At 37.4% G+C, this 144,179-nt stretch overlaps 1 protein-coding gene across 1 annotated transcript; it reads left to right on the plus strand.

Annotated features, from left to right (window-relative positions):
- The first annotated feature begins 55,737 nt into the window (after window positions 1-55,737).
- On the plus strand, window positions 55,738-110,866 carry ALDH1A1 (aldehyde dehydrogenase 1 family member A1). Its single transcript, XM_041744990.1, has 13 exons — window positions 55,738-55,874; window positions 68,883-68,987; window positions 76,767-76,907; window positions 79,027-79,156; window positions 80,737-80,798; window positions 82,139-82,267; window positions 84,075-84,188; window positions 88,468-88,570; window positions 90,363-90,547; window positions 95,395-95,559; window positions 102,626-102,783; window positions 105,305-105,379; window positions 110,259-110,866. Exons 1-13 carry the CDS (start codon window positions 55,809-55,811, stop codon window positions 110,329-110,331), a joined length of 1,506 nt encoding a protein of 501 aa, XP_041600924.1. The 5' UTR covers window positions 55,738-55,808; the 3' UTR covers window positions 110,332-110,866.
- The last annotated feature ends 33,313 nt before the right edge of the window (window positions 110,867-144,179 follow it).

Below are 144,179 nucleotides of genomic sequence, written 5' to 3' on the forward strand. Positions count from 1 at the left end.
TGCATTTTAAGCTGTTTTGTAAGCAGGCATTTTAAAAGTCCCCAAAGCTCATAGAAGGATGATAAATTAATAGAGCAAAAATAGTAGCTTGTATTTAGATAGCATTTACTATATGCCAAGCACTGTTCTTACTGCTCTAAATATATTATTCATTGAATTCTTATGACAGTAGCTGATACTGTTAAATTTAATAACTTTCTTAAAGCCCCTGGGTTTGCAAATGGCAAAGTCAGAGTTCGAACACAGCCAATCTGATTCACAGTCCGTGCTTATAAGCATTATGTTCTACTAATCACAAAATGCTTATGAGTGATTAAAGAATCTAATGAGATATATATTTCATTATAGGATAATATAATTTGGGGCATGATTTATCCATATGCTTATCTATCCATGTTCCAGATTTATGCTCTTAAATAAACTAAATAAGAACACAGTATAGGTATTAGTGAATCATACTGGGTGAATTAAGATTTACATTTGCAGAAATACAGAATCCCCTTCTCCTGGGAAAACACTGGTCATTAACTAAGGTCAAATTATCAGTGATTTTTGAGAATCACAGCCATGTTTTGCACTTACCCAAAATGTTCTTTAAATATTGTCTTCTGTGGGGCACCTGAGTGGCTCAGTGGTTGAGTGTCTGCCTTCAGATCAGGGCGTGATCCCAGGGTCCTGGGATCGAGTCCCACATCGGACTCCCTGCATGGAGCCTGCTTCTCCCTCTGCCTGTGTCTTTGCCTCTCTCTCTCTGTGTCTCTCATGAATAAATAAATAATATTTAAAAATAAATAAATAAATATTGTCCTCTGGATACATTGTATACTGCATATTAGCAAAACAAGCCCATGAATATATATAAGCATTAAGACATTTTTGAATATTCAGATATTTAAAGTATAGTTGACAAAATAAACTTTCTAAACAAGGAATGACTATTTTATCAAAAAAAAAAGATGATTCCTTTTCAGACATAATCTTCTTGTAACAAATATAATTTATTTTCTGCAGAATATTAATTCCACATTTCAAAAGAGAAGAAAACAAAAGATGATTAAGTGTGGATTTCAAGGCAAAACTTGGAATTATTCTCACATTCTTGGCTACAGCTTATCATGAAACAGAGTAATATTTTCCAAAAGAAAATAAACAAATGTTAACAATAATCACAATTATAAACCACTGTTGAACTGAGAATGTGCATAGAGCCCTAGGAACTATCCTTAGATCCCTCTTTTTAGAAGAATCCATTCACAATGAGACAAAATATAATAGCCACCAGAATACATACCACATTGTTTATGATTTCCTGAATCATCAAGCAGACCTATTAATGAGGTATTGGGATAACATGAGGACCTGAATCATTACTTCTTTAAATTAAAAAAAAAAAAAAAGACTAGTTTCTTATCCAAACAAATAAAGTTATACAGAATCTTAAATACATTTCTAGCATATAAATATGCAATAATCACACAGTATAAAAGAAAGGAGATATCAAAACTGTCACTATAGGAAAAAAAGGGCATTGTAGTATAATAATGTTAGAAAGAGCTAAAAACTGGAAGGAAATTAACCATTGAATGATAAGGATGAAAAGACGTTTTCCTCTTAAGTGTTATGTGTCTGTATTTTCTAGAAACAACTGATACTACTTTTAAGTCTTTAAAGTGTTACAAACTTCTGCCACAAAAAAAAATTAAGGGGAATAATTATTTATTTGAGAGGATTAGCAATTGAAAATAGTAAACATGTTTCCTGTATGATCTGAAAACCATAACTTTTATAATCTCGAGGTTAGAAGTTAGTTTAGCAATCAATAGCAGCTGTCAGCTCAGGACCTCAGTAACATAAATAATAAATATATGGTGCCTCCATTGAAATGTTTCTGTAAAATTAAAAAATATATATCAAATTATATCTCCGATGGCACACTAAAGAAGCACTAGAGGGTGATGTCATCTATAATTTGACATATCAATAACAACAAACAGTAACAGGTTATTAAAAATGCACCTAATCTATGTAAGCAGTATACACACCCTTATCTAGCATAATCCAAATAATACAACTTTTTTGCATGAACAATTATACGTAATGTAACAAAAGAAAAATCATTAAAATCAGAGGAACCTACCTTCTCAAAGACTAAAACCCAAAAGTAATTTTCACTTTAACTAAACTTACCTAAAATTTTTTGGTAGGTAACAGAGCTTCCCTAACTGGGTCCAAATTCAATCACAAATTTCCAGGACGTCTGTCATCCTCACTCAAGAACAACTAGGAAATGTACATGCATTCCAGAAAAAAAAATACTATAAATCAATGCATATATGTAAATATCATTACCCATGTCAGGCTTCTCATTCTTGCTAGAGTTTTATATCAGACAAGAGGACTTCCTTCTGGGTCATTTATCTCCATCAATCTTCCTTCTGTCAATCTCACAGGAAATCAAGGCTTACTTTTCTTTGTTTTTTAAGTAAACATAGGTCTTCACAGGTGAGGAAAACCCCAACTAAAAACTTTGAGTCACTTCCTTAAAATGATCAGAAGTTTCACTTGACCAGACTCATATAGCAAATGACAAATCCTTATCTTCAACAAACTCCATTTCAAGACAGTTTGAGGGAAAAGGGGAGACAGACACACACACACACACACACACACACACACAAGTAGAACCAATGTTTGGGCAGGCAGGAGAGGAGATAATCTGAATTTAAATGGAACATTTCCAGGAGCAAGAACACAGGCACGCTTTTCCATCTTCTTCTTGTTCTTCAGTCTGATATGGAGATCCAGCTGGAACTCCCATTTCCCAGCAAGTCGGCTCTAACCATGGGCTTCTGTCCTTTGAATACAGATAGGGGTTCCTAGCCTCTGCATATGGAGGTGATCCTCTCATTCCATCGTGAGTACCTTCATAGGATGCAAGAGGACACGTGTTAGATCCTTGACTGTATGTGGTTTGGGGACCAGTGAGTTGAGGCATAAGGGTTTGCATTGCAAAAGAAGACAAAACTGCCTGAAGACAATTTCATTCTAATTGGGGACTTTTCTGGGCTCCCTACTAACTCCTCCAGAAATAGCTGAAGCTGATTCACTTGCTTTGGGGACACATTTATTGTGGCCAAATTTTTTATGGCACTTGATTGTGAGATCTTAGATTAACGATGTTGCTTGGTGACACACCAGCCGCCCCCCCCCCTACACTTTTTCATTTTGACTTACCTAAATTCAAATTTTAAACTTTCAGAAAGAGCACAGATGGTTTTAAGATTTAGCATTTAATATTTGCAAGGAAAAAGATGTTCAATTCTAATTTATTCTCCTAGCACAAGAAATTCTAAGTTTTTGTGCTAAGCAATTCCATTTATATCCCTGTGAAATGTCCTTGCCATTTCCCTCAGTCTCCACCCCAACTGTTCTTATCACTACCCACACTCAAAAAATCTCTCTATATATGTATTTGTGGTCTTGATTTCTTCTCTAGAGTGGAAGGTGCAGTAATCCAAGCAATGCCTCAGCCTAATATCATATCATGATTGGTAAAAGAGAGAGAGAGAGAGAGAGAGAGAAAGAGCCAAGGAAGGCAGGCAGGCAGGCAGGAAGAAAGTTTGCATCTAAACTGCCATTCACAAAATTGCTTTACTCTTTCTGACAAACACTACTTCCAAAGGGACTATACAGAGTAAATATTGTTAAGACTCCAGCAAAATGTAACAAGAATGAATGAACATTTCTCCAAAATTTAACATATGCACAAATGTTTGTAAAGAATTTAAAAGAAAGATACTTATCAGAGTATAGCTTATTAATACAAATTACTTAACACATTCAAAGATGAGTGAATGATTTATAATAGTATATGCAATAGAGAGATATACTCAATATCTTTGTGGACAATAACATTGATGTGGATTATTTAATGACAAAGACGTCAAGAGTACATTAGATTATTAAGTTTCAAATTTGGTTTCAAAACTAGCATGTAGAATACAACCCTATTTTTGCTAATATAAAGATGTGTATGTGTTTGTGTGTATGTATGTATGTAATAAGGGGAGGAGAGGTGCCCATTTTTTAAATGGTATGATTATGGGTGATTTTTCTGTTCTTTTTGTTTTTTTTTAAAGTTTTTATTTATTATTCATGAGAGACACCGGGAGAGAGGCAGAAACATAGACAGAGGCAGAAGCAGGCTCCCTGCAGGGAGCCCCATGAGGGACTCAATTCCAGAACCCCAGGATCACACCCTGAGCCAAAGGCAGATGTTTAACCACTGAGCCACTCAGGCGTCCCTGATTTTTATTTTTCTTAATTTTTCCTCCATAAATGCATGGTTCTTTTATAAGGAAAAAACCAATTCAAGTCGTGTATACATGCTGCACAGTGGACAGAGTTGATTATCAGTTTCATCCTGTGTTATTACCAGTGCAGACTAGTAAGCTAGGGGACATCCTCTCCAAACATGCTCTTCTCTACACAGCTTTGCGATACTGAGGTTGTGAGTCTGCAAATAATCCTTCTCTTTTCTAGCTGGTTTCCTGTTGGATTTGGCCATCAGGGACACGTGACTAAAAGGCAAGAATAGGAGGAAGGGATGTGCTTTGCATTTGCTTGTTTCTGGGGATGTCATCCCAGGACCAGCCTGTCACATCATCAGCGGCAGCGATTTATTTTACTCCTCAGTTTCTTCCAGTGCTCCCAGAACACCCCCTTAGTAGTACCAGGGGGCAGTGTCTTCTCAGTTACTACCGTCATTTACCAAGTCACCTCTAAACCCATCAAGTTGGAGGGGGGACCAGGGAAAAGAAGGCTCGGTAGCAAGTGCAGGCTGGGGGTAGGCTGCTTCTCCACTTGCAGATCCCCAGCCACAGATTCTCAGATTCTAAGTGTCTGTGGTGGACAGGGCTGCCCCAGGAGTCTCAGGCAAGCCTCAGGAGGAAGATCACAGTGCAGATCCCCTCCACATATTATTTTCTTCTTTTGAAAAACAGCTCCTGGAGTGCTTTTGATTCTTGTGGAGACTGAACTACTAAGCCTGGGACATCAAAATAACCACATGACCTGAACTGTCCCTCATTAACTGGCTATGATAAGGCCCACCAAGTCAGAAGTTTGGGCAAGTAACTAATCATCGAGTGGATATGCTTTGAAGGTATGTGCTTGAGCAGGTGTTTTGACACCTTCATTTGTTCTTCAATGTTCGTTGACACCAACTCCTGCTTCATTTTTCTTGACTTACCCCTGGTCACAAAAGAAATAACTATCAGAATCTGGATGTGAGCAGACATCGGACTGACCCAAATGTCCATTAACTGGATAAAACAGAATGTGATATATCCATACCATGAAATATTAGTCACCAATGAAAACAAATGAAGTATTCATACATGCTACAACATGGATGAACCTTGAAATCATTATGTGAAAGAAGACGGACAAAAAAGACAGCCATGGTGTATAATTCCCTTTATCTGAAATGTCCCCAATAGACACATCTGTAGAGACAGAGAATAGATTAGTGGTTGCCAAGGGCTTGGTGGGGCAGGGAATGGGAGTGACTATTAATGAGTATGAGGTTTCTTTTTGGAGTGTTGGAAATCTTCCAGTATCAGATGGTAGTGATGGTGGGCACGACTGCAAATATATCCAAAACCCATTGAATCATACACTTTAAAAGAATGGGTTTTATAGTATGTAAATTTTTTCTTAAGAGAACTCTTCTAAAAATTGCAATTAAAGCCAAAAAATGAAATATGGAGATGAATAGTATCATTAGTTTTTACTCCAGGAAAATGGTTATTTTATCTTTGTTGATCAGCCTGAAATAAATTCAGAAAATAGTTTTCTGTATTTGGGGAGTAAACCACTATTCTGTGTATGCATGTGTGTATTTTTATCCAAAATCTTTCACATGGAGAGCACTTTAATTTTCCCTGGTATTGCTGATTGATCTCTGAGATCTTGCAAAGTATTTGTGATTCTGCACTAAACAATAGAGCAAGAGGACATTTCACAGAACAGGAAGTATGAATATCTGATATAAAACAGATGACCAGCTTCACTAAGAACAAAGTTCATTCATAATGTAAATGTATTGAAAAATAGGCCATCACCTCTCACCCTCAGACTGACTGACCCTGGAGTGGTAATGAGTGAGGAAGAGAAGCCTCATGCATTATTGATGAGACATAAATAGTTACAGCCTTTTAGAGGAATGTTCTGGCACTATATATTAAAATTAATAATCTGCATATCCTTTCATGCAGTAATCCCACTCTTTATATTCTAGCCCATAGAAATGAAAGTATCAGTGCATAAGCATATAATGACAAAGATGTATCTGACCCCTTTGGAAGCAAAGTGAATGTCTACCATTTGAGGAATTTGATATATTGTGATACTTTCATATAATATTTCTCAGCCATCAAAAGGAAAGCATAGATCTCTATATGTTTCCCTGAAAATATATTCATGATACATGACCAGGGGACAAAAGCAAGATGTAGAGAAATATGGATAACATTTCATTTACATAAAACAAAGTAGCAAAATGTGTTTTATATGGGTCTTTGTATTTGTATGTTTGGGTATATGATTTTGTATGCATGGCAAAGGGTATATAGAAAGACATACTTCAGATAGATAATTTTTGGCTACTCAGCTAGTGAGTAGGGGATGGGAGGGGAGTGTGGGGCAGAAGGAGATTGAATGTCCGTTCACAAAAACAAGTGACCCAGCAAGAACGATATCCCATTTATGCTATCTTATATATAAATATACATGATTGAATAAAGATGCATAATGAATTCGGCCAAGTGCTACAAATGGACATGTAGAGGTTAGTAGGATTTCAGAGAATATTTTCACCCTTTCCCATAATTTGGTGTATTGTTTAAAGTTTTACAAAGATTATTCATCATTTATATAACCTGAAAACTTGAAAACCTATTTTCAGTGGGGAAAATAGATAATAATATAAGCAATATTTTACTATTGTTATTTTTAACTTGAAATACCTTTGTTAATCTGTGAGCTCAGAAATTATAATACTTTGAAGAATGGCTAGGATTGAAGATTACCTTTGCTAGGCTGGAAATAAAAGTGACCATCTAACGAATAGTGCAAATCCCACATGAGGAAGGGCTGTGTGTCACTCATATAATGGACAATGGTTTCAAAAATCTTTAAGCCCTCACCCCCTGAAAATGAAGCTGTAGAATCTGAAAATGAGAAGCAGTATGTAGTCCTTGTTCTAGTATCAACGTTTTATGTTGTCAGTCCCTTTCTTTTTGCTGGGCCTGGGGTTTTTGATCTGTAAAGTGGCCTGGATTAGGTTAGATATTCTCTCATGGAGATCAGTGAAAATCACCTAGGAAGAGGTCCCTACCAAACATAACAGATCAGAATTTCTGGAGCTAGTAGAGCTTAGAAAACTATATTTTAAAAAAAATCCTTCAGGGATGCCTGGGTGGCTCAATGGCTGAGCTTCTGCCTCCGGCTCGGGTCGTGATCCCGAGGTCCTGGGATCGAATATCCCATCAGGCTCCCCTCAAGGACCCTGCTTCTCCCTCTGCCTATATCTCTGCCTCTCTCTCTCTGGCTCTCACGAATAAATAAATAAATAATCTTTTAAAAAATCCTTCAAGTCTAGAAGGCTTAAGAATCACATGGCTCTCTATGTCACATCTAACCATAACTATTTTAAATCCCCTTTTCTGTTGTGGCCACCACACCCTCTTAGGCTGGGAAACGAGTTTTCTCCAAAGATCTGTTGCTGCTTTGGTGACTGATGCTCATGACGGATGTACTAGTCTTGCAGTGGTTTCTCAGGATCTGGTGGGGGGAGGAGAGACAGCTTTTTTTCAGAGTTCTGTGCAGCTAAGGTTATTGGGGCTTAACAGGTGCTGCCTGGATAGAAGAGAAACTTTTCCACTCTGTCATTGCTTTACCCTAGTGATGAATCCTGGTCTGTCCTGGAGAAGTAATGAATTGGATTTTCTGGGTATGTATTGTTTTATTAGTTGATCTGCCCCTATTAATAAGATTTTTCTATGTACAAATAAAATGGAGGTAACAAAGGGAGTGAAAATTTCTACTTTGTTATATAAATTACATTCCAAAAGTTATCATAAGTCAAATTAAATCACTTTTATTAAAGATCTTCTATCACAGTGTGTGTCTCAAAAGAGAAAAATGGGTCCTCATTGCTCCATATCTTCCAAGTACTATAAAGAGATAAAAGTTCATTATATATTTCATATAGAGTGCTTTTTACTCTCCAATTTATTGTAGGATGTTCACATAAGTACTCTCCTTTGTTACTTGATAATTCTCATAGAGCTGAAAATATAATGTGATCAATTAAATATTCATTACCAGTGATGAACCCATTAGAAAAGTCTATCTTTTCCATATATTTTATGCATCCATAAGTAGTTTAAATATGTGAAAAAGAAGAGCTGTGTTATGTGTTAAAAAAATGTAATTGCCACCATTCTGAAACCATATTGTTAAGACAAATAGTGTGGAATGTATGAAGTTTTTTTCCTATTAATTTTTCATCCATTAAATGTTTTAAATTAAAAACTTATTTTGCCCTAAGCATTTTGGTAGCCACTGAAAATTCAAGGCTTTCCCATTTCCCTGGATCTTGCATTCAGTTGGGGTGCAGCTCATTGAAACAAAGAACTGTGGTAAAACATGATGAAGTGGCCACAATAAAAGCATATAAAAATGTTCACCTCATTTATAACTTCCTTTTTTCCACTTTTTCTTCATATGACAAAGTACAATGATCTATCAAAATGCTTTGATATGCTGATGTGACTTTAGCCACCAAATAAAACATTTTAATGTTACTGTTGATCCTGCCTTTCATTTTAAGGAAATTTATAAAAATGGTGTAAATGAAATTAATTGCCTACTAATTCCTAAATATTAGTGTTTTAAAATGGAGAATAACACATGTAGAATCACATGTATCTATTTGATTTAATAAAATTATTAAAACCAGATGTATTTTGTAATATATTTAAGAATATGATGATGATGAATGTTAAATCACATATTTTTTGGATTAGCAAAGCTGTTTTAAAACGTTCTGTGGGGTTTTTCTCTTCTTTCCCCACTTTTCCTTTATTTCTTGATTTTCCTCCATGTCAGATGTGTGCGAGGCATTCAAAGAAAAAAATTTTAAAGTAGCAATAATAACAACAATAACAAAGAGGGAAAGAAAAGAAAGTGAGGAATCCAATATTAACAAAATGCATGTTTAACCAAGTCCGGGAGATCAAGCCAGACTGTGCTTGGTAAATACTCTTTGGAGACACTAATACTCAAAGGTTGTGTTTGCTGTTGTGCTTGAAGTTTGCTTTGCGTGGGATCTAAGACACCAGATGACCAGTAATCTCACTTGCCCTTTCTTTTCTCTGCTCTCTGTGGGCCCTGCATGCACCTCGCTCCCCTCCCACCACGGCCCCCCGCAGCCTTGCCCGCCCCTGGCCATCTCCCAGCCCACTTGCTCCCCTCCAGATGTCTGCAGTGGTTAGGATTCAGCAGGTCACACCTTAGCTTGTCAGGACCTGGCGCCTCCGATGCCCAGCTTTTGTTCCTCGCTTCATTTCCCCTCCAAATGGCCCTGGGTGACAAGTCTGCCTTGTTAGGCACAGATCTCAGGGAGCCCAAGGCAGCCAGCAGTGTCCCGTTTGGCTACCTGTCATATTGCCTTATGTTGTGGCAATCTGAGACACCCCCAGTTCTCAGCCTCAGGGAGGGCTGTGCCAGGGAGGGCCTACCAACTGGAGGCTGGACGAATTCATGCAAAGGCTCTTGGATTTAACCTGCAAAGCTCAGCAATGACAACTGCATGTGGGTAGGCACAACATCAGGATCGATTTCTCTTCAGTTTTTGTTTAGCTGAATTCAACTCCCCAAGCATTTATTAGAGCTATACAGTCTAAGGGAAACCATGCGGTGCGTAAGTTCAAGAAGTTCAACGCACATGACCGGTTTTCATCTTCACAACAACCTTGAGAGTCAAATGGGTAAATGTTTCTTCCATTCCATGGCATTCCATTCATTCAACCACTTATTCATTCAACAAACTTCTTTTTAATGAATCTACTCTGTACACTAGGCACTGCTCTTGGAGGAGAGCTACCCAGAGTCATAAAATTCTGTCCTCATTTTCCATGGGCCACCTGTTTTATGGGAGAGCCATCAAATTAGGCCGACATGACACAGAGTCAATGTGATAGACCAGCAAAGGAGAGCAAAGCCAATAAGGTGAGATAAGAGGCTAGCCACACGGCTGGGTGCTCAAAGAAGAGGATTCTCCTGTGAGACATGAAGTAAGAGTTTGCCAGGAAAACAAAACTCCCTGACATATTTCGCTCCTGTTCTAAACTCCCCTAAGGCCCTTTGAGGCTATCATTAATATTATTGCTTCTGCGGGAGTTTGTATCCAGTATTAATGCAGTTAGGAATGAGGCCATGTCGATTAGCAAATAAATGGTAAACATGGGGCAAAGCAATCTCATTCTGTCTGACTCATATTTAATGCTTTTTCTCATGAAACAATATTATTTCCTTAGGAGGAGCTAATTCTGTTTTGAAGAAAGCATTGATAGCAGAGAAGAAGTGAGTTATAAAATTGAGAAATTTAATATAATTATAAGCCAGAGAATAACAATAAGTTTGAAGATTTTGTCTGAAATGCTCAATATTCTAACTCTGCCATACAAAATAAGTGGACAAAGCTGTCTATTTATATTTTCAATTAGGCTTATAATGCAGTAAATATTTTGTAATTTTTGTGAAGTATTAGTTCCACTCAAGCTTCACTAAACAAGAAGAGAGTAATTTACAGTTGAATTTCATATTGAAGAACTTTTCTTTCCTTTTCTTTGTTTTCTTTCAGGAATGATCAGGGACCTTAAAAGCATCCTCCTACCCAGCCAAAGAGGATGCTTTAAAATCATTTTATTCGATAATTAGAGGACATAAAACCAGCAAGAGAATATCAATGCATTCCTCTTGTAGGCTTTCCTGGAAAAATAGCAGGAACTACATCACAAAAGATCACTAAGCAAAATTACTGAATGGAAAACCATTAGACTAGAAATGTCAGCTCTGCCAAAGTTTGCTGTGTGGCCCTGAATACATCACTTCATCAAGGTGAGGTCTTCTACTTCCTTTATATGACAGAGAAAGTAGTCACGATGGTGTTCCAATTTACAAGGTTTGGGTAGACAAATTAAATAATATATGCAAAATAATTTGAAATATAAAATATTATGCATAAGGTACTAAAAAGGAAGGGCACTTTCATTTATTATTTCAAATGGAATACTTTGTATATATTAATAAAAAAGAATGTTTGTATTGCCAAATATCCAAGAGAATGAGCTGAGACAGACAGATGTGTGGGAAGCCATGCATCTTCTCATGGGTGGGTTATAACAATTCCTGTTATGTTGCCTGTTTCTTTTAAATACTTCAATATAGATAGTATGATATATGAGTAGGATAAATTAACTATAATCTACATGCTAGAATGGATTATTAACGTTTGAACATTTGAATTGGGATAATTAGATAGTATTTCAAAGCGGCTAATCAGCGTTATGTTGCTTCCAGTAACAATAATGTCTTCTACTATCACCAGCTCTATTGGCAACAGAATGATAGAGATGTCTGAAATAATTTTCCCATTGTAAAGATGATATGAGAACTTCATGAGCCAGCCCCCTAATGTTCTTCAAAACAGTGCCCTAGTCCTAGGACTCCTGTTATTTTCCATGCTCAAGGGCAATATAGAAAACTCATCTCATCCCAGCTAGATGACTAACTGATTCTCAAGATTTGTCAAATGGGCCTCCTTACAGAGAATCATTCATGCAAGGTATTAGTGAATGACTGTAGGATAGAGCTGGAGTTTCATTTAGTTTAAAGAATAGGTTATTGGAATATTTCTAACCTTGTTGGTAATAAATCTGTGTGTGCAGACTTGTATCTGAGACTTGCTTTTGTTGGAACATCCCACTGGTATGTTGGAGTGGGTCTATAGTTCATCACTACTTCATTCCCTACCCCTGGAGAAGTGGGGGAAGGGAGTTGAAACCAACCAAAAAGGCCTAATAATTGAGAACGGACAAACTGTCTTAAGTGACTTTACCAAAATTATCTTTTTAGTATTTGGAATATCAATCCACATTTTTCTCATAAATGTACCCAATATCTACTATAAATAGCAGACTTATGGAAGAGATTATTACTTTGTATGCCACGATATTCTTTGAAAAACTTCCAAGAATATATTTCTTGAAAATACTTTTTTTTTTCTGAGGAATTAGTGTGAGTCCATAATTTTTACATAATGAGAGTCATGTAGCCTATTTTATCTCCTTTTTTTCTTTAGTTCACAGAAAACTCTAAGTTTTATATTTGATTTTATGTCCTCTGGGTTTCATTTTAGTTTTCCTCCTTGATGTGGTTTCATTTTTTTTTTTATTTTAGTCAAATTCTACTTCTTTTGTTATTACAGTGGGGTTTTATTTATTTATTTTTCAATTTTTAAAAAAGATTTAGGGCAGCCCGGGTGGCTCAGTGGTTTAGCACTGCCTTCAGCCTAGGGTGTGATCCTGGAGACCCAGGATCAAGTCCCATGTCAGGCTCCCTGCCTGGAGCCTGCTTCTCCCTCTGCCTGTGTCTCTGCCTCTCTCTCTCTCTCTGTCTCCCATGAATAAATAAATAAAATCTTAAAAAAATAGAAAGGATTTTATTTATTTATTCATGGGAGACACAGAGAGAGTGGCAGAGACATAGGCAGAAGGAGAAGCAGGCTCCCTGTGGGGAGCCTGATGCAGGACTCAGTACCAGGACCCTGGGATCATACTCTGAGCCGAAGGCAACACTCAACCACTGAGCCACCTAGGCATCCCTATTTTTTTTTTCAAATTTTTAAAATGATTTATTTATTTATTAGAGAGAAGAAGAAGAAGAAGAAGAAGAAGAAGAAGAAGAAGAAGAAGAAGAAGAAGAAAGAAGAAGAAAGAAAAGAAGAAGAAGAAGAAGAAGAAGAAGAAGAAGAAGAAGAAGAAGAAGAAGAAGAAGAAGAAGAAGAAGAAGAAGAAGAAGAAGAAGAAGAAGAAGAAGAAGAAAGAAAGAAGAAGGAGGAGGAGGAGAAGGAGGAGAAGGAGGAGGAGGAGGAGGAGGAGGAGGAGGAGGACGAGGAGGAGGAGGAGGGAGACAGAGGGAGAGGGAGCAATAATCTTCAGCAGACTCTGCCAGAGTCAGACACCAGGCTCAATCTCACAATCCTGAGATCAGGACCCAAGCTGAAATCAAGAGCGGGTTTAGCCAACTAACCCTTCATGTACCCCTATTTTATTTTTTACCTTAAATTTGTTACATTGATTAGAATTACGAACATACTTTCAAATGAACTTATCATATAACTATCTAGCTGTGTTCCAGAGATGAGACAAACTCAAGGGCCTCCTACTCCTCTGACATCTTAACTCCTCTTCTATCATGTAATAAAGATTTCAAACATGACTGATGTAGGAGAACTTTGCAACATGAAAAGATGGCCTTTCTCTGCAAGCCTACTTTCTTTCTTTTTTTTTTTAATTCCAGTTAATTAAAATACAGTGTTATATTAGTTGTACAATACAGTGATTCAACACTTCCATATAACACCCAGTGTTCATCACAGTAAGTGCACTCTTGGGGCACCTGGTGGCTCAGTGGTTGAGCATCTGCCTTTGGCTCAGGTTGTGATTTCAGGGTCCTGGGATCAAGTCCTGCATCAGGCTCCCCACAGGGAGCCTGCTTCTCCCTTGCCTGTGTCTCTGCCTCTCTTTCTGTGTCTCTCATGAATAAAGAAAATCTTTAAGAAACAAAAACAAAAACAAAACAATTGCACTCTTAATCCCCATCACCTATTTCACCCATCTGTCATTCACCTCCCCTCTGGTAACCATCATTTTGTTCTCTATAGTGAAGAGTCTGTTTCTTGGTTTGTCTGCCTCTCTCTCTTTTTTTCCTTTTTGCTTGTTTTTGTTTCCTAAATTCCTCATATGAGTGAAATCAGATGGTATTTGTCTTTCTCTGACTTATTTCACTTAGCATTGTACTCTTTAGCTCCATTCATGTAATTATAAATGGTAAGAGGTCATTCTTTTTGATGACTCAGTAATATTTGAAACTTGATTATTATGAATGTTGCTATAGACATGGGGTGCATGTAGCCTTCTGAATTAGTGTTTTTGTATTCTTTGGGGAAATACCCAGTGGTATGATTGCTGGATCATATGGTAGTTCTACTTCTTAACTTTTTGAGGAAACTCCATACTGTTTTCCACAGTGGCTGTACCAGTTTGCCTTCCCATCAATAATACAGGAGTGTTCCTTTTCCCCCACATCCTTCCCAACACTGTTGTTTCTTGTGATTTTAGCTGTTCTGACAGGTGTGAGGTGGTATCTTATTGATGCTTTGATTTGCATTTCCCTGATAGTGAGTGATGATGAATATCTTTTAATGTGTCTGTTGGCCAACCAGATGTCTTCTGAGCTTATTTCCAGGGTAAACAATTGAGAATTCGGGGAAATTAGTGGACATTAGAAGCAACAGTATGAAAGTATCATTTTTAACAAGCTGTAAACTGTCGGAAACAGAAAGTGTGCACATTTTCAATCAGGAGTTTCATTAATGAACATTTATAATTAATAAATGTGCTCATTATGTGTCAATATTAGAATAAAAGTGCTCATTATGTGTCTTTTACAAATGTGTGTAATGTATGTTATAATACCTAGTCTTTCTAAATTTTCTATATTTTAAAAAACCTGCTGAACAAGTTTTTAAATCAATGAATTATTTTTAAATCATTAGTTTTCTATCCCCATTACTTCCATCCTTCCCATCCTTGAGCTAATGATAAATACAGAATCAAGCTCAAGAAGTGCAAGAAAAGTCTTGATGCCATTTTGAAACTCAGGCTATTCTCCTTTAGGCACTGAAATCCTTCCTAGTAGAAAGTCAGGAACTTGCATTCAAATGGGTTAAAGCCACTGCTTAGTTAGCACTAACTTCCAACATCTTTGAAGTAGTTAGTGGCCCAATTTCCCCCCTTAGCATTTATTTCCTTTGTACCCAATGTCTTTGAGGTTTAAAGTTAGGATTAATTTCCTAATCTTCACGTTGTAGTACTTATCATCTCTCTCATCAGTCTAATTTGAGTTAATTAGAATCTGTAGTTAGTTCTCAACCTGTGTTATAGTAGAACAATTGAAAAGAGAGGCACAGACATAATTATGTTGTTTTATTGTCTGGAGGAGACAGAAAGCCAGTGGGGCTTCCCTTATTAGGTTAATATCTACCTGACTTCAAAATGTTCCAGTGATACAAATAGCAATGGAGTCAATGCTCATTCCACCCACCATCTCTCCTTGCCTTGCCCTGCTCCTTACAATCCAATTAATTCAAAGGTGATGGAAGAAGAGACATGTTTCACATGTCAAAATGACAATGTTCATTACATGATTCACAGAATGACAGATGTTGATGGCTTTGGGTAAATCCATGCTTTTACTTTTAAAATAAATTCTCTTTTTGTCATGTTTTACAAAAAATCCTCCTTCAAATCAAAAAAGTATTTGCCTAAAGAAAGCATGTGCCTGAATAATTTATTTTGATGACCACAATGGCTTGATAAACATGAGAATTAAATAAATATACAACGTTGTGTATATTGTTAAATAAATATACAATGTTACCTCTAATTGATAATCCAGGAGTTGGTGTTGTGGTATTCCAAAAGGAAACTTTGCTTTTGAGTATACTTTGCAAGGCCAACTTTTGCTATAAAGGTTATACATTATACTCTTCAAAATCTATGTGGTTTAGTCCTGGCCTGTAATTTAATGAACAAATAAGCTATTCATAAAAACATCAAAAGAGAGGTACAATATTTGGTATAATTGTGTATACACAGTATTTCTTGTATTCATGTAAACTCGAAGCCTCTAATTCAATGGTTAAAATATAAGTAACTGTTAAGAATATAATCAATCTGAATGGGTCATTAATGTTTAACAAATTGAAGTTTTTAAAACACATAGGTTCCAACAATATTCACTGTATATGTAGAAAGATCTAAAACCCACTCCTTAAGAAAATTCTAGTTGCAAATCACAAGGAGCCATTAGGACATGAATAAATGTAAAACAAATGAAAAACAGGTTTTAAGGTACCAAGATCAGGTGGTAAGGAAACAAAATAAATGTCAGCTACTTAAGAAATCTACATTGAATAAGAAACTACTAATACTCTTTCAAAAGGGATATTAAGGAATTATCTTAAAGATATTCTCCTCAGAGTCCTGTAGATTCATAAAAGTATTAGCTGAGTTGTTTTTTTCTTATCTTTATATAAAATACAGAGTATGAAAACTGTTTATGATTAGCTAAAAGTAGATTTTAATTGACTCTGATGTCAACTTGTTTCTCAAAGGTAGTTATTTTTGTCAGAATATTTTCAAGGGAGAACTTTTTGTCATAGGCTCCTCCGTTATATAACTTGTACAAAACTGAAATTATAATAAATTAGATTGGGGGAGACACCACATTGCCATTTATTTTTGGCTTTTTAAAAACATATAAATTAACTAACAAATATGATGAAGTATTTTTATTAGAAATCAAAGTTCTGAATGAAATTTACAACCGGGCAGCCCTGGTGGTCCAGCGGTGTAGCGTGATCCTGGGCATGATCCTGGAGACATGGGATCCAGTCCCAGGTCGGGCTCCCTGCCTGGAGCCTGCTTCTTCCTCTACCTGTGTCTCTGCCTCTCTCTCTGTATCTCTCGTGAATAAATAAATAAAATCTTTAAAAAAAAAGAAATTTACAAACCAAAATTATGGTTGAATTATTTCCTTTTATTACAATTTGTTCCTAGCCTATAAATGTGACATTCATTTTTAGTTCTAGTGTTTATTTCTATGGGGCTGCCTCATGAGCTACAGGAGTTTTAATTTTATTGTCAAGGGGAAAATACGGAAATTCAATTCCATTTTGTTGGCTGTGAAACGAGAACAATACATACTTTTAATCTTTACACATCTCCTTTGAGAATACTGATAAAATATATGTGAAAGTTGGGAAAATAATAAAACCTATGGCAAATATAAGATGATACCAGAATTCTTACTGCATCTCACCTGGAAAGATCAGTGCACTCTTCCTGGATGATTTGAGCAGAAAACAGTGTTCTGAGAATGTGTTTTATAATATTGTATGTTGCAATATTGCATCTTGATGCAAATCCACAGAGTTAGCTCATCTAGATACTGTCTTGGTGCCATTTAGAAGGGAACTCCATTTTCTAGACAAATGCAGGTACTTGCCGGGGCCATTGCTTGGTGGGTGAGTGTAGGCTCGATTTTTTACTTAAAAGACCTGGTGTTGTGAACAACATTTATAACTATGTGTGATCCAGCAAATGTGCTTTAATTTAAAAATTCACATTTTCACTAAAAAAGTTTAACCTTAGGAATACCCAGCTGGCTCAGTCGGTAGAACATACAACACTTGATCTTGGGAGTAGTGAGTTCAAGTCCCATGTTAGCATAGAGTGTACTGAAAAAACAAAATAACCTTATATAGGCTTTGAACACTTACTAACAATGAAATGGTCTCACATGGAGAAACTTATTCCCCATGTGGTTAGATTAGTTGTGGCTATATGAAAGGGATATACTAAAAAAATAGATGTGTAATACTTAGTGACATATTTATTGGATATGCTCAAAATTACATGTAGTAATGATTGGCCACAGATTTTATAAACTGCAAAGACTATTAAGTTTCAATTGTTATTTACAATGTAGGTCAGCACTATTCCATCAAAAACAGAATGCAAGGCATGTTTGTAATTTAAAAATTTCTAGCAGCTACATAAAAATATTAAAACTGATATTAAGTAAAGTACAGTAGTATGTTTTATTTAACATACTATATCCTAAATATTATTAACCCAACATGTAAGCAAAATAAAAATATTATTTTCCCCTTTTTTTCATACTGTAGTTGAAACCCAGCGTATTTTTGACACTTAAATCACAGGTCAAAGGATTTAATTTTCATCAGAAATACTTTATCTGTATCGAGATTTCATAAAATTTACAGTTGACAAAGCTGTCCCAAGCATATTTAACATTTTAAAAAAGATTTTATTTATTTATTTAATCATGAGAGACACGCACAGAGAGGCAGAGACATCTGCCCACCCCCCGGTGGAGAGTCTGATACAGGACCCCATCCAAGGACCCCAGGATCATGACCTGAGCCAAAGGCAGATCCTCAACCAACTGAGTCACCCGGGTGGCCTGCATATTTAACATTTTTTTTAAAGTAAAAGGAAAACACTGATTCTTCAGTCACACTAGCCATGATTCAAGTGCTCAGTAGCCATCTGTAGCCTGTAGCTACTGTTGTGGATAGGATGGTTGAATTACATAGCTACAATAACAATTTTCAAGTGTATGTTTCCTAAGCATCAGATAGGCTTTTGGATATCTTAAAATCCTAAATATATAACAAACTTTTAAGAGTGAATATTGAAATAAAGATGTAAACCATCAATTAAATTTTAAAAAGTCATATTTTAACAAAATATATAGATTTATATGAAAGATTTAGTAGAGCAATAGATGTATACTTTGCTGAAATAGTAGTTGCCAATACAATTTACTCCATGGCCATCATTTTTCCATAGAATGACTTCCATCTGTAAGAGCCACATTCACATTTTTCGTGTTTGAAAAATGAATAATGAAAATGTTTCCTCCATTTTAAGAAAAAAAAAGTGTACTTTTTCCTACATATCTTCTAACTTGGGACTTCTTAACTTTCAAGGAAGAAAGGAGCTAATGCAGTTCTTTGTTTTTTTTTTTTTTGTTAGTGAAAGAGGCCTTTCCATCTAGATGAAGGATTTGGAGAAGACAGGTTTGATTCCTTATACTACTTTTATTTTTCAGTTGCAACTTGGAAAATGAAATTTTGAACAAAATTCTGAATAGTCACCCTCAACTATTCTCTTTCCTAGTCCCTGGAACAATGTAAGGATTGCAGAGATTTACCAAGCATTTAAAGAAAAATCAACGTTTACGTGAGTTTTGGTGCACTATTTTTCTCCACTTTTATATCTATCCCATACATCTGAAGAACTTTTTAGAGATAAGATTTATTATTTTGACGGGGAAAAATTATTGAGAATTTGTTCCATTGTATTGGTTTATACTACCTTAGTCACCATTAAGTAACAGGATGAAAATCTTGGCTATATGTTCTCTATAAGAAAACAAAATGCAAAATAATAATCTCTTCTCCAAGCAAATGGATAAATATCATTCCGATTCCTGATTTTTTTTTTTTTTGCTTTATTGGTCTTAAAAATTTGCACGAATGTCATATGTAAAAGCATGTGTTAAATGTGTACACCTCATAAATATTTCAGAAATTGAATATTTTCATTTTTCATGATTTTATTCATTGAAAATATCTATACTTCAGTTTTCTTTTAAAAAAATCTCGAAATAGGGATGCTTGGGCAGCTCAGTGGTTGAGTGTCTGCCTTGAGCTCAAGTCTTGACCCTGGAGTCCTGGGACTGAGTACCACATTGGGCTCCCTGCAGGGAGCCTACTTCTGTCTCTGCCTGTGTCTCTGCCTCTCTCCCTGTGTCTCTCATGAATAAATAAATAGAATCTTAAACATCTTGAAGTAACTTCTTTTTTTAAACACTTCAATGAGATGAAAAAGATCAAAATGTTTAAATAAAAATCATAAAAATTATTTTCCTTATAAATTGTTAGGCTGGGCAGCCTGGGAGGCTCAGCGGTTTAGTGCCACCTTTCAGCCCAGGGTCTGATCCTGGAGACCTGGGATCGAGTTACAGGTCAGGTTCCCTTCACGGAGCCTGCTTCTCCCTCTGCCTGTGTTTCTGCCTCTCCCTCTCCCTCTCCCTCTCCCCGCCCCCCTCTCATGAATAAATAAATAAAATCTTTTAAAAAAATGTTAGGCTGTTTTAAAAGTATATGTTTAAAATAAATAATACTATGAGCTTTTATCGTCTGGACAATATTCACTGTCTGAATATTTTATATGAACTTTGCAACCCCTGAACAGTCAGTGAGAGAGTGTCCAAAATACAGAGAGTCCATTAATCATTAAAGTCAAGTCTTTATTTTACTGAATCTTTTTTGTTTGCAAAATATATTTAGCTATACGGATAGCTTTGAGTCTGAACTTGACTTGGTGTGAATTTGAATGACTTTTATGGTAAATGACATGGACTGGCTCTAAGTTCACACATTGTTCTTTCTCCCATTGAAAATTAGTGTTCCTGTAACTCCCTTCAGAGAAAGCAGATGTCTCGTTATTTTCCTGTTCATGATGTCCTATGATTACAAGAGCATTGTAATACTTATTCCAGCAATGTAATTAATGCCACTATAAATATGCTGAACTGTCTAGTAACCCCATGAAGAGGCAATGAATTGCAGCAACAAAGGCATGTTCAATGCAGAGAATGATGTGCAAATAAGAAAAGCATGCAGCCTCATCTCTTTAAAAGAAAATAGCTTTTACAAGACAAATCTTATCACAGGAAGTTTGTTAATACACCTGGCAATTTTTATACTGGCATTTTATTGTGTGTAGTGCTGCTTGTAATAAGTAATATATCAGTTACAGTGTTGAAAAACATTCTTTTCACATATTTTTATTTTATGGCGATGGTTACTATGGGATTTGAGCTCCAGAAAATACAAAGGAAGCCCTATTTCGCTATTTGTTGCAAGTTTATGTGCTAAATAAATCTTTTTTTGTATGTTGGTGTTCCTACTGGAAAATGTTTTTCATCAATGCATAATATCACATATAGCCATATACATGTATTTATCCATATGTTTCACAAAGAGTATCTACTCCTGTTTGAATTTTTTAAAAATTATAGATAATGTATAATAATTTTTCATACCTACTCTTTACTTAAAAAAATACATCCAGTCTTCCTATTCTTTTCTAACAGAAAGCTGTTGAGAGTTGTCACTTTTTAGGTAGAGAAAGATCATATCCCTACCAGCAGGATAACTTCAGGTCAGCTTTGCCTTCTTGTGTTTCTGTATAATTTCACATTTTTTTCCCCTCCAGGATGCATAAGCCAGGGCAAAGATGGAGAGCTAGAGAATACACTTGGAGTTTTCTGGTACTTTCTTAACTCTTCCCCTAAACTACTCTGAGTTCTTTGCCTCCAAGGGCTAGGCCCATCTTCTTGTTAACTAAATCTTTAAAAATGTTGGGAACTTGATCCCAAGTGTGTTTCTGCTTCCATTCTTTCCTGCCTCCATGCGCATAAAAGCACACCTCTCCCACAGTGTCATCTAAAGACCATAACACATTTTGCCACACTGCCTTCCGTTGTCATCCTTCTGCTTCCCTCCTCAGGAAAGGGGAACAGATTGAGAGATATGTGCATTGTTGTGGACCTCAAAACCTGCCTCATAGCAGAAGCATTAGAAATACCTGGGAACTTGGTAGGAGATGCAAATTCTTGGGGGCATATTCAACCTACTAAATTAGAACCTCTGGGGGTAGGGAGCACCAATTTGTGTTTTAACAAATTCTCCTGTTGATTCTAAATTTGAAAACCATTGGTGTAGAGAAAGGCAATGCCAAACTCCCCCCAAATCACATAGTCAGAGGTCAAAGCCAGTCTGAAAATCATGTGCCCTGACTCCTAGATCAGAACAACATGCCCAAGACTCTGTGTACGTGTGAATCTCCTCATGTTCTTCTTCACTCCTGTTTCAGGCTTATTTGGATAATTTTGGAAACAGAACTTCTCTAGGACTTCACTTAACTTGAAGAAATTAATCAATTAGCACATTTTAATAATGAGAAAAACAAATGAGAGTATAATGCATAATTATATGCATTTCCATTAAATATTTCTTGACTTTGAAGACCATATTGGAGATAATGGCTCTTTGATTAGTCTCAATCATTTGTTTCTAGGATCACAGTTCTACAAATGGGAAAGTCTGAATGTTTTAAAGCACTCAACAAAATCTTTGTGAAGTCTGCTTCAATACTTCTGTTCAAGAAGTGAAAAGACTCTTGTAGGATCACACCAAGTACTCAAATACCATTCTTACCTTTCTTCAGTGTGGCATCAGAAAATTCACCTAAAATACGTCAGGGAAATGGTACTCAGTTCTTCTGGCACTTGCAGATATTCCAGTGCTTTAGTACCATGTTGTTTTATTGGTCTTAAACTTATAAATGAACTATGGGCACCCTCCCACCTATTTTATTGTTTGCAGATAAGATTTACTCTGTACCTTTCTACTCATAAAATTAGTTCTTTCTCAATTTCCTTCCGGTAGTATCTATGAATTTTCATTTTGTATATTTTAAAACGTTAATATGGTGGCTTAGCTCACCCATCAAAGTACTTAGGGATCTAACAAAGACCATAATTTGAGAGGAAAAATGAACCATCTTTCCTCTCAAGGTTAATATTTCACAAATGATCACGGTAGAAAAAAAATGATCATGGTAGGATAGTTGACACAAGTCTGAGGTTTCCAAAGGGGGTTGGCACTGGAACTATATTTTTTGCAATACAGGTTTAAATACCTTGCATGGTAAGACATTTCTAGAGTACAAGAACTGGAAAGAAGACACGTTATCAAGGGTGATTAGGTTTAGCAGGTACAATTTCCCTATACCTCAGGTATCTCCCCACCACCCCCGGCGCTGTCTCTAGGAGCACTTTGTGATAAATATAATGAAATTATCCTCACCTGGGGGTTTGCACTGACAGGCATAAATCCAGGTAAAACACATTTGTACGATGCAGCCAAGTATATGACTTAGTGTGCCTGCAATGGGATTCCTTTGGGCCTGTAAATTGACAGGCACAGCCAGGAGGATTATGTAAATAGCCAAAGGAATGAAATGTGATATAGAGGATGTCAGTCAATCCTCTCAGGCTGTAGAGCAAGAGGCAGCATGTACCTGGCAGCACACTGGACTGAAGGGAGAGGCTAAAAATGGAAGCAGTTACTTTTTATAGTCGTATTTCTCAAGGGGACATATGCTACGTACTTGTGGTAGACAATACACTTCCAATGCTACTGTGTGAGATTCTAAATCATTCCATAGTTTGCTGCTTACAGCTCTCTTGAGCAAACTTTAGGCTTCTGAATTTAGTGTGCTCTGCTTTCATGACAAATTTTTTAAATCTCTGTTAAATGTGGGACACCTGGGTGGCTCAGTGGTTGAGTGTCTGCCTTCTGCTCAGGGTATGATTGCCAGTCCTGGGATCAAGGCCCACAATTGGCTCCCCGCAGGGAACATGTTTCTCCCTCTGCCTATGTCTCTGCCTCTCTCTCTGTCTCTCATGAATAAATAAATAAAAATCTTTCAAAAGATAAAAAATAAAACTCTGTTAAATATGTTCATGCTTAGAGGAATGCTTTCTTGCATCATTCCCTAGTACCATGATAAGTGTTCACTGGTGTAATTAATAATTATTGATTTGTTCACCCATTGAAGCCATCCATGTGCTATTCTAGTTTCTGGAGACATAATGCTAGCAAAGCTCAATCCCATAGTACCCCAGTGGATGTGACTGATTCACAGATACTCTAGTGTGCTAAAAGCCCCAACAATCTTAAGAGGTCTTGGAAGGTTTCCTGGAATAAAGCCCTAGTAATGCTAGGACCTGAAGTAGCAATTGACCAAATAAAGGAAAGAGGGAAGGTGAGGAGGAAAAGAAAAAAAAAATAAAGAAAAGGAGAAAAAGAGATAGAGAGCTTTACAGATAGAGAAAAATAGTCTAATAATATATTCCAATATGCAAAAGGAAGAGAGCAAGTTCTGTTCAGGGAAATAATGTCATGTGATGAAGATCAGCATTTATGGGCAGTGGAGTGAGCAGTGAGCAGGGAGGTAAGACCTATACCATGAAGCAAATTTAACACTCCATGCTAAGAAGCTTCAATTTTAGCACCCAAGGTACAATTGGAGAGCCACTCACCAGGTTTTAGCAGCAATTGACAGCCAGATTTGTGTTTCAGAAGGATTTGTCTGGCTCTGTGGAATAAGATTAGAAGGACCAAGGTATAGGCAAGACACATCAGAGGGACCAATCTTGAGGCAGTCTTGTCTGTCCGCATTTCTTGTTCTTTTCCAATAAGGAAATATTTTCAGTGCTCATTCAACCATTGTGAACTGCAGTGGGGACTTTTTTTTCCCCAAAATAATTATCATAGAAACACAACTATCATAGAAACCACAACTTGGAAAAAAAATCTCATAATTATATGGAAACAAATTGCTAAGGTCATTAGGTCTAACCCCTGCCTTCCATACAAACCAATGTCTTAAAAGTCAAGAACATTTACCCAACCATTATTTCTCTGGTATGTTGCAATTGCCCTAAATGAGCTATTCTAGCATTTTCTGGCCCTTATAAATAACTCCACAGCACAGTACCTGAAAAATTATAGAAGTTCAATAAATATCTAATGAAGTATTATTTAAAATAATCTCTTAAGGGTGCCTGGGTGTCTCAGTCAGTTAAGCATCTGCCTTCCGCTCAGGTCATGATTCTAGGGTATGGGATGGAGCGCTGCATTGGGCTCTCTGCTCAGCAAGGAGTCTGCTCCTCCTTTTTCCTCTGCTGCTCCCCTTGCTTGTGCTCTTCCCACCCCCACCACTCTCAAATAAATAAATAAAATCTTTAAAAAATTAAAAATTAAATAATATCTTCTGATATTGTATAGCGTAGTACAGATGGAATCCTTTTGCTAGCCAGCTTCTGCACCTATCTCTTCCTTAAGAAAAGCTTTCCTGAAAATATTCCATTGTTGTGCCCAAGATTGCGAATCGAGAAACCACCAAGGAGCTGACACCGATGCAAACACATGAGGGTTTATTTACAAGCTCGATCTTGGGTCCGAGTGTACCCGACACAGCGGAGCAGGGACTTGGACCCCAAGGTGGGTTACAGCTGGTTTTTTATAGGCTGGTCTAGGGGATTTTCAGAAGGGGTGGAGGAATTTCTCAAGTTCTGTTTACATTCTGTTGTGGGGCTTTCAAGGGCATTGAGCTCTGTTCTCATTCTAATATGGGACTTTCTACCAGGGGCCTGGGCTCTGTTGTCTTTCTGATACGGGATTACCTGCCAAGGACATTGAGGACATTCTGCAGTTTTTCCTGTAAAGTTAATTTTTCTCGGCCTCCACACCATCAGCTTGATAATATCCTTTCTCTAAGCACTCAGTGTAGGTGGGAATGTGTGTGATGGAGGGAGTCTTTTATTTTTATTTATTTATTTATTTATTTATTTATTTATTTATTTATTTAAATAAATTTATTTTTTATTGGTGTTCAATTTGCCAACATATAGAATAACACCAGTGCTCATCCCGTCCAGTGCCCACCTCAGTGCCGGTCACCCAGTCACCCCCACCCCCTGCCCACCTCCCCTTCCACCACCCCTAGTTCTTTTCCCAGAGTTAGGAGTCTTTCATGTTCTGTCTCCCTTTCTGATATTTCCCACTTATTTTTTCTCCTTTCCCCTTTATTCCCTTTCACTATTTTTTATATTCCCCGAATGAATGAGACCATATAATATTTGTCCTTCTCCGACTGACTTATTTCACTCAGTATAATACCCTCCAGTTCCATCCATGTCAAAGCAAATGGTGGGTATTTGTCATTTCTAATGGATGAGTGATGTTCCATTGTATACACAGAACACATCTTCCTTATCCATTCATCATTCGATGGACACCGAGGCTCCTTCCACAGTTTGGCTATTGTGGACAATGCTGCTAGAAACATCGGGGTGCAGGTGTCCCGGCGTTTCACTGCATCTGTATCTTTGGGGTAAATCCCCAGCACTGCAATTGCTGGGTGTAGGGCAGTTCTATTTTTAACTTTGGAGGAACCTCCACACAGTTTTCCAGAGTGGCTGCACCAGTTCACATTCCCACCAACAGTGCAGGAGGGTTCGGAGGGAGTCTTTTAAAGAGTAACTTTTAACTGTGAACTTCGGCATCAACCTAATTTAACTCCAATCATTCTATAATGACAAAGCACTTTGGACGTGACCTTTCCCAGCGTTATGGAGGAGAAGGCGTTTCACCCCTAAGCAATTATTCCTGTTGTCCTCTCTCACTACATTTATGGAATCAGCCCTCCATTCTAACTGCCTCAAAATGCAGTGTCATTCATGTGTTGCCTAATCGGAAAAATCTTTATCTCCATATTTCCTGCCCACGTAATAAACATGTAAATGTCAAAGGCTGCCTGAATATTGGTTTTGAAACCAAGATTGCTTCAGGGGAAGTTTAAAGCTGCTTAAACCCAATTGCCTTCAGCTGATTGGTTAAGGACTATCTGCAAGCTGGGGAAGGGTGGAGATCTATTAGTCTACTCACATTATATTTAATGCAGAGAACTTTATCAGTTGCATAAAAATAATTTCATCATTTAAAGTAGGGAAAGCTCATGTTAATGTTTAATTTTTCCTTGTTGCATGTCATTTGAGTCAGATTATTATCATCCATGGCAAATAAGTACCTAATGAGCAGTTTGGGAAAATAAAGTTCATATGGAATCATGCATGACAAAGATTGAAAGGCAGGCCCATCTCCAAAGCATTTTTTTTCTCAGTTGGGGGACACAGAGGTCTTGAAAGCCCAGGTGGCTCCACCTGCCCAGGCTCACATCCCTGATTTTCAGAGGGATGGAACTGGGACCCTAGACTCCTAACTGGGATCAGGGCTCTCTTCACTCCATCCTGCATTTTGATTGTTATATTGGGATTTTCTAAATTGGATTGTGATCTATTAAAGAATTAAAAAAAAAAAAAAAAGAACAGTCAACAGTCATTTGCAAGGAATGACTTTACATTTTGACCAATTATAGCCATTGACTTCTGTGAAGGATATTTTCTTTTATTTGCCTGCTTTTGACTTCCTACTGCCAATAATTAGCTAAAATTTCACAAATGCGTGTGAACTTTTGTGTATAATTTTGTCTTCCCTAGTAGCTACGTACACCCAAATTAACCCTTCTGGCTTTGAGGATAATTCTTAACATAATCATTGACTAACTTTCACAGATTGTTTGTCTAATAGGTAACTCCTGTGATATTTTAACCCACATTGTCTATTCACTTGATTCCCTAATTCAGAGAAGGTTATCTAAGGAATGAATTCTTTTTGCTCTCAAAGCTCTTAATCCTCTCATCCTTTTAATAACAGAGCAAAAGACACCCCAATGGATCTTCTAAAGTCATACAGGATCCTGAGGAAGGGTGTTAACATAGATCCTCTATTATATCACTATGAAATGCCTAGAAGAGTTGCAAGGGCTTGTGATTTTAAACCTAGATCTTTCTAAGAAATTATAATTTTAGTGAGAATTCTCTTCATTAAACACTCTTCCCATCATATTGTTGGATGCAATGAATCATTATCCAACCATGGCTGTGATAGCCAGATTTGGAGAGACAACTGAAAAGGACAGTCTGCTGATAACAGAGCCCTGCCATTTCTCTTCAAAAGTTTGTTCTTTGGGCAGCCTGGGTGGCTCAGCAGTTTAGCACTGCCTTCAGCCCAGCACTGCCTTCAGCCCAGGGACTCCTTGATCCTGGAGACCCCGGATTCAGTCCCACTTCAGGCTCCCTGTATGGAGACTGCTTCTCCCTCTGCCTGTGTCTCTGCCTTTCTCTCTCTCTCTGTGTGTCTCTTATGAATAAATAAATAAAATCTTTTTTTTAAAAAAAGTTTGTTCTTTGAGTCATGGCTGCTTCTCTTTCACAAATCTGCTATCAGGGTACCTATCTCCACAACAGTGGCTTCTTAAGGATTATTACTTCCAGTAGCTTTATTTTTTTTCCAGGAATTATTTATCAAGCTAACATATGATGCAATATATTATCTTTTGTATGTCATATTTAATATTGTAAATAGTATAATCTCATATGCAAGCATAAAAAAATTCTTGAAATAATACTACATGCAATTCATTTGAATATATTAGTCTACTGCCTTTTTTAAAATGCTGATTTCAACCCACTAAATTCATATCATTACATTTTTAGTTTGACAATGAATTTGACTGATTATTTGATTTGTCACTTAAAAATACAGTTTTGAGCCAAATTAATTTTTTTAAAGGCCTGGTAAAAATAATTTGTGGACCTTGATAGTAATTTTTTTTTTTTTTGATAGTAATTTTTGGTTTTACTTTGTAAGTCACAAGAGGCTGTTGAAGAATTTTAAGAAAAAAAAAAGGGATGATCTTTTGGTATTTTATTTTGTACCCAATTAATATTTTAAATGAGGATAACAATCATTAAGCAGCTGACATTTTATTTTCCCAACAAAAAAGAGCCTGATGGAAATAATTGTTAAGTCTGATTTAAATATTTCTCCTTAAAAATAAATAAATAAATAAATAAATAAATAAATAATAAATATTTCTCCTTGCACAGTGACCTCAAACTATCCATGAACAGAAACATTCCCCACTTTTTTCCAGCTTTATTGTACTGACATACAATTTTTCTTAAGATGTACAATGTATTGGTTTTTTGCACATATATATTGCAAAACAGTTACCACCATTAGTGTCAGCTAACAACTTCATCACATCACATAATATTATTTCTCTTCTGTGGTAAGAACATTTAAGATCTACTCTCTTAGCAACTTTCAAGTATATGGTACAGTACTGTAAACTATCATCACTATACTGTATATTAAATCTCCAAACTTATTCATTTTATGACTGGAAGTCTGTACTCTTTGACCAACATTTTCCCCATTCCCCCAACCCTTAGGCCCTGAAACCACTATTCTAGTCCCTGTTTCCCTTTTGGTATTTTAAAAGACAAATCTGGCTGTGCCATGGAGCATGGCTTGGAGGAGATGGAGACATCCCAGGTGTCCACCATCTGTACAAGAGTTTGGAGCCTAATTGAACATCGGTGGGGGGAATCTGCTTCTTATCATGACTTAGCTCCAGGTGCCCAGTTATCAGTTAGAAGGCCAGGGTTTTAGGATGGTGATTTTCATGTGAGCGAAGGTCAGATCAAGGAAACAAGGAAGTATGGCAAGGAGGTTATGAAATTAGTCTAGTCTTTTGGAGCTGGAGCTCCAAAATATATATACAATCTAATGTTATCTTAGCCCTGTGTATTTTATTATCCAAATTACTTTGGTGTTTTACTCACTCAAGTATTTGTTCATTTAATTGTATCAAACAATTAATATGTGTTAAGATTGTGCTAAGAGTCAGGGTTTAAGAGAAATGAGGCAAATTTCTGGTCCTGAAAAAATTCACATATCTTATATTTCCAGTATTTATTTCCTTGTTGTGCTTCTTATGTACTTAGTAAAACTAAAGAAAATCTAGCCTGGCTTTGTTTTAGTGACAGGAACCTCTACCATTAAAAAAAAAAGAAAAAGAAAGAAAGAAAGAGAGAGAGAGAGAGAGAGAGAGAGAGACAGAAAGAAAGAAAGAAAGAAAGAAAGAAAGAAAGAAAGAAAAAAGAAAGAAAGAAAGAATGAATGAAAAAGAAAAAACACTCAGCACCATGGAAACGAGGGAACAAATCTGGAGCCACTTGGTTCCAAGTGTACCTCCCTATGGAGACAGTGCCTCTAGTAATAAAAATCTTTTGAGGTTCTGTATTTTGTTTAAGAGAGTTGGCATTCCCTTAATCCTACATCATAATCTTAACAAATATCTTTTCAAAACATGTTGGGTTAACTACTAAGAAAATGAGTTGTTTGTCATCAAGAACCAAAAGATGAATGAAAGACACTTTCCATTATTCATAAACGCATCTCTAAATGTATTTAAGCCACCAGCGAGTAATGCTGGCAACAGCTGAAACAGGTTTACAAAATACTAAAGGACATGTGATAAAGATCTGAGCAGTAACATAGAACAGAAATAAGGGTTATTCAAAGCACACTTTCCCCCAAACTCCAGCACACACAATAACTCCCTCTGTGGAAGGCTCCGGTGGAAGATCAAAGAACTAACACTTGAGACTCTATCAAGAAATCTGGTCGTTAAAGAGCCAAAAATGTAGATCAGAATCTTCTTTCAGATTAACTCAGCATATGAAGCAGAAGAAAAATGGGCAAAATAACTTTCCAGTGAAGTAAAGAAGAAAACAAGTTAAAATAAAAGAAAGCCATACTCTATAGTTAGTTCAAAGTGGACCTTTAAAATATGAGTGCTTCAATATTTTATCTGTTAACCTGCAGACTGTCTTGTCCCCTACTAAATTGCTGATTATTTGTCCCACATTCTTGAAAATTATAAAGCTACTATATAAGTTTAAAGTGCTAAATAAGAGACAAGGAAGTTCTGGAAAGTCTTCAATAATCCTGGTAATATCGCTGCAGGGCAACTGGATTAAATGGCAAACCATTCTTGGGTATTCAGTATTTCTATATGTGCTTTGTCATGCCTAACAAATACTTCTTTCTTCTTAAACTTGCAAAATAAAATAATAAAATGAAATTATCTCTAAGGCACCTTTCAACCTTAAGACCTTGTATATTCAAGCCTTTTGAAGGAATTACCACTTGTTTAGAATATATATTATTTTTCTATAATATATATTATTATATTGTTATAATAATACATATAATAGCATAAGATATATATATATATATATATAATATATATGCATAAGAGAAAAAATTTGTCAGTAAAGAACACACCTAAACTGTAACATTTCTAATAGAGGCATCATGAGATGGGTCTCGAAGAGCTCTGAATGCTACCATCTTGATGGATAATTTGGATAATTAAAACGTTACATAAAAGCCCCAAATGGGCATTTGACTTCACACAGCATCTGTTGACAAAGACCATGTCTTTAACCTGAGGAAAATGCAGTCTTCCCTGGAATTTAATCTGTGTGTTAGGGCCTGACCTTTCATTTCTTGCACAGTGAGTCAGCATTATTTGGTAAAGCTTCACCAGCATTATTTGCTGGTAAAGAACATAAACGAATTCTCACACTAGTTGTTATGTAACCCATAAAAAAAAATCTCTACCCCTCTTTTTTCCCCATGGCATTCTCGCAATGCTGCACCTCATTCCAAACCCAAAGACAATTATGTATGCTCTTTCAAAATAGTGCATACACCTTGTGTATACAAACACCTGGATTCATGTTTCTATTTGGTTGCTGTGGTGGTACCCACAATAGCATTTTTGTGGTAGGTGTGCTGTTTGCACCAAAACTTAAATTCAAGCTTGACTTATAGATATGAGAACCTACAAAACACAAACGAACTCTATGTGACTACATTGTTTTGTATGTGAATAGTACTTCCTAGAAATCTGTGGAGATAATTAGCTCTTTGGTAGAAACTTGAGAGGTCCAGTGGGGGGCCTTGCTCTGAGAAAGAGACTACATAATAAAAAAAATTTTTAAATTGGACATTCTCTATCATAACAGTTCCAGTCTTGCTAAAATGGTTGCTTTTTAACAATCATTTTGTGGCTCTTCATGAGAGGGAGACATTGTGGAAGAGATTAGAACATTATTTCAAGCATATTAGCTCCTTTTTTTTTTTTGCATATTAGTTTCTGAACATACAATACCTTAGTTTATCTAAAATGTGTGAGTCTTGAAGCAACCATTAGGTATTAATAGGTAGAAATAGAGCAGCCCCGGTGGTGCAGTGGTTTAGCGCTGCCTGCAGCCCAGGGCCTGATCCTAGAGACCCAGGATCGAGTCCCACGTTGGGCTCCCTGCATGGAGCCTGCTTCTCCCTCTGCCTCTCTCTCTCTCTCTCTCTCTCTCTTGCTCTGTATCTCTCATGAGTAAATAAAATAAAATCTTTAAAAAATAATAATAAAAAAATAATAATAGGTAGAAATATAGATTATTGGATGGTGGCCAGTAGATCCAAGTCCCAGAAGGATATACTTTTAATGTACTGCATTATTCAGGTCTATAATCTCTTGGATTGTTATATAACATTTCACTTCACTATTTGAAAATGCTTCCAAACCACAGAATGTCTTCAGCATTGCAAATAAGTTACTGTGCCAACATACTTCTGCCACCCTGTTGAGCCACATTAGTGGATGAGTTCTCTCAGCACAAAGTATTTTTTGAGGGACTAGATTCACTTGGTTCACAAAAATCTGGGGTTTTATTATTCATGCATTCATTCAGTCGATCGACATGTGTCTGCTCTGGCTTTTGCTAAGAACTATAGGGCAGAGGGTAGTGAGGAAAGCAAAGACAATTAAGAAACGGTTCCCATCTTCAAGCTGCTCAGAGTCAAGGATAGAAAACAGACACATAATCATAATTATAACACAATGTGATTAAGATTATAAGCAAGACCAGTACAAAGTGTAAAAATAGAGGGGTTAGAAATTAACAGGTGGAGCCTAAAAAAGACTTTAAAAGGTAGAACTGAACCTAGGGACTGAAAGTTACATTTAAGCTGTTCAGAGAAGAGGGATTAAGGCTTGCATGATAGAGAGTGCAATACTGTAAGTTATAGAATCTTAAAAGATTAAAGTATATTAGGAACATTAAGGCAATAGTGATTTCTTTGGGTGATGATGCTTTACAACCTAAAATGTGTTAGGGAGTCTATGGGAGATGACAGGGAAGATAGAATGAGTTCTCAACCTGTGTAACTATGAGCCAGGCAAGAGGACAGTGCTCATCCCATAAAAAACTGGAAGGCTTTGAAGGTTTTTTGAGCCAGAAAATTAGAGACATGATTATCACTTTATTTGATAGTGATAACTTTGGAAGTCATATTTAGTAAATATCTATTCATTTTTAGCCGGACCTACCAGCTTTTGTTTCGAATATTGCCCCTTCTTCCCTGCTCCTTGTGATTCTGGTAGGGCTGGTAAACTCAACAAGTCTTCACCTCTTTCCATGATGAGGTCAGGCATGTGGCACAAACTTGCTATTCAAAGTGGCCCAGGAGAGAGCCTGACCCAAGAGAGCTTGATGTAGGCCTTTGGGGCAAGGAGGGTGGATGGCATTCATGCTTTGGGACATTATGCTGCAGTCTCTGGAATTTTTAGCTAAAAGACTCATGTAAGCCCCTGCTCCTGGACCATCTTTATTACTCTGTGGCCAAAACTTCTTCTTAGGAGGCCAATGGTGAAGAAAATAGAGTTGAAGGATAGAGAGAGAGAATTCTGATGGCATCATTTGAACCCCTGTATTAGCTAACTTTCAAATCAACTCTATTCTTCAATTTTTTAATTCAATACATTATTTTTGTTGTTACTGTTGATTTCACAAACATAGTTTGATTTTGATTCCTGTGTTTATAATTGAAAATGTTCTCACTAAGGCAGAGAGTAAAAGTCAGGTAAGATTGGAAGCAGAGAGATGTACTGAGCAGAATTAAAGTAATCTAGAAGAGTGAAGATAAAAGCCTGTACTGAGACAATGGAGCTAAAGAGGAGAGGATATATCCAAATGTCTGAATCCTGAAAGAACAAGATTCAGTGAGTTATTAGATGTGAGAGAAAATGAAGAGTGACAGATGTTATCTATAAAACGCGCTCTGCCATAACATCGAGGCAAGTGAAAGGGTGCATTCTTAACTAAAATGAATGAATGAAAAAGCAGGATATGCTTTCGTTCTCCTTGGGGCTCAGTCCAAGGAAATCCATATGGTATATTGAACCCTGGTAAACAGCCAATATGAAGAAACAGAGGCCGTGTGTTCAATTTTTTCCCTGGTACTATGGGAGTCAAGTTCCAAGCCCAGTGTAATTATTTGACATAGCACTTGATGTTCCTTCATCTGAAAGCTGGGCACTGTCAGATGTGACATGCCAGCTAAGCTGAGTGCCCACAAAAGGATGAGGATGACTCACTGCGCTCTGTTTCTATGTTTGCCACTGCTCTGAATGGGATAGAAACTTAAACCCTCATCTTTGAAGCCGATCTTTGTGGGTAGCTCCAAGCAGAGCAGTAATTCAATCTCCAGTTCCCAGAGGTATAAGTGATAGTGATTTCAGAGAGATGATGCCACATCTGTGCCAAGATACAGCTGGAGAAGAACTCCTTTGCCTTGATTCAAGAGCTCTAGATTAATCTTGTGTGATTAGTCCAATATGATGGAATGAAAAAAGGCAGACTAAGCAGGGGCTTAAAATAGAGGTTAGCTCTTAGAAAAAAAAAAAAAAAGAAGTCAAGTTATACAGTATGTGTTACAAGTCTGTAAACTGTAAAGAGCCCATTCAAATTTTCATGTAAAGCACCAAACTTCAGTGCAGAGAATGAGCAGGAGGCCCACTTGTGAAGGAACATGCACAATAATGACTCAAGGTACTTTGTTTAGCCTTATGGGCAATCAAATAAATATTTATTAAAACTAAGACAAAGTACTATTTCATTAATAACTTGAAGACAGGAAATGAAAATGTTTAAGTGAAATCATCACTTTGAAATTAAGTGTGACAATATTTAATTAATGATATTTAAAACCATGTAATAGCATTACCCTTAGTTTTAATGCCTATTTCTGTGATTATGTCTTCAGTATATGATTCAGCATAAGAAAAAGGTATATGCATAAAATGTTTACTATAGTACTCTCTATAATATAAAAAAATATTAGAAAAAGTTTGACAAACAAAAAATAGGGAATTAATACATAAAAATATCCCAAAAATGTGAATAGGCACAAATATTATAATTGTAAAGCAGTTGGAAATATGGAAAGTAAGATAACCTGTGAAATAGAGAAACAGTATACAAAGTCATGTATGTACCACATAGACAAAAAGTATACATTTAGAAAGACTAAGTTGACTCAAATAAACTAAACAGAAACAAATAATACATGTATTGATACTTAATATATGACTGAAATTAAAAGAAGGACAAAGAGGAACAACTACTCAATAAATAGTGCTGGACAACACAAAGGCAAAATCAATTCCAGATCAGTAAAAAAAAAAAGATTAAAAAAAAGTCTTTAATATGAAATGCAAAACTCAACATTTTTCTGGCTTCAGGGCAAGGAAAAATTTCTTAAATCAGATAGTAAAAACTTTTACCATAGAAGAAAATTAACACTTAATTAACCTCATGAAAATCAAAACCTTCTGTTCATCCAAAGACACCCTGAAAGGGGTAAAAATACATGCCACAAATTGAGAGGAGATATTTGTAATGTATAACTAACAAGGACTAGTATACAGAATACAGCAAGAATTGAAAACTGGGTAGAAGCCATGAATGCATGCTTCATAAATGAGGAAATATAAGTAGCCATTAAACAAGTGAAAAGAGTCTGGAGCTCATTAATAATAAAATAGTTGTAAATTAAAAACACACTGAGCTATTTCATACCAAGATTGCTATATACAGTTGCATGGATCGTGCACTGCTCAACTCTGGGGAGCATCATTCCCATGCACTCAAATGTGAATGTCACCCCCCTCAAACTGTGAAATGCATTGGCCCTGTTTCACAACCACAAAACTGGCAGAAACTCAAAAGTCTGCAATATTGGCAAGGATGTGAAACAATAAGAATCTCAGTCACTGCTTACTGAAGTGTAAATTGGTTCAACCACTTTGAAGAACAGTTTGTCATTATCCAGGATGATTAATGGCAAGTTTAGAAGAGGAACGGGAAAGAATACTGAGTAATGATGAACACACAATTGAGCAGATATTCAAAATAAAAATGTGAAATAGTACCAATCAGTATAAAATTTTCCAGATGTACTTAGAAGCCTGGCAACAAAAGTGAGGAAAGCAGATCGAGATAGGAATAAACAAGACAAAACAAAACAAAAACCTGCCATATGTTACACTGTGTGTTAACTAAATGGAATTTGCATTAAAACTTAAAAAAAAAAAAAAAGATTAAAAAAATGGGATCCCTGAGTGGCTCAGTGGTTGAGCTTCTGCCTTCAGCTCAGATCGTGATCCCAGGGTCCTGGGATCAAGTCCCACATTGGGCTCCCCACAGGGAGCCTGCTTCTCCCTCTGCCTATGTCTCTGCCTCTCTCTCTGTGTCTCTCTTGAATAAATAAATAATATCTTCAAAATAAAATAAATATTACTGGAATAGAGTCACATCCGTTCATTTATGTAGACTCTGTGGCCACTTTAGCTCTACAATAGTGAAGATGAGTCCTTGTAATAGCGATGGTATGGCCTGCTAAGGCTGAAATATTTACTATCTCACACATGGCGACAGTTTGCTAACCCCTAGACAAAACATTAGGCAAACTAAAAAAGAAAAAAACAAATAGAATGCTTGATGAAATTAAAAAATATGTATTTTAGTGAAACAACGAGAAGATTCTTATTATCATGGAGAGGAATTTCAGGATTCAATTCATGTATGCTAAGTTGGAGTTAAACTGGAAGATAACAGGGTCCAGAGTGTATTCCTGCCAAACTTGTATCAGGTTGTGACTAAATGTAGCAGATTTTGTGATATCTAGCAAGCACAGTGGAAAATCTGGAACTGAAGGCCAAATATTTCTCAGGAATTGAAGAAGTCTTACCTCAGTGTTCTCATCTGTTAAACGGGAAAAAATAGTTATATTTTTTTATCTGGATTTATAAAAACGGATAGCAGAATTGGGTTCATAGTGATACATAACTCTCAGTTGTCATCATTTTTGTCTTTGTTTTAGCTAATATAATTCTTTGAGATTTTTATTTTGAATAATGAACAAGATTCCAGTAGCTACAATTTTTGAAGTGTATAATTTCAGGCCAATGGAATGGGATCATCAGCTACTGGATACTTCATTGGTATGAATCCAGGATGCAACAGGGTTTAGTATGGATTTACTAAGTGAGATGCCTTTCTAAGCCACATGCCTAAAAGGAGATCCTTTTTTGTGTCCTTGGTTCTATATTTACAAAGAGTGATTTTACTTACTCAGTTTTTATGAATTCCCTGCTTTACACTTTTTAGGGAGAAGTCCACCAGCCTCTTTCTATATGTTGACTGAGGTAAAAGAATTTGTCCCTGCGCACATCAACGACAGCCCTGATAGGGAGGCATGTAAAAAAGTTCCCCTATAGGGTCAGTCCCCACTCAAATGGTAGTTGAAAGAAAAATAGTTATGCAAGGCCAATTTCAATATCCTGGAATGGTATACTTGGGTAAGGAATGAATAGCTTACGATTCTATGCAACAGAGTGGAACCTCTGTACCCAGGTGCTTCTTAAGATCCAAAGAAACAATTTTTTTTGGCATTAGTTGTGTATTTCTTGAAATTTTGCAGTTTGAAAAACCTAAATTAATGTTTGGGGGAAAATTTTTTCATGGAAATCAACTAGTTAATGCACATTGAACTTCCCAGAGCTCTTCTAGGACTGTTGAAGTTTACTGTTGAAGTTTATTTTCTTGAAATTTTGCAGTTTGAAAAACCTAAATTAATGTTTGGGGGAAAATTTTTTCATGGAAAATCAACTAGTTAATGCACATTGAACTTCCCAGAGCTCTTCTAGGACTGTTGAAGTTTACTGTTGAAGTTTATTTTCTTGGAGGAACAGTTTGGATTGCCTACAGATAATATTAGGAGATTATATGTGTCTACGACGTTAATGATGCACTTATTTTTTTTTCTTTTTAATAAATTAATTTTTATTGGTGTTCAATTTGCCAACATACAGAATAACACCCAGTGCTCATCCCGTCAAGTGTCCCCCTCAGTGCCCGTCACCCATTCACCCCCACCCCCAGCCCTCCTCCCCTTCCACCACCCCTAGTTCGTTTCCCCGAGTTAGGAGTCTTTATGTTCTGTCTCCCTTCCTGATATTTCCCAACATTTCTTTTCCCTTCCTTTATATTCCCTTTCACTATTATTCATATTCCCCAAATGAATGAGAACATACACTGTTTGTCCTTCTCCGATTGACTTATTTCACTCAGCATAATACCCTCCAGTTCCATCCACGTTGAAGCAAATGGTGGGTATTTGTCGTTTCTAATTGCTGAGTAATATTCCATTGTATACATAAACCACAGCTTCTTTATCCATTCATCTTTCGATGGACACCGAGGCTCCTTCCACAGTTTGGCTATTGTGGACATTGCTGCTAGAAACATCGGGTGCAGGTGTCCCAACGTTTCATTGCATCTGAATCTTTGGGGTAAATCCCCAACAGTGCAATTGCTGGGTCGTAGGGCAGGTCTATTTTTAACTCTTTGAGGAACCTCCACACAGTTTTCCAGAGTGGCTGCACCAGTTCACATTCCCACCAACAGTGTAAGAGGGTTCCCTTTTCTCCGCATCCTCTCCAACATTTGTTGTTTCCTGCCTTGTTAATTTTCCCCATTCTCACTGGTGTGAGGTGGTATCTCATTGTGGTTTTGATTTGTATTTCCCTGATGGCAAGTGATGCAGAGCATTACAAAATCAATGCCCAGAAATCAATGGCATTTCTATACACTAACAATGAGACTGAAGAAAGAGAAATTAAGGAGTCAATCCCATTTACAATTGCACCCAAAAGCATAAGATACCTAGGAATAAACCTAACCAAAGAGGTAAAGGATCTATACCCTAAAAACTATAGAACACTTCTGAAAGAAATTGAGGAAGACACAAAGAGATGGAAAAATATTCCATGCTCATGGATTGGCAGAATTAATATTGTAAAAATGTCAATGTTACCCAGGGCAATTTATACGTTTAATGCAATCCCTATCAAAATACCATGGACTTTCTTCAGAGAGTTAGAACAAATTATTTTAAGATTTGTGTGGAATCAGAAAAGACCCCGAATAGCCAGGGGAATTTTAAAAAAGAAAACCATAGCTGGGGGCATCACAATGCCAGATTTCAGGCTGTACTACAAAGCTGTGGTCATCAAGACAGTGTGGTACTGGCACAAAAACAGACACATAGATCAATGGAACAGAATAGAGAACCCAGAAGTGGACCCTGAAATGTATGGTCATCTAATATTCGATAAAGGAGGAAAGACTATCCATTGGAAGAAAGACAGTCTCTTCAAGAAATGGTGCTGGGAAAATTGGACATCCACATGCAGAAGAATGAAACTGGACCACTCTCTTTCACCATACACAATGATGCACTTATTTAAGAAAGTAATTCTTTATATAGGAGCATAAGGGAGAGAAATGTGCCATTGCTTTTATGTCTAGGAAAGTTATATCCTAGAGAACCACCTCCCAGTGGTTTAGAAGGAGGCTTTGAAATCTGGGTGCAGGACAAATCATGATGCTATCACCTGAAGAAAGTCATTTCCTATGTTTACACATCATTTGTTTTTAAAATGTGTAAACTCCACATTCTAAATTGCCGTTTTGTGCTTTAATTCTATACGAGTCTGACTTCAGAGAGAAAGACATTCCCGATTCTCAGGACATTGTACACTTTCCAAAACTAATCAGGATGACTTACAAAAGATTTTGGATTAATACCTACCTTTGTTTTCTTCTTTGAGGGAGGGAGAAATGTGAGAGAAATCGTCCTTTATCCTCCAGAAAATGATCAGAAACAACAAGAAAAATATACAAAAGTTACCCTTTTAGAATATTCTTGAAGTGTTATCCAATATATGCTAATCATTATTTATGTTGTCACAATATCTAAGAATTGAGACTGAAACAATAGGACATGGAAGCAAAATATTTTAAGTGGCATGAAACCCAAATTCCCCCAGGGCAACCATTCCTGGATCAGTTTGAAAGTAGTTAAAACTCTGTTTCTCAGGGTTTTTATATCCATGTTGTTGTAAGGTCCAGAGCCCCATCAAAAAACTTCCATTATTTGGAGTCGTTCTTGGGTTGTCACCTATGGTCAAGAATAAGCTTCTATCTTCTTCCCCCTTATATTTTTTTAAAAAGGTGAAATTTTCATAACATAAAATTAACCATTTGAAAGTGAACAGTTCAGTGGCATTTAATCTTCACAATATGGTTCACTCACAATTCTTATCTAGTTCCAAAATATTTCTATCACTCTAAAGTAAAACTCCTTACCCATTAATCAGTTTCTCCCCAGACCCTGGCAACCACCAATCATCATTATCACTCATCTGTTTCTTCTTTTGTGATCCATTCTTTTTAGTAATGCCTCTTACAAGCTTTTTGCTGCCCATAGAATCATCTGAGAGTACCTTGTTGCTGCCATTTTCAGCTGAAGAAAGCTGATCCTAGAGCCAAAGGCACATTCTCTCTCTTAGTGGTCACTAAGCTGTCAATTCCAAGTCTCTGCTGCCTGAACACTACCCTGTCTCCCTGGTTATTCTATCTCCTGGGCATTGCTCTGAGCTCTGCAACTTTGCTGCCACAGCTGATATAGTGGTATCTTCAAAAATGGCAGGTGATCGTGTATTTTCTGGGTTCATTAACGCCACTAAGCTAATGTCTAAAGAATATATCTGCCTCTTTGTCATGTGGGTAACAGAAATAGATTGAGGACCTCTGGAATTTCTTCATGTATCTGGAAGCTTGACTTTGCATTAACCAATAACTTTTTCATTAATTAATTTTAGCCTATTCTGTCCTTATCATTTTGATGAAAGACCATGTTTGAGAAAAGGGTGCTGGGGTAGCCCCGGGAGCTCAGGGGTTTAGCGCCACCTTCGGCCCAAGGTGTGATTCTGGAGACCCGGGATCGAGTCCCACATCAGGTTCCAGCATGGGGCCTGCTTCTCCCTCTGCCTGTGTCTCTGTGCCTCTCTCTCTGTGTGTGTGTCTCTCATGAATAAATAAATAATATCTTTTAAAAAAAGAGAGAGAAAGGGGTGCTGGGTAAAGAGAAATCTCAATAGGAAATCGCAAGTTTCAGATTCAACACTCATCTCTAACAACCAAAGCATTGTACAGACCCAGGTTTATTTGTCTGATACTACCTTCACTTAGAGAATTACTCCCAGGAAGATCTTAGTTCCTGCTTTTAAAAATCTTCCTAATGAATTAACATGATCAGTTCTCCAGACAATTCCAAAAATATTTGAATACTAGTGGACTTTGAGTTTAGACTCACTCTGGAACTCTACAAATTTAACAATGTTGGAGCAATAATAAACTGATACAACTTTGTAACTTCAGCATAAATTGACCAAGAGTTGCTATAAAAGTAAAAAACCTGAAATCTGCGTTACAGCCCCAAATTAAAAAATATGTTTCTCTACAGATACACCTTTATGCATATAAGTAATAATTAAGCAACAAAAACTATAAGAGAAAAAAACATTTTCTGTTATTGACTGACATCTATGAGAATAGCTTCCCCAAAATATGTACAAACTAAAAGTAAATAAGACATAAACCCAGCAGTTTAATGAAATAACTAGTTTTTCTTTTTTCTTTTTTTAAATGACTGTCTTCTTTTGGAAAAAATAATTTCCATGTCACTCATTATAGCAGACTATATCATGTGGAAATTCTCCTTAAAAAACACAGTTAAGAATGCAAGATAAAAATATAACAAATAGCTATCAAAAGCATACTTGGCTCAAAAAGAAAGCAAGAAACATCCCCAGAAGCCAAAAATCAGAGGAAACTAAGAATCAAGAGGTAAACAAACTGTTCTTGCCCTTGAGAATTTGTTGTCTTGATAGCCAAAGGGTTTGATAGCCAAGTAAAAAGAGTAGTCAAGGTTGTATGAAGAGGAGTTAGAAACTGAGACTCCATTTCCTGGAATGATTTACACTCACTAAATAAAGGAATAGAAAAATATGCCCTCTGAATCACTAGAGGAATAGGCAGCAGCATGGCCAGAGCTCCTTAGCCTAGGCTGTGGTGTAAAAGATTCATTTGTTCTTTGAGATTTTATAAACACAGGCTTATACTCTTTGTCTGTGTTCTATCACTTAAACATGAAGCTACCCTCCCAAATGCTAATAAGAGAAATATCAGAAAGACAACAATAAAATGTCCCTTCTGGGCAGCGCGGGTGGCTCAGCGGTTTAGCGCTGCCTTCGACTCAGGGCCTGATCCTGGAGGCCTGGGATCGAGTCCTATGTCAGGATCCTTGCGTGGAGCCTGCTTCTCCCTCTACCGGTGTCTCTCTCTCTCTCTCTCTCTCTCTCTCTCTCTCTCTCATAAATAAATAAAATCTTTAAAAAATAATAAATAAAATAAAATGTCCCTTCTTCCTCTTACAGTACAGAGGAGCAAATATAATTTCATGTCTTAAATTTAGTTCTGATTAAGTGGTGAATTAAGAATGCTCACAAAAACATCTCAGTATGATTCTCCTTTACAGTATGAAGATTTGTATAAAAATGAACAATCCTGCTCTATTTCATAACACAGTCTTGGAAGTGTTATTTATACAAATAAGCCTTTAATGACATTGAGACTTTGGAGATTGTTGCATGTTTCATGAACTATAACCTTGATGAGCTTTTATGTGTTTTGCCCAAATAAAACTATTTGAGTTGACAAAATATTCTGAGGTTTCACTATTAGTCCAGAAGTACTTTAGACTTTCATTTTTTTTTCCATTTAGATGTGAAAATATAACACATATGTGATTCTGTTGAATTCTTTGGTTAAATGATGATTTAAGATTATTCATCTTACTTAAATCAACACAATACAACACCAAAAAGAACATGATGATTTTTAAAAGAATCAAATAAAGCTCTAGAAAAAACAAAAACATAGTCACTGAAAATAAAAGCTTAATGGATACTCTAATCAGTAGACTAAAAATAGCTAAGTAGAGATTAAACTAGAGTACAGATTTGAGGAAATTATTTAGTATGCAACATGGAGAAATTAAGATGTGGGAAATAGGAAACAGAAACACAAGAATACAGAGATAAAATCAGGAGATCCAACATATGTTTAATAGAAATAAAGGTTGAGACATCTACAAAACTAACGAAAGTCATAAAACTCAGATTTAGGTATCAGAATACATCCCAAAAGGATAAAAAATGAAATATACATTTAGACATATCATAGTAAAAATGAGATTACCATGAAAAAAGCAGATAGGAGAGTACATATAAATGGCTGACAGAAAGAAAAAGAGCTGCTGATGTAGAATTATCACTTAACATAAATTTTCAGTCAAGAACTTTTCATTGAAAAAATTGAGAAAGTTTTCTCAATAACTGATTCTGATAATGGCAGAACAAATAATGTAGACTGGATCTTCTACTGAAGAACAAGAATATCTGGACAAATATTTATTTAAACAAATCTCTTACAGACAAAAATTGCTAACCAGATGGTGAAAGTCTCAGGCCCGATTCTCAGGCAGGATGGAAGTCCTCGGAAGGAAGCCCACTGTTTGGGCTTTACATTGGGGAGCATTTCCTGATTGCAGATAGCTAAGTATCTGAGAGGGTGTGCTGCCTATTTGACAATCTGGTGGTTCTTAGCTCAGAGCATGTGGAGACAGGAAGGGTAGCCTTGATGAAACCCTTCTACTTTGATCCTAGAATACCAGGGCCAAGATCTGTTTGGGGAAACCTAGGGATACTAGGTATCTAGCAGTAGCAAATGCACATATTCTTTGGAAGAAGATAATGTCACTGCTGTCATTTCTTTTTTTTTTTTTTTTTTTTTTTTTACTGCTGTCATTTCTACAAGCACATTTTTCAATCCAATGCCTAGCGCCAAAAAGCTAGCAAAGCCAGAAGAGGGCAAGACAACATGAACAAAAGCCAGAAAGAACAAAAGACAAAATGTATTTCTCAGTGTAGAGATTTAGGCTTTGCACATCATCAGACATAGATTTTAAAAGATCTATATTTAAAACACAAAATTGGAAAGTTCACAAGACCTGAAAACTAACAAAAGGGTAATAAAGAAATAAGTCTTGAACTAAAAATGGCCATTATCAAAAGCTAACTGGGTGAATTATCTATTAAGAATTGGACACAGATAAAGGAAGAATTAGTAAATTCATTAGGATAGGAGTTTTCTGTAATGAAGCCCAGACAGACAAAACAATGAAAAATGGAGGAGAGGGTACTAAAGGATACAGTGACGCGATCTATAAACATGGCTGGAGTCCCAGGAGAAGAGAGAAGATTCAATGCAATCCCAATTGAAATCCCAGAAGGCTTTTTGTGGAAATTGACAAACTGATTCTAAAATTTATGTAGCAACAAACAGGATCTAGCCAAAACAACTTTGAAAAAGAACAATGTTTAAGGGACAGCACTGTCTGACTTTAAAGACTCATTATAAAACAACAGTTGGTACAACAGTGTGGTGCTGGTCTAATGACTGACAAAGAGATTAACAGACCAGAATAGAGAGCCCAGGAATACGCCTACATATAGGCAGGCAGTTGATTTTCTATAGAGCTACAAAGGTAATTCCATAGAAAAGAAAAGGAATAGTCTCTTCAACAATGCCTTGCACCATTGGATAAATTAATGTGTAGTTGTTGGTAATGTTTTCTTCTTCTTTTATTTTTTTTAAATGCATTACTGCAAGCATGTCCTGTTTTAATCAAAATATCTTTGTACCTTTTTTTTCTCTTTTCTTGCTCAGTATTACAAAGGACCCCACCTTCTTATTTTGTCAAAAAGTCAACCTTGGGCTTTGTTGACTTTCTCCATTTTTTCTCCTTTTTTCTCCATATAATTCATGCCTCTTTGCTTCTATTATTACCTCCTCCTCCCACTTCCTTTAGATCCATACTGCTATGGATTTCTTAGCCATTTAAAGGGAACAATTCATTCCATTTAAAAAATTTTCTTTGACATAATTTTCAGGAACAAAAACTTCCTTTTGAAGTATCTTTTTTCTCTTTCTTTCTTTCTTTCTTTTTTTTGGATGGGCCTCACTGATTTCAATACATGGTACTTTTATTATTGTACCTTTCTAGATATACTGATATTTTCGTTCCTAATGTAAATCATCAAATGGAAATCCAATTTAGCTTTATTTTCTGCATGTAAGGATTTTTTAATATTAGAAAAACCCATAAATGTAACTGACAATATACAAAGTTGAGAAGAAAAATTATATAAAAAGTTAACATGATACAAAAGAAAATAATTTTACAGCATTCAATGTACTCATAATAAAATAAAAGCTCTAAGAATGAATCAGAAGAGCCTTCTTTAATAATGAGTTTCTAAATGTAAACAAACTAAACCCATTATAAAGACCAATCTAAATGAGAAAACACCAGCACATGCTGGAGAATATGGATCCATAGGGTTCTTTTTCCACTGAAGGTAGAAGTATAAATTGATAGAACCAATTTGGCGTTGTATCCCGAGGCTTAACATTCATATTCCTTAAGAACTTGCAAATTTGATTTCAGATATATAATCAAGAGAAATATACACAGGAATGTTTATAGAAGCACTATTCACAATGACAAATACCCAAAACCCATTATCACAAGACTGGTTGAATAAACTATGGTCAGAAAGGTATAATACACAACAGTCAAAATAAAGCAACCGCAGTGACATGCAGTGATATTGTTGATTCCTATCAATGTAGTATTTCAGAAAAAAAGAAGTTCATTTTCATCAAGTTAGAAATAAATTTATACACACATGTACATACATGTCACTCTTGGAATACATAGAGACACAAGGGAAGTCAATCAAGAGAATAATGAACACAGGTTGCATAATTTCCTCATTTGGGTGGAAAAAAGGGGACAGAATAATCAGATAAAGGACCACAAGTATACACGTAGGTTATTTCCCAAGTATTTTGTTTTGTGTAATGACTTGCTAATGCTTATTGTTATTTTACTGAACTAATTATGGAACTTCCTCTTCCCCCCAAAAAAGATGCACCTGAAGTTCTAAAGGAATCACTTCAGGGTCACAACAAGAAACCATAGGCACGCCTGGCTAGAGTTTGGAGGGATGATTGAAGGAAAAAATTCTTCACAGTAGTGTGAACAGTCTATAAGGGGTACTGAAGATTCCAGAGCTGGACCTAAAGCCTAAAGACACAAAAGGTGAGAATGGTGTTATGAGAGCCCAGGGAATAATGGAGCTGTAGAAGCTGATACTCCATAGTGACAGACACTCAGCAGAGCCTGTCGTTGCAGGAGGAAGACACAGCCCTGTCAGATCCTGCCCGAGTGCCACTCAGGCATAAAAGAAGCAAAGGAGGAAGTGGGGAAGCATCCTGGCTTTCTCTACACCTATACTTCATTCTTCTGTCAGCATTCCCTGCCCCCCCACACACCACACACACCCCTCTCCTATTGGTTGAACTAAATCAGAAACCAGAGAACAGGAGAGCTAGGTCTTGAGGCAAAGAGATGAAATGGATCTGGGGTGGAAAACAGAATATCCAGTAACAGCAACATGCACACAAACATTTAAATAAACATCTTGCGAAGATTGCATGGACATTGGGAGGGATATAAATGAGTTTAAAGTGTCCCAAGTATTTGGATTAGCCAAGAAAAAAAGTAAAAGCACCAATTGATTATACTTTGATAAGTAACAAAAGAAAAACCTTACTACTTCTCAAATAACCATTCAAATAACAGTAAAGACAATATATAATTCCCAACCTGATAGAATAAAGAATTAATTTTTAAATGAATTAAAATGAATGTACTTTAAGTGTAAAGTTAAAATTTAGTTTGGCTTAGTTTGAATACTAACATCTTAAGTGACTTTAAAATAACTTTTTTTTTTTAAAAGGTCAAAAAGGAGAGAAAAAGAACACAGAGTAGGTAAGAACAAAGTATTTAGTTAGATGGTAGAATTTTTGTTGTTTTTTCAGTGTTTGTTTCTAGTAAGATGGTAGGATTTTTGAACATAAATTCATCAGTACATTATGTTACATGTCAATAAAGGAAATGATCCAATTTAAAGAGAATGTTTGTAAGACTGCATAAGTACATAACTACGGGCCATTTACAGAACTGTCTGCATGATGGGTGCCTGGGTGGCTCAGTCTGTGAAGCATCTGCCTTTGGCTCAGGTCATGATCTCAGGGTCTTAGGATCAAGCAGAGTGGGGCTCCCTGTTCAGGGGAGAATCTACTCCCCCCTCTCTCTCTGTCCTTCCTGACTCCCTGCTCATGCTCATGTAAATAAAATCTTGAAAATAAAGAACTGTGTGCAATAAAATGCAGATTATAAGTAAGAAGATAGAGGGGGATATATTTTGCAAACCCCACCCAGAGGAAAAAAGCTACTGTAGGGCTAATTTATCAAAGGAAATTCCAAAGCAAAAGGCATCAAGGGGAACAAGGAGAGGTTATAATGATAAAAAGTCTGATTCTCTAGGAAGACATAGTGATGCTAAGTTTATAAGCAAATAAAAATATAGCTATACTAACACATGCTACAATGATTTGGGAGTTATCTATTGCCAGCCAAGAGAGGAACTAAGAAATGCACTTCAAAATAAATCATAAATCAGGAAAGAAATCACAATGGAAATCTGGAAGTATCTTTCATTGAACATAAATGAAAATACTATATCCAAACTTGTAAATGTTGCTAAAGACATGCAGAGAGCTTTGAAGGGACAAAAGCTGGAAACCAAATGATCTAAGGATCTGGAGGTTAGCAAAGGGACAATAAAACAAACCTCGAGGAGAGAGAATGAAAGGAACAGTGTAGGTTATGAACAGAAATTAGGAAATGAATAAACAAACATACAATAGAGAAGATCAACAGAGCCAAAAGTTCTTTGAAACACTAACGACATTGACAGTCTTCTGATGAGATAAGAATGTGAGCCTCTAACAGACCCTCGAAGAAAATTATCACAGAAGAAAAGGTTGAGGTAAAAGAACAAATAGATTGGCCAAAGAAATTTTAATTTTTAAATTTTTTTTAAAGATTTTATTTACTTATTCATGAGAGACAGAGAGATAGAGATAGAGAGAGAGAGAGAGAGAGAGAGGCAGAGACACAGGCAGAGGGAGAAGGAGGCTCCATGCAGGGAGCCCGATGCGGGACTCGATCCAGGGTCCCCAGGATCACACCCTGGGCTGAAGGCAGGCGCCAAACCGCGGAGCCACCAGCGCTGCCCTTTAAATGTTTTTTAAAGATTTAATTATTTATGTTTAGAGAGAGAGAACGAGCACAGAGGAAAGGACAGAGGGGAGGGAGAGTCTCAAGCAGACTCCGAGCTGAGCGTGGAGACCTGCAAGGCTCGATCTCACCCTGAGATCATGACCTGAGGTGAACACAAGACTTTAACGCTTAACTGGCTGAGCCACCCAGGTGCCCTGGAAGCCTTGGCCAAAGAAATTTTTAGATAAATACGTAAACTAAAATAGCAATTGATTTATTACAGTAATAATTGTGTAATTACAATTCTTTTGGGACGGTGGAACAAAAATTTTTAACAGAAATAAAGCATGTAGAACAGGAATAGAAAATCAAGAGATAAAATGTTCAGAGTCCATAAATTCTGTGTGAGATGGGGATTAAATTCACATACTTACAAGTATGTGAAAGGTTAACCAATACAAAAAAAGTATTTCTTCTGAACAAGGAAAAAGGTAAAAATAGGGAAACAGAAACTGTAATCAATGAAAGAGAAGACTGGTAAGAAGAAAAAGAGTATGCAGTACGTCTACAATAGTACCCCCCTCCTTAATAACACAATTACTTGTTTTGATCATGAGACTGGCTGCCCAGAAAAAGCTTACAATCTTTAGGTCTCTTTATATCAAATTGTGGACTCATGACTAAGCTCTGGTAACAGAACTCTAAATGTAAACTTCAGGGAAACTTTCTGAAAGTGCAGTTGACTCTAGTTTTTGGTCACTTTTCTTCCCGTTTCTCCATGCTAATTACCAGAATGTGAATGCAATGGTTAGCATTCCAGCAGCCTTCTCTTATCAGGAGGTCATCATACTTCTGGGATGCAGGAACAGTGAGCCAAAACGACTCTTTGTGTCTTTTGATTCTGCCACTGGGCCTGCCCTGGCTAACAATTTACAATCTCATTTATGTGTAAGAGAAATCCATTTTCATCTTGAGTATTTATTTTGGGTTTTTCACGATAAAGCAACCAAACCTGATCCTAACTGATAAAAGCATGAGCAGAAAGCGCAAAATACATCAGTAATCAGAATAGGTAGAAATATACAGAAATGGGCCAAACACATACATATTAAAGGCAGAAATTCTCAGATTGGGTTAAAAATATTCCTTCTATGTGCTCTTTAGAACCCAGACCTAAAATATCTTGATGCTGGAAAGTCCAAAGTCATAATTATTTCAATAAATAAAATTAACACTTTTCTAGAAGAAAAGCAAGGAATCACAGATGTGTGAAGTTTGGTGGTATTGTTTTTGCATAATTAGAGACAGGACATTCAAGAAAGAGATTACATTTTGGGAAGTGATAATGGGTTCAAGCAGGGGTCTTAAAAGGTAAACTTAAAGGACAAGGTAGTTAGCTCAAATTGAGTGTAAAGAGCCTCCTTATAATAGGGATAGTTTGGGTCCATGTCATAGTGCAGACTCTCAAGCTGGAGCTTGACTCAGAATAACCAGGAAAGATCATGAAAATACAGACTGCTGGGTCCTACCTCCAAAGATTCTGATTCAGGAGGTCTGAGATGAGGTCTGAGGATTTGCACTTGTAAAGGTTTTCCGTGCATTGTGGATGTTGCTCCAACCTTGAGCAGGAGAAAATGGAACCAGAGGTGCTTCAGTGGTTCTGAGAGCTGGACCACACATTAGAACAACCTGAGGAGCTTTACCTGGCATACTAATAACTGGGCTCAAATCCTTTCTATTGAATCAGAATCTCTTTTGTTTTGTTTTGAATTCAATCCTAGGTGATTTCAATGGGCCAGCAGGCTAATACCTCTCTTTGGCTCTTCTGATGTTTAAGAAGTTAAAATCTGGATTTTAATGTAAATGTTTCTAATTTTTTTTTTGTTATTCACTGCAAGGGTCCACAGGAAACAAATATGTAGGCTCTTGAGTTTGGAAACCTAGTAATATAACTATATGACATATAGCGCAAGTACCCAACAGGCAGCTGACATGTCAAGCCAGGCTTGCAAAATGAGTTTGGATTGTGGTTATAGGTCTGGGTACATATGTGCAGCTTTAAAATGTGGGAACAGATCCAAGCAAGGAAATGCAAGGGAAGTTTGCCATTGCCCAAAGAAAATGATCATTTAAAAAAAAGTAATAGTTTTCACTCATCATTATCTATAGCATTTTACTTTTGCAATGGAATAAATATCCACCTACACTACAACTGAAATGAAGATGTCCATCACTTGAGAAGTCTCTATTCCAAGGTACAGATGGGAGGCTTTCCTTTATTTGAACAGGAATAGTCAGATATTAACAATAAACCAGAACAATGTGCAGAGTCATGATTAATAAATGTATGTACTTTTTTGGCAGTTCTGCACTTGAGCTCTCATTGATTTGTGTATTTGATTGCCAAGGTTGCTCTAACAAGTTACCACAAATTTGGTTTAAAGCAGCACATATGCATTCTCTCTGATTGTAGAGCTCAGAAGTCTGAAATCTGTTTCACTGGCTGGTATCAAAGGGCCTGTTTCTCCCAGAAGCTCTAAAGAAAGGACCCTCTTTGCATTTTCCAGCTTATAGAGATGTGTTTCTTGTGTTCCTTGGCTTCTGGCCCCTTCCTCCATCATCAAAGCTGGTGGTTTCAGTGATCACGTTGCCTTCTGCTTGTATGGTCAAGTTTCCTTTGTCCTCTGCTTCACGGACTACATTTAGCACCTGCCCTAATAATTCAGGATAATTTCTCATCTCAAAATGCTTAACTCAATCACATCTGGAAACTTTCCTTTGTCATACAAAGTAAAATTCACAGATTCCAAGGATACTTTTCCAAGCCACTATTCAGCCTGGGAAAAGTATATAAACTATAACCAAGGGAATCATATGATCATGCATAATTTCAGGATACCAGGAATGACGCTGAAATTGAAATTCGGTTATCTAGCTTTCCAAGCCCTGAGACCAAGATCAAAGGGAAATTGCAGATTTTGGCCAAATCCTGAGGGTAAAGTACAATTTCTTAGCACCTCTACACAGCACACAGGTTTATAACCTACTCTTTAAAAATTAAATTACAATATATTTCAAAAGTTCAGCAGGTCCTTCCTTAATTATTTGTTTTCTTATTTATATATGTGTTTTGCTAAACCATAGACTACCTAACCATTTGGTATTTTTCTATTTTATAAATAATATACTAAAGATACTTGCTCATAACTTATGTATATTTAGTTGTTTCCTTAAAAATGGATTTCTAGAAGTAGAATAACTAGATCAAGGGTTTGAACATTTTCAGTATTTTAATATAAGTTGTAATTGCTACTGAGTTACTGAGCTCTGACAAAACTGTGTGAAAAGGGCCATTTCTCTGCACTTTTACAGGTACTGATTGGGATGAAAAAAAAGCCCCTCTTTTCATAAAAATGCCAACCTATTGTAGTATAGATCACATATGAATTATGTTTATTGAGGTATATTTGGGCGGGAGTAACTCTCTGAGAAACTTGCTTTACCTACAACCACAATTTAACTTACCTGCCAGATTCATTTGCACCTCCAGATTTCCTTTAAAATTATTCTGACTGTATGGTTTGCTTGCATCAAGTTCAAAATCGGGGGGAAAAAAACAAGGTATGGCATTAGAAGCCAGGATACTAGTGATATCCTAATTTAGGGTGAGGAAAAAGGAGATCAGGGTGGAGAGGAGGCACAAAGTGGGCTTCGGGGTACAGATATTTTTCATTCCCTGACCTAGTAGTGGTGATTTTGTTTTGTTCCTTTTATGACTGTTTATTGAGATGTACACTTGTGATTTTTGCAGTTTCTTTTATATGGCACATTTGGCTTGAAAATGTTTTTAAAAAATGTTTAAAAAGTAAAAAGTGTGAACACAGCACTGACACTCCTGTCTGCAATCACTCAGTTTAGGACACAGCTTCCTCTGCTTACCGATCATCAAATTTCTGCTCCAAAACCTGATCACCCTCATGAACCTAGTATTTCAATTATATGATGGGATTAAATGTTATCTAAATTGTATATTTAACAGGAGGAGGAGTTTATTTATTTATTTATTTTGAGGAAATGTTTAGGATCTGTGAAATCTATGTATAAAACTGAGCGCTGGGCAAACTCCCTACCTTGTCAAGTGGTTAAACCCATTCCTGTATAATCTGTGCCTAAAACAATTGTAAAACAATATCAGAAGTGTTATAAAAATCTCAAAGTCATCTACATTCAGATTCCTTCAAAAGTGCCATTTGTATCCTTAATTTCTCTGTCCACTTGGAAGAAACAAGTACACTGTGAATGCTGTGGAAGGTTATTTCAAACTCTGACAGCCGACCCGGTGCTAAAAATTGTCTTTGGCCCATAAAGTTTAACAAAGGCCTATTTAAACTAAAATAATTACCTTAGAGTGGTTTCGTGTACTGTGTCTTTTAGTGACTTTGCTAACTGACCGGTGTCCTGATTGTATCGGATCAGAGGGGCACCTGCTATAACATTAGTAAGGCAAAACAAAGAGAAAACAGTGATAGGGTATGTGAAGAGCAGGAGAACTCAGAGGTGAGGAAATATTGCTTATTGGAGAAGGATGGTAGATGAACAGAAATTAGCCCATATACACATCCATTCGTGTATTCAAATGCCACCTTTCATCTCCACTGTTAACACCAGCATACCAACCAAGGACAAATCCCATCACCACAGCCAAGACCCATTCTTTCTAAATTATTAAGGCCCAAATAGGCCTAAGAACAATGTGGTGTCTGCAAAAATTGCAGTGATCAAAAGCCAAGGGATATATCCATTTCTGGATTAACCAACCGGCAGACTCACCCAACCATGCCTAAGGCAACACTGAAGAGACAACACTGAGCATAAGAAATTTCACTCCAACAAATGGATCCTGGATTTTTGAGATCAGGAAATGTAAAAAAAAGCTATTTTTATTTCACTGTATGCTTATGTTTGCCTAACACATTTGACTGGTTTCTATTTCAATTACTCATGTGGGTGGGAGAAGGTTAGGCTCCATTATCTTTTCAGTCACCAAGGCATGCAGGGAGCTCTGGAGAGATTCCTTATAAAATGAGAGTAGTTTCAGCAACGGCTGAAATCATGGTTTGTGTGTTCCTTGGTATAATGCACCTTTCACAAAGGGGTGGAAGAAGTTCAATTGGAGAGAAGAGAAGAATAAACTCTGCTTCTCTTCTCTCCCACCTCTCGGCTCCAATTGTGTGTGTGTGTATGTGTGTGTGTGTGTGTGTGTGTGCGCGCATGTGTAATTTAGCTTGGCCATAAGGAGGACAGGATGATTAAACATATTTGGTCTATGATTCCCAAAATCAAGTCCCATACATATAAAAATACAATAAAAATATGGAACCCTAGGGTGTGTTTTGAAGTGAGCTTCTTTTGTTCTGTGCTTTCACCTAAGCCACATGTGGTGTGTGAGCAAGAGAAGTGATCTGATAAAGCCTTCTTTCCATCCATGCCACCATTCCTGGGAACACCCTATTCCATAGGGATGGGATGACGCTGACTTCAGAAATAGAGATCTCGGGCTCTGTGGTTTCTGGGCAGAAATTAAAAAAAAAAAATCTGCCCTTCAAGTAAGATTAATGCTGGAGAAGTCCTGATACTCTAATCACAGTGCTTTACCCATAAAAAGATACTTGGTAAATATTTATTGAAATGAAATGGACAGGTATGGTAACATGTTTCCAAAGCCATACCTTTTACCTACCTTCAGTAATGTCTGTGATAAAGGGAGCTTTCCTTAGGTAATTATTCAATGAAATAAAATCAAGGGCCAGCATCCAACTAGTGAGGCGGCGCACCAAGTATGTCATGGGGCTCTGTGCTTTCACTATCTGGACACCAAATAAACCGATGTTTGGATCTCTGCAGAACTGTGAGGCTGAAAGAGGCAGACAGCAGCAAAACACAGATGTCCAGGCAGGGCCAGAGCCCTGCTCTGCAAGTTATATAACAGCTGTTGTATAATTGTGCATTTAACTCAAAACACATTTTTAAAAGACAAAACAATTAGATTTTTCCAAAAAGAAAGAAATTGAGAGCAAGAGCAAGAGAGGAGGGACAGAGAAAGAGAGAGGAATGTTGACATAACCCAGAAGTTTCTATCTGGCCTTCAAGCAGGAGATGCAGGGGAGGCATGGTCCTTGGAGCTGGTTGTCTTGGAAATCAAGGGACCGACCCATGAGCCTGATCTGGCCAGCCTCCTGTTTTTGTAAATAACTTTTTTTTTTTTTTTTTGGAAAGCACCTATATCCATTCACGCATCCACTGTCTATGGTTTCTTTCATGTAGATTTGAGTACGTTATGACAGAAACCATCTGGCCTAGAAAGCGGAAAAGATTTTCTGTTTCTTTAACAGAAAAACTTTGCTGGCCCTCGTCTTAGATGAATAAAAGACCTAATAACCGTTAAGTGTCCATGAGGGTGACTCTTCACTTAAGAAACCCAATGGGAAATGAAATTCTGGTTTTGAACTTGTTAGGTCTGTGATCTTAAGCAAGTGACTTGTTCTCACCATACCCGTAAAACGGGGAAATCAAGAATGGAAAGAGAGAGGAAGGCTCCCCTGCCAGATTTGGAGCAACTAATCAATAAATCTGCATTCTCCTACCTAGATCCCACATTTGAGGGAGTTGGCAATTTTCCCTGCGGGAAAAAAATTTATTCTAACTCTCCATAATCAGTATTAAGAGTATCCACAGTTTTCTATCGTGTTCCTATTGTAACTTTTCGAGAGCTTCAATACAATAAAGTTTTGTGCTTAAAATGGGAGTTCAGTTAAAAATTCTTTTTAAATGTTCCCAGCTTGAAACACTCATTTTTGACATTGAATTACGTAGGGTCCTGTTTAAATCTACTTTTTGCATAATTGTCTGTATCAATCATTGATAAATATAGCCAACTTCCAAAACCAGAGGTTAGTTTCAGTTTAGATGGTTGTAACAGAAGAGATTGCCATCTCGCTGTTGTGGTGACTGTGTGTGACAGTGTAGTCTGAGATCCGTGAAAATCCTGCTGACTCTTCTATTCCCATATGTAACATAATGATAAGTTAGAGCTTGAGAAATCACAGTAGGGCTGCTTACCCAGCACTGAAAATACACTCGATTGGTAGGATCTTGTAAAGCTGATTTGGGGTTGGGTCTGTCTAGAGGGACACTCTTCCCACTCTGCTTTTCGGGGACCTGGGCTGATTCAGTGACAGCACTGTCCTGAAGACACCTGGCCAGGGACCTCTCCTCACCAGCTTCTACTAAAAACAAGTGCCCTTTGACACTCTTTCAATCCTCAAATTCTCTGATTCCAAGGCTGTCAGAGGATGAAAAGTTTCACAGTAGCATAAAAAGCATGAAAAGCCAAAAAAATAATAACTGGCCTTAGTGGCCAGAGCAGCTGCACTGCATATCCTTATCACAGGTTTCGGCTTTGTAAATTAATTCGTCTGCAAATAGTGCTCTGCCTCCAGATGCAGTTTCAACGCTGGAGCGCCGGTTTCTTAAGGATTTAAGTTTAAAGTCAAGGGCTTCCTGCCCTAGGTGTTACAAATAAGTAGTGTCGTTTTCTTTTTGCTCCGAGTTTGTTCATCCAATCATATTCCAGTATGCAAATAAACCTTAGCCCGTGCAGATAAAAAGGAACAAATAAAGCCAAGTGCTCTATCAGAACCAAATCGCTGAGCCTGTCACCTGTGTTCCAGAAGCCGAACCAGAAATGTCGTCCTCAGCCATGCCAGACTTACCTGTCCCACTCACCAATTTGACATATAAATATACTAAGGTTAGTACAATTTATATTTGCTGCTTTGCCTCTGGTTTATAAAAACTACATGTGTGGAAAGCATAAAAGGTCAATGTAAGTAAACTTGTGCAAAGAGCCCTTTGCACAAAAGATAAAGATAAAAGGCTTGCAAAATGCAGGTTTGGGTTTAGTGTCTTGATCCAATTAATGATTTCTAGATCGGAGCGGGCAACTTTTCATAAATTTAGTTCTTAAACTATTTCTAAGTGAAAAGAATTCTCTTCTGTGTGAAAGGTTCTTGCAACCAGGGTTCAGTAGACTTTTCTAAGCAGTTCTGTTACTTCAGCATAGCTCAACCTGTATGATAAGAGAGGCAAATACTTACTAGAGAAATTTACTGGAAAGAGCCAAACAAATAGGAAATGATTTTTTTTTTAAGGGAAAACTGTATGCTGAAGTAACTTTTTTTTTTTTTAATGTTTCATGAGTGTCAGACCTAGTTTTGATAATTTGATGAAAGCTCCTGTTTCAAAAACTCCAAATGGATTTTGGATTATTTGGCATATTTGAGGGGAAAGAAGGCATTTTTCTTTCTTTCTTTCAGCCAAGTTTATTGCCATTGGAGCAGATGCGTAATTGTTAACTGATAAATATTTAGAGAAACAAGAGCAGGAGCCAGATCCAGACTTAAAATCCCACAAGCTAGGGAGAACGAGGAAATGGATCCTGTCTGATGCGCAAAAGTACCTCTGAACTTTGCCAGTTTCACACTATTATATGCCTGCTTTCCTGACAGAGTCTAGAACTCCCCAAACAAGCAAAAACCAAACAAAAAACCCAAATCTGAACAAAAGCACTTAAAATTGGCTTTAGGGTACACTGCACAAAGCAAGGTAAGAAAGGAACCATTCCAATTCAGTGAGAGCCATTTTGCTTTCCAAATTAGTCAATGAAAAATCAAGGGCAATATAATTTCATGATAAAGTAAAAGCCCCACTAGTATTTATTTATTCCCTTGCTTGTAACCATGGATGCTTTTGAAATCCTAAGGTCTGTTATATTTTCATTCTTGTAAGTGCAACAAATGAGGAAGTTGCTCAGCTGACTGGTCTTTTTCCTTAGGAAAGTATTTGCAGAGATCAGATTGTGCCTTTAACATGGTTGATCAGCAGCTATAAAGTGTATTAAGGTATTATTTTTTATGTGGTTTTATTAAAAGGGAAAACATTTCTTTTTCATGTAATCTTATTCCAAATGAGAATATGGAAAATGTGGTGAGTTCATACCCTCCAACCATTTGCACTTGGCAAAGCTGTGCCCAAAGGATGACAAGACTCCAGTCTTCCCAACTTTTCTTACTCCAAACTGGTCATTCACAAGAAACTTCAATCCGAAGCAGGCACATTGAAGAATGCATTTCATAAACATCAAAATCCTTGGCAATGACTGAGAATTATCTCATTACTGTTACTACAGAGTCTTTTTTTTTTTTTTCCTATGATCCTACTTGGGAAGATATTTTGGTAGTCTGAATGTCACATTTTTAAAAATTTGGCTTTGCAGAAGTTGGTGGTCTTCTTTGTATGTGTATCTTGAGGAAGCTCTCAAGTGAAATATTCTTTCTACTGAATTATGCTTCATTTGGGAGCTATTAATTGAGCGTGTCAGAAATAGTAATGGACAAATGAGATGGTCCTTAAAATCTAGCATACAAATGCATATCTGGTGATCCTTCAACATGGAAAGATGTTTTTAAGATTGGAATCTCCTGTTCACTTCAAAGCCATTAGATGAGAACACCCCTCTAAAGAAAATGACAGACCACAGTGTTCAAAATAGGCACAATTCAGAGAGTAGCCATTTGCTTTTGCGTTTAAGAACTTTTCTGGGTAGAAACACACAATGCAAGTGAATGAATTTTGATAGCTCACACATCTTCTCTATAAATCTGTTCTGCTCAGATAGCATTTTATTGTCTGATTTATTGGTTACAGCATTTTCACACTTGGGAGGACACCAGTTATGTATGTAATTAAATCTAAATGGGTGAGCTTTTTCAAATGCCTTTGCATTTGCTTTTTACTGTGCCCCACTGAAGAATTATATTGGATTTGCACTTGCAAGGGGGGTGCATAGAAAAATGACGGTTATTCACTAAATTTCCTGGTTGCAAACCAAGTAAGCAGGGATTTTATAGTGTCTGTGGAATTACCTTCTATGGCCAGCCCCTAAACTCTGTATTATTTTTTTACTATGTTAATGCCCTTCTTTATTATCACTAGAAATATAGAAATATAGCAGCCGCTGGGGCCAGGTGGAGGGAAGAGACAAGCAGGGTTGAGCAACAAAAAATTATTACAGCCAAGGTAGCCCTCAAATTTGAGTCTGCTTTCACCCAAACAAAAGAAGTCATTGTTGCATATCTTTTGGGAGTTATTCTCTAGTTCAGTCTGGTTATGTTTTTATTGTTGTTGGGGTGGATAAAACAGAGATCGGAGTTAAGAAATAATTTCTAAAATGATACAAACATTTTTAGGATTTAAAACCTCAAGAACATCATTATAAATCCACATAAACTTGGATTCCATTTCTAGCCTCATTTTTCCCCTTTCTAGTTCTAAGTGAGTCGCACATTGCCAGTCCAACTGTTTTATTGAGCCTTTAAATGAGGAGCTTCTTCAAAACTTATGCGATCATTGGGCAAACTATATTACCTTTCTCTGCCTCGGTTTCCTTATGTGTAAAATGGGAATAATAAAGGTCCCAATTTCCTAAGGTGGATGAAACCATTAAATGAGTTTAATTTGTATAAAGCATTTGAAATAGTGGCTGGCACATGGGAAGTGATTGATTAATGTTGACTACCTCAGTCCTATTTATTTTTCTGAATTCTTTCCAATTTTCCAGAATCTTCTTTTATTCAGCCTTCCCAAGACCTATTTCCTCTCATGAGTGCTCCTCTCATCTCATTCTTTTCTCTTAGTTTTCCTGCCACTCTTTCTTGCATAGTCACACCCCATCTGACAAGGATCTCATTGGTGCAAAGTTCTAAGTGTTTAGCCAGGACTTCAAGGATCAAAAATCTTCTCTTACAGAATTCAGTAACTTCATTTTCCATGCTGCCTTCACAACACCTTTTCTTTTTTTTAGCTTAAATTTTTTTTAAAAAAGACAAATACAAAATTCAAGAAGACAAGCTTTCTCAGGATTCAAACCCCAAAATGTTTAACTTAATGCTACACTTAACTCATTGAACAATAAGGTGTTCCTACCAGAAAAGATTTTCATCTGCTAATGACATTTCTTTAAAAAAGAAAAAAAATATTTTATTTATTTAGAGAGAGAGCCTGCACAAGCAAGGGGAAGGAGCAGAGAGAAAGGGAGAAGCAAACTCCCTCCTGAGCAGGGAGCCAGATCTGGGGCTCCACCCCAGGACCCCAGGATCATGACCTGACCCAATGGCATGGATTTAACTGACTGAGCCACTTAGGTGTCCTGCTAATGACATTTCAAACACTGACAGATACAGGCACACACACACAGAAAATGACAATAGGTAAAATTGATTGTGTTTGGAGACAAGATACTCTTGTACCAATGACTAAGTTATTTGCAATGATTCTATTTACTTCTAGCGGTAACCCTGAGAGGAGGCTCCTCCTCCTGTTTTGTAGATGAGGAGACTGAGGACCAGAGTGGCTAAGTAACTTACCTTAAATCATACAGCTAAAAAGTGACAAAACTAGACTTCCAATGGGGGCAGTCTGGGCTCTCACACCCAGTGACTTGTCTAAGATCAATACTGTTATGTGGGGATGTGGACTTGCTGGAATCTTATTTGGTCCTCCTTTATTCTCTCATTCGTCCATTCCTGATTCCTGGAGGGGACATGACTGTGTGGCTTTCCAGCAGCTCCTCAGCTGTTCCCAGGCCAACTTTGGGGGGGGGAAGGAGAATAATAAGGAAGACCGGAAGCAAATAGGCATTCTGCTTTGATTGAAAAGGTGGGGTTTGGGGTGGGAGAGGCTGCGACCTAGAGGATTTGGAAATAGGTGTGCCATTTCTATGGGAACTTCATTTCTTCAACTCCGCAGAGTAACTTTCGGTCGGATTAAGAGTTGTCTTCTCTTGTAATGGTTGCTGAACCCATTGTGGTTAAAGATATCTTTTTGATAAGGAAGAGTTATGAGTCATTGCATACTATGTGCTATGCATCATTACCACTTTTATTAATTCGTGAGACACACACACACACACACACACAGAGGCAGAGACACAGGCAGAGGGAGAAGCAGGCTCCACGCAGGGAGCCCCACCTGGGACTCGATCTCGGGTCTCCAGAACCAGGCCCTGGGCTGAAGGCGGCGCTAAACCGCTGAGCCGCCCGGGCTGCCCTCACCACCACTTGTTAAAATTCTCACGGCAGGGACGCCTGGGTGGCTGCCTGGGTGGCTCCGTGGTTGAGCGCCTGCCTCCAGCTCAGGTCGTGATCCTGGAGTCCTGGCATCCAGTCCCCCATCCAGCCTGCTTCTCTCTCTCTCTCATGAATAAACAGATAAAATATTTTTTTAAAATCCTTATGGCAAACAAATTCAGGCCACGTGCATTCCCCACTCACTACCCGATTCTCTTGGCTCCCAGCTATCTTGTTTCTCCTTCCATGTGGTTAACCAGCCCCTAAACAATTGCTCTGTGCTCGGTCTTAGAGTAGGAGGAGGCTAATAGGGTTTAGGGAGCTTATGTTCCTGGAGGGTGTGGGGATGAAAACAAGCATCTATGTGAATACTTTATGATCATACATTAGGAGAAATGCTAAAGGGAGGACAGCTGGAAAGCTGAGAAACAAGGGGAGGGCTTACTTTCCATGAACCTCTAGGGAAGGTCTCTTTAAGAAAGGGGCATTTTAGGTGAGCCTGAGGGATGCAGGGCACAAAGTGGCCTCGGAGAGGGGGAAAGAACAAGGAGGCAACGGCTTGGCTCGGCTCGTTCAAAGACAAGCACGTGGGCAAGAGCCTGCTGCGCGCGCTCAACTATTGGAAGGGCTAACGCGGCGGTGGCTGTCGCGGCTGTGGCTGTCGCAAAGGCAGCATGGCTGCCGTAAAGCGACAGGGTGTCGTAAAGCGAGGGAGGCCGAGAACAAACCTCGTGGGATGGAGATGGAGGCTGTGGCCAGACTCCCTGGCGGACCTTGCCGGAGGGGAACCACCCCACGGGGTGCTTCCAACAGGACAGGACTTGCACTCAAGACCAAGCTGATCGTGCTGAGGCGCTGCTTTCATTTGGGAAATGTTTTTAACTCTCTTCTGACTGAAGCAATATTTTGTTTGCTTTTGGCTTGGAAGCCGTTGAGCAAATAGCTGGATGGTCGCGAGGGACGGTGCCTTGACAGGACAAACCCGGCTTCCAGCTCCAGCTCTTCTGCGCGTTGAGTGCTGTGACCTTCGCCAAGCTTCTAATCTCCTGGAGTTTCGGTTCCCCTGTCTGTAAATTGGGAATAATAGTGACAGCCTTGGGAAAGTGGCCCTGAGAATTAAGTGAAGTCATTTTTGTGGAAAATGCCCAGCACTCCTTAGGCGCTTGGTCCGGGCTCCTCTTTTAACCCTCTCCTGCCCACGCTGACTCCCACAGTTCTCAAATTACTCCACTCCCAATGTATGTGGAATGAATACTTGCAATGCTTGCCATAGTTTAAAACTGCTTTCATCTCTTGATCTCCTCTGAGGCTCATAATCAGCCACTGGAAGAGAGTTAGAACATGTCGCCCGTGTCCCATTTTCCAGCTGAGGAACCTGAGTTGAGAGATCTTCGGTGATTTGGCTCCAGGTCTCACAGCCCTTAGGATGCGCAAACAGAATGAGCTGGATTTTGAATCTTCTCATTTCAGATCTAATACTTTTCCACATGATACCATTTCCCCCCACACACTAAACATGGTGGTACCTGAATCCTATTGTATTGTCGGTCACAAGTGATTTCATACCTATGGCTTCATCTGTAGCATTCGTCCTTTACTCGGATTGAGAGAGTGGAAATCTGGATGATGAGGAGAGGTATGATTTGGGCACTAGATCCCCAGACAGATGGTCCAACAAGAGAGTACTCTAGCATTTCTCCAATTAAATAGGCACGTGAATCAGGGAGGGTTCTTGTTGAAATGCAATTTCCGATTCTTTCAGCCTGGGGTGAGGTAGGAGATTCTACATTTCTAACAGGCTTCCAGGTTTTGCTGTCATTCCAAGTGTGGTCTGTTGGCCAGCGGCAGTGGTCTAGTGGTTTTGGATCAACCTCATGTTTTTACTTGCAATGGCCACCATCTAGTTACTTAGGGACCTGACTTCCTCTTTCTCTCAGAAACCCACTCACAGCCAGCCAGGTCAAAATCACTTACCTTCCCCTTCAGAAAGTGCCTGAGTCCAACAGGAACCCAATGGTAGCCACAAATAAATGGTAGAACCAACCATTAATTTTGTTCCGGGCTGGTAACCATTCACTACGAACTGCAATGTTTTACCTCATCTCCAAGGACTGATGTTTTGGCAAATCATTTTGTTCTTTGGCACCTGCTTCAAGAAACCTAATCAATAGCAATCCTAAAGTAAATAATACATGCTCGAAGAGACAGTATTAGTTCAATTTCGTAAGGAGTCTAACTACTGCAAGTGTTCACATGATTTCTTTAAATTGAACTTCACCTACTGAATCAGTCATTAACTGCTTGCCAGAATGAAAGGGCTGGGTGAGAAAACGCTTAAGGATTATGGAAAACAGCTCCTTTGAAGAGAAAACCAAAGTTCAGGTAATGCCTCTGAAATGGCATCGATAATCTGTGGGATGATGTACTAGAGATCCGCATTAGAGAAATCTCATGGGAATACAGGCATTGATAAAATGGTGATATGCTTGTCTCAAAGTAGCAGTTACCTGGCTTGGGATGGTGGTGATGGGTCCCAGTGATTTGAGTTTCCTTGATGCTAGTATAATTGTGGCCAAATGCCTTATAGCATTTACCAGGTTTAAGTAACAACACAGAGCCGTGTTCAAAAGAACAGGAGCAATAGTTCGTTAATAATTAAAACCATTACTAAAAAACAAAGCAGAGAAGTAGAAATTTGTGTGAACCCAGATTCCAGAACACTGATATATTTTGAGTACATGTGTGTATCAAAATCTTACACAAACATTGTTTGCAAGGGATGTAAAGTCTAAATATTTGATCTTCTGATTATATATTATTATATCTCTACCTGATGACTTTATGGTAATGTTGAAATTGTTAATGGGAATTTGTTTCCTAGGAATCTGGACAAACATCACAGATCGCAAAACTTTACCTGAACACCTACCTCCTCTTGCCCCCCAGGTTCATCATGTGTCTATTTCCAGTGCTCTCCTGATGCTTAATAAGAAACCAAAAGAATACAAAAATTAAATAACTGAATTACGCTATTTGGCACTTTCTTTAGAAGGAAAAAGGCTTAATATGCAAGCCATTGTACTGTTGAACCTTGATATGGTGAAATTTAAAGATCATACAGAACTTTCTGGTGCTTCCACATCTCACCTCTTTGATACAGGGTATGCATGACAAAGACCACTGACAAGTATTTTTGTCATCTATGGGACACAGTAAAGATGTCACTCAAAACAGACATGCTTTAGCATCTTTTCTTTGTCCAAGTTGAAAAAGTTGAGGGGTTTTTCAAACAACAACAGAGAGTATATATTCATGTCACTAAAGCCAGACTATAATATAAAACAGAAATGAAAGGAAAATTTTATTTCTCCCACTTTTGTTTTGGTCATTCTCCTTTTGTTTTCATTCCTTTGACTGGAGTTAAATAGTTTCCTCCTGTCCATTTCCTCCTTAATTTCCTTTTAGAATTTTATTTTTTTATGTTTTTAAAATTTTTATTATTATTATTATTATTATTATTATTATTATTTTACTTTCGGTCTCAACATTTTGTGTTGCTGCCTCGGGGTTTGGAATGAAAATAGTTGCCAGAGGTCTAGCTCTGATTCTTTAAAATGTTTAACACCTCTACCTGATTTTTGTTCAGTGTCTCTTATTCATCCCCCATCTTGTTATTTATCTCCCCTCCCTCAAAGTCTTTGGTTTTCTTTAAGTACCCAATGCTGAGAAAAGGTTTACACATTTACAGCATGCACCCCTTCTTGTACATTTGCAACAACACCCATCACTCCACATGCTATGACCCAGGCTCTCAGATTTGAAAATTCACACAGGAGACATATTATGGGGAATTTCATCACCTTCCTAGCCTTTGGCAGATCTTAAAAGAAATCCTCTGTGCACTGAAAATGTGATCTGTTAAAAATCTCTTTTCCATCAAGAAATCACTGGCTTCCCTTATAAAGGATCTAAAGCCACAGGCCCTGTTGCAGCCCCGAATTGATGATGTGAATTTAAGGCACCCTGAAGATCTATTGGAGGGAGTCAGGGGCTCTCTCTCCCTTTTAAGCCAACAGGTTTCAAAATCCTCTATCAACAAGCATAACTAGTAAGTTTTATTTTGCTTGTTAATTAAAATCAGCTTGATCCAGGTCAGAACTATTTTGAGGAAAGGGCTTATTTATTTAGAATCATAGCTTTATATCAATCACATAAAAACATATTCATTTTTACTCTGGAAAGGCCTCCTGTCCCCAATTTATGACTTATTCTTAAACATTAAACTGCGGAAATGGCAAGTTTTTTATTATTATTTTTTTTAAATCAGAGGTCATGATACATCCTTAAAGGCTGGCATATCTAAAATTTAAAGAGTAAAAATCAATTTTTAAGTGTTCTCAACATTCTCATTGATTGTTTCCCCAAATAAGCATGTGAAGTCTAAGAGCATGCATAGGAATCTATAATTCCCAATCAATATTATGAACTTTAAGCTGAGGTCTAGTGTACATATATTATTCAAAAGTATCCTGAGTCCAAAACTCTTAAGTAGAATATAGTTCCTGTAGTAATTAAATGAGACCCAAGATTTTTTTTTTTACTTTTATAGGATGATCCCTTTCCCCCTAAACTTGCTAAAGGCAAGTAGCAAATGGAAAATGAGGTTGTCACCACGAAAGATCATTTCAACAGGCCTAAAATATATTTCATAATGATTATACCAAATATCCGTTAGCCTCCACTTCCCCACATAACCATTTTATATAACAGGAAGGATGATTATTCACAAACATTTGGTCACACAGTTAGCTGGAAGGCAAATGTCAAATGTAAAGCCCACAAAATTAAAACAGAAGAAAAGATCATTATGGTAGTTCTTACCAAAAAACTTCTCCATAGCTAAGGGGAAGAAAAATAAGGTGCAATAGTTGGCTTTCACAGCTACCTTGGTCATCTCACTATCTATGCTGGGTTCTGTTTTTATGCTGAAAGGCTACTGTTTAGGGGAGAATGCATACATTTCGTAATTTGCATTTGCTCTCTCACAGTAATTTGTACTGCTCTCTCATTCCATCTACTCTCAAGCCTTATGAACACATGCCTGGAATGTGAAAATTGTCTCCCAGCTAATTTGGACTCTGGTTGCTCTACTTCAAATCCATTTTGGGTACATTAACATCAACATTCCTAAACCATCTGTTTGATCCTGCCATGCCCTTGTTGCATCGAGAATAAAGTCCCACTGTCTCACTCTGCAGATCAAGATTCACCACAAACTGACTTCTTTTTCTTTATTGAAACTTATCTATGACTTGTTTCTACAAACTGTCTACTTGGGGCTCATCTCTTCTCTGTGTTATATGTATCCCAAGAGTGTTTCCTTCCTTTGCTCATTTGCTCTTTCCATCAATACAATCCCATCCTTCAAGGATGCAGTCTTCTGGCCCATTGCTTAGCCTTTCTTGGGTTCCATTCTGCAATTTACTAACTAAAGCACTGCGTTGGTCTTTACCCTACATACAACCTTCAGTTCTTTACTCCCTGATCTTGATGAGAATACACTCTCTTCTTCAGTTACAAGCCCCTTGAGGGCAGGGGCTCACTCTCTCACACTTCCCCACAATATCTGCCAGATATGTCAGGTATTTACTCACTATTTGGCGGAACATAATAAGTAATTTAATAGCAGGATATGAAAGGCTACATCAGAATAGAGGGGAAAAAAGAGGTAAAATTCAATTGGTCCAACAATGAAATCTTCATGAGGAGGTAACACTTGAAGCAAGACTTGAAGTATGAATAGAAAAAATAGTGAAACTCTAGTCTGAGGAACAGCATGAATAAAAATGTGGAACAGAAAGGTATGATGTTGGAGACAGTAGAATGAGGCCAAAGTAGAGGGTTGGAAAATAAAACAAAAGGTTGGAAAAGCATAATGAGGCCACATATACTTAGGAGAAACACCTAAGTGTTTTAAGGAGCTGCCACAGTGTGAATTGGGTTGGTTTAGGAAGATTATGATAATGGGGGGTGGAGGGGTGGAGGACCAATTAAGCAGAAGCAGGAGGCAGGGAGGACCGGGAGTTTTTTTTTTTTTATGATAATATAGAACAACATGATACCAAAGGATGACTAGGGATTATGTGTGTCATTAACTGGAAAGGAAAAGTGTGTGTGTGTGTGTGTGTGTGTGTGTGTGTGTGTGATTGTGTGTGTGTGTGTGAGAGAGAGAAAGGAGGAGAGAATATACAAACTGTAAATTGTAGTCTGAGGTAAAAAGTAGCATAAAGCTAGGGATGGCAGTGAGCTGCATTTGGGACATGTTGATTGAGATGATTCCCAGCCAATCCTTGGGAAGAAAAGCACAAAAAAAGGAAAGGCTATAGATGTATAAAGGAAAATATCCTTTAAAGATAATTACAATATTCTGCAAAATGTGTTCCTGAGAGCTGGGATGCTGATTCAGTCTAAGAGATAGTGGGCAAATCAGTATTTTAATCTGAATTTATCTTTCTTCAAGTTGACTCAGATGCCAACACATTTTTCTTGAAGACAATAAGAATGTATGGCTTTCATCTGCATCCCATTATCCTTGCCCACACCCCCATGTATGTGTCCTTGGACATCTAGTCTCTTCATCTGAGCTGCTATGCACTCACTCCCCTTTATTTACTCATGCTCACATCTTTTTCCTGTCAATTCCAGGGTAGCACTACATTTTTTAATTCCTTTAAATACCTGGTTGATGCTGTTTTGACACACAAATAACTGCATTGGGGTGAATAGGCAAAATAAGAAGGCTTATCCTTCCCTTTGTTTTTTACAGCAAATCACAAATACCAGTCTGCCCATATGCAGAATATTATAGGTCTTACTCAGGTATAGTTCTTTGATTCAATTTTAAGTTATTTATGCAAGAATTCTTGACAGAGTTTAAAATCTCTTGAGGCCTGAGATTAAACTGGACACTGAGGGTAAACAAGAAAATGAGACAAACAGAGTCCTTGACCTTATTTTACCAAGCTTACAGCCCAGGAGAGAGGGCAGGTGTTTAAAAATGACTTTTTAAAAAAGTGGCAAGTGTTATGATGGAGACCAGGGAAATATTTTTGAGAACAGGCTGTCTCTGTAAATAATGTTGTAAGTCACAGGATATAGAATTAATTATACTTAAGCATTTAGGGATATATGGTAATATACATTTTATTAATGTGATTGAATATTAAACTATGTTATGGATACTACTTGATGGAATAGCTAAGTTAGTATAAACTTACAGGCTAATTTAAAGACTGCTGTTGTTTCAGATATACATTATATACGTAATTAAACTAAAAATGTATAATCTTGATAGCCGCCCCTGGGGAATTTTTAATAGCTAACTGATTTGTATTTAATATAGCAACAAATTTAAACCTTGGTGAGGGGAGAGGGCAAGTTTCAATACTTTCTCCCTCAAGGTTGCACTATGAATAACTTATCTTTAAATATCAAGTAAGGGGGGTATCTGGATTTAGGTATATGTTAAAAATCCAGTGCATATGTCACCCTTCATTTAAAACTGAGCGCATCAACTACATGTGATTCGCAGTTAAGTAAACTAATTCACGTTGTAATAATAAATCTAACAGAAAATTGTAATACATAGTGTACTTAAGATGATTTTTATATTTCAAAAATAAATAAGAAAAAGGAGAACAGACAAGAAATAATGAAATGAGAGGAAGGATCATAAATTCTAGCTTTTGCCAGAAACGAAACAGTGCTTCTTAATTGGGCTTTGTAAAACATTTTTATTCTAATAAAAGGTGAATGACATATCAAAGCCCTAGTAGGCTCTGAAATGAAGCAGAAGTTCAGGGCAGCAAAAGTTGAAACTCAGACTTTTTAAACAGCATATGAACACTTTTAAGTATTTCTATTCTTTTATTCACAGAACAAAATTCCATGTGTCTGGACTGGACCTTTCTGTCTCTTTAGATGCATGTCTCTTAGATATCACTAAGAAATCTAGTGGCTAATTTTATCTGAGGACAAATAAATGATTAGATAACCTCTTTAAAAGAATAACACACTTATACCTTGAAAAAAGTCAGTGAAAACATATCACTGGCCAATTTTTTTTCTAAGCAAACTTCTTTTAAAACCGTCCTCCAAGCTGCCTTTAAAATGGTAACATAAAGGATCAGAAAACAGTCATTTATGATACCAAATCACCAGCAGCCCAACAGAAGGACGTTCAGAATCTGAAGTGAAAAATCAAGATTAAGAAAGATGAAAGCCACCAAAACCTCTACTCTTGCCTCAAACTCAGATAAAAGCACTTTTTCTAGATTGTTTTCTCTAGTCTGTATTTTCCAGGGTTGAAATGACCTCATACTTCAGTGTAATTTCAAAGTATTACTTTATTTTAATATGTGTGTGTCTCATGCACTCATGTGTGTATGTGTGCATAAAACGTTTTAAACAGCCAAAAAAATACCTTGTGGGGTGGGAGGAGGAGTGTGAATGAGATGAAGTTTTAACATTGGCCTCACTCAGGCATTTTGTAATGCTTTAACTTTATAAAAGAATTTCTCAAACTTGCTGCATATTTAAATGTTTGATTACCTCCTTTGTCTCCCTTTCTATAGATTTTCATAAACAATGAGTGGCATAACTCAGTGAGTGGCAAGAAATTTCCTGTCTTTAATCCTGCAACGGAGGAGAAGATCTGTGAAGTAGAAGAAGGAGATAAGGTGGGTTTCCCAGGACTTATGCCAGCTTTCTTTGTTCCCACCATGCTGAGCTCCCAAACCCACCACAACTTCAATTAAACAGGTCATGAAAATACCATTTCTGGGGCCATCTGGGAAAATTTCCTTGTACATAAAGGGCACCCAGTAGCCATTTGATGCCGATGAGCTTATGCTTCTGGATGTTGTGGTGATTTTTGTGTGTGTGTGTGTGTGTGTGTGTGTGTGTGTTATTTCTCCTTACTTGTTCAATTTAAATAATATTTGCATTTATTGTATAAACAGACTACATATGATTAGTTATAGATTTACAAAGCAGAGAAATCATTTATTCATATAAATTTGTTCTTTGTTAGGTTGCAGAATGAAACTAAAGGAAACAATATAGGATGTTTGAAACAGTATATTGCCAGATTATTTCCTTAAAAATCATTGAACGAACATTAACTGGTACCTTGAAAAATTGAATTTTAAAATCACAGAAATTGAACCGTGAATTAAAGATATTGTTGCTTTCTAGTTAATCATACCATCACCAACAAAAATCAACTTATATCATTACTTTTTAAAAATTCTAAATGTTAATTTAATCCTCAAGCATCCTGGTGCATAAGCTACTCTGTAACTGTCTTCACAAATGATAACAAAATAGCAGAATTTACTTTAGGGGATATTGCTGATCAATAATTAATTTAAAAAAAAATTTAAACTAATAATAATAATAATAGTGAAATTGGTATTCAAATGCTGCCCTTCTGACCCCAGAGTCTGACTGGCAGGGCTGTCTTACCTTGTAATTATTATGGGCACATAATATCTGAGCACATACCTTAAACTGTGAATGTGTTTCTCAGTCTTTAGATGTCCACATGTTATCAAGCTTGAAATCTCCATCCTGTAAGGTATTAAAAGGTAAATTATTTTGCTATGTAAAAAGACAATTGAAAGATGAAATCCATGGGCCCCCTGGATGGCTTAGTTGGTTGAGTGTCTGCGTTTGACTCAGGTTGTGATCCCAGGATCCTGGAATTGAGTCCCACATTGGGCTCCCTGCTTGGTGGGAACCTGTTTCTCTCTCTACATGCTTGTTCTCTTCCCTCCCTCTCTCTTTATCTGTCAAATAAATAAGTAAAATATATATTTTTTAAGATTTTACTTATTTATTCATGAGAGACACACACAGAGAGGCAGAGGCATAGGCAGAGGGAGAAGCAAGCTCCCTTCAGGGAGCCTGATGTGGGACTCAACCCCTGAGCCACCCAAGTGCCCCATAAATAAAATCTTAAAAAAAAAAGAAAGAAAAAAAAAATGAAGTCCGGATAGCGCCCCAAGGATAATACCATTGATGACATGATGTTCAGTTCTCTGGGGCAGTTCCACGTTCCTATTCTTTCATTACCTTCTTCTCACTTGATGAGATCACTAATTGAATGTGTTAAGCCTTGCAGATCGATTCGAAGGTAGCCATAGATCTGAGTGGCTCATTTGCATTGGTAGAAGCCCCTGGATTCAAGGCAGTAGTATCAGTAGACATATGATCTATGCCTTGAGGGACGAAAGTGCAGAGTTTAGCCAGAGGGGTCGACAGCTTGAGAAGTAGATGCAGGATAGAATGGAGACACATGTCACCTGCTTTCAGATTTCACTTTCTATATGGATCAGGGTTCATCCGTACATAAATTCTTCATGGGCTTCTCTCTAGTGTCCAGGAAAAACCAAAACCCAGAAAAAAACCCTCTTGTGTTTGGCCATTTCTCAGGCTGCCCCATCAGTGTAGAAGTTCCATCTTCACTATGCCAGGAATCACGGGCCAAATATTGCATGCTGCTCACTGCCTCCATGACTGCCAGGGTCAAGTTCAAATCATTAGCTATAGAAAGAGCACAGATGTTCCACATTTTATTACCTTCTTTGAGCTTTGGTTCCTTTTTTTGTGTAAAATGGGGAGATAGGAAAAACTTGGGGGAGGTTAAATAAAAAAAGATGTAAATTATTTCAACAGTGCCAAGCACCCAACAAAGCCTCAATCATTAGAGGATTCTATACATCTTTAAAGCCCCCCAAACTTCCCAGGTAGAATTGCTCTCTTCTGTGTCATTATAGAACATCATGTTTACCTATATTATACCCCTTGTGTTCTATAGGTATTGGTTAATTTGTTTGAGACAGCATGCTTTATAAAAGCTCAACACTACATCTCACCTTTATACTCGCAGTGCCTCACACACTACAGGTAATAGATAAATGAGAGTATACAATTAGTATGTAAACCGCCTCCGTCATGTTCTGAGTTTCCATATACCTCACCTGCCTCATCTTAGGAATCTAATGCTAAATTAACAATTGACCAAGGAAGTCTTGCTCACAATTTTGCATGCAACTGAATTCCCTGGAAGGCTTGTTGAAACATAGATCACTGGGCCCAGCCCACCCCTAACATTTGTTTCAATAGTTCTGGAATGGGGCCTGAGAATTTGCATTTCTGCCAAATTCTCGGGTGATGCTATGTTTCTGGTTGGGGTATAGATGGGGGAATATACTTTCAGAACCACTGAGTTAAGGTATTAAATCATAAGTTGTATCTCCTCTGTTAGCATTACATAGGTGGTGTGGACTTTTATAAGTAAGAAAGTTGGAGTTGGAATCCACACTGTGATAATATCCTGCACCCCTGTGAAATGTTACAAGGCCACACTTGAGCAGAGAAACACTGGTGATCTCTGGCAACATGTTTTAGGAGACCCAGAAGCTTGTGTCCTTTGGGCCATTCCTAGAAATAAGAGAAAAATGTATTCTTCATATTCAACAGAGAAATTACTTTTTATCAGAGACTTCTGGAGATCTACCCAACACTACATTACAGGACCACATTACATCGAATGTCCTTCTAGTTGCTTGAGTGGTTCTGGTATCCCTGGGGAGGTGGGGAAAGCAGTAAAGGGCAAAATAAGGTATGTTTGAGCCCCTGACTCTTTCTCCCCAGAGTAAGACTGGTTGCAGTTGTCAGTTAACAAAAGAACAAGTATTCTTGATGCTTTGGCTCTGGTGCTTTGGATCTCTCTCTGCTACTGGCTTTCAACTTTAGCTGTATCAGTAAAACACATTTGTGCCTGGGGTTTCAGTTGAAATCTTCTCAGGCTGTCTGAGAACTTTTCTTGGCATCGTTGGTGGGATTTACCTTCTTCCTAAAGTGTAGTGAGGGGGAGGTGATCATACCTGAAGCTTTAGAAATAATCTGTCATTTATTTGCTGTGTGTTTATTGGCAGTTACTCCTGCTCATAGCAGAGCAGCATTGTCTGTGCAAATGTAGATCAGAAACACACTCATTAACCTCCAGCAAAGCTTCAAATCAGGTCACAATGCTAATTGAGTTGCTGGATACTTGATCACTTTGAGTTCATATGTTTAGATATAAACTCTTCAGCGTAAGCAACTCTTTGCTTCACAATTCAGTGTTCTTGTCATCCTATTCTCTTTTGGAGTAATCTACTGATGTTTGTTTTTAAATAATTATTTCTGTTCTCACAATTTGGCCAACAAATGTGCATGAACTAACACTACTCAGTGAAAGGTACAAATCTAGTAATTACATTGTCACCATAAACCTAATATTCTGGAACTGACTCTTTAGATAATGAGCCAAGAGGTTTTAGGGATTTAATTGATGAGTAGAATGGAGCTAACAATGGCTATATACTGCCTTTCAATAGTGTTATAAAGAAAGAAGGAGGAGCGAGAATGAATGGAGGTTACAAAGCAAAGCACAAATGTGGGTGGGAACTGTTTTCTTTTCACTTCAATGGTTCTTTTAGTCTATATTGACTAATCCTGAAAACTGCTTTTAATACTAAGCATGACCTAACAAATAATTGGTGGGGATAAAAATAAATGTCCATTAAAGTAAGTGCTTGTGACGGGTGTAAAAGTAAAACTGGTCTGATAACTATTTTCTCCAAATTGGAATGGATATCATATGGAAATGCACAGCCTGGGAGTGATAGAAAAGTTTGTCCTTCCTTAGCTATGTTTAAGAGGTCTTTGGTATTTCATCATCTGGTCTTCAAAAAAGGAATATTTAAATACTCTAAGGCAAAAGTGTTATTGATGGTAGCAACTCTGAGTTAATGTAGCAAATTGTTTGCTAGTGGGTTAAAAAAATTATGTCCTTGGTGATGCTAGTCCTGGTGTAAAAATCCAAGAAATACTAGTTGTAGAATTTAAACAACAACAAACTTTATGCCTAATCTGGTTAATGTAAAAACTTTGCTATATGTACAAATGGAATCAATTAAAATATGACTTATGATGCAAATGTCAATATAAGCAAATTATTTATATCAGGAGAACTCTTCTATAAAATCAATGTAACATGATGAGTTTAAAAGATAGGTAATTAAATTATTAAATATTTATCAACTGCCTATTGTAGGCCCAGAATAGTAAGGAGTATTATTGGTTTTAATATAGATAGAAATAAATATTCATTGCAAATATTCATTACAAAGGATAGTCTTGCAGAGATATAAAACCAGATTTGGGAGCCAGATGTGGGATCAAATTTTGGTTCATAGGTATTATGCTGGATTTCATGTCCTGTAAGACAAGGTCCATGGTGCTTAACTGTTGTAATAACTGTGGCGTTATATAGAAGGTTTCACTTAGTGTCTGGAGCTTAGTAAACTCTTCACTTCATATGTAGGATTTTGAAAGTAGAGGGCTGTGCTGGTAGAAAATTCTAGGCAAGGAGAATTATAGGAGCAAAGGTGAGAAGGAATTGGCCGGACAGTCGAAAAAATGTAAACAAGTTTGGGTAGGTGAGGTGGAGCCCAAAAATGTTGGGTCTTGAAAATCAGAAAGAAGTCTGGCCTTAGGGACTGTAGGCAAGGGAGTTGCAAACATTTGAAAGGGAAAATTATCACATAAAATTGTTTGAGGAAGATTAGCCGGATAGTAGTAGGCAAGACAGTTTATGGAGAGAAGAGAATGGCTTGAGAGGGCTAGCACCAATGAGATGATAGCAGCCTAAAATAATACAGCATGGTGAAAATGGAAAGGAAAGATTAAAATATACTAGGACTGCTTAAAGTTATTTTAAGGTGGCTTTACCTGTTTTGCAGCAACCATGATAGCTCTTGCTACCACTTCATGAACACTCAAAGTCACGTCTGTCACGTAGGAAATGCGTTTCCAGTGTTACCTTATTTAATTTTCAAAAGGACGGTCTTCTGTCTTCACAATTTGATCATTAGCAGCTTGATGCCAAGACTGTTTCAGTATAGTGTTTAGCAAATTTTTGAACGGATGGATGGATGGGTGGATGGACGGATGGATGTCACAAAACACAGAGCTCATAAATGAGGAACCAGAATTCAAATCTGGGTAGTTTTGTTCCAAATCTATGTATTAACTACCATTACTCTATTTCTGTGCCTGGAAGATAAAATATAGGATTATAAGAAAAGGAGGATTATGGCCCAAAGAACACAACCACAAGAAGGTCTTTATCTCAAGGATATAGTTTCCATACGGCAGAGTTAGATGTCTTGAAACAATTTTTTTTCCATAACCTTTGAGAGGCCAGGATGCCAATGATAAACCATATTTGGCTAAGGCCAATGGCAGGACACTGAGCAGAAGGATCCAAATGAAACCTGTGTCACCCAGATCTGTTTAAACACACAGCAGTATATATCTTATAAGCTGTGATATCCATAGATCATGCTGGAAATTTCAAATTCTTGTGGGTTTTTTTTCCAAATAGTTGTAATATAACTTGGAAAAATTTGGAACCTATGGCATAAAACAATATCCAAATAGAAATAATCAATGTGATTAACTGAATATCCCAAATACAACTATGTACATATTTCTCAGGAAGGGCAAGTAAAAATGCACATATATTATTGCATATATTCATCATTCTTTCAAAAATTAGATAAACAAGTGTATGATGTATTGTAGTGAAAGAATATTTGCTTGTGCTCTGTGAATGTTATCACTTAATCAGAGCACTTAATCACTTCTAAAATATCTCGCTGGCCCCAGATCCTCTTAGTGTGGCAATATCTACTGTAAAAATATTTTATTGGTCTGTGTTCTAATTTGCAGACTTCTAAGTTTGGGCTTTCTAATGGAATATACTATAAGGTGGGAGATATTAACTTGAGGTTCATTATTCTCACTGGGGGAGAGGTCATTCATGAATGGGGTTCAGCTAAACCATAGGCAACTTTAAGAAAATGTTATGACAATTTTCTCCTCAGATTCTCAAAAGAAATTACATATTCTGCACGAAGTTCCAACCTACTGGCCTAGGATGTGTCCATGACTTATAGAATTTATGTAGCTCTGGATTGTGGCCAGTCCCACATACCAAAGAATGTTGGAGCAATCTATGCCTTTAAGGTGCTTGCAACTGGGGAGCTTGGGGTGCTCAGTCAGCTAAGCGTCCAGCTCTTGATGTTGACTCAGCTCATTGACAATTTCAGGGTTGTGAGATCAAGCCTCTTCTGGGGCTCCATGCTAGGCATGGGAGCCCGCTGATGATTCTCTCCCTCTCCCTCAGCCAGGTGCTTCCCTGCCCCAGCTACAAATGTGTATTCATGCTCTCTCCCTCTTTCTCAAAAGAATAAATATTTGCAAAAGATTTGAAGGAGGGAAAAAACATATAAAGCGGTAATGGAAGAGGTGGTGATTTTCGTAGTAGATACATTCTGTATTAGCTCCAAAAAGATCTGAACAGGGATCTGAGGAATGGAGTAGCCAGGCAAAAGAATGCAACTAAGGTTGGCTAGGAAAGAACAGGATGAGTCGACTTGGCTCAGAGGAAACCGTATGAGTAAAGGTAACGTGAGTTAAGGCAAGAAGGCTAGACTGAGTGTGGAGATACTTGATTATTTGGCTCTGCTTGATTATTTGAATTAATGTAATTTTAAGTAGCATGTTAGTAATAGGAAATTAACTTCTTTACTTAGTTAGGAACTGAAAAGATCTCTTTCCAGTTGGAAATGGGTAGTAATAAAGAGGTTGTAATATCCAGACAGATCCTTCTATATATCAGTTCCACTACTCTATGCCTTTTCTCTCTGCATAAGAGCAATGAACACACACTTACCCATCAACAGCAAAACCCAGTTCTTATTCAACTGCAGGAGGTTCTAGACGAGAGTGCACCAGCCATCCAGAAGATATTCTGGATATCACTCAAATGTTGAATATCCAGAAGATATTCACCATTTGAGTAGATATTGAGTTTTCCCTGGAACTCTTGGTCAGTCACCAAAAGCTATATGTAGTGGTGAACAGCCAAGGCTCTATGGTCAGAGGTGCTCCATTTAAAAACATTGTGCCACTTTTGGCTATTGACCGTAGGCAAAATGACCTCTGTCTCTTTGCTTCAGTTTCTTCATCTGTAAAATGGGGAACATATTTGTGTCATAAGATTATGAAGATTTAAATGAGTTAATGTGTGTAAAGTAATTTGAACATGACTTGATATATGTATGGTAAGCACTCCAATGATAGCAGTATTTAAACATCACAGTATTTCTATTCTAGGAAATCAAGCCTGAGCTGTGTGTGTGGAATTGATCATTCTAAAGATAAGGCAGAAGGTTTATAACTCCAATATCTGATAGTTGAATTAGTACAATGTGCTAGACTTTGGGCTGATGAAGATACAGCATCTGCTTATGAAGACCTTTAGTCTATTTTATAGGGTAACTGCTATTGGATTTGCTAACACGTTTAGGCTGCTGAAATGAATTATCTTTGACTTGCAGGAGGACATTGACAAAGCAGTGAAGGCCGCAAGACAGGCTTTTCAGATCGGCTCTCCATGGCGCACTATGAATGCTTCAGAGAGGGGGCGGCTAATATACAAGTTGGCTGACTTAATTGAAAGAGATCGTCTTCTCCTGGCAGTGAGTATGAACCAAACTGGGCAGATAGCGAGATCTCTAGAAAGCATTCATTGTTTGGATTGGCAAGTTGCTTTGGTTTTAGTGATCACTTCATGCTCTCTACAAACAAAACTAAAAGATTTATACCAGTTCCCATATAGAAATTTTACCATTGATTTTATTCTCAAGTAGTAATTTGCATGCTGGTCTGGATAATGTTGATTTCTATTCCTATATTAGATTCTTCTACAGGCTAAACCTTGGCAAACCTCAAGTTAAACCAACTTAGATGAATTTCTTTTCTTTATTCTAGAATTTCTTAGAGTCTTTAACAAGGTCACATGCAGTGAATATCCTAGAATAATATACTGGGTTTCTCCAACTTAGCTGCCCACCGAACTCTTTTTTTTTTTTTTTTTGTAGAAAATCACATAGAATTTGTCAAAGGTGCCTAAAATATTTCTGAAAAATAAACTTATTTCTCTTCAATCTAGCCCACTAAGAAACTTAATGAATGGTTGCTTTCCCCTCCTGCTTTTCCCCTCCTGAAATGTATGTGCTCATAGTGGTCTGGATTAAATTTTTTTTTTAGATTATTTATTTATTTATTCATGAGAGACACACACAGAGAGAGAGGCAGAGACACAGGCTGAGGGAGAAGCAGGTTCCATGCAAGGAGCCCGATATGGGACTCGATCCCAGAGTCCAGGATCACGCCCTGGGCTGAAGGCAGGTGCTGAACCCCTGAGCCACCCAGGGATTCCTAGTGGTCTGGATTAAATGAGGTTTTTTTTTTTTACAGGTGAAAAAGGTGAAAAATAAAGAAAAAAATCCAATTATTTGTGTGTTCATAAAAACTGTATTTTTATGCATCTTGCTTTAAAAAAAACATTTTGGCAGTTAGATGAGTCAGCAAGTAAAGTGAGTGGGGTGTTTCCTTGTTTTCTTTTCCATTAAGCATTATAGTGAAGCCAATTGAAAACAAACCAATACCAAGATCAAGTTTCAGAGCAAATTTTTATTACCTTTAGAATCTTATACTGGCAGTAACAAAGAAGCCTATATAAATATTTTTAATTCAATATTAGCAATTATAGTTAATCAAAAAACTATTTATTATCCAAAAGTTCAGCATGATTCAAAGCGTGCAAAAATATGGAGTTAGAAGTTATACACAATAAAATTACATTAACCAAAATGTCCTGTAGGAAGAAAGCAGAATTTGCCAAAACTTGGCTTCTCTTATTTAGCTACTCTGTGGATTATAGAGTGCTCACTGCCTCTGTCAGCGTAAGATCCTAAGATGGAAAAAAGAACAGGCACACAAAAATCATGTTCGATTAAATTTTGAGATGGCATGCAGCGTAATGCAGAGACATAAAATTGTATAACAAAGGAGGAATGGTTTTAGCAGGACAGGAGGTCTCAAAGGGCTCTTAGAGTTCCTGCTGAAGGAAAGGAGGAAGATAAACAAGATCATCTGATAGATGGTTAGAACACTAGACCAGAAAATGTTGCACTTTACAACCTGATCATTTGAACAACAATTATGGTAAGAGTGGCAAAACTGTGAGTTGCGCAATGACAAGCTCTACTGAAGAAAACTCATGAACAAAAGATGCAGAGGTCACTGAAGTTTATGTAAGTTGATTGGTTGTATCCAGGTGGAATGTAAAAATTAAAAATGATCATTGAGGCACCATTAATAGCAAACACTAAATTTATACAATAAGTGAAATTTTGTTGGAGCTCTGATCTGACTAAGGAAACAGTGCCACTTACCCGCACCAACCATGTATCTACCAAATTGGGACCAGTTCCTAGAAAGCTGTCCAGCTGGGGGACATTCAGAATGAGATATAAGGAATGCTACGGTTTAGAAACCAGAATCTTATGGCCCTTTATGTCCGGATCTTGTTATGTGACCTTAAGCAAGCCTAAGTGAGTCATTTTAACTACTTTTTTAATTTTTATTTTTTTACCTCCTTTGTAGAAAGAAAAGATTAGACAAGATGGCTTACAGGATTTCTTCTATTTCCAAAGTTCTCTAGCACATGATTATTCAAAATTTTAAAACTCTCTATTTTTTAATATAAAATGTTTATGAAAGTTTACATTTGAGGTTTGATTTCCTTTTCAGACAATGGAGTCAATAAATGGTGGAAAACTCTTCTCCAATTCGTATACATTGGATCTGGGAGGCTGCGTAGCAACATTACGCTACTGTGCAGGGTGGGCTGACAAGATACATGGACGCACAATACCCGTTGGTGAGCAGCTTTGAGAAACCACAAGGGGGGAGGGTAGGCATCAAGAAGATCACTGTAAAGCTGAATTATTCCAAACTCTCCCGTTTAAAGATGTCACCCAAAAAGGCAGACTGATTTTTCTCCTTGACTTTGAGGCAATGCAGCTCCGAACCTGGAAGTTCTGCTACGATTTATCAAATGGTTTCTTAAAAATTGTTTCGGCACAATCATGCTGAAGATACCTAGAAAATATAAAAGGAAAATATAAAAGGAAGATACCTAAAAAAATATAAAAGGAAAATATAAAAAATATTCTTCTGCCCACAGTTACTGAATCAGGGCAATCGTCTCTCTGACCGCCCACACTTTTCAAAGTGGGCCACGAACTATTTCCTTTGTATTCCAGTAGTGAAATTTATACTCTTTCTATAATGTAATTATTTAAATATCTTTGTGTGTTCCAGTGTGAGTTAGGTATGGTTGTCTGTGCCTGGTCTAACTCAGTAGAGTTACAGTAGATGAATTAAACAAACCAAATTCACACTAATTTATTTCAAATAGCTTCAAAGCAAGATGAGACTGTGTTTACAGCCCAATTTAAGAATTTGTCTGACGAAATTGTGTGTGTATGTGTTTTAGTAGAGGATGCATATGATGGGAGAGGAATATAAAAAATGCATCAATTTAGAAAACATTATGGGTAGAATTTAATTCATATAAACTTCCTGGCTAAGGGACTGTAACACCCTCCAGTACTGGCCTTGATGGGCATTTTCAATCTACTGAGAATATCCAGCAGGTTAGCAATAGCCAGGAATTGAAAGGGGGGAGTGAGAACATGGTAATAAGAAACGTGGCTATTTTAGAAAATCTTGCTTTACCCTTTAACAAAATGGAAGAAACTATTTTAAGTACAAATAGACCTGATAAAAAGCTTTATTGCTATGATAGCCAAGAAGCTTTTGTGGGAAATAGAACAGAATAAAAAGCACAGTGTAACCTCAGGATGACCACATCAAACTTTGAGGCGTATGAATCAATCAAACCCAGATTGCAAAGCAATGTCTTTTACTTCTGGCATTTTGTTGCTGTTGTTGTTAAGGTATTTGCTTTATTGGTCAGTAGGCTTGTCGGGAGATATTTTTTAATTCTATTTTTTTCTAATTTTGTTATATTTTTACTTCAATAAAAATTCTACCATTACTAATAGAACTTAGAACTGTCAGAAATAGGACTCTAACAGTTATTGCCTTAGGCACACACTTTGTACCTTTTTCCTTAAGAAAGTAAACTTTGAGAATGAAGATGATTTAGAAAGTGGCTCTTCTACATTATGAGAGATAGAATTATATATATTGTAGATACATTCCGGTGTTGCATCTTTGCCTTGATCTACATCAATTTTATGGTTCCTCTCATTTCAAATTACTATTTTAGGACTCAATTTTTCATTTTGTAAGTGGCTGGAGATATTTTTTTTTAATTTCTTTATTTTTTGTTTTTAGTTATTGTCTACACCTTCCTCTAACATCAACCCAAATGACCATTCCATGAACATCAAGCATATTTGTCCACAAACGATTGTGTGTTTTATTTTCCAGATGGAAACTTTTTCGGTTATACAAGACATGAGCCTATTGGAGTATGTGGCCAAATCATTCCTGTAAGTTGGTCTTCTATATCATTTTTGGTCTTAAGAAAGAAAGAAAGAATGAATTACAATTCTATTTCATTTGGTAAAGAAGTTTTCTCTGACACAAATGGATTCTTAGATATTTGCTAAATGTACAGAAAATGTAGTAACTGATGAGCTGAGGTCTTGTGACTGAACGTTTTGAATATATATATATATGTATATATGACTACCTCATATCTATATTGTGGCATATCACTTGAGTGTGTTTTGATATTATAGCATTGACCTATCTTAACCTTTTTTTCTATGGTTTGTTTTTTAAAAAGCTGTGTTTTATATTCCTTTTAAGACCCATGCTTCACATGTATATAGCATAACAGTCATCACTGGCTCCTCTGCTTCAGGACACTATTTGAGTGAAGCAGTATGTCCTACTATTCCCCAACCCTTTTCATCTCCTCATTGAGAAGAAGAGTATCAACCAGAGTGTTCAAATCCTAAGTGCATTTTTAAAACTAAAATGGGAGAAAATGTTGGAGTACCGTATGGAATATATCCTACATTTAGTAGTATTTTTAAGCAGAATCATGAAGGTTTTCTTTTAAACCCAACAAGTAGGAGACAAAATGATTCACCAACATATTCAAAGACACCAAATAAAAAGACGGGAAAGTGTTCTGAAGCTTTTGGATAAGAAAGTGGCAATGACTTATCTTTTGCTTCAGGGCGATTGGAATGCATCCCTATCCACATTGTGAATGAAACTCTTCATTAGTTTAAAAAAATCTCAATAAAATTAATAAAAACTACACAATCCTGAGGACTAATAGTAGTTAATATTTATTGCATGCCTATGATAAACCCGTCACTCTGTTAAGCCTTTGGCCCACTTTCTTGGAGAATCCTCAAGATAACCTTTTGAAGTAGAGAGGATTTTTATCAGCACTTACAGATGATGAAATCATGCACAGAAAGCATGTTACTTATCTGACCTCACTGGGCCGGTCAGTGATTGAGCTGAGATTTGAACCAAGTTCTTAGCCACCAGCTCCTAGACTTTTTGTGTTTTAATAAGGCTTGATTTTTTAAAGCATGTGGTGATTTTTTTTTTCCTCCAGTAGATGAAGAACTCAAAATAACACCTGATAAAATTCTGTGGCTCCTCCACTCCTGTCCTATATCTAATTTATTTGGAGCTTTTTATGAGTTGCTTTTAGCAATGAACTTAATTTGAATGTACCAGTTGATTACACAAAACTACCACAATTATTATTTCACATCTCTAGGTAGTGTATAATGTAGAAGTTAGATTAGCAAATGTGGCTTTCAGCAACACAAAGAATCTATTGTTTTATATTGCTTTCTAGTGGAATTTCCCGTTGTTCATGTTCATTTGGAAGATAGGGCCTGCCCTTTGCTGTGGAAATACGGTGGTGGTCAAACCTGCAGAGCAAACTCCTCTCACTGCTCTTCATGTGGCATCTTTAATACAAGAGGTGAGTTTCCCAAATCAAAATATGCACAAGAACCCAGGAGTCCTCCTTTACAATATGAAGACCTCACTTGGTGCTACTGTGAACGACCTGCCAATGGCTCCTGTCCAGATGAGGACACATTTAATATGGGTGCCGGCTGAGATTTCTGGCAGTCAGCCCAAATGAACCTCTGCCCAACCGGAGACAGGAAGCCAGATTCAAAGGCTTCATGGCAAACAGTCACCTTGTGATCACTTTTATTTTGTTTCTTTAGTTTAACTCATGAATGCAAATGCATGTTGAAATTGATGCATCTTTCTTTCAAATGTGGAAATGAAAGTTGGTTTATAACTGGCGCTGATGAAACAGTTTTTTTTTTAAATGACTCCATCCAAAGATTGGAATCTTCTGTGCCAACATGCTTACGCATCACATGGGGCCACATAGTTTTTAAACATATATATATCCACGAGGGGACATGTTTATATTCTGTTTTCTATTATGGTTGCCTCTGCATTTACCTTCTTACTTAAAAAAAAAAAAAAAAAAAAAGCACATGAAATTTATTTTCATCAACTATCCAGATAGTGTTAATACCTTTTTCTCACAATTTATCACCCTTTGTCCTTTATATCTTTCCAGCCACTTAAAAACCAAGCTTTAGGGATCCCTGGGTGGCGCAGCGGTTTAGCGCCTGCCTTTGGCCCAGGGCGCGATCCTGGAGACCCGGGATCGAATCCCACGTCGGGCTCCCAGTGCATGGAGCCTGCTTCTCCCTCTGCCTGTGTCTCTGCCTCTCTCTCTATCTCTCTGTGACTATCATAAATAAATAAAAAAAAAAAAAAAAAAAAAAAAAAACAAGCTTTAGTTACTAGAAACTTAAATTAAAGAAATCTGAACCTAACTCTTAAAACTATTCTTCACTTCAAATTTTATTTTATTTTTTTTATTTTATTTTATTTTATTTTATTTTATTTTAAGATTTTATTTATTTGTTCATGAGAAACCCATAGAGAGAGAGAGAGAGAGAGAGAGAGAGAGAGGCAGAGACACAGGCCAAGGGAGAAGCAGGCTCCATGCAGAGAGCCTGACATGGGACTCGATCCCGGGTCTCCAGGATCACACCCTGGGCTGAAGGCAGCTGCTAAACTGCCGAGCCACCCGGGGTGCCCTTAACTTCAAATTTTAAAAAAAGTCCAAAGAGATGTTACAATGGGGGCATTTTGATGCCAATAACCTGAAATGTGAATGTACCCATCTCAAGCACACACTGTTTTCTTCCTAATAATTCTTTAACCAGGAATGAAATCAATCTGTGAAGATTAATCACACAGGAGAGGAGAGTTCTTATCTGATGTTTTACTGATTAGATATTGCCAGTAGGAATTTGCAACCTAGTTGGTATGCCCAAAGAAGCAATAGGTAGACACTAAAAATGCAAGATCCTTTTAGCTTCCTGGTTTTGCTGGTAGGGTACTAAATGCATTGCTTTCCTTCTATGTGAGTAATTGACCTAGCTTTTCTACCTACACTATATTTTTGAGTCACTATTATGAAATTTGAGGCAGCCATCACTGGAGCAACAATCCGTAAAAGTCAAACATGGACTTACCCGAGGAGAGAGTCTTCCCCAGTAATGTAACTCTGGAGGTTATTTTAAGTGGCCTAAGAAATGAAATAAGAATAATAATAGCACTTACATGAATCTTTCTTGGTAGAGAAACTCATAAGCTTAGCATAGAGAGGTGGCTTTGAATTTAGACTCTCCTCTTTTTATCATAGAATTAATCCTCAGTTCTGTCTTAATGATTTTGCTTTTTATCCTTAGGCAGGTTTCCCTCCCGGAGTAGTGAACATCGTCCCTGGGTATGGGCCTACTGCTGGGGCTGCCATTTCTTCCCACATGGATATAGACAAAGTGGCCTTCACCGGATCTACAGAGGTAACATCAGTTATTCAGGCCTGGCGTGAAGAATGTTTGCATCTCCAGGTGTCAGAAGCATGTTTTATGTCACTATTTTTAGGCCAACATTTCTTTAAAACAAAAATTCTTTTTAATGATTTATTCCTTAATCAAGTCTTTGTGCATGTTTACAGAACAGAAGCAGACACAGTGGAGATGAAGCGGAGTACCTGTCACAAACTTGGCCTGCACAAAACTGTTTTTAGTGTGTTCATTGCTTTACCTGACAAGAAATATAGCCGACTAGACCCTGTCGTCTGATTAGTACAGTTTATGATAGAAAATCTACATCAGGCCCCAGTGATTTGTATGAATGAATGTAATTTTAGACTGTAGATTATAGAAATTAAATAGCAGAGCATCACCTTTAGTTCCTTATTTGGGATTCTGTCTTTCCTGATTATTCTGAAAGAGAGCCAACAACTCAGCTAGCTTCCTGAGTGTTATTGCTGGCTTAACCTAACTTTTATGCCTCTCTGGCTCCAGCTTGACTTTCCAGAGGGTTAAAGAACAGGGTCTCAGCCATGAGCACTGCAAGAAGAGGCAAGAGGGGGAGGTAGAGTAAGCTGCCTGGAAAGTGGAGTTTGGGAGAATGGGTTCCCATCTATTGAGATGATTTTCAACTGCAAGCAAAAGAAAGTGGTAAAATCATACTATATTAAGGAAAAAACAATTCAAGTCATTCTATTGGATTATGTGACGTTGTGAGATATGCAGTGAAACCTCTTACTGGTATACAGTGTAAAGGATGAAGAATGAGAAGAGCCCCTTCTTATAAAGCTGCTGTTACAAATAAGACAAGATAGGAAGTGATAAGATACTAAGATCTGTACAAACTGCTGTAAGGGCCTTCACAGGAAGGGATGATTATGTCTACATGAGTGCTAGAAGTTGCTCTGAATTTTGAAGAGTGGCTACTTTTTTAACTCCTCAGAGATTGAGAAGAAGAACATTCTAGATAATGAGAAGATGCTAATTTGATTATTCCATACTCCTGATTAGCCACTCCAATATAAAGAAACATTTACATAGAGAACTAAAATGGTAGAAAATCAAATTTTAGTTTTCTTAATCTTTTTAAAACTAGATAAATACAAAAATGCTTTTTTATGTTTCATAAACACAGAAGAGAAAAAGTTTACATTATATAAACCCCTAATTGAGGTAGGAGAAAGTGAATCCTGCATTCAGGATCCTGTGGACAAAACAACTGGAAATGAGACATGGCAATAATTTAAAAAATGGTGAAGTCATAGATCAGAATTATAGCAGAGGAGGTAAAGACACAAATGCCACAGTCTAGCATTCTAGACCTTCTCCAGTAGGGACTCCATGCACATTTCCTGATCTAGATCCCATGCCCACTCATTCTCCAGCTCATATGGGCCAGGGGCTACTGTCCCCGATCCCGTCTCTAGAATCACTGGCTATTTGTCATGGCCCATCCCTGGGTCCCTACAGTGCTTTGGGGTACTTTACCTGCTAAAAATAGGAAAACTCTGAAATTAAAAGACTTGGAAACATCTGGGTTCAAATTTTGACTCTACCCTTTTAAGCAATGTGTCTTCTAAAAGTTAAGTATCATTGCTACATTTGCATTTCTCACTTATAAATGGGAATAATAATATCTGCCTTATTGTACAGAATAAAATTGAGTAAGCTAAAAAAAATTGAGTGAGCTAATGAATAGTAAAATATTGAGCACCCAATAGGATACTCAAATGTATCTTTTCATTCCTCCAGGCTTTTACTTACTCATGGCCACACCTACTATAATATGGCTTCCACCACGTGTTACCTCTATGGCTTTCTCTGCAGTTCCAGGATCATCCTGAATTTTAAAACCCCCTCTGAGTCCCCAGTTATCCATGATATAGAATTATGATAGCACATGCCCATTGCTTTGTCATGTATCTCATCTTTGCTGACTATCCTCAAAGACTATCTTATTCATTGTTATCTGCAGAAACCAGTACAGTAACTACTACAGTAACTACTTCTGAATAGGTATTAAACAATTACATCTTTCCGGACTCTCTTTTCGCTTCAGGTTTGTTGGTTGGCAGGTAGTAGGAAACTTGCCAGATGCCATGAAAGAGGCAAACAATAGATTATATCTTTTGTGGTCATAATAGAAATGACCCTCTTCCTAAAAATACTGGCAAGGTAAGAACTTTTTTTAAGGTAAGAATTTTAATGTCCCATTAGATTCATTTAAAACAGAAGAAAACAAAACAAAACAAAAAACAGAATCTAGTTCACATTGTGCACGAACGAGGTGATTAGGTTAGACCATTTTCATGAGGACTTTCTACTTCTGCCCCACATGGCAATGCCACAACATCATGGAACATATTGCTTACCATAGTCTTGAATGTTCTTCTCTTTCTTCATTGCAGACTTAAGAAAAATTATGAACCTTTATTTTTTTCCAAGTAAGGGAACAAAATCATGGGACAAAATCGATGTTTCCTTGTTTTGACTTCAACTAGACCTTTGGGAAAACTCAGATCAACCTTTTATTTGCCATGGAAACTTGTGCTAAGCAAAAGTGTAACCTTCCTCCCTTACTCATACTTCTGGCCATTCTTCATTCAAGTTCTTTTGATATCTGTAGCATTTAGAAAAATATCTCTGATCTTATTCCCTTCCCTGAGACAAAAATTATCTACTTTAATAAAGTTTTTCCAGTAAGTATTTCTAAGTTAAGAAAAAAAAAATCTGCTGAAAGAACTTGGAGAATTCAAAGGGGGAAAAATAAAAGAATATTATGTAGGAAATAAAAAAATTCTTAATCATCTTAAGTGAAAATTTAATAAGAAGTGGAAGGAAAATGATATGTGAGAAAAATTTCAGACAGGATATCCCCACAGCAAGTCTACTTTTAGTTTCTTTTTATTAACCTATATTACAGGATTTTATTTAGCACGTGACATCTTAAAGATAAAAAGATTGGCAGATTAATTATTACCCTGCCCTATAAGGCACAGCAATAGTCAATTCAATAAACCACATAAAATTCAAACAGATGCGCAGCAAGCATCTACTTTTCTTTTGTTCAGTTGGGATAGAAGGTTTTTTATTAAAATCTGATGTGTCAAGTAGGGGAAAAAAACAGAAGCAAGATAAAATGAATCCTCTTTCAAAAAGAAAAGCAAAGATCATTTAATACATTAGGACTTCAATAAAAATAGTAAAGAGGAAATAGTTATAAAGCAGGCCAGATTTTAGAGATGGAAAAATAAAACAACTACAGAAAATAATCTTGATGGGATGTGAGCCACAAAGAAAAAAATGAAAACAATGTCTTTCTCTGAAGAGAGGCAAGTAGCATTAAAGGAGAAACCAGAACCGTAGGATTCCAGCTAACTGAAGTAGCAGCACAGAGCACAGATCCAATTTCTTTTTTCTAGTTCCATGGTTCAAAGTTGTGGAGGGAGAGAGGAAGGGAGGAAGGGAGGAGGGAGGTAGGGAGAAAGAGAGAGAAAGAGAGAGAGACCTGTCAGTCAATCTGTTGTTAACAAACCCTACTGTGACAGGCAATGCTAACTTTCCAATGATAGGACTTTATGACCACCACCAAGGAGGTGATATCTGTTTGGGAAATTGATGTGTATAGACATAATACAATCTGAGGGAGACTCTGAAACAATCTCCTTGAGTGTTCTTGGGAGATCATAAGTGGGAAAAAGGCCCATGTCTGCCTAGAGTCAACAGAGTAGGCTTCAAAGAAGAGTTCACATATGAGCTGGACCCCAAGGATGGGTGGGACCTGGTCACCCAACCAGGTCAGGGTGAGCATATAATGAGAAAGAGAGTTGAGATTTAAGGAGTGAAAATGCCAGTTATTGGATAGAGTACTCTGGATTTCAGTAGAGGGATGAAAAGTCAAGTAGACAAGTTATGTGGTTGGATCGTGATATGTCCAGTTTATCAGTAGAAGGATGAAGTTCTTTTTTTTTTTGAAAGATGAAGTTCCGATTAAAATGAAAAATACCTCCTGTCCAGTCATGTACATCAAGATCAGCTGTCATCTTCTATGTATCTGTTCTCGTGAATGTTTTTCTGATTCATCATGTTTGTGCTCGGATGAAGGAGTCTTTGATATTTGAAGGCACCAAATCTTGAAAAATGCTATTTAATATTTTTCCCTAATGAAACTTAATTATGGCACAAACCTCATATAAATTTAAAATGCTAAATAAACCGCCTTCATGAGAACAGATTAAGCCTCTTCCTTTGTAATGCTCCATTACAGGTTGGCAAAATGATCAAAGAAGCTGCCGGGAAAAGCAATCTGAAGAGGGTGACCCTGGAGCTTGGTGGAAAGAGCCCCTTCATTGTGTTTGCTGACTCCGACTGTGAGTGAAAGCCACTCTTAACTTTTCACCCCTCATCTTAGTGTCTGGTAATGCCTGATGGACGGTAACCTTGAAGTTTATAAAAGGGTTTGCTTCTAACTTCAAAATGTAAGGCATTAATCAGGACCTAGAATTACTCTTGAAAATCTCTCGAACTGTCCTAAAGTGTAACACCTAGATAAGTCTAACACTAGACACTCTTTATTCCTGGTTTGGAATACATTACTATTTTCACAGCTGAACTCTAGGCAGCTGTTTTGTACTTAGGAGTCATGATGTATTTTTTTTAATTCCATGCCTTTATATGTTAACATTGGATTAAGCATGGTGACATACCCTCAGTTATGTTGGACCAGGACCAACTAGAGAGATGGCTAATTTCACATTTTGTCATTTCCCTTCGTTCTGGGTCGTGCACACATTAAATGAAATGACCAGAAGAGAGTGACACTTAGCATTTAAGGAATTTCTCTCTCTTCTTTTTTTTTTTCCTGGCAAGTGTGATTAAATTTACATATATTCCATCTATAATTATCATGTGACTCCACTATATGATATCCCAGGTTCATTCTGATTATATTATTGAATAGAATCCCACAATTATTTTCTAAATGGGAGTCAGCAGAAATAGATTGTCAAGCATTCATCTAGCTCTTTGACAGCTGCAGTATGAGGCAATAAACAAAAATGGCTGAATGTGATCTTAGCTGAAGCTTTTCAGAATACACTGGCTTATTATATAGTCTACAAATATGGTAAGAGTCCTGATTTTTTACCAAACCTTTCTAGAAACTGTTTCCACTACAACTTAAGTAGATGTAGTTAATTCACAAAGTAAATATAACAATACTCGAGTGCTATGATGTTGAATTAATTCTTCAACATTTAAAAAATTAAAATGCAGAGAAACCTTTCTTTAGGTTGTTTAGGATTTAGTAATGACACACCTGTTTCTCCCTTTCAAGCCCCATTCCACCATCTCAAATGCACAGATAAGAAGAGTTTATAGGCATCTATGAAATAATATGGTATATTTTAAATAAAGTTGGAAAATGTTTTTCCTGGAACAGGGCTGTTAAGGTGGGTGAGTGATTTTTAATATTAATTTTTTTCAGAAATATCACATTTCCTATTGATTAGGGTGTCTGAAATTGTTTTTAAATTATTCAATGCACTAGATAGTTCATATTTTCTTTGTCATTTTGTTAAAATCTAAGGCCTGAGATATTCATAGTCATCTAATTATGAACAGAGATATTTATATCTCTCAGAGATATTTATAAAAATCATTTGCAGGGATGCCTGGGTGGTTCCGTCAGTTATGTTCTGACTCTTGGTTTCACCTGAGGGCATGATCTCAGGGTCCTGGGATCGAGCTCCACATTGGGCTCCATGCTCGGGAGGAAGTCTGCTTGAGATTCTTTCTCTCTGCCCCTCGCCCCCATGTTTGCATGTTGTCTCTCTCTCTCTCTCTCTCTCTCTTTCGCTCAAATAAGTAAACAAATCTAAAAAAAATCATTTGCAGTAGGCTAGGATCTTATGACACTCTCTATATTCTTGGTTGTGTATATTAATTTTTTCAGAGTCTATATTTGTGGTTATCATTTCTATATCAAAGAATAAGAATGATTAATTTGTCACCTGACTGATAAGAAGTGGGATGTATTGAATCTATGTCTGACTATGCAGCTCATAATTTTCTTATGCCATCATATTGCCTCTGAGCGATACGTATAAAAATATATAATCTTTAGAAAATATCTCTTCCTCAATGTGAATACCTTCTTTGCAGTGGACAGTGCTGTTGAAGTTGCACACCAGGCGTTATTCTATCACCAAGGCCAGTGCTGTATAGCTGCATCCAGGCTTTTTGTGGAAGAATCAATTTACGATGAATTTGTTCGGAGGAGTGTTGAACGGGCTAAAAAGTATGTTCTTGGAAACCCTCTGACCCCAGGAGTCAGTCAAGGCCCACAAGTGAGTATATAATAGAAGGAATAGCATTCACAGGGCACAAGAATAAGGTTCCTCTCTAAGTTTATTTTTTTATTGAATAAGTCTATTTCCTTACCACAGATCTTCCTCGGTGACAATACTGTGTCAGTTTGGTACTTCAAAAAAAAAATGTATCTAACTCCCAGTGTTAAAGAAAGCATCCTGATTTTGTGTTGCCTGCTCTTCATGTCCTGAAACAGTTTAAGAGAGGCACCTGGTGGCTCAGTGGTTGAGTGTCTGCCTTTGGCTCAGGTCTTGATCCCGGGGACCTGGGATTGAGCTGTCTCTGCCTCTTTTTCTGTGTCTCTCATGAATAAATAAATAAAATCTTAAAAAAATAAAGAAACAGTTTAAGAAGCATGTTGGCAATTAAAGATGTGATGAGAAACAACAAACACTATAAATTTCTTGTTTCCTTAAGCTATATACCTCTTAATTCCTGTATGTGGTTTCTATCCACTTGGAAGTTCAGATAGAATCCTATCATTTATTTTTCCCTCAAGATCAGCCCTTTGTCTTAGCTTCCAGCCATAGATGGGAGCAGCTAGCATAGCTCTACATTCTCTCTGGTCTTCAGACACTCTGATGGGCCTTCTAATGGTGGCCCAAGTGTCCTAGAAGGTCATGAGTTCCTGCCTTTGTGGCAAACTTCTTATTTTAGGTGAGAAAAGCCAGTTATTCCCTAAGGTTTTCATTTTCTTCTGTCCTCTTAGAGCCAGTATCAATAAGAGTGTCCTTCTCTTGCCCAAAGTCTACCTTTCCATCTTCCTTCCTTCATTGTTTGTTATGCAAGCTCCTCAATCTTTGGTTCTGAGTTTACTCCAGGCCTCCGGGATCCTGATCTAGAGCAGTGGTTCTCAACTGGAACAGTTTCGCCCCTCACCAAGGAAACATTTGACATTTTTAGTTGTCTCAACTAGGGTAGTTGAGAGGGGGTGGTTCTACTGGCATCTAATGGAGGGTAGAGGCCAGAGATGCTATTAAACATCTTACAATGCACAGCAGAGCTCCACAACTAAGAGTTATTGGCCACAAAATGCCAATCCTTTCCTAGAGTGTAGACGTTAAGCTTAGAGGCTTTATTCTTTCACACTAAAATTTATACACTGTTCCATGCTGTTGATTTGAAGCAAACCCTATTCTTAACATAGTCACTAAGCCAAAAATACATTTTATCAACCAAAATGTATTCAACACTACTATGAGCTAAACCCTGGGATAAGAACCTGGCAATGCCAAAAGGAACAAGGAGGATATGCTACTGACCTCATGGAGTTTACTGCCTGGAAGTGTTAAAAGGCTGTCCTGGGATTTTCTGCTCATGCCAAGAGAGCCATGTAGGAAAATCTTAGGATTAAAGCCTAAAAACCCTAAAATAACTCAGCTGACAAATGAAGTAATACATTGTTTTATCTTAATCACACTATATTTTGTTTTTATCCTTGAATTAATGAGTACATAGAAGTAGTTGCTAATTTTCCTCCTATTGAGTAGCTTTTCAAATGGATGCCAAGACATATTATACATTTGATTTTGACATGGTCTCCAATTTTAAAAAAGGATGGAATTCTAAGATTTTCAGTTGTGATTATTTCTTTCTTTAAATAACTACCTATTTATATAAAAGTAAAGCATTTTCCCCATTTGATGTATCTATAGATAAATTGATAGGTAAATAGATAGATAGATAGATAGATAGATAGATAGATAGATAGATAGATAGATAGATCGATCGATCTGAAGAGGATCAAGGAGGAGAAGAAGAAGTGAAGGGAATAGAATATCCAAGATACTTAATATTAAACATTGTTGGGTGATACTTTTTCCACTAGAGGATCTGTACCATTCAGCTAGAGAGACTCAAGAATTGACTTAGAATACCTCATTATTCATAAGAGAAGGGAGTTAAAATAGACTTTAAGAAAATTTCTATTCATAGAATTCTTAAGTAAACAGTGATCTAACTGCTTAATTTAAGACTTTAATCTGTATAACTGAATAGATTTTCATCACACATTGTACTGAGTAAGTACAATAAATAGATAGTTGAGAAGTAAGACTGAAAGGCCCTTGGGGCCTCTTTACCCTTAAAAATATCTGTTGTTATATGATGAGCTTAATGGAAAGAGACATTTATGCACTAAGCATATTTTATATGTATATAAATAAATGTTAATACATGTTTCATATATATATATATTATATATAATTTATATAGAATGTATTTAAATTTCTTCATTGGTAAAGTGATTTTCCAATTGGATTCCATAGACCAAAGTATGCATTCTTAAAAACCTGGAAAAAATCAGTATTTTCATTTGAAAAAGAAATAAGGAGACCCACATCAAATGTTACAACATTATCAGCAGAAGTTGCATCTTGTCTCAATGCAGAGAGATGGACTTTCAATATAGAAGTTGGATTTAAAATCTAATCTCCCTGAGGCTCTGTGTTCTCATTTGTAAACCGGAACTAGTGACACCAATTTTGCAGGATCATTGTGCAGTGAAAGGCAATAATCTATCTGAGTGCTTGGTTCATAGTACATGCACAAATGTCTGTTAAATAAATGAAAATTACATACTGCCATTGATACCTATGGTGACAATTATTATCACAGATCAAGAACTCCATATATCTGCTCTCATTGCTTTTGTTGATCTATGGTTTCCAAATAATCTGAAGGATGTATCAGTGTCACTTCTCAAACTGTTTTCTTTTTCAGCTCATCAGTCCTAAGGAATAAAGAATTAAAGAATTTGCACATTCCAACACTTCAAAATGTATACTTTGAGAATATTACAATGCCATGCCCTATTACGATTCATGGACTAGCCCATGAATTCATGGCCCATCACATAGTAAAGAACCCCTGCTACATCCTAGCATTATTGAGAAGTTCCTGAGGGCCAAAAGGAAAGCCAAATTCAGATATGGCCAATCTGATACCTTCTGAGGAAGACTTGTATTTATGGTGAAACAAAATTAGCCAGACTGCACAGAGCATGTCCCTTAGTATAACTGAAAACACTAGGCCTAAACTGTAGTATAATGTCCTCAATCTTTCCTGTGCATTTGAATCATCTGAGAATCTCATTAGAAAAGGAAATTCTGATGCAGTAGGCCTAGGGTGAGACCTAAGAAATGCATTTTACCTCCACGTAATGCTAGAGTTGCTGGTTAAAGAACCATGTTGTTGGTAGCCAAATGCTAAAATATGAATTCCTGTATTCTTCAAAGTTACTGACAATTGAAGTATTCCAATAAACAAATCCTTTCAGTCTTTTCCTCCCAGTGCATGAGCAAGGCCAGGACTGTCACCAAATATCCACTCTGGTCACAGGTAGAGAAAAGTTAGGACTTAGGGAATACATCTCAAAATGAAACCCCCCCAAAATCATGATGTTTTTGAGGCCAGAGTGAGATTATTTTGGTATAATCCAGAGAAGTTTTGCATGGACGATATGTGGATCCTTGGCTATTGTCTGGCAAACCAGAATATTTCAACTAGGTAAGACTAACACCACCACTTAGTCTGACTGTAGTAAACACTCTGCAGCAATCTAAATATCAAGCCAACAGTTCCTAAACCAACATTGCAATTCCCTTAATCTGCTGGAAATGAAGGAACATTTTCTTTTTGGAATATTCAATTAAATATTATGCACTGACGAGGATTGAGCAACATTGTACCAAATGTTATGCCAAATTGTAGAAAATGGTTTCTGGTTTTCAAATTGCACTTAATCCAATTGGGTATGGGAGCTGGGTTGTGTGCACTTGGTTTGAAACCTTTTACTGGGATTTGGAAGATGGAGGAGATTTCAGTATCAGACAAGAAGATAAAAAGCAACGCTTTTTAAGTAGTGAGAAGAGAGAAACTGGACCGACCAGAGACAGAGACCCTCCATCTTAATTCTTGTAACTTGTCTTTTTCCTTTAAAACTTAACCCTGGCCACACCTGAGACAGGGAAGTCTTCACCACTGATTCAGAGTCCCAGAATCACTCAACCTTTTAGCCTCCCAAAATAGGAATTGAGATAGTACAGAGCCCCAATTCCACTGCATCGTGGGAAGATGTATGCTCCTGGTATCCCAGCCACAAGTCTGGACTTAAGTGGGTTCTTTTTTTTCCTTATAAAAAATATTGTTCAACAAACCATGAAGGCTCTGTGATTCTTGTCATATACTTGGATATGGCCTATGTAATGAAGCAGGATGGTAATAATCAAGACAGACTAGAAGTTGGGATTGGACCCACTGAGACTGCCCCAGGGGGACCCGGACTGAGGAGGGTGATTGGGCTGTGGTCAGCATGGATCTGGCCAGAGGAGGCTGTCAGAAATGAGAAGAACCAAACAGAGGTCTAAGGGTCTTCAAAGTCTTACGGCATCTGCTCTCCAACTGCCATATTTGATTAAACCCAGTATCAAAGTTCTCTTCTCCTTTTTACTCCTTATTTCAGTTAGGACTACAGTCTTCAGTACGTATGTTTGACTATTAACAGATATTTTTTTCCCATGTAAATAAATGACAGTTGTGGGGAAAAGGTTTACATTTGTTTGCAGTGGCGATATGCTTTCCTTATGTGACTGTAAAACAAATGCTAAATACAAATTTTTATCTCTAAATATTCTTTCTAGAAAAGTCAAGAGAATAAACAGAAAGAATCTGAGCCTTTGTAAGCTGTTTTGGTGGAGTATTTCATTTCATAACAATATTCTAGCATTTTGAGGCTCTCATTAACAGGTTGCACCATGTATTACGTTTGTAAACTTAATTAATTTATTCGTTTATTTTCTTTTCCATATGATGCTTTTCCTATTAGATTGATAAGAAACAATATGAAAAAATCCTTGACCTCATTGAGAGTGGAAAGAAAGAAGGAGCCAAACTGGAGTGTGGTGGAGGCCCATGGGGAAATAAAGGCTTCTTCATCCAGCCCACCGTTTTCTCAAATGTGACAGACGAGATGCGCATCGCCAAAGAGGAGGTAAATACTTTCATTCTACACTGTTCTTACTTGCCATATTTTTTCTATGGCTGTATACAGAGTGTCCCTTTAAAATTCTCAGTTCTTGAGGACCCTGGGTGGCTCTGTTGGTTGAGTGTCCAACTCTTAGTTTTGGCTCAGGTCCTGATCTCAGAGTGGTGAGAGGGAACCCCAGAGAGCTGGCCCTCTCCCTCCCCCCAGCTCACACACACACAGTGTCTCTCTTTCTCTTAAATAAATAAATAAATCTTTAAAAAATAAATTAAAATTCTCAGTTCTTTTAACATCTTTCTTGGTAAATGTTACCTTTCACCTCTGTTACCTGTAAACGTTTATTTGTAATCAAGACTAAAAATAGGAAGGAAGTTGTGAGGCCAGACAAGAATTTCCAGCCAAAGACAGGTCAGGATGCTTAATAATTTCTAGGTGCTTCTTCCAAGCTTTAAAGTAATGGAAAACAAAACCTCCTCTTCATTGGTGCTTTTTCTCCTCTGGAAATAATATAGTTGAAGATCATTGGAAAACAATTACATGACACACACACAGGATATGTTTTTAAAAATTAAGCTTCTTATTTTGTGATCATTGTAGATTCCAGTGTTGTTATGAGAAATAATGCAGGCAGATCCCAGGTGCTTTTTACCCAATTTCCTTCAAATGGCAACACCTCACAAAACTATAGCATAATATCACAGCAAGAATGTTGGCATTGAAACAGGAAAAACATGGAACATTTCATCACCACATAATTCCCTCATGATTCTTTAATAGCCAATCCATGCCCCTCTACCACCCTATCCTTAACTCCAGGCTTTTCCTTAACCATTAATCTGTTTTCCATCTCCATGATTTTGTCATTTCAAGAATTTTACATGAGAGGATTCATACTCCAGCCTTTCAGGTTTGGCTTTTTTTTTTTTTCACTCAGCTTAATTTTCTATAGATTCATCTAGATTGTTGCATGTAAGGAGAGCTTGTTCCTTTTTATTGCAAAGCAGTACTCCACAGATTGGATGCACCACTGTTAACCATTCACCTACCAAAGAACATATGGATTGTTTCCAGTTTGGGGTTACTAGGAATAATGCTGCTATAAACACTGGTGTAGGGCAGCCCGGATGGCTCAGCGGTTTAGTGCCGCCTTCAGCCCAGGGCGTGATCCTGGAGACCCCGATTGAGTCCCATGTCAGGCTTCCTGCATGGAGCCTGCTTCTCCCTCCGCCTGTGTCTCTGCCTCTCTCTCTGTGTCTCTCATGAATATAAATAAAATCTTAAAAAAGAATAAACACTGGTGTACAGGTTTTTATATGAACAGAATTCTTCATTTCTCTGGGATAGATATCCAGGAGTACTATTACTGGGTCATATGGTAGATGTAATTTTTTTTAAAGAATCTGGCAAACTGGTTTCCAGAGTGGCTGAACACTTTCACATTCCCATTAGCAATGTATGAGTGATCCAGTTTCTCTGCTACCTTGCTCACATTTGGATTATTTTAAATTTTAGCTCTTCTGATAGGCATGACTGCTCATTGTGAATTAAATTTGCATTTCTCTAATAGCTAATGATATTGTTCATCTTTTCATTGGCTTATTTGCCATCTGATATCTTCTATAATGAAATACTTCTTTATGTCTTTTGCCCGTGTTCTTATTGGATAGTTTGCCTTTCACTGTTGAGTTCTGAGATTTCTTTATGTATTTTGGATACTAGTTTTTTGTTGGTTATGTGATTAGCAGATATTTTTTTTCCAGTCCATAGCTTGTCTTCTCGTCTTGTTAACAGGGTCTTTCTCGATTTTTCATTTTGGTTGGTTGTTTTTATTAATAATAACCATTTTCCCCTTGCATGGACAGTGTTTGGTATCAAACATATGAACCCTTCATTTACTCCTAAATCTAAAAGATTTTTATTATTTTAATTTTTTTTCCCAGAAGTTTTATAATGGGGATGCCTGGGTGGCTCGGCGGTTAAGAGTCTGCCTTTGGCTCAGGGCGTGATCCTGAAGTCCTGGAATTGAGTCCCACATCGGGCTCCCTGCATGCCTGCTTCTCCCTCTGCCTATGTCTCTGCCTCTCTCTCTCTCTCTCTCTGTCTCTTTCATGAATAAATAAAATCTTAAAAAAAAAAGTTTTATAATATATTTCACACTTAAGTCTATGATCTGTTTTAGGTTAATTTTTATGTAAGGGGTGAGACCTAATTCCAGGTTGTTGGGTTTTGTTTGTTTAATCGCTTCAGCATCATTTGTTGAAAGATGGCTTCTTCCATTTCTGTCACTTTTGCAACTTTGTCAAAATTCAGTTGTCCTTATCTGTATATCAATTTCTAGTTTTCCTTATCTGTTCCACTGATAATTTCAAGTGGAACAGATATCTGTCACACAGATCTATGTGTCTCTTGGTTATGGTAGCTATATAATACATCTTAGAATTGGGAAGACTGAATCCCCTCAATTTATTCTTTTTCAAAATTGTTTTAGCTAACCTAGTTTTTTGCTTTCCCATATAAATTTTAGAATAACCTGTCCACATATCTTTTTAAAATCTTGCTGGACTTTTGAGAGGAATTGTGTTAAACATATCTATCAATTTGGTAAGAATTAACATCTTTATTGTATGGAATCTTTCAGTCATTGAACACGGTCTGTATATACCTTTTTTGATTTCTTTCATCAGGATTTTGTAGTTTTCAATCCTATACATGTTTTATTGAATTTATGCCTAGGTATGTTTTTGAGCTATTGTAAGTCTAATCTTTAATTTTGGTATGCATATGCTTATTGCTATATAAATAGATATAATTTATTTTGTATATTTTCTTGATGTCATTGAACTGGGTAATTCTAGGAGGTTTTTGGAGACTCCTTGGAAATTTGTATGTAGACAACTGTGTCATCTACAAATAGGAATAACTGTATTCTTTCCCTTCTCATCTGTATGCTTTTTATTCCCTTTTCTTGCCTTTTTCATTTGCTAGAATTCTAGCACTATGTTGAATAAGAGTAGCAAGAGTGGGCATCTTTGCTTTGTTCTCTATCTTGGGGAAAAAGCATTCAGTCTTTGCACTGAATATGATAATCACTATGAGATTTTCATAAATGCCCTTAATCAGATTTTGGAAGTGCCTTTCTATTCTGAATTTTTTGAGAGGAAAAGGAGGATGGATTTTGTCAAATGCTTTTTCTGCATCAACTAAGATTATGTGGTATTTTTAAAATCATTTTATCAATGTCATGTCTTGTATTAATTGATTTTTGAATATTGAACCATCCTTAAATCTCACTTGGTCATGGTATATAATTCTTTGTAGGCATTGCTGAATACTATTTGCTAATATTTTTTAAGAATATTTGCTGTAGCTGATACTGGTCTATAGTTTGATATTGGCTTAGAGTTTTGTTTGATTGTTTTTATTAATAAGAAGGACCATATAGGGGTGCTGGGTGGTTCAGTCCATTAACCATCTGTTTTTGGCTCAGGTCATGATCTTAGGGTCCTGGGATTGACCCCCACATCAGGCTCCCTGCTCATGCTCAGTGGGGAGCTTGCTTCTCTCTCTCCCCACTGCTTGTGCTCTTTCTAGCTGTCTCTCTCCCTAATAAATAAATAAAATCTTAAAAAAAATAAAAATAAATAAATAAATAAATAAAATCTTTAGCGAAAAAAAAAAAAGAACCATTTAGTGATTGTTCACTATGTGCCAGATAGAGAGCTAAGAGCCTTATAGTCAGTATAAAATATGAATATAGTCCTATGAAATATAATAAATATAAATGATTTATTTATATAATATATACAGATATATATTTCTGACATTTGTATTTATTTTTAGAAAGTTGAATGTATATTATATATAAAAATATATTTATATAAAGAAATATAAAATATTTACATAAACATGAAATATTCTCATTTAGTTCTCACTACAACCTCTTGGGAGAAGTATCATGATATTTTTTCTTTTCATAGTATCACTCCAATACTAGAAGAAAGCCTGTAGTCTTTTCTTCCCAGAGACAAATACTATCTTTCATTATTTTCACCTATTTAGACTGGCATTATTTTTCTAATAAAAATCTCAGAACATTTATAAGGTGTATAATTCCTATATTGCATTTTAACGATGGGCAACTAAATAAAATTAAATGTAGTATTCTGATCCAAGAATTTTCCTAAATAACGACATGGTAGTTGTTTTCAGTTCCTATATGTTATATTTATTTTATTACCCTTGTGAATATAACATGTCAAACTCTTTTGAACTGTTTTGTATCTTTAAGCCTTTTGTATTTTAAGTTCTTCTTTGAGTCACAGAGTCAACTGATTTATGATTCTTGTTATCATCCTAAATAGTAGATGAAAAATGTAAGGTCCAGAGTAGAAAGGAGGGTAGGTCACATGGACAGATAAGGGCAACTTGCAAGTATAGCCTAATTCTCATGACCACCATTCCCCACTCTTTCTATGTGACCTACTGCTGCTCATATTAACTTTATTATCCACCCAACCCCACCTAACCTAACACTGTAGACATGGAGCACATAGGAACCATTCTGCTTAAAGGTGATAAGACTGTTAATATTAGAAGGAAGATTATGGATAATTTAGTTCAAAAGTCAAATTTGTAGATCCAAAAGATCTATAACTGAGATCCAAAGAGCTTGGGTGACTTGTTACTGTTACAAAATTATAGATAGCATCATAAAGCTAGAAGGATCTCTTAAGCCCACATCTCCAATCCCACTATGTCCATTGGTTTGCTCCAGGCCAATGGCCAGCCAGTGTCTCTTTAAACAGCATCAATGGGTAAACTCATTATTTCTTAGGCTTTTCCATGTTTGGACAATGCTAAGCATTAGAAATTTCTACCTCTGGCCTCATGTAAGTCCCTTCTCTTATGTTCTACTCGTTAACCCCATACATGCAGTATGCCTTTTTCCACATAAAAGCTATCCATATATTTGAAAATAATATTTATCCCCTACATGACTCCTCACCCTCATATGTTCTTGGCCCTGTTTTCAGCTCTTGCACTTCCTAATTTTCCTAGACAAATATATTGTTATTAAATATTTGGTGAGCACAAACTGATTAACATTAAGAAGATGTTATCCAGAGATGTGATATATAACTACATAAATAGGAAAGGCTAGCTGCATTTGGGAATTATAAATAACCTCCTTCATGGACAGAGGGGTTTTATTTTTTAAAGATTTTATTTATTTATTTATTTATTTATTTATTTATTTATTTACTTGCTTACTTACTCATTTCGGAGACAGAGAGAGAGAGAGAGAGAGAATGAGCAGGGGGAGGGATAGGGAGAGGGAGAGAATCTCAGACAGGCTCCTCACTGAGTGTAGAGCTCAACATGGGGCTCTATCTCATGACCCCGAGATCATGACCTGAACTGAAATCTCGAGTCAGATGCTTAATTGACTGAACCACCCAGGTGCCCTGGACAGAGGGGTTTTAATAAATACAGAGATAGATTCATTGACTTTGGGTTATGAAGATGTTCCATAATACACTATAACAAGAAGTCACTGGCAACTCAAATATACTGAATCATAATCTTTCATCCAATGAACTTGTATTTCATGTTTAATGTGATGGAGAATCTGAGAGGGTTATTTTCTTTGCCTCCCAAAATGCCATCAAGCAAGGGGAAAGTGCAGAATCAGATTTGCAAACAGTAAATAAATAGGAAAAACAAAACAGATACATTTGGATAATCAAACATAGTTTCTCCACACCAATGCAACCCTCAGCTGATTTTTTGAATGTAAGTTTTGCACAAATCAACAAATATTTGTCTTATTAGAGCTGCTGTTCTCCCATACCATGGGAAAGGACCAAGGAAAACAAAGATTCAACAAAGGAAACATTTATTGTGTTCCAATAATATACATGGTGGAGTAGCTTGTGTACTACTGCAAAGAAGTCTTGAACCATGTGCTTTGTTCAACTAAAATTGTATAAGATATTAACACATTTGTTACAATATCTGCTGTATATCTGGTTCCCAGTTACAATATTATAATTAGATTTACAGTCTTAGAATTTGCACTCAGCCTCTATGGAATGGTAGCCCCCTACTCTCAAAACTTAGATCAGTGTTGAACACCAGAAAACTACTTATCTTTTCTGATTTTGCCTCCCCTAACTTACATTTCCCAAAAAATTCTGGTAACCCTCAGAAAGGCCCCTCTTTGTTTAAATTTAATGTATGTTTTATAGAAACATAATACAGGAGCTTAGTTTTTAAGAGAAAATCCAATTGTTTTTCTCTCATCTGGGGATGAGATACAGAATAAGGCTGGCTTTGGGCTGAGCTAACTAGGAGAATCTAGCAAAAATGAAAGAGCAATTAATTTAGGCTTGAATGAGCAAATTGTGATTTTGGCTTCCAATCCTGTGATTATAGTCATTGTTAATGAACCCATGCTTTGGTTAGTGGTTGAGGATTTAAGCTCACACATTAATGGATCATTTTGCTTGGTATATGGGTATTGCTTGAGATTTGGCTAAAGGGTAGAATCTGAACAAAAATTCACATTGTTTCACTTAATTTGGCTGGTTATAAAAAGATCTATATCCAGTAAAATAGGTGATACTTCAGTTGATGATACACTAAAACAAAATAATTATTATCAATTATTGCTTACTCATTTATCTGGTAGAAGAAGTGTTGGTTTCTTATATTTGCTTTTATGTAGTGACTTGATGTGGAAAACTATAATATTCCTAAATGCAAAAGAAGCTCTAAAGTTAATGACTTTATGCACAATGGTAAGTTCTTAGAAGTCTAATTCCAACAACAAGAAATGAATATTGCCTTATTTATTTGTACCTCATTTTGTTTCAAAGGGAATTTAACACATGACCATTGCCTATCTTAACCTCGCATTCCAGCAGCTACCATTTTGATTCTTACACTTTGAAATATGAAATAAAATCTTAATTTAGGATTGTTTGTAGGGGAATAAAACTATAATACCATTTAAAATATTTAGTTTTAACCTGTTACTTTGATTTATTCCATTCATTTTTTTATGGTATAGATATTTGGACCAGTGCAGCAAATTATGAAGTTTAAATCTTTAGATGATGTGATCAAGAGAGCAAACAATACCCACTATGGCTTATCAGCAGGAATCTTTACCAAAGATATTGATAAAGCCATAACAGTCTCCTCTGCTCTGCAAGCTGGGACAGTGTGGTAAGTCAAATCTACATAATACCACCTTTTCAGTGTTAACCACATTAACATGTTACTTTGAACTTTGCTATTTAACTATTTATTTTTGAGGTATCGACATTATATTAGTTTTAGGTGTACAACACAATAATATGATATTTGTATACACTACAATGTGATCACTACAATAAGTCTAGTTCTCATCAGTCACTGCAGAATTAATTTTTTTTTCTTGTGATGAGAGCTTTTGAGATTTACTGTCTTGGCAACTATCAAATATGCAGTACAAAATCATGTACTGTAATTGACATGCTGTACATTATATCCCCATTACTTATTTATCTTATACCTGAAGTTTGTACCTCTTGATCCCATTCACTTGTATCTTCCACTCCCAATCCCTGACCTCTCTTAGCAGCCACCAGTCTGTTATTTGTATCTATAGGTTTTTGGGGGTTTTTTTTGTTTTATTTTTTAGATTCCACATGCAAGTGAAATGCTACAGTATTTGTTTTTCTCTGATTTATTTTAAAGGACTGTCCATGTTGTCACCAATGGCAAGGATTTCCTTCTTTTTTTATGGCTAAGTAGTATTCCACTGTACGCATACACCACATCTTTATCCATTCATCCTTTGATGGATACTTAGCTTGTTTCTGTATCTTGGCTATTGCAATAAATGTTGCAATGAATATAGGGTGCATATATCTTTTTAAACTGATATTTTTATTTACTTTGGATAAATGCCCAGAAGTAGAATTGCTGGATCAAATGATAATTCTATTTTTAATCTTTTGAGGAACTTCCATACTGTTTTCCATAAGGCTGCACCAATTTCCATTCTAAAACACAACAACCAAACAAACATGCAAAACCCACACATCTATGCATCACCTTACTTACACATTGAAATAATCTGGTTAAATATTATCTCTTCCATTGTACAGAAGAGAAAACATATGCTTAGAGAGGCTAGATACCTTTCTCAGTATTGCCTAGCTACTAAGAGGACAAAGCCAGGGCTTGTAGGCCTAGAACCCCCCTTCTTTATACAAAGAAAGGACTGTGGAAGAATCAGTTGGCAAGTCTGATCACTTTTCTCTAACTGAATATTTATTTCTTAACTCTCCGTATACTTAAAATAGTTTCATTTTCAGTATAAGGTCAAGAAAGCAAACTCATTTTCTACATCTTTCAACAAAGACAAGGTTCAAGTTTTTTACTTGGAATGTTATATACCTGCTGGATTGGGAAGCATATGACATCATTCTGCCCAGTGGCGTGGAAATTCCCAGTCAAGAATTCCTCTGTTATTAAAACAGAGGCATGTTCTTACTGCTATTTATTCTAGAACATAATTCTAATTTTGGCATTGTCCCAGACATAGTTTCCACTTGGTGTTTTCAGGATAACTATTGAATCCCAGGGTTGCTGGGGTTTCACCAATCTAATTTCAGAGTAGGGATCTGCTTTTGTAGTTTGAAGAACAATTAAAGCTGAGACAAGTTGTCCTTTGAAAGCATACATTTATTTAAGAACTATGCTTCAGAAGGAGAGACTTGGATAAGAAACTGTGGTCCAGTGAGAACATGGAGCTCTAGGAATTTGGATAGTAAATGCTTTAACTGAGGAAATGTCTGAATATTGTCTCAAGATCAAATTCATAATCAAACTTCCATGCCTAATGCAATGTATCTAGGAGTCACATTGTTGTTCTATTATAATAACATCAAGGGAGAGGAAAATTTTAAAAGAACATTGTTTCTCCTTTAAGTAATATTTTTTTCTTCTTATGTATAATGAGAATCATATAGGTAATTAAATGTTGCTGTTCACTTTGGCCACCAGGCGATTGAAAGCTAAACAAATTGTTCATGCCCTGCAAAAATGCATTCTAACTTTTCCTCCTTGTCCTGACCTTCTATCATAATTTTTCCTTTAATTCTAGTTATTCTTGTTTTTGTAATTATACATGTTCATAGAACATCCTTAAACATTTTATAAAGTATGGCAAGGGATAAACAAATTAATAGTGAAATCCAACTCCTGCCAAGGACTGTTTAAGTAATTTATTAAACCAATTAATGGAAAAAGTGAACTGAGTAATGTGATACATATTACAATTGCAGAAGATAATTAATTCTAGCCTGTTATATACAAATCCTCAAGAGAATTATAACGCTTATGAATATAGGCAATAAAGAACACAACACAACAAATTGCAGTCTCTGGCAAACCATATTCTTTTTCCTATGGCATGGAGAAACTACATAATTCATAACTTTCATAATTCAAACTACAACTTCTCTGGGATGTACTACTGAAATGACTACCAAGCTGTACCATTCTATGTCTTTCTAGGCAGTATACATATATATCTTCACATTCTAATTTATAGTACTGCTTTTTTAAAAAAATAACAATGAGTATATTATATATGTCATGTTGAAATTAACAGGTCGTTAAGGAACTTTGAAATTCCAAATTCAGAAGTTATTTTTTAGGTTAAGTATAATCTATAATATACTTCTTTTTTTCTCAGGGTGAATTGCTATAGTGTGGTATCTCCCCAGTGTCCTTTTGGTGGATTCAAGATGTCTGGAAATGGAAGAGAACTGTAAGAATAACTTTCTATTAATATAAATACTTACCTTGACCAAATGATTATCACTCGGAGAAATTAATCCATATTGCTACTTGAATTAAAACCTGCCTCTGTTCTTTACTGGAGATTCGCACTGTCAGATAGCTTTTAAATGCTGGATTTAGCCCATAAGTGCAACAGATTGATGGCAGAAAGGAAATATAACATATTAATCTTCTACTATTCATAAGGGACCATACTAAGCACTTTGCATTGGTTATTGAAATATTGTCTACTTTTCTTAGAATTTCTTGCTGTATATAAGAATGTAATCTATCTGGGAAATATTTCCAAAAAGGAGGCAGAAACTGTAAATTGGTGACTGTAAGAAATGTGAAAATAGGAGAACACTCTATACTTCTTAAATAAATAAATTAGTGTCTTTATCGCAAAAGCTTCTTTTTTTTTTTTTAATTTTTATTTATTTATGATAGTCACAGAGAGAGAGAGAGAGGCAGAGACACAGGCAGAGGGAGAAGCAGGCTCCATGCACCGGGAGCCCGATATGGGATTCGATCCCGGGTCTCCAGGATCGCGCCCTGGGCCAAAGGCAGGCGCCAAACCGCTGCGCCACCCAGGGATCCCTATCGCAAAAGCTTCTAAGTACTTCTAAGTAATGAGTGATTCTCATTTATTGAAATATTTTGATATGTAATCTAAAATTGTAAATTACCTGAATTAGTTATTTTTGCACTAAAATATAAACTGAAAGAGAAATTTAGCTAAGGAAAACATTTTATAATCATGACTAGCTTGAAAAAATATACATATATATGTATATATATATATATATTCATGTACAAGCCTTCAAGTTGCTTTTGAGACCTGTGTATATAGACTCTTTAAAAATGTGCATATGCATATGTATACACAGAACATGGTGGCAATATACTTGGTTAATTTTGTTCAAACAATTTTAACCATTTTATTTCTTAAAATGTTCTTGTATTTCGCAATACCCTTAAAAAGTCCTGAGGAATAAAGATACATCATATACAAACCTTATGGACTCAAACATAGTAAAGCTGCTTATTCTGTAAATAGCAAGTAAAACTGAGTCTCAGTTTCTAAAGGTCATGAATGCATTAAATAGCCATCTACTTTGTCATTTAAATAAATCAGCAAAATTAACAATGAAGCAATCATCATTGGCGAGCCAGTAGAAAGGAAGAATGATAAAGTGGTCCATCCTCATTATCAGTACACATTCGTTAGGTATTTGCTCTGTAAAATAGGGCCAATGAGCCCCAGATATCTGATACCATATCCCACCCTTCATATAACTGCGGGGGGGGCAGGAGGAATGTGTAAAAAAATAAGTCATGCAAAATAACCTACACACACTATGAAGTAAATAGTCATAGACTGGGAGTTTATAAGCAGAAAAGTAAATTAAAAGGCAGAGAGAGCACAATGCTGAAGGACAGGAAATGTGGGCACCACCAGAATATAAGGTTTGTGGCATTGCCCTATCTCTCACAGTTTTCATCTTTCCGAAAAGATCAGCAATTGCAGTGAAGGGTAGGAGTGGGAAAATAAAACAGAGAGTCCACGAGCTCCTTTCTGTACTTAAGATCCTATGGTTTTAATCCTAAAGGGAATTCAATGGATAAGAACTTCCTGGCAGTTGACAGAGTAAGAGATGATCTCACAGAAAATACAGGACTTGATCTAGGGCATGAAACAGATATAGGATGTCAGTAAGCAGAGAAGGGAGCATTTTTGAACAGGATGTTGTATGTGGCATGTTGAGGGGTTCGTGAATTTGGCTGGCTCATGGGGATTTATGGGAGTGGAGAGTTATGATTTCAGAGATAAATAGGATACAGATTAAGAAGTCTTGTATTCAAAAAAATTGGCTTACATTTTATTAGTGGAGTGGTGAAAAGCCATGGATATCTTAGAAAGTTTTTGAGGAAAGAGAGTGGCAAAAGCTGGACTCATAAAAAGAACATGGTGTAGTAGAGGAAGCATGATTGGACACTAGCCCACCAGCACTTGAATCTCCACTCCACTTCATGCAGCTTGTTTCAAGTTGTCCAATTTTTGAGCCTCTCTCTGCTCCTATTTTAAAATGGAGATGCTGACAAGTCTTTTAAGATGGCTGTTTGAGAGTGAAGTGACACACTGTGTGCCCATCCTTGAGCATTCTGTTACCAGGTGGGACTCAGCAAATGGTTCCTTCCTTTTTTTCCTGGATCCTTTTCTTTATAATATCCATTATTAGAGAGTCCCTTTGCAGAACTAGCTACTATACAAAAAGAGGTAACAAATGTTAGGTTATTCTGAAGAACAGTTTGTTGCTGGCCCAGTTATCTAACACATTTCCCTAGGAATATTGAAGATAAACAATCAAAAGAGACAAAATGACTAAAGTAGACCAAATAGGTCAATTTTATTGAATGCAGTTTGGTCCAACAATTGAGACATAGGGAAATAAAGTAAGAGAATGGAGTGGAAAATATGAATCAAACATCAGTAATTCCCCAAAGTTCTAGAATGTGAATATAGATAATTTCCTTCTATATCTATGCAAATACAAAGGAGAGTGATGCTGTAATTTTTTTTTACTTCAAAAATTCTGGCTAAGAATGCTGTTACTGTCTATCTGAAACCAAATTCGGTGAACTTCATGGACAACTCATTTGCTACAAGATGCTTAAAGAAAATTACTGAAGCAATAACCTTACATGATTCCCAAGAGTTCAATTACAATTTATCTTCAAAAACAGAAAGGTATAATTGATCAGTTGGGAACAGAGTACTCAAAGAACCAAAAATAGTGGTAGTATGCAAACCTCGACGTGGTAGTAATACTAAGGGCCCGAAACTGGGATTGGATCTCAGATCATGGTGCTGGCACTGGAATGAGTCAAATAGTAGAAGTTCCTTCCTTTGTGTCATTGTGCTAATTTTCACTTCAGTTAACATAAGTCACTTGAGGCTTTACCAGTATACCATTGCAAACTTAATTGGTTCTTGGCAACGCACAGGATATTTATTTTCTCCTGTCCTTTGCAGAACAGGGGAACATGAAAGTGTTACAAACTACTGGACTTATAGAGAAAGCTCAGATGAATATTTTTTGTTTGGTTATATTTGCCAAGTCAGTCCAGCAAACATTATCCCTGTGCCTACTTAAGTAGCGCCAGGCTCAGTTCTGGGTACGGAGTGAAAAACATATGTAACTTGTTTACTAGGACCCTGTTACTACAGGGTAGATAGACCCAGGTGAGAAGCAAAGGTAGCATGTGGAAGTTTGTTGGAAATACAGAATCTCAGGCCTCTCCCCAGACCTACTGAAACAGAATCTGCATTCTAATAAGGTCCCACATGATTGGTACCTTGAGGATTTTAGAAGCACAGAACCAGTAACTCACAGACCATCAAGATAAAGATAAATACAAACAAATGTTTTTGTGTTATATCATAGACACAGGAAAGTATGATCAAAATACTTGGGAACAAGACTTACTTCAGCCTGAGAATGACAATAATCACACTTGGTACTCACCTGAGAGTTTCAAGTGTCCATGTCAACCAAAATACAATGAAAAGCCCGTTGGCAAAAATCTTGAGTTAATTTATCTAACTTTGTGAGATAAAATACTTACTAAAATATTATCCTTTAATGGGTTTCAGATAACTGAGGCTGAGCCCTTTAATTACTTTGAAGAACATGTTCATTGAAGCTTTTAGAAGGTATTTTCAGAAGCTTAATTGCCCAAGAAAATAATCAGTGTAAGAGGATTAGGTTACCCAGGAGAAAAAGATGTCTTCTACATACCTGTCTACATCACCAGGAGGGAGGGGTAGAAAAGGATCAAGATCATTTTGCTCTGTAAGCCTGCATGTGCCTGAGTGTTATAATTTGAAGAGTGCTCCTATGAACATGCAATTTAATCCTCTCATCGAAACAATATAGAGAATAACAAACTCAATGCTTTTAGTCATTTCTTCAAAAGAGGGTAAATAGCAGTTTCAAAACTGGTAGGAGCTCTCGATAAACCCATAACGGGATACCAGGATCCTAAGTGACTGACTCAGGTTAATTCTTGATTGTTTGGGTTGGATTTAAGAGTTATATAAGCAAATGGCAGTGGTTGTATGAATAGAAAAATCCCCAAACCACAAAAAGCCCAAAGGCCTGAATTTAAACTAATGAACCATCTTGTTCCTCTCTCAAAACAAAGCAAACAAACAAAAAAGAACAAAAACAAACTCTAACAATAAAGGTCAGGGTTTTCTTTTGTTTTGTTTTATTTTCCCAAAAGTCAAGAGATACTATTAAAACTACAGCTAGAAAATATTTTGTTTCAAACCGTATTAGGGCAGAATAGAACAAAAATGCCCCCTCATCACTTCTGGGCCAATCACACACCAGTAAAAATGCTAAGCTAAACTCTACTTGAATTTATTGTTTTACTCCACTATTCAAGTGATTCTATAGTATGACTTTTTGTCTTGTCTGTCTATATCTGCCTTATTTACTCAAACCTAAAGTAGAAATGGTAAAATTCTTCTTAGACTGAATTATCTCCCTGTTTGAGGTAAGTTTTTTTGTAGCAAAATAGGACAATGTCAAAATTGGACAATTTATGTGAAAATCAGCAGAATGTACATAGTCATTTAAAATGAAAACAAAAAAGGTCAAAAGGTTCCCCACAAGGGGATTTATGTGAGACCAGATATCTTATGGTTGGCTGGCTATTATTTGAAATGCTTCTGTATGCAGAAAATATTTTCCATTGTCTCTAACTAGATAGGCAAGAACGAATTTGTACTAAGTCATGGACGATGCTACATTTGTCCTGCTGTGCTAAATTCCGTGGGTTTCTCCTTCTCTTTCTAGGGGAGAATATGGTCTCCAAGAATACACAGAGGTCAAGATGGTCACAATGAAAATTTCTCAGAAGAATTCATAAAGAAACCACAAGAATGAAGCAAAGAATCTTCAATGACTAAGCATCTCCTACAGTTGCTAATATATTGTAGTGGGTTTGAATACAAAATTGTGCTTTTCTTGATTTTTTTAAACATAAGCGAATCATATTAGCATTAAAACTACAGATAGAAAACTTGACATGTAGCTTATTCTGAAAGAATCCTTTATCTTCTAGTATGTGTCCCCAAGTCATATCTGTAAAAAAAGGATGGATCTAATGTAAGACTTCTCCAAACTCTGTAATAGTTATGTGCTTCTTCTTGTAACTACTTTTCCAGGATAATCATGTTATAGAAGAGGACCAGTTGTCATGTAGCTTATTTCTCTAACATCCTCTTAAAGTCCTTAATATACTTTTGAACTGGGGAGATGTGTTCTGTTCCTAATAGTTGTGAAATCAGTGGAGTTTGTTGAAATGTTATTTAGACTATCATGTCTGCTTGTCAAATGTAGTAATGCCTGTATTACCTAGCTGTAATCTATATATAAAGCTTAATAAAAACAACCTTGCATGATTTTTGTTAAGTTTAAATTTTTAAAAAGATTTTATTCATTTATTTATTTGAGAGAGATAGAGAGGAAAGCATGAGTGGGGGAAGAGCAGAGGGAGAAAGACAAGCAGACTCCACACTGAGTGAGCATGGAGCCCAACTCAGGGCTTGATCCCACGACCCTGAATTCCATGACCTGAGCCGAAATCAAGAGTTGAGTGCTCAACTGGCTGAGCCACCCAGGTGCTTTGAATTTTTAAAGCAGAAGTTTTGGTTATGGTGATTTACTCTCCCTGTCATTCAAAATCAGTGTTAAATTTGGCATAAAGATGTATTTAAGAAGAAAAGTCAAATCCACTCATTCTCAAGGAGGTAAAAAAACATATTTTCTTTTCCAGAGGAAGTCTTAAAATCAATAGCAAACATTTGAGGTAGGTGACTTCAGTTTTTCAGGAAACATTTATTGGGTTTCTAGAAAGTCCTGGGTCCTATGTTAGATTTTATTAAAAAACAAACAAATAGTGGATATTTCATTATCTCAAGATGCTTTGATTTAGTAGAGAACAAAGACACCATACCAAAAAACAAAAAAAAAAACAAACAAACAAACTTTTTTTTTTAATGATGGGCATGTAAAGGGAATGAGAATTCAAAGAAACCGAAGAGTGTGATAATAAGGTACCCAAGGAGTAAGGATGAGTTTTTTTTTATGAGGGAATTGCAAAGAGCCTCATAAGGGAAATTTGACTGGATTTGAACCTTAATGAGCAGATTTCCAATGAATAAAGAGGAAAGAGTTTCCATAACATACTCTCTCTCAGGACATGTTCCTTTGGAAAAAGAAATTGGAAAAAATCAATATCGTATTTTCCCTCTGGGAGTTTCGAATTGCACAGTAGAGGATTCTAGCTTCTGAGAAGTCCTGCAACTTATATGATTTTGTTTAATACAGATTTTCTTCTAAATTTATTTAACTATAGACTTTCCCTTTCTCCTACCCTCATATAATACTGATTAGCACTAAGGAATCCACATTGGAGGATGCTGTTCTACACCACAAATTAGCAGTGAGTATTCTGAGGAGAGATGGGGATCAAGGAGGAAGAGCTGGAACAGTGACCTCTGTGTAAACTAACTAACTTACATGTTTATGCCCTCATACAAAAAACTTTCCATCTGGGTGCCCATGGAGAAAGTAAAAATACGTGAATATTCTGTGTGTATACATGTTCTAAAATGTTCCTAGTTCAGCCACCTAACATATAAGCTGAATAATGTTTAGGATAACTTTTTTTTTCAGATTCATATATTATAAATATCATTGCTTATCATTTTACATCAGTAGATACCTCGGTAACATTATTGTCAGGACATATAACAGCTGCCACAATTAGTGCCACAACATGCAAACAAATGGAATTCTTTCAAAATAATTCAACCCCAATTGCAAAAGTTTCTCAGAATTGTGTGGGCCTAAACGATTGGCAATCTGGATGATTTTTTAAGATTTGGGATGTAATTATCACTTTGAAAACTGGAGGATTTGAAGACGTGGGAAGAACTGAAAAATTTTTGGACATTGAGAAGAAAAAATAGCCAAATGCAAAGGAGGGTTGTGTTTTCCAAAAACCAGACAGTGTCTACATTTTTCAAAGATGTGTTTAAAATCATGCATAAATAAATTAATAGGTAGACAAGTTAATATTGTAATAGCAATCCACCAGAACATTTTAAAATGTAAAACAAAGAGGGCTGAACCCAGAACAAGACAAAAGCCAGAAGCAAGTTTAAATATTTGAAAATTAAGTCTTTGTTATATAAATAAGACATTACAGGATTAAACAGAAAATATCTGTTTCATATTGGCTCATCCTGAGCCTCTAGACATTATTTGTCTTTCTTTTCCTCCAATTTATAAAGCCATGCTGGCCGTAATTCCTTTTTTCAAATATTTTATTTATTCATGAGAGACCCAGAGAGAGGCAGAGACATAGGCAGAGGGAGAAGCAGGCTCCCCATGTGGAGCCTGATACGGAACTTGATCCCAGGATCCCCAGATCAAAACCTGAGCCAAAGGCGAATGCTCAACCACTGAGCCACCCAGGTGCCCCTAATAATTCTTAAAACCTTGAAAAGCTAAAGGATATTTTATTAGCCAATGTGCTACAGAAAACATAATAAGGAATTTTATCATGATGAATTCAGTTCTGAAATCATTAATGGAATATCATAGTCCTTAATATCCACGTGGTAAAGTTATTTTGTGCTCCAGGAATACCAGAAGAAGTCACAGAAGTTGGAACTAACTGTTCAGGCAGAGGCTATATCAGGGATCACATGTAGATTCTCCAGTGTCCTAGTATCTTCCCACCTCCTTTCTCCCTCATTTTCAGAATACCTGCTTCTGCATTATATTATAGTAGCCTAGGAGAAACAGGGGTGGGGGGAGAGATTTTTCTTAAAAATTTTTGTGGCCAATTGAAAATAGAGTTAACTCAAAGTATGGGATTTTAGCCATTTCTTTAGATACTTGGAAGGAATGATGAACCAACCTAGAAGAACCAACCTTTGCCTGGGTCATGCATGATTTTTTTGAGTCTCATTTCTCTTGGACCTTTCAAAGTGCACATATACAATCCATAGAAAGTTTTTATCTTTGGGGTTTTTCGAGTATATCAAATAACCAGGTTATGTTTTCACGTGAGGCACAAGTTTCCACTTAGAATTTTACTTGCTAATTTATCTTGGGATTTTTTTTTTCTTTTATATTCTCTGGAGATGCATCTGAGCCTTCCCATTTTTGATGGTAAAAAAATACACTGGAAAGAGAATTGGAGATGATGGCTAGACTCCCTGAATACCAAAATTCAGTGACTATGAGGAGGGCACGAAAACTTATAGCATGCTGGGACTGTGGTATTCTGGAAGATACCATCCTGAGTCAGGACACAAAGGAGAGAGAGAGATAGCTCAATTATCACCCTGATGTTCTGTAGAAGAGTAGGGATGCCACAAACTTTTTGGTGGAAGCTTAAGAATGCCCTACATCATGTCTCTAAATCGTGTCTCTCTAGCACATGGCCCTTGGATTCTGAATGGTGGGATTATCCCAGGGAAAAATAGTAAGATTCATAAACACTTAGGATAATTCCAAAATCCCTAGAAAGTCAAATTTCCTGCCAAATGAAATATCTACGGGAAAGATTTAGCAATGCTTCTTACATGTTTGATTTGGTGCCATGTGCTCACTAGTTTCTCAAGTGTTTCGTTTTATTTAAAAAATGGACATCTCTGAGTTTTATAAAAATGTTTCTAGGTGGTTGACATGGTGCTATCCTGCAGTGGATTTAACCAGATTTTAAGATTCTAATTTGTTTACTTTTTGTCAAGTAACTTATTTACAGATCCATCAAGCCTGGAAAAAGGTATCAAATATGAAAGCACAAAACTGCTTTTTTCTTTACTTTTTATCTTAAAATAATGCCAAGCTTTTGGAGGAGTTGCTATAGCAGTCCAAAGAACTCCCATATATCTTTTATTCACTAATTTCTAACCTTTTCTATCATTCATTTACTATCCTATTCTCTGTATAGATTCACTTTTTTTTCTTGAGACAAACTTTTGAGAATAACTCTTGGACATCATGTCCCTCTGCCCCCACATTCAATGTAATTCACAAAAACCACAAAGCAGCTATCTAATTCAGGAAATTTAACATTGACAAATTCTAGTATCCAATGTACAACCCACATACTATTTTTTCAAACTGTCCCAGTACTGTCCTTGATGGCATTTTCCCCCTGTGATCCGAAACTTAATCCAAGATCATGAATTACATTCAGTTTTTATGATTTTCTTTTATCATTCCTTAATAAATAACTTGTAAGCATAGCTAATATTCGGCCAGGTTGGTTAATAATGTTTTGATCTGGAGAGAAACCTAAAGAACACACAAAACTCACAGAGTAACTAAATTAACAAGATTCGGAAAATAGGATTAAATAGCTTTAAAGAATAAATACTTCATTTCAAGATTGATTACGAATTACCATCCTTCATCAGAAACTGACAAGGATTTTATATACACAGGCTGAAAAAATATATCTTCTCCCTTGGACAATTTTGAAGAAAAGCTATGTGTTACCTTGAGGACATTAGTACCTATTTTTTGTGTGCATTGTTGCAATATTGCCCTTTTACATTTCACTCCCTAGCCTATTTATTTGAATATTTTCCCAGAATAGCAGGTTGCCTACATTCTGACGATATCTAGGGAGACACCTTAATGGTAACTGGTTATAAATCCCTTAGTCACTTAGAAACATTTTAAATGACTTTACTTTCAAAGTATAGTTATGGTAGGGAAGATCTTGACCTTTGGAGTCAAAGAGATGCTAAATTCTGATTCTACCACTCACTAGTGGTATTTTCTTAGGTCAATTACTAGACCTTTCTCATTTTACAATCATTCCACGGGTCATGGTAGCATAGATATTTGGGAAGCAACATGTTCTACATAATCACATGGGCCCTGGGAGCCCAGCAGTCTGGTGGCAAATCCCTGGTCAGCACTCACAGGATTTGGGATTTAGTACAAAATAACCCACCTTTCTAAATTCCAGTTTGTTTTTATCTATACGAAGGAATTAATACTGGTACTTATATACCCGGGTATTAACCACTATTCTAGCAAGTGAAATAATGTTTATAAAATGCAAAGATTTCTAGTATATAACAAGTACTCAGTATATGTCACTGATCTACTGATGAAGGTTCTGGAATGATTTATAACAATATCGACAAAGATAATAATGTTTCTTTAAACACTAGAGAAAACCTCTTTCTCTTGACTTTGACCTTGTATCTTCTACATGTTCTTTCTCTGTCTTCCAGTGGCCTAACTACCTGAGTTAGGGCCCTGTAATTATGATATGCCCATCCCTTCTATCCATTTTTAAAAAATCATTCCTTTAAACACAGGTGAAAATCCTTTTTCAAAGAAAGAGGAGGGTGGAGAACAATGTGAGCAAAAAACTTGGCTGAGAATTGAAGTTAGAAGTTTAAATACATTTAATGCCAAAGTGGGGTTAGTTCTAATTAAATGAACTCCACTGCCTTTCACCCCTGAGTTGCCAGTCATCATGATTAATCCCTAAACTAATAGGCAGAGACAGCAGGACTAAGACAACAGCAAAGTGAAGAGGCTGATTTCAAATGCAGCGCGGGAACCCACAATGACATTGGCCACCAAGTGATTGATTCAGAGGTTCAGCCCACATGAATTCAGTGGGGATTAGTGGATTTAAAAGCACATGGCTTAGCATTTGTATTCAGTGCTCAGTCATCTCGCATTCATGCAACCACAAAATGTCAGAGCTAATGTCTTTTCTAGAAAAGAACTAGTGTTCTTCTAGCCCAATAACTTCATTTCACAGACGCATGGAGAAATCGAGTGACGCTTGAAATATCACTAAATTGTCAGTGGCAGGGTTTGGCTAAGACCCTCTGTATTTTAACTCCTCGTTCTGTGCTACTGCTGGGGCCCCATGCGGCACTGCAGATGTTTATATTGATACTTGGTTAACGATGTTAACGCCCGGTGTTGTATTTTATTTATTATAGTTTATTCCTTTTATCTAAAAGAAGTTATGTAACAGCCACTGTGATATATTGTTTGCATGTATTTTGTCTATTGGAACTTACTCCTTTTGTCTAAAAAAAGGAAAAAACTCCAGTGGTAGTTTTTTTTTTTTTTTTAAAGCCTTCAGGTAATGCAAATCAGCTTCAATCACGTATAAAGCAGAGTGTCTTGATATAGTTACAAAAATAAAAATTAAAATCTATTATTTGTCTTTACTTGACAGGTATCAGAAATCTATTGTGTACAAAGTACTGTGCATTGCAAAATGATGAGCATTTTGTTTTTTGCTTTGTTTTGTTTTTTTATGATGAGCATTTTGATGATAAGCATTAACCCCCTGTCCTCTGCAAACACAATTCTAGCTGCCTTAGAGAGGCTATTTACCTCACATAAAAATGAAAGGTACTGCTCTTACAATGCTTAAGCTTAGTAGAGGAGACAAGAAATATACACAAAATCATGGAAATGAAAGATCAAATGTACAAAGTATGGTAAGATGGATGGAATTCCAAGTTAAGCCATAAATATTTAACAAAGAGGAATCTTAAAGTGAACAGTGAATTCATTGAGGTTGGATTTAAACACAATTAAACTCTTAATTATTTAATAACTGTAGATTCAATTAAACTTTTAATTATTTAATAATTGTAGACTCATGTATCATTGTAAGAAATAAGAAGAGATGTGCCCTTTATCCAGTTTCCCCCAGTGGTAACATCTTGCAAAACTGTAGTACAGTGTCAGAACCAGAACACTGATGTCATTGCAGACAAGATAGAGAACCTTTCCACCATCACATGGATCCCTCATGTTGCTTTTACTGCCATACCTGTGTCTCTGCCACCTTCACTCCCGCCCTAATCACTGACAATCTGTCCTCCATTTCTTTAATTTTGTCATTTCATGAACCATACAGTATGTGACCTTTGGGGATTTTTTTTCCTCGGCATAATTCCATGGAGATTCATCTAATTTATTGCGCATGGTAAATTATAATACATGTAATATATATACCTTCATTTTACCACTAGTAATGGAGTTGTCTTGACAGGTCCTCATAGATATCTTTAGAGAAAAGTTCACTATTTTTTCTTTAATAACTTCAGAATAGGATGGAAATGTCTTATCATGCTCCAGCAAAGTATGGGTTTAGGATAGCAATGAAAGGATGGGTAAGTAGGAGAGGATCTGTTGGTAGAAACCAGGAATGCCCAATTTCCTTACTTCTGGAAGTGTAACTGAATCTCCTCTGAAGTTCTGAGTTAAATTTAAGAAAACAGAAGAAACAATTTTTTCAGCATCCATGGTAGACAGTCAACAAAGCCTTGAAGGGTATAGTGCAGGGCACCATGGGAGAAAGGGTGTCTCATTCTTAGACAAATACAAATAGGGTGGCAGATTTCCAATGCCATGTGTCTTTTTCATCCACCACCTTTCATGAGTACTTTCTAGAAAACCCAAGATAGAAAGCATGTAGCTTCTCCATCAGGACCTTTGACATACTGGTCCTCACCCTGCCACACAGATTGGTTTCCTCCAGTTTCTCCCTCATCCAGAACTTAGGCTGTCCTCACATGAACGTGGCTTTTTCTCCACTCCTCCAGCTGCTGAATCAGACTAAGACCCATGTGGCATAATCAGTACTGCTGACCCACCCTGCAGAGTGGAAGGTGCAGCCACCACAGAATACCACAAAATATACCCATCCCCTCGTCTATGCCCTACACAGAACACCAGCAACAGAGAACACTACATGGACCAGCAGCAGTCCTTGCCCACCACACAATCGACTCCAGGCCCTAATGTAGGCACACTCAATGAACTATCTCATTGCCTCTTCTCAACAACTACAGTAGATGGGAACTACTTTCCTCAACTTGTAGGTGAAGAAACTGAGGCTCATGAAATTTAATTTACATGGCCAGTAAGTAGCAACATCAAAATATGAAGCCGGGCAGTCTCTCCACCCTCATTCTTAACTAACAAACTATAACTGGGCATCAAACCCAGTCAACCAATCACAAACTAGGCAATATTAGTAGCAAAATTTAATCTTTTCTTGTGTATTAATGTTACATGAAAAGTCATTGAGATGTTTCAGATTTCAAACATATTTTATTTTTCTTCCCCTTTCTAATGTTGAAGTCCAGACCTGTCAGACCTCTCTGTTATATTCTTACTGACCTCTACTGGCAAAGAGATCCAGAACTGGGGGATCCTGGCAGATAGAGCTGCTAGAGAAGACCTTTCATGTCTCTTTTATGCTCATCTTTACAAAGGAGCAAACGAGGAGGCTGTCATCTCTGTCATTCGTTGAAATATTATCCTGTTCAGTGATGTTCAAAACAAGGGTGTCCATAACTCTGGTGTCCAAGGTCTTCTCCAGCCAAGGGAATTGATAATAATACTTCCAAAATGTTTCAAAACTTTTAAGCTACTCTCCGCTGATTTTCAAAGATATAAGAATTTTTATTAGGGCTCATTCCCTCCAAAAACAAAGAAGTACCAGTTTTTAGTCAAATCAAGTCTTAAGGAAAAAGGTGGAAGAGAATATATTTAGATTTACGAATCTTTTTTTAGAGTTAAATGATGGCTAAAGGAAAAATCAGGGTAAGATTTGCAGAAATAAGGAAAGAAAGCACAAGGGAATTGTAGGCACAGATGCTGAGGCAAGAGGAAGAATTATATTTTTTCATAATGTTGACCTTGGTGATGCTTCTTCATGACTAAAGCCAATGATTGCCTTAACCCAGAACCTCCCTACCGCCCACTTGTCTACCACTCTTCTAGTTAGCTGGCTTCACTGTGTAACCCCTAGTATGCTCAGCTGACTTCTCACCTAGAAGTTATTGCTCCCAACTGTCGCCCTCTGTTTACTTGCTTGCTTCACACACCAGATGGGGAAGTCACAACCTGAGATTGGATGCTTAATTTTATTTTATTTTACATTTCTATTTCCAGTACAGTACTTAACACTTATTAGAAGTTCAAACTTCTAATAGAACTTTCAGAATCTGAATTTGTACTCTGACACTCTGGTCTTTTGCAAGCTCTACTTACACTTCTAGAAAAATGTCTGCTGTGTAAATCATATATGTTGTATTTGCCACAACTCTGGTTTTGGCCATCTGCCCTTCCCTGTCCCCTATGCCGGAGTGCCCACTGTATGGATATCAGTGATGAGGGAATAGAGCCTATGAGAGAAACAGAGCTGCTCAGCACTGCAGGGCTGCAGGTGGAGAAGAATAATCTAAGCAGATCAGAAACATGCCCTTCTTAACCCAAGCAGGCACACTGATCCTTACAAGAAATCCTACAGAGATTTTGCCCAAGAGAGATATATTTAGCTTCACACAGGCTCGCTTCAAAGAGCCAGCTTCTGCCTCTGATGTGAATAATTAAGCTACTTTGGGTAGAATAACCATTTTCGGTTTCACTTTCTTCATCTCCTCGGTGTAATGGGAATAAAACAGGGAAAACTTTGGAGGGTTGTGAGAATCCATGTAAGCAACTCAGTCTGATTTTTGGCTCACAGTCTCCGAGTCCTAAAAGTTGGCTGGGAAAACACTAACTATGAAATTATTCATGACAGCTAACATTTCTACTGCATTTTGTATGGCATTTTCACAACAGTGTATTGTATTTGATTCTTGTAACATCTCGTGAAGTGAGCTGGGAAGGTACTGATACCCCACTGGATAGATCTGAAATCCTAACTTCTAAGAGATTTACTGACTTGTTGTTCAAGTTCACACAGGTAGGGTGTAATGGCACAAAGGTTATGCTGAAATCTGATTTTACTACTCCAGGCTCCTAGACGGCACCCTTAAATCAGTAGTTGTTCTTTCTCTGCATACTTTGAAAGTCAGAGCCTGCTGGAGAAGCAACCATGCACGGGGCATGAGCTCAGTACTGCGGAAAGAGTAGAAAGGAGGAAGGAAGGTGGTACTCATGCACAGAGGCAGTGTGACATCTCTCCTTCGCATTGCCCATAAGTGTCAAAGGAGAGCTGCATGGGGTTAACTCTGCATGGGGAAGAGATGCACATAAGGGATGCCCAGTGCTCAATGTTACTGGAATGATGACCCCATAACATCATTTCCTCAGGGATGCTCTTTTGCCCTTCAAAACTCTGACCTCCTAACTCTTTTTATTATTATTATTATTTTTTTTACCATTTCCTAATAGTAAGTAGATCCTGGAGCAGGAAGGGTGGGGACAGTGTGAGAATAAAAGGAGCAGATTGAAAAAGCTGTCTGTGCATTTATCCCACAGAGATCCCTCTCCATTTGGGGCTTGAGAAGCCGATCTACAAATCCCTTCATATGCAAAAGATGGACAAAAACTCCAAAAGAAGGTCTGAATGGTGATGGAGGTAGAACAAAAATGGAAATTTCTGGATCTGTCATCCAAATAAATATTAGAAGCAAAATGGCCATTATTAAAGAGTCAAAAAAACCTCCCCCAAACAGGATTGACAACAGCAAGCATTCTGAAAGGTAAAAGCCCTGAACCCTGCCACTCCAGGACTTTTGCATAAGTGAAACTGAGAAGTCTGTCACAGCCTCTCCTCCAACGGAAAGGGCTGAGGGTAGATGAAAATGTTTAGCTCCAACCTGCCCTTGGGATAATTGCATGTTCTGAACGACATCAAACAAAAAGGCAGTCTCGACTTTATTGGCATGAAGTGCTATTAGGTTGTCAAGAATCCTGTGATCTCAAACTGCAAGAATAGGCAGAAAATGACTCTGCAGAGGATATTAAGGGATTGCAGGATATTCTCTCCATTGTTGCATTAACGTGTTTTTTTTTCTCCAATCATTCTGAGTCACATTCTGGAGGGGAAAAGCCAGGTAGGATTTTCCCATAAGGCAGATGGTGCAAATGAAAGAAAAAGAGTGGTTTTGCTGGGCTTATAAATGTCCCATCTGATCTTTTCCTGGTCTATAAGCTTTTTTAGAGTCAAACAAATGTAGGCAGCTATGACATGATTATACCCAGCAGGTAAAAGAGAAGCACCGAAATTACATTTCTGTAAGTCATCCACATTGCAATTAACTTTGCAGGGCTTTTCTAGTTGTGACAGATTGTTTGCTGCAGATTTGAGGAGGTAGTCAGCATAAAATGACTGTGAAGTCAAAATCCTCCCTCTAGAAACAGACAAAACCGTTCTATACCTGCCATAGTGCTATAAGTGGGAAGGAATCAAGTATAACTTTAGGCCAGATCTATGATTCCATAGATGAAGATACTGCAGGTCCTAGAGGTAAAGTGAAACTATTGCACAGCTAGTTAGTGGCAGCATCACAACTAGAATTGGGGATTGCTGATTTGTACGCTGGGATTTTTCCTAGTATCATACAACCTACACCTTTTCTAAACATAAAATATTTGCATCTTGAGCGTGGAAGTGACTTGAGATTTTCTACTACAAACTTTGTTGCTGGTTGTTTTGTTGTGCCAACTTAGTATGGGTTTGGGAAACAAGCTCACTCCATTCTCATTTCATAGGGTTTGGCAAAGTTGGAATCCATGCATTTCTCTAATTTGTGGGGTGGGCATTAATCACAATCTGGCCAACTCTGATTGAATTCCTATCTTCCTGGGCTTGTGGGTTGGTGTAGAGTTAGGCACCTGGTCCCTGCTAAGCCAATCAGACCACTACTGGGAGTATTGCTAGAACTGTGAAGAATGATTAGCATACAGAATAAATGAGATCTATGGCATATAATGTGTATACAATTTTATTTTGGTCTCCCTCTGTCCCCTGAAAATGTATTTTATGGGAGAAGTTCTGATCCTGCATGAAACTCTAATAGATATGCAACTTTTTTTTCACCCTTAAGGAATAAGAAGTTCTTTACATTTTTAAGATGTAATTCAACACGTAGAATGTCAAATCCTCTTTGTTAGTTAAAGATAAGGCTACTCATCCACCCCTAACTAGAGCTTGTGACAGGCAAAAGTATATGGACTGAAAAAAGGGAAGAAAATGATCTTTTTATTTATCTCTTTTTCCCAATTACACATTTATTTCCTCCTTCCCCAACTTGCTAAGCAGATTTCTTACCCTGTAGGATCCAATCTGAGTTGGAATCCAGTGAAATGAAAGGGAAGGTGGGAAGTCTGGTGGACGGAAAGTCCTCACTTGACTGGTACTGTTGCGTTCAGGCTTTGTCTTCTCTGCTTCTGACTTTCTCTCATAGGTGTTTTCATGGGTTGTTTGGAACCCTCATGCTGGGGTTCTCGTGTCATCTGTGCCCTCAACCAGATGAATATTTCTTCATCATACCTGCAACCTTATTCTTACCACAGCCATAAAATGTCTACAATTCACTTTTTCTTTTTTGATCAGATCGAAGACAGCTCCCCTGACAGCTCTCTCATATGTATTGGCCACACATGCTCTATTAGGAGCTGATTTGTACCTCCCCGGCTCCATTTATATGTTGAGGACCTAACTCCTTGTACCTCAGAATATGACTGTATTTGGAGAAACAAACACCTCTAAGAGGTAACTAAGTTAAAATGAGGTGAGTAGGGTGGGCCAATATGACCAATGTCCCTATAATAAGGTATTAGGATGTAGACACACACATAGGAAAGACCATGCAAAGACACATCACAAAGGTCTGCAAGCCAAGAAAAGAGGCCTCAGGAGAAACCAAACCAGTTGTCATCTTGATCATGGATTTCGGCCTCCAGATATGTGAAAAAACGAATTTTTGTTGCTGAAGCCACCCACTGTATGGTATTTTGTTATGGCAGCCCTAGCAAAGCAATACATGGTCCAGGGGAAACACTCATGCATCATTCTTGCTGTCAGACTTTAGAAGTACAAACCTGACATAGCAATTCTCCTTTGTTGTGCTTCTAGAGAAGCAAGGCAACTTTTCTCTCACCCTCCATATTTCTCAGGAGAGGGTCAGAGAGTAATCAGTTGCAGGGAAAGCTGTGTTATATACATAATGTCAAGCTCTCTTAGTGATTCCCCCACTCACACCTTCTCAGAGTTTTCTCCAAACAATTCTTTCCCCTAACTCCTTTATATCACCCAAGCCAACCCTTTTGATAACAGTGAGAGATTTCCATCACCATATCATTTATTTTTGGTTAGCTCTGCGCCATCTCCCCCTATGACTTAGTACCTCCTTTGTAGTGCAATAGGTACTGAACCTTGGTGATTCAGATGAAACTTTTGTTTAACAAGATATAAAATTATATCTTCCATGACAAAAGCCTAGGTAGAAGTGAAATTGACTCATAAAGAAAAGTAAAACTGGTAGATGGAAAAAAAAAACTAGAGTCTTGATAATGTCATTTGCAGTCTTGAATTTGGCTCTACCTGAGTAGGTTCCAGTGTTTGGAACCTCACTTAACATTTTGGTTAAGTGAGTTGGCCCTTAGAGCCCACATTCTTATTGTTTGCTTCCTCATTTTCAAAGTGTCAGTTGAAATAAAACAAATCTCACAAGGTGATTATTTTCAAGTGTTCTGTTATTGGTTGGTTCAGGTCTCTCATCCAGTTATAAAACTGGCAGTTGTGGTCACAGCAGCTGGGAGCTTGGGTGCTCTTGGGTGAGCCCAGAGTCTGCATCTCTCAGAGGGATGAATAGAAATACTCTTTGGAGTGCAGGAGCCCCTCTGGGTATGGAGGTTCGACTAAGGAGAGATAGAGACACAAGTAATGTCTGAAGTGAGGCAAATGACCAGAGTCAAAAGTCTGTGAGCTTTGACTGTTGTAGATCCTCAGATTAATTTTTTTTCTGAATCCTTGAACTTCCTAATATTCTAATAACTCTTCATATCTTGCCAATACTTTCACTGCAATATCTTTCATATCCAAACTTGATTTTCCATTCTATGATCTGTTATGCCAATGGATACTCTCACTAAAACTCTCACTTGGAATTCACTATATTTAGACAAATGCATGTTTATTTATGCAATTTTTCATATAATTTTATAGGGTTTACCTACTCTCTGAAATCTATTTGAGGCCTTATAACTTAAGAACTTCTCTTTTATAGTTGGGCCTAGACTGGCTTTTACAATATTGACATCCTGAAGAAAGCAAGATAAGTTTTTGTATTCTTTTATTTTTAAAAGATCTATATTATGAGGCATTTTACTAAGTACTTATTATGTGCCAGGCAGGAACTATGCAACACACTAGGATTTTGCATGAATTGCCTCATTTATTCTTACCACAACCTTCTTATTTTTAAGATTGTATTTATTTGTTAGAGAGAGAGACAAAAGGAGGAGGGGCAGAGGGAGAAGGAGAGAATCTTGAGCAGACTTTGTGCTGAGCATGGAGCCCAGTGTGGGGATCCACATTGGCTGAGATCATGATCTGAACTGAAGTCAAGAAACAGACACCTAAACAACTGAGCCACCCAGGCGCTCCTTACCACAACCTTCTGAAGTACATATTATTTTTATTCCCACTTTACAGAAAACAAATTTAGTGGTGTTATGTAAAGTCATAGACTGTGGCTGACCCTGAACTCAAACTCAATTCAGTTTCTGAAGGATAGCTGTATACTGCCTTTCTTTTTGTACCCAGTTTTCTTCTCCTGTGGCTTTGTCCATAGGTATTTCCTAAATCCCCCAAATTAATGAGGTGGGCCATATAATGCTTCAATAACAGAAAAACCTCCAGATCTCAGTGTCTTTGCACAGCAAGGGCTGATTACCCTTACACAATCTTGGGTGAGTACTGCAGTCTCCAGGCCTCCTGTGCTCAGAACATGCAACCATCAAGGTCACCGTTTTATGAGAGGAGGTAGATGGAAAAGGCGCACTAGCTTAACAGCCTCAGCCCAGAAGTGATATGTAGCATATAAAATCTGGTTTGCAGGACCTAACGAAATTTTATTAGCTTTGTAACCCTTGCTACCATCACAGGGAAATGCACTGTATTTCAAAGCCAGCTCAAAGAAGTACATTTTCCTAAATATTAAATAAGCTCAGCCATTTTTTTCCATGAATATTTCCCTATTCTTCCATCACTATAGTGCACACACACACAATATTCAGGTATAATTATTATAAATTATTATAAATTTATTTATAAAATTATAAATTATTTAATTTATTATAAATTATTATAAAAAGGGCTAGTAGAGGAAAGGCATTTGGTGATTCTAATTTGAAATTTATCAGTGTCCATTTCTTCTTCTTGTGGGTACCTGGTTTCTTGTGATGTATGGCACCTGCAATCAACCCCAGAGACATCTGTGTGCTTTTACCACTTTGCTGCAAAATATAACACCTAATTCTGTGAAAAACCACTCCCACGTCCAGCATCTACACATTAAAATAACAAGATTCCATAAATTCTCCAATGCAATTTAGGAAAAAGTGAAGAATCTGTGACTATCTAACTGGACACTAATCAAAACAAGATACCGTACAAAGGCCAAGAGTAGAATAAATATAGAAGCTATCAAATGGCCTTACTCTTCAGTAGAAAACACAGAATGTTAGCAAACTGCTTTCCTAGAATATAAGTGAAAGAGAAAAGCAAGCTCTGAATGTCATCTGCCCATATTAACCCTACTAATCAGGGGCCCCTAGGTGGCACAGACAGGTAAGAATCTGACTCTTGGTTTCAGCTCAGATCATGATCTCAGGGTGGTGAGATGGAGCTCCGCATCAGGCTCTGTGCTCAGCGGGAGTCTGCTTGAAATTCTTTCTCTTCCACTGCCCCTCCCTTGCTTTAATAAATGAATAAATAAATGAATAAATCTCTAATAAACATCCTGTTAATCACAATTCCGTTGGGACATATATCCCCTCCACCAACCATATTTTGTTTCAGCTCTATCTTTGCCTTCTCGAACACAGTGATTGACAGGTATGCTTATTGAGCTAGTGTCATGGCACTAGTTGGTGTGTGTGTGTATGTGTGTGTATCCTATACAATTTTTCATCATCCTGGTAATGTCACGTGGAAATGGCGAATATTATATAGTGAAAGAAATGGAAGTCCAAAGAGGCTAAGTTATTTCTTCAAGGTCACAAGCCTAGTGAGTTGTGAAGCTGGCATTCAAACTCTGAATTGGAATCACTTCAGAGTCCCCCTCAGCAGGTTGCAAAAGGGCTCCCAGAGCTCTTGGAGTATTCCACATAGACATGCCTGACTCTGCTCCATCTACCTCAGTCAAAATGTGGTAGGAATGAGCAAAAAGAGTGGAGGAACTCACAGAACCTGATGTAAAATGGTCTGGACCTGGAGGGTGGGAGAGATGAGGAGATATTATTGGTCAAAAGGTACAATCTTCCAGTTATAAGATGAATAAATTCTGGAGATCTAGTGTTGAGCATGGTGACTATTGCTAATATAGTATTGTGTACCTGAAATGTGCTGAGAGAGCAGATCTTTGCTTTTCTCACCACACCAAAAAGAGGGGAAGGGAAAAATAACTATGTGAGGTGTTGGATATCTTAACTAACTTGTGGCATCATTTAAATATATATATATATATCTCAAATCATCACATTATGCATATTAAATATATACAATTTTTATTTTTCAATGATATCTTAATGAAGCTGAATAAAAAATAATGAGGGCACAAAAGCCTTGAGGCTTTCTCTTCTCTCATCACGGTCCTGAATAAGAACGTGGCCGGCTTACTAAGGATGAAGCAGTGTGCTCCCTCTGCCCTTACCTGATTTCACACCACCAATGAATGAATATTCATTTCTTCATTTGTAGGTTTGTTTGTTCATTTGTTGACTCAACTTTTTTTTCCTCTTATTGTTTGCCCTCTTTCTGAATGCTCTTCTGTTAACCTCCTTTTTTGTCATAACTCCTCACCCAGACAGACTCAAGCTCTGAAGAACCTCCCTGCCCAGCCCCCTGGACAATAAGGACTCCAGACTCACAGCACTGTACCTGGCTCCCCAGCCACTGTGACCACTGCTAGTTTTATGCAAAGACAGAGGCGCAAAGCCAACTGACAATAAAATGCTTGCTGTGAAAGAATTCTGTGTAAAGGATTTCCTCATCAAGAGAGTGATTTTAATTTGACCAAAACTTTGCAGATGACAAAATGGGACTGAAAATCTGTAGGCTTTGAAGCAGGAAGCCCTAAGTTCGAATCCTGATTTCATAACTCCCAAAATTGTGAAATCTTGACCAAGTTTAGAGTTGTTTCCTACAACATAGGGATAAGGATAGAGCCCAACCCATTGGCTGAGAAGTCAAATTAAGAAGTAAAACACTTAGAGCACATGGCAGGACACATGCCAGTCACTGTTCTGAGTGGTGAGGACACAACAAAGAATTCGGAGGAAGTCTGTGCTCTCACTCGGCACATTCTCTAAGGAGGGAGGCAGAGATAATACAGAAGCAGACAGACAAATATAGTATTTTATCTGGTTATAAGCATTCAGAAGACACATAAAGCCAGAGAAATATCTTGCAGTGGTTGTGGGCAATAGGGTCACTCTTGATGAGACATGGCATGAGGAACATGAGGTGATTGCTGACACACCTGCTCCCAGTGAGAGCCTCTCCAGACAGGTCTCACCAGCTAGCCCCCAAAACTGATGGTCCCATTGGGGAGGAGAGGAAAGAAATGTATAATCTCACAAAATAAAGTCAAAGTTTATATCAATTCTTCTTTGCTTTCTTTCTTCCTATAAGAAAATTCACCAAAATCCCTGAATATGTCTGACGGGCAACCTCATTTAATTGATGGCTTATCAAACTCACTCCTCTAAATTTGTGAGCTTGCCAAACCAGAACATTTCCAGGAGGGAAGGGGCTAGAGGCCTGGCAAGCTTCATAGCCTCACACTTTATTTCCATTCAAGAAGTCAGAGACTCCGTGTGGAAACAAATCTGAGAGAGCTACCACATTTGTGGGCTCATCTTTTTGGGTCAACAGAGAAGACGGTAGCTTCTAACATTCCGAAATCTGCCATCTGGGGTCAAGAAAGCCAACTTGGGCTGCTGTTCTCAAGTGACCTGCTCTTGGTGGTGAGGTAAGAAGCCCTCAAAACATGTGTCCAGGGTAGAATGGTATCTGGCAGCAGTTCCTGTGGCTTTCTCATTCCTCACCCACCCTGACTGAGGCGTCCTCACACAGAGACAAAGCCTCTTAATCTTCTCCCTCACTTCCTTCTTCTGTCTGGGGTATCCTGTCAGGGGTGTTTAGGCTTCAAGGTCCCTTTAGCAAGTCCTGAGTCTCCAGGAGCCACCAACACTTCCCCACACTGCCTGGGGTTCTTACGGGGCCACTGCCATTATGAGCCAGCCTGGGCCTGTACCATTGCTTACTGTCTGTGCCAGCCCTCCCCCTCTTTGGCTATGGTCCCACACCAATAACCTGTTTAATTCAATTCACATCCCATTGAAAGTGACAGCTCAGAGTTAGCATTGCCCTCTTAGTATATTTGCTCTTGCCATTCAATTATGATGTGTGGGCTCCTATGAGATTATCATTCTGAGGTTCAACAGGACAGAGGCTTGCTTTAAAGTGACAGCCCTGGGACACCTGGGTGGTTCAGTGGCTGAGCATCTGCCTTCAGCCCAGGGTGTGATCCCAGGTCCTGGGATCAAGTCCCACATCTGGCTCCCTGCATAGAGCCTGCTTCTTCCTCTGCCTGTTTCTCTGCCTCTCTCTCTCTCTCTCTCTCTGTCTCTCTCTCTCTCTCTCTGTGTCTCTCATGAATAAATAAATAAAATCTTAAAAAAAATAAAGTAACAGCCCTGTTCCTAGTGCATTGATTGGTTCTGCTTTTTGTAAACTGTCTTATGCAGCCCTCCTGAAATGGGGCAGGGCAGGGGTGTTCGTGTGGCAAGGCAGGGGGTGAGTGGCCCACTTTGGGAAGTCCTGCCTCCTCCCTACCTCCAGCTCCAACCACAACATCTCCTGTATTATTCACAAACTGTTGCTTCAATGGCAGGTTCTTAATTGACAATGGGTTACTTACAGGAAAGGTTGAATACTTCTTGCCTGTACTGACTCCCCTCTCCTCCATGAAACAGGCCTGAAAGTTTCAGGTAGTGTGATTCAGAGCCCTACAGGATCCTCTGCGAAACAACCCTGTATCTCTAGATGGAGCCTGATTTTGGCTTTCCCGCATTTTCCTTCATTTAACAGATACTTAGTAAGAACATATTCTGTGCAGGTGGAAGGTGAGCTGGACAAGACACTGTCTCCCAATGAGACAGACTCATAGATCTGCTCCCCTTTCTCTGTGAACATCTTAATGCTAATTTTCCAAGTACCAGATTCTAGGTATCCCCCCACCCCCCACCACCTCCCATCCACCGGCCAAGAGCCCTTGCTAGGTATGTCCCAGGGGGCTTTATGGCTGTCATGCCTGCCATGGGGATCCCTGAGGCATGCTCCACACGCTGGACTCTCAAAGACTCTCAGGATCACCAAAAGCAACTTGTGGCATCATTTAGTAAGCGTAACACCAAGCGAATGTTTCTCACATCCGCCAGGGGATTATGATGTTTTAGAATTTCCCATTTCTTGCACAGAAGGATAGATCCCACAGGAGAGGCAACAAACAGTCTCAGACCACACCAAAATTAGAAGAAAGAAAAAAAGAAAGGGGAAGATTAGGAAATAAATGCTTCGAGGGAGCTCTTCCAGGGGAACCAGTAAACTCCATTCTCCTGCTGCCAGGAAAACAATATCCCATCCCTCTGCCTCAAGGTGTCCCCAGGTTAGAACTTAAAACCGAATCCAGCCCAAATGGAGTCCATCCTAAGGCCAAGAAAATTTCCTTTTACTGTAGAGTTGTAGCTCTGCCCTTGAGAACAAAGCCAAGCCTAACTAATTCTCATACTGTCTCTTATTCTCTCTGGGTCGCTTTTCCTTCCCCACCCCCCATATTCATAATCAAATAAGAGATATTTCTATGTTACATACATACTATTTCCTCTCTCCTGCACTGCCGCCATACATGTGCTAACAACCATTTTTCAATGTTTGGGCAGCTTCGTTCCTGCCTAAACCAAGAGCCGGAGCAGAAGATGACAGCAATCATCACAATTTTCTTTTTGTTGTCACATGTCCTGGAAAAGAAACGCATCCTCCTGGGATAATTCAGTACTTTGAAGAAAGGCCCAGAAACACAAGTAAAAGGCCTCAGCGCCTCTCCAGTCCATGTGGCTACAAGAACTGGGGTGTCCAACTCTTCTTTGGAAGCGAGCCCTATGTGCATCTCACTAGTTTGGAATACGAGCAAAATAACCTTAAAATGTGTCTCTCTGGAGTCCTTGTTCTGTTTTCCTTCCTGTTTCTCTCAGGGAGCAGGAATAAAGGAAACGGCATAAGGGGAAAGGACAAGACAAAACTATTTCTTTTCTTGAAGAGTTTTTTTTGGTTTTGGGTTTTTTTTTTTTTTTTTTTTTTTTTTTTTGCCGCTGAAATGAAAATACAACAGTCATAATAGTTATTGTTCATTAAATTCTGCTAAGCATATCCTGTTTCCATTTAAGCCTTGAGGTTCCTGCACAGAGGTTATTGGCTCTACTTTACTGACAAAGGCTGTGGCTGGGGAGGTGGGGGTGGGAATTGGCCCAAAGTCATAGGCTGTCCTCGCAGCTAGGAAACAGCGTCCTGACCCCGGCGCTTCACACTATCTTGTGAGGTCTTCACAGCACCCTGAGAATAAGTGCATGATTATCACCAGTCTTGTAACTTGTCAAAGTGACAGGTGAAGTGGTGAATTCAGAGCAGAATTAAAACCTCGGTCTTTAACTCCAAAGCAATTTTGCTCTGACTTCACCACGAGCATTCTCAGACTTTGTACAAACAAATGTCCTGAGTTTTAGTTCAGAGTACACAATTGCCATGCATAACCCAGAGTAACAGATTTACTTTTTTTTTTTAAGATTTTATTTATTTATTTATGAGAGACACAGAGAGAGATAGAGGCAGAGACATAGGCAAAGGAATAAGCAGGCTCCCTGCAGGGAGTGGGATACGAGACTCGATACCAGGACCCCAGGACCCCGGGATCATGATCCGACCCAAGGGCAGATGCTCAACCACTGAGCCACCCAGGTGCCCAACAGATTTACTTTGTATGGGCTTTTTGAAAAGTGTTTTTTGAAATATCCTTCAATGTTTGCTGAGGTGTCTGGGGCAGGCCATGATAGAGGTGCTCCAACTTGCCACCAAGGAGTTCACAATCTACCAGGGTGGGGAGTGGGAGGAGCGGCAAGGCAGGGAGAAGAGGAAGCAGAGAGTAAATTAGAGAACAAAACACAAAGACACACCCTTATACAACACACACTCAGTAGAACAGAGGCGCACTAAACCCCAAAGCAGAGTTCCCATTCATGGCACTATTGACATTTGGGGCTGGATAAGTCTTTGTAGTTGGGATTGTCCTGTGACTTGTGGAATGTTTAACAGTATTTCTGAATTCTCCCCACTAAATACCAGTATAATGCACTCCTTCCCCAGATGGGATAGTCAAAAATGTCTCCAGATATTGCTAAATGCCCCCTGGTGATAGGAGATGGGTAACACCTAGTTCAGAATCCTGGCCCTAGAGGTACACTGTGGCCAAGATAAGCCATGAGGCAAAATTAGAGGTTGTTAATAATGTTGTCTGGTTTTTAAATGAGGGCTTATTCCATGCCAAGTACTTTAGAAACCTGATATCTTTCGGTCCTCATGACATAACAATTTTCCGATGAGTACACATTGTACTGATGACCATTTTATAGGCTAGGACCAAGGCACAGTAAAATTGACCCTACCAGCTGTGCAGTAGTGGCTGGTAGACCTAGGATTCAAATCCTGGCCTGTCATCTTAATCCATGCACTGAGATATGAACGACATTTTTTAAGTCTTCTTGGCTCACTCATTTTCTTTACACATCCATAGACTAAATATAGAACTACCAACATAAGAATATGAATATTTCTAAGTTTACATGGCAGTGTAATCCTTTTGTGGGTATTCTCTTTTATTCATTCCAGGCCTAATTAATCTAGTTTATTTTGGGTGACTCAGTTATGAGAGTCATGCCCATCTATCTAGGAAAAACACTTTTTTTAATTATGAAGAATAGAATGTTTCATATCTTGGTTTATCTTTTAGCCATCCAACCACTAACTGTGTGGAGGCCAAAAAATCCCTAAAGATCATAAAATACTATTAGCTGACACTACATGCTTTCAGTTACTTTGATTGAAATGAGTTAGCAACAGGCAAACAAACAAACAAACAAACAAACCCGGACATCTCTTCCTTAAATATATACCTACAAAGGATCTCCAGAATCCCTAGATAGTTTTCACTTAAATTGCTACTTTCCCAACAGTACAAATAAATTTACATTAGTTATATTTTCTCAGTATTTCTCGGAAAATTCTAAGTGAAATAGTTCCTTTATGGACAGGGTGTTTAAATCGTCCATTGGCTAGGCTTGGATACCTAGGAGAGAATAGTGATCATTTTATATTCATCCATTTACTCCAGTAGACTGCTAGGATCCGCTTCTTGTTTTTCAGTTTTTTGTGTATGTATCTCTGGTCTATTAATACGTTATCCCGAATCCAGTAAGTCAAAGAACATTAACATAGAAATCAGAATGGTCAATGGAGCTTTATTAAATCAATGCATTTAATTGTGGATTGTTGTCTGTGAAAACAGGACCTGAGAGGAATAAAGCCACCAGGAGTCATATTCTGATGCAAGGTGGCTAACTCACTAATTCACAATTAGCCTGCTGCAGACTAGAGGCCAGGGAGAATGAGGACTGTATGTCAGACCTCTGACAGTCAAGTCTACACCCTGGACATGGTGAGACCAGATGCATGTCAGGTGGTACTTGGGAACTTTGCTTCGACATGGATGGAACTGGAGGGTATTATGCTGAGTGAAAAAAGTCAATCGGAGAAGGACAAACATATGGTCTCACTCATTTGGGGAATATAAAAAATAGTGAAAGGCAATAAAGGGGGAAAGGAGATAAAATGAGTGGGAAATATCAGTGAGGGAAACAGACCATGAGAGACTCCTAACTCTGGGAAAGGAACAGGGGTGGTGGAAAGGGAGATGGGTGGGGGTTGGAGTGACTGGGTGACGGGCACTGAGGGGGGCACTTGATGGGATGAGCACTGGGTGATATACTATATGTTGGCAAATTGAACTCCAATAAAATAAATAAATATATATATATATATATATATATATATATATATATATATATATATTTTAATGACCTGATTTAAAAGAGAAATCATCTGTAGGTGGGACACCTTTTCTATGTCTGGCTTAAATTTGTCTTTGTGCCATTTTGGTGGAGAGAAAGAGAACCAGATCTGCTAGTCCATGTAACAAATCTCCCCCAAGAGACAGGGAGTTTGGCCAACTTAAAATGCAAGGCAAGTTATTTTCATGCACTTTAAAATTACATTAGGAACAAGTGTTGGAAAACACTGTGCTGATCATAAATTGATGATTTCCATCTTCACTGACTACATAAAGCAAATGTAAAATAAAGAATCAACCCGAGGGATCCCTGGGTGGCGCAGCGGTTTGGCGCCTGCCTTTGGCCCAGGGCGCGATCCTGGAGACCCGGGATCGAATCCCACGTCAGGCTCCCGGCGCATGGAGCCTGCTTCTCCCTCCGCCTGTGTCTCTGCCTCTCTCTTTCTCTCTGTATGACTATCATAAATAAATAAAATTTAAAAAAAAAAAAAAAAAAGAATCAACCCGAATGAAAGAGCCTTGTGTATTTCATGGGTTTTCACTAAGGTTTTTCACTAAAATGGATTTCCTCCATACCATAAATATGTATATCCCATATTAAAATAATAAGCTATTTAATAATAAGCCTGGTGCTTATGTATATACATAGCAAATAATTAGATTCTTTCTCGTTCAAGCACTTTGTAACTGAGCAAACTTGCTTCTTCACTCTAATTGGGCTGATTTGTAGTCGTCTTTTTAGGTCTATACTTAAATGCCACTTAAAAATTAACCTCCTAACCTAACCTCCTAACTGCAATTAAGTCCCCACGTGACACTCTCTTCAAAGCTGCACATTTTATGCAGAGCATTTATAGTGATTCATAATTTTATATGTGTGTTTATTTGTCCCTTCCCTATAAATGCCTTATCTACCCCTGTATCTCAAGTCCCCAGCACCACGGCAGAGACTTGGTTCATATTCATGAATGAATAATGAATAAATGAGAAAAAGACATGAGAGTGACTACGTGTTCCCTACAAGAAGCAGAGAGCAGCCCCTGGTAAGCCTTTGCTGTATTTTTTTTCTCTTCCAAAAATGTCTGTGATATTTCTTCTTGTATATTTATAATAAGATTCTCTTTTCTTGAGCCAGCTGGAATGAATCTCTGTTCCTCCCAGCAGAAATGTCCTAAGTTACAGCCAGAGAGTGGGGCACATTGACACAACAGTCAAAGCCAATATAATAATAACAAGGTAACATTCTAGCAGGAAACATCAGTGGAAAGAAGTAGTACCCCAGGTACTGTTTATCTTTGCTTCCTCCAGCCTGAACCTGAAACTCAACCACATGTACTTTCTAAATTTAACCCTTTAAAACTGGCTTCTGACTCCACCTGGTGGAGATACAGAAACCTGGGGAAATAAACCAATCCGATGAGGATCAACAGCACCAGATCCGTTTTTCATCTCTCAAAAAGAAAAGATACATCCTCAAAAAGTCAACTAGGTGACCTTCTGGAATGTGTTGACCCACTCAGAGTCCCCGACAGCAAATAGGCTTGAACAATTATTTGCCTGTTGTTCTGGGCTCAGTTCTGAGAGCCCAGAGACATGCATATTCCACTTTCCCAGTCACTTGCCCAGGCTTCTGGTTAGTTTGTGCCACTGGGAAGTACAGGCAGGAGTGGGGAGAAAGGGTTGGCACCCCGGTCCGGATTCTGTTGGCACTTCCCAGCAGCAGGAGACAGCCAGCACTCCAGCATCATCTGAGAGCCCTTCTGGCGTTGGCAACGGTGAGCGTGATCAGATGCCGACTAGCAGCCCCTTGGCAGCCGCAGCACCTGCTCAGGTTCAGCAGCGGCCCCGGCAGACCGGTTCTCCAGGATCCTGGGCTCTGGTGGCCCGTGGCCTCCGTGTATTCCTGCGGTCAGACAGATTGTGGCAGGTCCCAGCAGCTACTTAACACTGTTACCTGAGTTTAACCAGTTTCCTGTATTTGATTCCTCTGTTTGACAACCTAATGTGACTTTTGACTCACTTCTGTCTTAAGGCCTGAATGTCCTGATTCAGAGAAGTTTCAAAAAATGAATGAAAATGACCTGATACATTAAAAGTTAGTCTCTTTTAAACCACAGAAGGAGGGCCCCTGGGTGGCTCAGAGGTTGAGCATCTGCCTTTGGCTCAAGTCGTGATCCCGGGGTCCTGGGATGGAGTCCTACATCGGGCTCCCCCTCACAGGGAGCCTGCTTCTCCCTCTGCCTATGTCTCTGTCTGTCTCGCTCTCTCTCTCATGAATAAATAAATAAAATCTTTAAAAGCAAAAAACAAACCACAGAAGGAAACAGAAGAAACTCAGAGTGATATTTTTTCTAACTTCAGATGTTACAAATCAAATTACAGTAAAAGAACAGCATGTTTGCGCACATATACATTTAACTCTTTTAAAATGTTCGATTCAGAGAAAAAAAATACAGAAATGAAAAAGAAAATCTCAGATTGAAAAGATGCTTGCAGTCACTACCTTAGTTCAAGTGTTTATCAATTGCATTATGGCAGGATCCTCTAAAGTATTCTCTTTGCTTTGAGTCTCTCCTCTGTCCAAACCATTCAGCACATTATTATCAATATTATAATTCTAAAGAACAAATTAAATGCTATCACTGCATTTAATTTGTTCTTTAGAAATATTATCACTCTCTTTCTTTACATACTAGTCAACAAAGCTTTAAAAAAAACAGTTACTTCTGGGGTGCCTGGGTGGCTCAGTCTGTTAAGCATCTGACTTGATTTTTGGCTCAGGTCAAAATCTCAGAGAGAGTGCATGGGGGTAGGGGAAGGGGCCGAGAGAGAGAGAGAGAGAGAAAGATAGAGAGAGAGAGAATCCCAAGCAGACTCTACACAGTCTATATGCTGGGTGCAGAGTCTGCTTAGGATTCTCTCTCTCTCTCTCTCTCTCTCTCTCTCGGCCCCTTCCCCTGGCCCCTCCCCCCAAGCACTCTCTCTCAAAAAAAGAAAAAAAGTGGGGGTACACCTGACTGGCTCAGTGGTTGAGCATCTGCCTTTGGCTCAGGTCGATATCCTGGGGTCCTGGGATGGAGTCCTGCATTGGGCTCCTTGTGGGGAGCCTGCTTCTCCCTCTGCCTGTGTTTCTGCCTCTCTGTGTGTCTCTCATGGATAAATAAACACAATCTTTAAAAAAAAGTAGTTACTTCAAGTTACTTCAGTAGTTACTTTAATTAAACAACTAAATATCAAAACAGTAGTAGATATCTGCTAACCTTTCCCAACAATCACGATTATTCAATTGTAGCAATTTTTAAAACAATAGGCTAAAACAAAGATAAACAAAATAGAAAATAGAAAAGCAACAGAGAAAATCAACGAAACCAAGAGTCCGGTCTTTGAAATAAAAAAAAAAAAAAAGTATTGACAAACCTTTGGCTAGACTGGTAAAGAAAAAAAGAGACTCAAACAACCAAAGTCAGAAAAGAAAAAGGGGACATTACCACAGGTTTATAGAAATAAAAAGGATTATTAAGCGTACTATGAACAACTGTATACAAATTGGATAACCTAAATGGAACTGGTAAATTCTGGAAACAACTATCTACTAACACTATTTCATGAAGAAATAAAAAATATATAAATAGACCTGTAATAAATAAGGACATTGGATCAGTAATCATAAACCTCCCAACAAATAAAAACCCAGAACCAAACAGTTTCACAGGTGAGTTCTACGAATATTAAAAAAAGAATTAACATTATTCTTGCTATACCACACTAACAGAATAAGGACAAAAGCCACAGATCATCTCAATTCAGAAAAAGCATTTAACAAAATTCAACACCTTTCATGATAAAAACTGCTTAAATTAGGCTTAGAAAAAAAAAAAAAAAACACTTTGGCATCAAGCCCATAGATGAAAAACTCACAGCCAACATCTATTCACTGATTGGTGGAGCTGGAAAACTTTCCTCTAGGATCAGGAAAAAGATAAAGATGCCCACTGTCACCATTTCTATTCAACACTGTGCTAGAAGATCTAGTCAGAACAATTAAGCAAGAAAAAGAAATAAAAGATGTTGGAAAGGAAGAAGTGAAATTATCTCTGTTCATAGACAACTTGACTTCTAAAACTCATATAACTTTATATAACTTTAGTTAGTAGTAAAAAACTAATGACTCCAGAGACACACACACATCCACACAACTGTTAAAAGTAATAAATGAATTTAGCTAAAGTAGCAAGATACAAAATCAACACACAAAAATGAGTTAAATTTCTCTGCATTAACAATGAACAATCCACACAGAAAATTGAGAAAGCAATTCCATTTACATGGTAGCATCAAAAGTAAGAAATACTTAAGGAGGTTAAGTTAACGTGCTTCTCTACCCCCATCACTGAGCTGTAAACTAGCATCTGATTTTTGGTCTTTAATACCATTGCAGACTCAACGGGCACAGTGTCCCTTAGAGGAAAGCTCTTTCCCAGCCATAGAAAAAGAAGTCAAAAGTCTATGTGAATCTGGATTATACTTTTTTTGCCAAAAATCTATTCCTTACAATGAATTTGGAGTTTTAAAAAAAGTGTTTCTCACCATTTGTAAACTTAAAGTTTTGTTCCCTCCATACCGTTTCATTTGTTTCTTTCTAGAAGTTGATGATCTACGAATAATCACAAAACACTTATAAACATATATGTAAATTTCCAGTGATGCCCCCCAAAAAGTAAAAACAAAACAGAACAAAACTCACAATGAGAGGACTTTCAATTAGTATTGTTGGCCATCTTAAAGTATACATTAGGGATGCCTGGGTGGCTCAGGTGGTTGAGCATCTATCTGCCTTCAGCTCAGGTCATGATCCCAGAGTCCTGGGATTGAGCCCCCTGTCTGGCTGTCTGCTCAGTGGGAAGCCTGCTTCTCCTTCTCTGTTTCTCTCCTGGCTTGTGCTTTCTTGCTGTAGCTCTCTCTCTCTCTCTCTCTCTCTCTCTCTCTCCCTCTCTCAAATAAATAAAATCTTTAGATAAATAAGTTTACATTATTCCTGGAAAAGCATCAAGTTTCAAAAACATAAAATTTCATAAAATATATGGTCTTAAGTTCTCATGACCTAACAAGGGAGATTCATCAGTGGAAAGGACTCTTCCTAGAGGGTGGCTCAGTTTTGCATTACTTTGAATGACTTGAGTCCTACAACTCAACTGAGAATCAACTGCTCAAGAGCAAAGTCAGAGTATTCTTTTGCTTTAGGACTTTAAAATATTGTTTCCACCTTCTGGTAAAATTACTAGAGCCTTAGAAAGGTAAAAACATAAAAACAAAAATAAGAATATAAGTATGAAATGAAATCACTAATTAATTCAGGGAAATGTTCTCATCATTGCCTTTACAGCTACAGTTGATCCTTGAGCCAAGGCAAAGTTTAGGGGCTTCTTATCCTCCCCTCCACCCTTACAGCATAGTCAAAAATTCTTGTTCAACATTGACTCTCCAAAAGCTTAACTACTAATAGTCTAGCCGTTTACCAGAAGCCTTACTGTTACACACACAGCTGATTAACATATTTTGCATGTTATATGTATTATTTGCTGTATTCTTACAATTAAGTAAGCTAGAGGGGGAAAATGTTATTAAGAAAATCATAAGGAACAGAAAATGCACTTACATTGTGTTATATTCTTACAGTGTATTTTAAGAAATCCACATATAAGTTTAAACCCATGTTGTTCAAGTGTCAACTGTATTTTAATTGCAGCATAATATTTGTAATTGGTGTGATATTTTGCATGTGTTTTATCTGCTCCTTAAGTGCTAAAAGCATTGAAGAGAATTGTGTATCTTATGTTTTGCTTTGAATTAAATATTTAGAAGAATAAAATTAAATAAGCTCATAATCGTTTAAATATTTGAGATATTCTCACTTTAATTTAATAAGTTTTGATGGATTCGCTTTATAAGTAGTATAGAAATATTTAGAAAGACTGTGGTCGCTCAATGTTTGAGTGTTAATAACAGGAAGGTTTGAGGTTTTGTGAATTAAGCGTTAAACAAAGTAAGAAAGCATGCATTTTCCATTGTGGAGTTAAAGAATCCATCAACACAGTTGAGTCTGTAAATTGCCACACATTGATGGAAGTTATGCATTATTCATTGGGGTTAAGGGAGGGATCCATCAACATGTTAGTCTTTCCCTGCTCCACGCCATAGATACCAGAAACCAGGAGCCCAGTAGTCTTGTAACTTCAGCTTTATTTGGTTTTTAACATAGACATGCCTTTTAAACTTCATAATTTCTGTCCTTTACCCATGGTTGTTGTATATCTGAAGCAGATTGCAGTCATGATGATCTAAGGCTATCTCAACTGAGAATCTCTCTTAATGGACTTTTAAAATTGAACTAAAAATATGTTTCTAAGATATCTATATTTCCTACTTAGCCACAAGACTTCTTTAGGCTTTAACTTCTTTGTATCTGTAGGCTCTGACACATAGTAAAATGTTCAATAAACACATTTGAAGAAATTTCGAAGACAGTAAGATTTTGTGAATACTAGAAATGCTGGAGAGGACAAATAATATTGCTCATATATTATTGATGAGCCGGTAAATTGGCCCAGCTCCTTGGAACTGATGTCAGCCATATCTTACAAACATGTTCATAAGCTTTGACCACACTTAAAGGAATCTGGCCTTAGGTAATGATACTAATAATAAAAGGCAAAACAAAACTAAACAAAAAATAACTGGAAACCAACTGCATGTCCACCCATGGGGAATTGGTTAAATGAATTACAGTGAACCACTGGGTGGAAAATTAACTCTCCATTAAAAATATGTCTTGAGTATCATATAGAAAGATGAGAGATTATTTGTGGCATAAGCTTATTTTAAAGGCAGCATTTAAAACAATTATGACATTATGAAACACATGGATTAAAAACTGGCAGAAAATAACATCAAAATTGTAACAGTGTTAATTCCAGCCCTCTTCCATTTCTCAAATTATATAAAACATGGTTTTGCAAATTGCTTTGCCTTCTGTCCTTAAATTTGCATCAGAATTAGATGCAGTTTTAAAATTGCTACTTCCTGCAACTACATATTTAGTTGGAGGAATCCAACAGAATACACATTTTGGAAAATGTGATGTTTAATCTAGGAACAAATTCCACTTTCGACTCTTAGCTCAAGAGTTAGCATGAATCTCAGGGACCCTATTGCTTTTGGTATATCATATTTCTCTAAGTTTTGTATACACGGTTAACATAAGTAAATACTCCAACAGCTTTTTGGAAAATGAGGAGAAAGGGAAAAGAAACATGGAGTTGGAATTGAAATGAAATAAGGCTCAGGCTGACTTAAAAATGTTAGTAAGCCTCCCAGCCCTCGACCACCACCCACAGGAGGGTGAGGCTGCTTGGCTCTTCCAGCCCAGCCTAGCCTCCAATCTTTCAAACCGTCACTACCTTTGAAATCAGTCATGCATTGGTTTTCTGCCTGGAGGAGAGTACTTGTAGTATACCAGAGGGTTAAATGTTCTTTTTATGAACTTGATGGAGATTATTTGGTGCAGCCTCAACAGTACTGGCAACTCTGAGCTTCTTAGCACAAACTTTGCAATCCAGAAAATTTCACACCTGCTCTAACCCCATCTCTCCTTGCATTGGGGGCAGTGGAGAACACATTTTTTCCAGAGACCTAATTTCACCCAGGATCCCTGTTAGTCTAAATAGGCAAGAGGTAATTGAATGTTTCTGCACATAAATACATCTAGGGAGTTTGTTTAAAAATATGAATTTTAGGGCCTGCTCAGCAGAGATTAAGATTGAAAAGATTAAAAACATGGAGATTAGAAATTTGTATATTTAACAAGTATTTTTTAAGATTATTTATTTATTTATTTATTTGAGAGAGAGAGAGAGAGAGAGAGAGAGAGAGAGAGAGACTGTGCATGCACATGGTGAGAGGGCCAGAGGGAGAGAATCTTTAAGCAGACTCCTTGCTGAATGCAGAGCTTGCACCAGGCTTGATCTCACTACCCTGAGATCGTGACCTGAGCTGAAATAAAGAATTAGTTGCTCAACCGACTAATTAGGTACCCCTAAACAAGCATTTTTAAACATTTTTAAAATTTTTTTTTCTTTATTCATGAGAGGCATAGAGAGAGAGGCAGAGACATAGGCAGAGGGAGAAGCAGGCTCCCTGCGGGGAACCCAACGTGGGACTTGATTTCAGGACCCCAGAGTCATGACTTGAGCCAAAGATAGATGCTTAACCAATGAGCCAGGTGTTCCCTAAGAAGCATTTTTAATAACCATTCGCATCCTTACTATTGAATCTGTTGAAAGTGATATGTACATCCTATTTTTTTTATAAATTGTGCCTTCAACATTTCTCAGAATAGTCTCATGCTATACATTGGTCATAAAAATGTTTTCAATTCAGAGGCCTTCCCTGAACTCATTCAGAAATGGTCAGACTGGATTGGATTTCCTCAGACTTCTCTGACTTTCAGTAACATCCTATTGACTCCTTCATTAAAGCTTTGGGAATTTGTACTGGCTCTGTCATTGTCTTTGTGAAAAACTTTAGTTCCTCATTTTAAGAAGTTTGTGATAATCTATTTGTTTGCCAATACACCAGACATATCTCCAAATCCACACTAGTGTAGTGATGAGTCATGGCTCATGATAAACTTGACCTCTCAGCTTAAGAGTGGATTCATCTTAACCTCAGGCTTCATTTCTGAGCTGAGCCTTGTTGGCTTAAAAGTAGAAAAGATGGCAGTCTAGATATGTCATCATTGTTTATGCTTCTTTTTCTTTTTTTAAACCTTGTTACCACTGAGTGCTAAATCAATGATCATCCACCTCAAATAAATCTGACCACCTGTAATGAGGGTGGGTATCCTGTACTATTGTTTCAGACTCTCAAAAGTTCTTTTTCCTCACCACCTACTTTTCTGGCTCTTATTCACCTATGTCATTGGATGATTCCTGGAAAAAAAACCTCACCAAATATCATCGTCGTCGTCCTCGTCGTCATCATCATCAATATTAAATATTTATTTTTTTAAGATTTTATTTATTCATGAAAGACAGAGATAGAGAGAGGCAGAGACACAGGCAGAGGGAGAAGCAGGCTCCACGCAGGGAGCCCGATGTGGGACTGGATCCCTGAACGGAAGGCAGTGGCTCAACTGCTGAGCCACCCAGGTGTCCCAATATTAAATATTTATTGAACACATACTAAATGACAGATGTTTTTCTTAGGACTACAGATTTCACTTTATTGCACTTCATCTTCACAATCTTATGATTGTGTATATTACCCCTAATTTAAAGTAAGCAAATTCCATAGCGCCCTTTTTCCTTTTATTCCTTCCCCTTCAATCTACATTGAAAATCCCCTCATAGGAAATTCCGTGTAGGTGCAGCGTGAGGCCTTGTGGTTAATTTTTTTTCTTGAAATAGAGACAATCTTTGTCTGTGCAAGTAACACATACTTGAGAAATGTGTAATACTGCTGAGTGCATATGGTGTAAGGAAAATTCTACTCTCCGAAAGATATTCTAAAACTATTCAGTCAAACTATATATATCCAGTATACTTCTCCCACGGTGGATCTCCAATGGGTAGCTTCTATTGGTTTGTCACCCATGTGAGAGTCAAAGAAAGTTTCTGAATGACTGACCCTAAGTCAGATGCCAACCCTGTGGCCCCTTTGGCATCCACAGAGAAGAAACTACTTCCAAGCAAGAGTTAACCTCCCCTATGGCACTGTGATGATTTATTTTATGTCAGTTTGACTGGATATTCTGGCTGTACCTATCAGGATATTTCTGGGTGAGATTATGCTTAAATTGTAGACTGGGGAAAGATTCCCCTCCTTGATGTGAGTGAGACTCATCCAATCAATTGAAGGCTTGAATAGAACAAAAGCCTGGCCCTCCTGCAAATAATGGGATCTAATGACTGCCTGGAGCCAGAACATTGGTTGTTTTTTTTGTTTTGTTTTGTTTTGTTTTGTTTTGTTTTGTTTTTAACTCCCGTCAGACTAGAACTGAAATATTAGCTCTTCCTGGATCCTAAGACTGCCAGCTTCCGGACAGGATCTATACCAACAGATCTTCTGGTTTTCATGCCTGACTCACACTGTAAATGCATCATTGGGTCTCATAGGTCCCCAGCTTGCCCACTGCAGATCTTGGGATTTATCAGCCTCCATAATCATGTGAGCCAATTCTCTCTCTCTCTCTCTCTCTCTCTCTCTCTCTCTCTCTCACACACACACACACACACACACACACACTCACTCACACACACACACACACACACACGCAGAGTAATGGTCCTGTTCTGTTTCTCTGGAGAACCTTGATTAATACAGGCAGGGAACTTAACAGCAGTCAGGCAAAAAGTTTCAAATCTCCACTACAATAGAATTTTCCATCATTTTGAACATGTTCTTAAATCTGCTCATTTCCCTCTCAACTATA

Source organism: Vulpes lagopus, chromosome 2 (assembly GCF_018345385.1).
Source record: "Vulpes lagopus strain Blue_001 chromosome 2, ASM1834538v1, whole genome shotgun sequence".
In the NCBI taxonomy this organism is placed as follows: Eukaryota; Metazoa; Chordata; class Mammalia; order Carnivora; family Canidae; genus Vulpes; species Vulpes lagopus.

Coding starts and splice junctions, on each gene's coding strand:
- ALDH1A1 (XM_041744990.1), top strand. CDS start 55,809: ATGTCGTCCTCAGCCATGCCAGACTTACCTGTCCCACTCACCAATTTG. Junction 55,875..68,882: donor TGACATATAAATATACTAAG/GTTAGTACAATT, acceptor CCCTTTCTATAG/ATTTTCATAAACAATGAGTG. Junction 88,571..90,362: donor TGTGTTTGCTGACTCCGACT/GTGAGTGAAAGC, acceptor CCTTCTTTGCAG/TGGACAGTGCTGTTGAAGTT.